General features: G+C 41.0%; 1 protein-coding gene across 4 annotated transcripts; it reads left to right on the forward strand.

Annotated features, from left to right (window-relative positions):
• The first annotated feature begins 1,936 nt into the window (after positions 1 to 1,936).
• Positions 1,937 to 70,388, forward strand: CEP170B (centrosomal protein 170B). 4 transcript variants are annotated; one of them, XM_075282632.1, is made up of 20 exons: positions 1,937 to 2,186; positions 21,344 to 21,484; positions 29,929 to 30,018; positions 31,342 to 31,420; positions 32,604 to 32,662; positions 33,734 to 33,872; positions 36,923 to 37,036; positions 39,981 to 40,445; positions 41,494 to 42,266; positions 43,347 to 43,526; positions 43,618 to 43,753; positions 46,741 to 48,450; positions 54,098 to 54,335; positions 54,768 to 54,927; positions 60,427 to 60,465; positions 60,981 to 61,121; positions 63,738 to 63,826; positions 63,991 to 64,084; positions 65,456 to 65,507; positions 70,150 to 70,388. In XM_075282632.1, the coding sequence occupies exons 2-20, from the start codon at positions 21,380 to 21,382 to the stop codon at positions 70,386 to 70,388; spliced, it is 4,902 nt and encodes a 1,633-aa protein (XP_075138733.1). In that variant the 5' UTR covers positions 1,937 to 2,186; positions 21,344 to 21,379. The 4 variants fall into 4 exon arrangements, with proteins under 4 accessions (XP_075138733.1, XP_075138731.1, XP_075138730.1 ...); XM_075282630.1 differs by lacking the exons at positions 1,937 to 2,186; positions 21,344 to 21,484; positions 29,929 to 30,018; positions 31,342 to 31,420 and having other exon boundaries at positions 32,610 to 32,662; positions 54,203 to 54,335; XM_075282629.1 differs by lacking the exons at positions 1,937 to 2,186; positions 21,344 to 21,484; positions 29,929 to 30,018; positions 31,342 to 31,420; positions 60,427 to 60,465 and having other exon boundaries at positions 32,610 to 32,662.
• Positions 70,389 to 144,179: the final 73,791 nt, after the last annotated feature.

The following is a 144,179-nucleotide window of genomic DNA, read 5'->3' on the forward strand; positions in this document are numbered from 1 at the left end:
AGGGCCGGCGTCAGCGCAGGGCATAGTCGGGCAAGTGCCGGGGCCCACAGAGCCTCTTGGGGCCCCCGGCACTTGCCCGCCCCAGCACTTGCCGGTCCCGATTTCAGCTGATCGGCGTCCGTCGGACGCCGATGAGCTGAATACTTACGCGATTAAAGCAGGAGCTGTGACAGCTCAGCTCCTTCTTTAAACGCTGCTGTCCGGCTTCGGCGTCTGTAAGCGCGATGTGATGACATCATCACATCGCGCCTAAATTATTTCAGTGGCGTGAGAGCGGAGCGGCGGGTGACACGAAGCAATGGAAGAGGTAAGTGAAGGGGCCCATGAAACAGGGGGGCAAATGAAGGGGAGGGGGGGAACGACATGGCACTGTGGAAGATGAAGGGGGTGGGGAGAGCATGGCATGATACTGGGGCAGATGAAGGGGGTGGGGAGAGAATGGCATGACACTGGGGCAGATGTAGGGGGGGAATGGCATGACACTGGGGCAGATGAAGGGGGGGAGAATGGCATGACACTGGGGCAGATGAAGGGGGTGGGGAGAGAATGGCATAACACTGGTGGAGATGAAGGGGGTGGGGAGAGAACGGCATGACACTGGGGCAGATGAAGTGGGGGGGGGAGAACGGCATGACACTGGGGCAGATGAAGGGGGGGAGAATGGCATGACACTGGGGCAGATGAGGGGGGAACGGCATGACAATGGGGCAGAGACGGGGGGACATGAAACTGTGGGCAGTTGAAAGGGGGAGAACAGCATGAAACTGGGGACAGAGATGGAGGGGGGACATGAAACTGGGGGCAGAGGAAGGGTCTATATGAAACTGGGGGAGAGATGGAGTGGGGTATATAATTTACAGGTGACTGTAGGAGGATTATACTGTGTGGGAGCACATGAAAAATGAATGGGCGGAGTCAACCGAAAAGTGGGCGGGGCTAAATTTGTCGCGTGGGGGGGGGGGCAGACACGTAGGCTGTATGGGGCCCCATAATTCCTGATGGCGGCCCTGCTTCTGACTATAAAGCGCTACAGTACCGGGACCGATAGCGCTTTACCCGGGGCACAGATCGGGAAAGCCGACAGTGCGCTGAATTCAGTGCACTGTCAGCTTTCCAGCGGTATATAGAACTGCATGTGCCCAATCTGATGAAAAGTCCTCTTTAAATGGTCTTGGTCAGACTGGAACCTTGTACAGGAACAGTAGAAATACAACCAGAAGATCTGGGCAGTTTTGATAGAATTAACTGATTGATCATCCATCTATGACCAGCCACAACGGCTGAGATTGAGTGTAGTATCTGTTCTTATCAGTAGCAGCTAGTATGTGCTCCTATCCAGTGGGTAGGACAGGCTCACTGGTGGGATTGACAGCACATTGCGGAGATGGGATTAGCGCATAAAAACGCGCGCTATACGAACAAGCCATTGAACTCAATAGCTAACTACATTTTACACGTGTATTTTTACACATGTAAAATGGACAGAATACACAGAGCGTATACAGAATACACGGAGCGTAAACTCCGTGTGAAGGGGCCCTTACAAGTCGCAGTCAAGGCGCTCTTGGATTTGCAATGTGACTCTGTTCACTAACATTAGTGAAGAATTCGCAGGGCGACACGGCGATCTTTAATCATATGATGGGAACTGCGGCCAAAATCGCTTTGTAGCCCCAGCCTTATTCCCCTACTGCTACTATTTGTGGTTTTGGGTGTAATATAAACTAGTTTCTGTATAGCCCCATAAGATATCTTTATCTTATTTCCCATTGTCATTCTATTTCTTCAAATGATCCAAAATTTTAAAGCAGCCTTGTGTTTTAAATGAGAAAAAAAAAGCCTGGCTCTCATAGGCGTCAGGTACAGGGTGACAGCTTCATGCAACAGCCCAGCAGATGGCGTTTGCAGTCTCCATTACAGAGGGAAAAATGTCACCTATCCTGGATTTTCAAGCTAGAGGGGGAGGGAGGTTTGGCTGGTGATGTCATGAACCTGTCGTGCAAGTGCAGGCGGAGAAGGGTGTCTTAGCAGGAGGAAAGAGGGTGTGTAGCTTGTGTGTATCCATTACCTGCCTCTATACACCTTCAGATCTGCAGCTGAGGAAAGGAAGGGGAAGTATCTGCTCCTTGATTCCCAAGACTCCTCATACGGATTCCAGGCTGTGCCAGACATAAACCCTAAGACAGGTAAGTGCGAAGCTAATGTATGGCATCACCTTGGGAACAGGAAACAGCTGATCATCCATATTCTGGCCTGCAGCCTCAATCTCATACCTGAATACAATGTTGCAATCTGTAACGCTTAGACCTCAGTCACATTATGACAATACTGTAGATGGATATGCTGTTTTGCAGTATTCTTTATATTGTATTTTCCAGTCCTTGATGGGATCCTCCTAGTGTAGGGTGACATATTCATTCCGCCAACTAGGGAGCTGGGTGAAGATTAACCCTTCCCGGACTGTGAATGCTGCTGTGTTGGTAATCAGCCTCCCCTCCCCCTTTCCCACTGTTCTTCGGCAGCAGAAAAAAAGGGATTAATGATTACATTCTGACAAGGAGAAATCCTGGAGGGGAGGGGTTCACTTATTTAAAGGGATAAATATTGCAGCTGCAATACCGCTTGTACATGCACGGATGTGATAATACTTGTATCTATCTGCTTGCAGCTACTGTCTTTTGCTACATTGTGTCTGTCGCACTGAATAATAGATGATAAAGCTGGGTTTGGTCACTGCAGGGCCCTGTGCTTTTTAATTCTCACTGGGGGAGATGAGCCGCTTTGATTTGTCTGTTTGGCAGCTGCCTCTTACCAAGCTCAGTCTTGCTTTTCCCACCCACTCGAGGGGAAAAACCACTGGTCTTTGCTGGTGCCAGATCCTACATTTGTGTTTCCATCACACTTGCTCTGTTGTCACTTTTTTTTTCTTTTTCTTAGACCGGGTTCACCCAAAGATGAATCTACGCTTGCGTATTAAGCGATTGCATACAGAGCAGTTCCCTACGATAAACCCTTTGATCATATGTCATCCTACAAGATCATTGTTGTATTTTAGCTATATTGTATGCCTGGTTTATACACACAAGAATATTTTTATGGTCTCCTTTTTGGGGTTTGGAGATCCATAAGCTGGGGCCCAGCTGATGCCACAGCATTATGTGAACCACCCATATCTTTTTGATGGTTTATGGCACACTTAGGCCGCTTTTACGTTATGTTATAGACAATCCTTTTACAATTACAGGTCTGGCTGCCAAATGATGGATTTTGGCAGTGAAGGAGTTAAAGGCAGCCACTGATATCTAATCTCCATGGACCTTCCTAGTATATTATCATATATTGCAGACCTCTCAGTGGTTGTGGTGCCCAATGACTGTCTCAGGAATTCCAGCACATGCCTTGTATGTTGTGGTTGTTAGGAAGATTATGGATTGTTTATTCCTAGAGTCTTAGCAGCAGTTTCCAAAATGGTTGCAGACAGCGGCCTGTTATATTCGGAGTGAGAGACGTAGTGTGGGATAACAGAGTTCTAGAATGGAACTGGTATAGTAAAGTGTGAAATCTTCATTTTGCTTGTATATATGTGTATAACAGCTGAGCTGCACAGAGCCATAATGCAGCTCATATGGACTCTTTATAGGACTGTGGAACACGTTTTTGAGCCTCTGATTTCATACAGAGATATATTTTGGTATATTTGTTATCCTTGATGGTTATTACTACAAGAGTATTAGAAGGATCAATATGACTGGTCGAGAAGGAATATGGGCTGTAAGCTTGAGCCACCAGGCCCCGGGTTTCGAGAAGAGCCGAATGCAGCTGTGCTACGCTGTTTCTATAACACCCTTAGAAATAATTAGGAGTTACAGAAACTGTGTGCATCTCTGTTATATGTTATCATAACTCCTATTTACCTCCATAGGATTTGCAGAAATGGAGTAGAACTGCTTCATTCAGTTGTTTCCATCAGTTCCAGCTACATCAGGCAGCTGGAGACATGAGTATACTCATCTCCGTCATGAAAGGCTGATATGAGAATACCTCTTAGGCTGGCGCGGTTTTGGAAATCGCAGCATGTCAATTATACTTACGGAAAAGCCATAGATATAGTTGAAATAGAAAGTCTGCAGAGGAAACCTCTGCAAACTTTCTGCCTAAACAGCTGTGGGAATTACCGCGATGCATTGCCGCCATGTTTTTTCCCGCAACGCTTTTTTGCTGCGGGATGCCACATGGAGTCTTATCCTACAGGACCCAGGTACAGCTGATGTGCCAGGCCACAGAAGTGTCAAGCTATGGCTTTGAATGTAATGTTACTTATTTTATTTATTTTTTTACAGTGGCACCCTATGGATGACCTAAGCCATTGTTTGCCTATACCAGTGGTTCTTAATCTTGTTTGAGGTACTGAACCCAACAGTTTCATATGCACATTCACCAAACCCTTCTTTAGTGATAAATCAAATATGATTTTTTTCCAAATTCAAGACATAGGTATATGTTTGTTTTTTTTTTACTGGTACACAAAATGAACCCTGTATACGGCCTAGGATTTGATTGAACCCTGGTTAAGAACCAGTGGCCTATACATTGGCATACGTCAAAGTCCTCTGGCTGAGGATGTGACAGGAGTGTATACCTCTATGGAATGCTTAAAGGCTATCTACATGGAACCCGAAATCTAGCATGGGTAGTCAGGCTGCCCCCATACGTGATAGATGGATGATGGATCATTAGGTGGGAAGAAAATGGGAGTTCAAATAACCCTTTACAAACTCAACTATATGCAAACTCTATATAGGGGTGTGAAACCAATTAAACTACTGTATCACCTATGAATAATCTTTCATTGTTATTGCAGGTGTGTCTTCCCATATAGATACTAACGCTTGTCCGAGCTAATAGTCTTGACATATGCATCATTTACAAGGAGTCTATACACAGTTAGCATGTTACCGATCATAAAGGAAGTGGACATTTATGAAGGGGGGGTTCCTTTGGACATAGATTTGCCCATTACTACTGGTGTATACATAAACACAAAGAGAAGTGCTGACGTTATTGCACCGAGCAATGTCTTAACACCTTAATTTTTTGACAAAGCTTATCTGCAACCACTTAATTGGACATACCATATACAACATATATATGATATATACAAATATCACCGTAACTTTTAAGCATGTACAGTAACATTTTAATAATTGTGGCTGGTGGGGAGGTATTTTCTGGTGCACCAGAGACTTATTGTCTTAACCCACTCATACACATACACTGTATGCAATATTATTGTAAAGTCACTTATTATTCTATAGTGTTGATCAAAAGAAAGGCAAAAAAAATCAACTATACAATTGAGGTTCCTGGGCCCCAGTACAACATCTTCAGAAGTTCTTATATGTGACATTTCTAATACTGGGGTCTTATGTGGCTACGTTTTGGGCCACCCTTAAATACCAGGAGTTGAGTGCACATGCTACTGCTACCCCTTACATCTATGACCTTAGTTCTCCTTCAATGCTGATGGTGTAACCTGCTTTCCTCTTTGTGAAGTGAATGAACTCTTATCATGAGCACAATCCTATGCATGACCTGGAGCCTTTCTGCAAACTAAAGTTTCATTTGTTAGACAAAATATTCTCCAATTGTGCATAACAGAATATGACCTGTAGTCCACATCACCTCTGCTGATTCACATGGGTAAACCAGTTCTCACTGAAGGAATATAATACTAGGTTTCATAAGCCTTTTTTTTCCTTCTTGGTGTGGGAGATTTACCTTTCTGCACCCTGGGAAGATTAGGTCCTGTTTTTTTTTAAACAATTAGTCATTCTCCACCCTTGTTTGTGGATAACAATGAAGATTTATGTAGGGCTCGCAATAAGAACTGAGTCTGAAGCACCTTGTAGAGAAAAATAATGAAGCCAGCCCTCTACATAACCTCTACAGATAACACGTATACCCTTTCGTAACCCTTTTTATACAAATAGATACTTGCTTTATTGTAAATGGTTGGGTTGATTTTCCAACAAATACATTTGGGTATCTGGGTCAGAGCTAAAAAGAGGTAAGGGGAAGGATTAGCAGGCAACATCTTAATGTACATGAGTCTAAAAGTTATTAGTAGGGATCTAAGTGCCTCCTGGTTGAAAAAGTCCAGGAAGTTTTGTTTGCCAGTCTTAGATGGCCGTGTGAGGTTCATAGGTTCATATATTGGACTTATAAATATTAAGCTCTGTTCCATTCAGGGCTATAGAATTTTGTTTTGATAGTTCAGCACCCTGTTGGAATAAGGCCTGGAGGTTGGGGGGGGGGGGGGGGGAGTAGTTGCTGTGGTCATGGTGGCAAGGATCTCAATGGTGGTTAGCATGCCTGTGATGGTAGGTGCTGGAATAAGAATTAGGAGACAGGGTTTGCTAAACATAGAATGATTTTACTGAAAAGGGACACTGTTTAACTCAACAGATTCCAGATACTGAAGGTTCAGTTCTTTGGAGTGTTACACTGGGGCTGGAACTGAACTTGTAGATGGTATTTCCTAGGTGGCAGTCTTTTAACAGTGTGCTAAGTCCAGAATGTGTCTACAATGCCCTGAATGTGGTGTGCAGATCCAAAATAAGGATTACCCTGTCTGACCTAAGGTTACTCTCTTGTTTTTTTGCATACCCTATCCAAATGAACATGGATAAATTTTATCTCCTGTCTGCAGAACAACTCTTTGACTGCCTATGAGCTGGCGTGGGTCCGACCTAACCAGGATCTCTACCTCAGTCACCATACTTCTTCAACACACTCTCTCATACACATCATGTCAACTCAAGGCTCGATCACATCTGCGCCCGGCACTCCGTACTTCAGGTTTCCGTTTCCTGCATAAAACAGAGCAGGGGACGGAAACCTGCAGGAGTCTTTCTCACCCATTCATTTGAATGGGTGAGAAAGATGTCCGGCCGTGAGCGGCGGTGAGCGTTTTATGCTCTCCGCCGCGAAACTGGGTTTTATAATCCGGACACAGAGTTGGACATGCAGTACTCTGTGTTCGGATTAAAAAAAACGGTTTCGCGGCGGAGAGCATAAAACGCTCACCGCCGCTCACGGCCGGACCCGGTCTGTGGTTTCCGTCTTCTGGCATGCAGAAGACGGAAACCACAGAACGGACAGCTGAACGCAGGTGTGAACCTAGCGTTACCTGGGTTTCCTGCCCTGGTCTCCCAGCCAATAGGAGGTTGCCTAGAGATCCCTTCATCAGGTTTGGAGCAAGGCAGGGCTTAAACCCAGAGAATGGTGTACACAAAATCTCCCTACTGACTGAACCACAAGCTCCATCAGTTATGCATACATCACGGGTTCAAGCTGCCTTACAGCCATTGAAAAAGATAACTAAGAGAGTAAAATAGATGGAAGGATCTCTTCAATATGTTACTGCTGATGGCCTTACATGATATATGTGTATACTGTATGTATCAAATACACAAATAGGTGCCCCCCAAAAGAAAAAGATAAAAAATAACCTTTATTAAATATATTTAAAAGCTAAAACACTTTAATAAGATGACAGCTGTTAGCCTCCAATGAAGCCCAATCACTGTAAATAATCCACCCAATGTTAATACATTGAATAGCCCCTAGTCAACAGTATACTGACATATAGAGCACAACACAGATATGATGTTTTAAAAGGCAACGATGTAGCCATGGTTGTTGCCTACTGTGTATGAGGAATACAAGTATGTATCCAATTCAATATACTGTAGTTGGTATTCCTCCCTATTGATTACAAAAACTCCAGTTGCCAGTTTGTTTCAATTTGGCTATGCCTAGAACAGCGAAGTCAGTAACCGTCTATTGCAAACCCCAATAGCTGCCCAAAATTCAGTATATAGCGGTCCCTAGCATGGTTATCGCCCAGCTTCAGATATAAATTGCGCTGTCTGAATGGCAGATCTAGTGAAGGGATCTCCAAAACACTAGGGGGCTGGTGGCTAAGATGTAAATAGAATGGCTCAAATGCTCAAACAACCATGGCTACATCGTTGCCTTTTAAAACATCATATCTGTGTTGTGCTCTATATGTCAGTATACTGTTGACTAGGGGCTATTCAATGTATTAACATTGGGTGGATTATTTCCAGTGATTGGGCTTCATTGGAGGCTAACAGCTGTCATCTTATTAAAGTGTTTTAGCTTTTAAATATATTTAATAAAGGTTATTTTTTATCTTTTTCTTTTGGGGGGCACCTATTTGTGTATTTAAGTCAATTTTGGATGCTCTAGATCCTTTGGGGTATTATACTGTATGTATCCTACTAATATTACACTAATATTATAAATGTGAAAGTTTGTGTGTTTGGATGTTTGTTACTCTTTCACGCAAAAACGACTGAACAGATTTGGATAAAATTTGGCATATAGTTTGTAACCTCGATTTACACACAGGCTACTTTTTATCCCAATAATGACATGGCTTCACGACTGTTATGAATTTATGTTCATATACTATGTTAAACTGCAGCAGATTTCAGCTATTTGCTGTTTTGCTGATAAAGCTGTTTTGTTATCTCTGTATGCAAACACACAGATAACACAGAAGCTGCTCAGAACTGAGATAGGAAAGCCCCAATTGCCAGATGTAGCAGAGCTTGAATACGGCTGAATAAACTGTATAATTGTTTATTTGTCTTTAGGCAAGCCTTAACCTAACCCATTTGACAAATGTTTGTGTAAGTAAACATGCAATAGGGTGAAGAGTAGTTAGTCAAGTACAATGTTTTTCCTATTTACTTCCAGAGCTGCTTCATGGAGCTTGGCATTTTGGTGGAAGTAAGCCAATGAGAGTCCAGATCACATTATTAAGGCAGTAGCTGGCAAGGTTATCTGCTGTAAACAGATTCTTTCTTGCCCAGGATGATTTGATCAGTTGGCAGTCTGTATGGGGGAGGCACATTTGGGACATGAGTGGTTTGATGTATCAAATATCTTCTGTGTGGGAAGAGGTAAGCTATATGAAGTATTTTGAGGGCCATTTACCTCTTTGGTGAGCTTGTTGAGATGGTATATAGAACAGGATATTCCATTTATGTTGGAGAGTAGTTAATACAGTGATGATTGGTTGTTTGAAGTCAATAGAAAGGGTATGTCCAGTCATTCAATTTAAGGTTGTGCCGCAGTGGTTGTAGGTAGCTACAGACTTGGAGATGGTAAGTTGTGCTCACAACTATAACATACAAAAGATCTGGCTATATAGTAGAAACAAATATACATATACTAACAAATATGCATATATGGTACAGAAAGAGGGGCCTTTCCCCTCTTAGGTTGTCGAAAGTCAAGGTACATTAAAATTTTCAGTGGTGAGAGGCAACAGTCCATATACTGCCTATCAATGACTATCCCTATTACCCATGCAATTGACTCTGGCCCTTACAAGGGCATTACCTAACAGACAGTCCCACAGTGAGAGCTGTACAATGCAATGTTATATACGGTAATAATGCATGCTTCTTGGTGGCAGTTCTTAGAAGCCTGTGAACCACACAGTCAAATGAAATGTTAACACTGCAGATTGTTATACAGAACCAGTAGGCAGCACCAGTGATCTACGTCGTCTTTAAGCATCCACCTAAGGAAGATGGTGTAAATGCTTCCATGTAATTGTTAGCCAAACCAGTTTTGTCAGGACAGGCTCACGAGTTAATAAGTAAGGGGCTTCCCAAACCTCCCTCAACAGGTAATGTCGGGGGAAAGAAGTATTAGGCATGTTGAATTTCAATGCCTAATCTTTTTGCTCTCTCTCAAGATAAGTCACCACCAGAGATGTATGGGAACAGGCAGCTTACTCCACTCGCCACCCCCCCCCCCCCCAGTGAGAAGACATACCTGTTATGCCAAACTGAACATAGGGCTGACAGCTACTGAAGTTGTATGGGTGTATCAACTTATATATGATGTATTACTTTCCCCTCTAAGAGGATTAACAATCGTTTTTTCCCTATCAGGAGATTGGATGTGCGGTGGGAGTACCAGAGAGGTAGCTGTCCTTACAGATAGTGCTTATTCTGGTACCTAGGGGGATCCATGCAGTGATGCCTATATGTCCTAAGAGGACAAATAAGTAGGACTTGCTCATGGAGAGTGATGTACCTTTAATGTACCTTGACTTTCTGTGTATTCACTTCTGCCTCTCAAGGGGAACGAGTCATTGCCATCCATCCGAGCCTTCAGATGCTCATCTTCATCTTATGTCTATGATTAGGTGAAAATCCCCTTTAATATGGATTTTCTTGTAGGCAAAGTAGGGTTTAGTTTAAGTTGTGACTTAACCTTTTACCTTTATAACTTATTTAAGAGTCAGAGCTTGGGTGGAGAATTGTTAGAATATTTATCCATATATTGGTGTGACTGGAGTCATATGGTATTTTTGATATGTGGACTATACTGGAATATCACTTTCATCACAGACTTCTCTACTAGACAAATAGACAGGCACTGAAGTTTAAGGATTACTCAGCCATAGTTCTCATATATTAAAGATGACGTTGACTTCAATTAGAATAGTAGTAGATAGTTGCAAAAAGTCCAGATGGCCAGGTCACCTTTCAAGTTATCTACGTCATGTCTCTCAATTTAATGGGACTGATACCATATATCTCCTGAGTACAGGTTTGACACTGTTTTAGCAGACATGATTTCTAAATTTGTACTACCTTTTTAAAGGGGCTCTGCCACCAAAGCATGTTATGAGATATCAAAAGGATAGGCCATAACTTGCTGATCCTTGAGATCTCACTGCTAATGTCCCATCTCCCAAGTGTGAATTGAGCAGCACGTCTTGTGTATGTATTACTGCTCCATATACACAAATGTGATAAGACAACATTCTTGGGATTGATGGGGGTTCCAGCAGTTGGACCCCCATGATGAGCAAGTTATGATCCATCCTTGCTTTGGTGGCCAAGTCCTTTTTAATTATAACTTTATTTTTGAATTTTAGAAGTGGATATGGGAATCCTCATGGTGTCCATTGCTTTTGATCATTTGCATGGTAGCGCACACTGCCAAGAGCATTCAACTAGCCAATTCTATAAATTATTCAACACACATATGTTCCTCTGACTGGACCAGTTCCTGTGTTGATCCTGAACACAATGTGTTTGCTGATGGCTTGATCCGTACTATATAATGTGATTTTATTAGTAGGACATTTCTTTATTGCTGCCTTATATATTTCCCTGTTAAGGATTTTATTGACCAATGAGATGAGTGAATAGGCAGTGGCACAAATTCCAAGGAGAGATGACTGGACATGCATAACCATGGCACATGCATGACCACCTCTCCATCGAAGTCCATTGCTTAGCTGACAGCTGTTCACTGTCTATGGCCATCTCTTATTGCTGTAATTCTCTCTGAACTAAAATTCAGTATGTAGGTGGCAAATTATAGCCCCATGTCTTGAGTATGTTTAACCAAAATCTAAATAAATTCCACCAAAGGGACCAAGAAAATCCTTCCCAATGGAAGGATTTGTAAATTTTCTCCTTTGCTTTAAGGTTTTGTAGATACCCTTTTCTGTTTTGTAGCATACCGTAACACACAGCAATTTGGATTGTTATGGCTGAACCTCTGAGCAACATGAAAATCATAAAAGCCCTTGCATCACCACTTCACATTCAATGGAAAATACGCTTTCCTTCTCACATCAGAGCACTTCACAGAGCTTAAGCAGGCGCAACGCTTGACATTTGTAGCATCATGAATTTCTCCCCATATGTCTGAAAAACTATTTTTCACTGTTATGAGCTCTTTAAGCCTTGTTAAACACATGTAACATTTTTATTTAGAGTGATATTCCCGTACCCCAACTGATCAAGAATGTTCCTACGCAATGTGACAATGTAATCACTTGTGTAGTTATAGAGAGATAATGATAGTATATGGTAGGATCTTTCAAGATATACCTTGGTGCCATACGAAAACTAGTGATCAGTACCAACTGCAACCTCTACATATCCTAAGAGCAGGTGTAACTTTTAGCTTAGTCCTAATGTGAAATCTTTAACAAGCTCCCACCTACCATGTTCCATTTGTAATTTTGAGTTTTTGTTTATATTTATTTATTAATACTTTTTCTGAGGAATTAAAGGGGTATTCCCACCTCACATACTAATCAGTCTTTACTGCTGTAAAATCTTCTTTCTTCCTGGTTTCTTGCATCATTTGGTGGGCGGGGTTTCACATGCAACCTGCCGTTTAGCTCCACCCCCAAATTCACGTGTAACTCCGCCCACCCATATTGGACTATGAAGTACAGGCAGCAGCAACTCCATTCTGTGTTACATACAGAGACTGCCTGTCTCTGCCATAATGAACACAATTTAATTAGCTAGCCTGATAACTGGGAGAACAGAAGAAATGAAAGCAGCTCCTCTCCTCTATCTGCTAACAGGAAGCTAGGTCACGTGGTGTAGACACAGGAATAGCTAGATACACAAGCTCGCTCCCGTGCACTTAGCCCCTCCTCCCTCCCCCCCTGAGAGCAGCAGATACATCACTTGACTCATGAGCAGCTAAGTCAGGGCTGTGGCCACAAAGAATTGAATAAAGTAAGATAGTGGACAAACAAAGCAGTTTTGCTGAAGCAATGTATTTAAGAAAAGTTTTACATCCACATTAACAAGCAGTATAGATAGGATTCTTGTGATGGGACAACCCCTTTAATGTTGGACCTATGGATGTCCAACTGCTGGAACCTTCACCTGGCCTGAATATGAAGATCCCAGGTTGTGTTATAGGGTCTTTTCCCAGGGTGGTCACTGTCTTGGGCTCTTTCCTCAGGGCTCGTTACCTATCGCAGTTCCTGAGATTTTCTAATGTTAGCGATGCAGCATATTTTGACATTGTCATTCCGGTGAGATAACTTTATACTTAAACGGGTTTTATTAAGGATTTTCAATAAAAATACAACACAAATAAACAAAGATAAATTGAGCATCAATAAAAAAGGCACATATACCAGTAGGCGAGACGGCCAAAGGAGACCTCTCACCACAATGATCAAAACTAGCTCAACGAAGAGACGAAAAGGGAATAAGGAAGAGACAGGGGACGAACGAACAAACACAGGGCAAAGACGGTGAGATCACAAACAGAACTAGAACAGGAAAAGGAGGAAAAGGAAGGTAAGAAAGAAAAAGAGGGAGGAAAGTAGACGGCCATGTCACACTCAGGTGAAGGCAGTAGAAAAAGCAGAGGACTCCTGGAATAGAATCCAGGGGCGCCATCGCAGTTCAAACTTGGAATAGGCGGGCGAATCCTCCGCTACCAGGGTCTCCATCCTCTGTATAAGCAGAAACTCCTGGAGGAACTCAAGCATGGAGGGTGGGGTGGAGCTGCGCCAGTGTCTCGCAATGACAGCCCTGGCGGCCATAAGGAAATGTCTCAGGAGGTCCTCCTTAATTGCCGACAGCTTGCCAGGGATGACTGACAGAAGCGCCAGCTGAGGAGAAACAGTCACAGAGCGCCCACTGACCGTGGAATACAATGAGAACACCGCATCCCAGAAAGGCCGCAGAACGTCACAATCCCACCAAATGTGTAGCATAGTACCCCTAGCGGAGCCACAGCGCCAACATAAGTCCGAAACAGCAGGAAAAATCCTATGAAGAAGCACCGGACACCTGTACCACCGGGACAGAATCTTAAAATTTTTCTCCTGAGCGCTACACGGGAGGGCCAACTTATGAGAAAGCAAGAAGGACCTGTCCCAATCCGCAGAAGACAGACTCACAGGAAGATCGGAGTTCCAGGCAGTAACATAAGAGGGGAGTCCTGCAGTGACATCCGAAAGGAGAACGTCATACAACAGTGAAAGAGCGCGAGGCGGGGAGGTCCGTCGCCCAACTAAGGATTCTAAGGCTAAGGCCGGAGGGGAGAGGTGAGAAGTAAGCGAGAACCGCTTCAAAAAGGACTGGAGTTGGGCGTATTCCAACGACGAGAGGCGTAAGTCGGGGTGAGAACTACATAACTGGGCAAAAGGAGGGAGCGGGGAGTCGCCCGCCACCTCCTGAAGACGAGTACAATTCTCTCTCTCCCAACAGAGGAACCGATCCACTAAGCACCCAGGGGGGAACATAGGATTCCCGAAGAGAGGAGTCAAGGGGCCCGGAACACGGGCCAGGCGACCAGAAGAGCAGACCAAATCCCACACCTTCAAGAAGTGTGAAGGGAGAACGTAAAGACCAGGGGGTTTGGGACGAAAATGCGGTGGAATCCACGGCCAAGAAGAGAGCGAGGATGATAACAGGTCAAATTCGATGGACACCCACTGCTTGTCATGGCGACGGAATTGCCAGTCAAATAAACGAAGCAAAACCGAGGCGCGATAATACAGGCGCACATCCGGAAGGCCATCGCCTCCCCTGGACTTACGCCTGACGAGAGTACGGAACCCAAGTCTGCTCCGAGAGGAGCCCCAAACAAACCTCCCAAACAAGGACTGTACTTTGGCCAAAAAGGTGCGTGGGAGAGGGATAGGAAGGGCCTGAAATAGATACAAAAACCGGGGGAGGACATCCATTTTAAGGGCATGAATTCGACTGAACCAAGAGGGAAGGCGAGCGCCATAAGAGCGCAAGTCCTTAGTAATGGCATCCAAAAGCGGGAGATAATTAAGTTGGAATAGAGAAGCAGGATCAGGGGAGATACGGATCCCTAAGTACTTGAAGGAGGAAGGCTGCCACCTAAAAGGGAAAGTCCGCGCCAGAAATTCAGCCTCAGAGGGTGGAAGTGAGACATTAAGGGCCTCACTCTTAGATAAATTAACCTTAAAGTTACTAAGGGCACCAAAACGAGAAAATTCGCGCAGAATAGCCGGGAATGACACCCGCGGATCGGAGACATAAAGCAGAAGATCATCTGCATATAACACCGCTTTGACCACACGAGACCCCAGAGGTATGCCGTGAACATCTGGGCAATGGCGCAACACCACCGCCAGGTGCTCCATCACCAAAGCAAAAAGCAACGGCGAGAGGGGGCAACCCTGGCGGGTACCGTTATGGACCAAAAAGGGGTCCGAAATTACTCCGTTCGCACAGACACGCGCCGACGCATTCCCGTAGAGAGCCAAGATCTTGCCCAAGAATCCGGAACCAATACCGATCTGCACAAGGGTCTCCCGAAGAAACCCCCAATGGACGCGATCAAACGCCTTTTCGGCGCCAATTGAAAGCAAACAAAGAGGGACTCTAGTGGAGCGGGCTACAGAGATGGCCAGAACAGTTTTACAGACATTATCGCGTGCCTCCCGACCCGGAATAAAGCCGATCTGATCACTATGAACCAAAGCAGGCATGAAAGGAGAAAGACGGTTCGCCAACAGTTTCGCATACAATTTCACGTCTATATTGATTAAGGAGATAGGCCGGTAACTCGCAGGGCACACGGGATCCTTACCAGGCTTAGGAATCACAGTGATCAGAGCCGACAAGGATTGCGCAGAAAACGGCGACGACTCCCCCACACTACTAAACACCCGTGCCAAGTCCGGGGAGAGCAGAGAACCGAAGCATTTATAAAAACGAGCAGTGAACCCGTCCGGGCCCGGCGCCTTACCCGCAGGCGTCGCCTGAATCGCCGCGGCGACTTCCTCCGACGAAAACGGTGACTCAAGGGCTTCCGCATCGTCACTAGAAAGGGAGGGGAGAGCAGTCTCCGTAACATAACGACGGATCTTATCCCGGAGCGCCGATGGATCTAGGTCTGCATAACGACCGCGGATATCATACAAGTTGGAATAAAACAAGCGGAATTCCGCAGCGATGTCAGAGGGATTATGTACTAAACCACCCGATCCTGTACGCAAGCGCGGAACATATGCGGGGGAGTCACGCGGATGGAGACGCCGAGCCAGCGAACGACCACATTTATCAGCAAACTCATAATAATGTTTTCTAACGCGATCCCTGAAGCGCAGATATTTCCCGTCCAGAAGGGCACGGAGTTCCTCCCTAACATTAAGAAGCTCAGTGAAGGTTGCACGGGAGTCGGTCTGCTTGTGGGACACCTCCAGATCGTGGATCCGCCCCAAAAGGGCAGCAACCCCAACGGCCCTCTCCCTCTTAAGACGAGCGCCATGCTGAATAAAGACCCCCCTCGCTACACACTTCATAGCCTCCCATTGCATAGGGAGGGAAGTAGAGTCAAGGGAATGATCAAGCCAGAAGTTCCGGATAGCCTCCCCGACAGCCTCCCTACAGGAGATGTCCTTCAATAAGCCTTCGTTTAAGCGCCAGTTAAAAGGACGACGCAACAAACCAGGGATGTCCAATGACAAATGAACAGGGGCATGGTCCGACCAAAGGGCCGAGTCGATACGGACTACCGGGGACCAGGACAGGGCATGGTGGCTGGTCAGGAAGAAGTCAATGCGACTGTAAGAGTTATGAGCCGGGGAGTAATAAGTATAATCCCTATCTAGAGGGTGTAGGATACGCCAGACGTCTACCAATTGGGAGTTGTGGAGGGCCGACAACAAACGGCGCAATTGCGAGGGAGCGTGGGGGGGACGCGGGGGAGAGGAGTCAACATGGGGGTCCAGCACAAAATTGAAATCACCACCCAAAACTACAACCCCCTCACTAAAGTCTGCCAATCTGCGGATAAGGGACCTACAGTACGCCAATTGACCCTGATTCGGAAGGTAGCAGCCAGCCACGGTAAGAACCGTGCCTCCCATGCGCAATTTCAAGAAGAGAAACCTACCCTCAGGGTCGATACAGGTGTCCAGAACCTCATGCTGCAAGGAACGGTGGATAGCAATTGAGACTCCCTTGGACTTAGCAACAGGGTTGACGCTGTGGAACCACTTAGGGAAGTAACGACTGCGGATGTCCGGGACGTGGTCCTTCTTAAAATGGGTTTCCTGCAAAACAAGGACATGTGAGCGCTGTTTATGCAACTGATACAAAATCTGATTACGTTTTTGAGGGACATTAAGGCCCCGAGCATTGAGGGTGCAAAAGTTAATGGAGGACATGGCCGAGGGGAGAGAAAAGAGAGGGGAAAGGGACGAAACAACCGGAAGACAACCAGAAAACGATTAAGAAAAACAAGTAAGAGAGAGAAAAGGAAATAGATGGAAACAACCAGGAATGAGACACAAAAGACAGGAGGACAAAAGGAACAAAACCAACTAAGTGGGGTGGAGAGAAGAACTCCACACAAAGAGGTGGGGAAGCGGCAAAGAAAAAGATTGCCAAAGACCACGCAAACAGAAAGCGTGGAGACCCCGGTGGGAAACGGGCTTTTCCAAATATAGCAGCCGGTACCCCATCCCAGGCCCCCAGGCGAAAACACCGAAACAGTAAATCATCTAGTAAAGAATAAAATGCTGACCGAAAAAATAGAACAATAAGAACAGGAACACAAGAATCAGAGGAAACAAGCCCCACGAGGGAGCCATCTGGTGGAGAGGACAGGAACACCGCATATAAAAATAAGCATCACACATGCCTATCCCCCCCACGTATATCCCAAGAACATAAAGGGAGAGCAGTCCAAACTAAAGAAGTCCGTCACAAACAGCAGAGCAATCAGGTAGAAGCGCCAGGAGCAGCCTGGGACGAACTCGTCTCCACCGAGGGGCGGGTCTTGCGGCGCCTCCCGGAACGCCGCTGAGGACAGGCAGGAGGGGCCGACAGGAGATCACCAGGAAACGGAGGCCATGAGAGGGCAGGAACAGATGGGAGGCCCAGGGCAGAGGCAAAATTGAAAAGTTCATCCGGATGGGACATAGAAACAACACGGCCGCCATGGCGGACCAGGAGGCGGAAAGGAAAGCCCCAAGTATACGGCACTTGATGCTGGGTGAGCACATCCAGAAGAGGCTTCAACGCTCTCCGTTTAGCAAGGGTGAGGCGTGACAGATCCGGAAGTAGTTGGAGTTCAGAGTCCTGAAACAATATTTTCGGCACTTCCCGAACTTTGCGCATAATCGCTTCCTTCAACTGGTATCTATGCACCCTGCAAATAACATCTCGGGGCCTATTGTCATCAGGAGGGCGCGCACCCAAAGAGCGGTGCGCACGGTCAAGCTCAATGGGCGAGTCCAAGGGGGCCCCCAAGATTGAATTGAAGATGGTGCATCCAGATGCTGAGACTCAACAGATTCAGGCAGTCCTCTCACCCTTATGTTATTGCGTCGATTGCGATTCTCCAAGTCATCCAGCATGTCAGACAAGAACCGCAACTGTCGAGTGTGAGAGGCAATGGTTTCCTCCTGGGTAGAGAGCTGGGAATCATGGGAGGCAGAGGACGCTTCGAGGGAATCCACTCTGGTCTCCAGTTGTTGTACAGAGGAACGGACAGCAGATAGCTCCGATTTGTAAGACTGCTCAAGACGAACCACATATTCCTCCATATCAGACTTAGTAGGGACCGCCACCAGGTGAGCGCTAAGGCGGCGTAGTTCAGCCAGGGTATCAGAAACAGAAGCAGAAGAAGTGTCAGCTCCAGCAAGGTCATAAGCAATACAGAGACGTGGCCCACTAACCGCGGCAGCAGTAGGTGAGGCAGAGGGGACTGGCGGGAAAGCAACAGCAGCCTGACGACCTTGGGGAGACTGGGAGGGAGCGGCAGAAGGGGGGTCAGTCCTCAGGGGGGGAGCAGCTGGTGAGGTAGGAAGTTCACGGGCCTCATGGTCGGTGTAGACAGAAGCCAGGGGACTTGGAGGCACACACAAAACAGCCAGGGTCTCCCGGACAGGGCATGAGGGGGATGTTGTGGCCATCCTAGGGAGGGAAGACTTAGAGGGGAGCCAGTCAGACCTGTCCTCTCCCCAAGCAAGAGACCCTGAGGAGGCAGTCATAGGCTCCAGGGGGGGGGACAGCAGTGGGGCAGCAGGGGAAGGCGGCAGGGACGGCCAGTCACTATCCAACCCGGGAGCAGGCAGCAGAGAAGGTGAGGCAGAGCCACGGCCTACCTGCCCATCATCCTTCAGGCCGGAGGAGAGAGGCCGCCGGAGGTGTGCGTCGGCAGGCAGACATCCCCGGCATGTAGATCATCCGGACCGCCGGAGGCAGAGGAGCACGGCAGCACGTCCCCAGAGTCCACTTCATCGCTGAGGGCAGAAGGTAGAACAGCACCGGAGGCAGCCGGAGAGAGCACAGAGCCTGCAGGAAGCCGGCCGCGTGGAGCGGCTACAGGAGCGGGCGCCATCTTGGATCCGGACGGAGCAGAGGAGTCCCCACAGCGCGGCACCCGGAGGAAGCGGGAGACAGAAGAGGAGCCAGAAGTCCCCGGAGGGGTGGAAGAGGACCGTTGAGAGGGCCTGCGGTTCTTCCCCATCACAGAGCAGGTAAGTTCAGCTTCAGTCAGCGGTAAAAGGTGTCTTTACCCGGAGCCAGGGACGGAGCAGAGGCAGCACACAACCTCACTCCTCCATGGCCAAACCACGCCTGTGAGATAACTTTATGTTAGCAGCAACATTTATGATCATTTATTTTTTGGACGATGGCACAAATTTCCCCTTTTCACGTGCATAACAATGGTGAACGTTCTACTTGATACAATTCCAGAATTGTATTCATTCTGCTGGAATCTACCGCCATTAAAACCGCTTGTAAACTACTTATATGCTGTAAGAGATGAAATAGTGAGCATACCCTTTTTGTGCAATCTTTCTGACCACATCTGTTGGAGCACCCTTTTTTGCCTGTGGCCACTGCACACCAGGATCTGTAAATTTTTGTTAGGGTGTGACATTGGGTGGTGACCACAGGTGTAAATGTTTTTTTGGTAGGGGCTTGAGTACTCCAAACCGCTTATTTGCATGCAGAAAAAGTTGATTTTCTTGGCAGCAAGATTACACATGGACACAAAAAGATATGTTCCATATGTCCCTACCTGTGCCTAACAAAGCATGTAAACTGATTAGAAGGGATTTTTGTCAATGGTAGACTCCGGTAATTGGCTATTGATGACCCCATGCCCCCCCATACTAGTGACCAAAACAAATGTGAGAAAAGTGTTTTGGCCATTCCTTAAATGCCAATGTGAACCTGTTCTGACAAAATTAGGCTTGGAACAACTAAGCTATTGTCATTGTCTATAGGTCCAAATATGTTTGAGTGACACCACCCTGAAGGCGTGAATGCTTTTACAGTGAATTGTGTGCAAAACTTGTTCCTTCTACACATAAACATTTGTATTGCGATGAACAGGTCTAGTTTCAAGCGTCGGGGACCCTGGGAATGTTGGTAGAACAGGTGTGACATGTACATTAGCATGTGAAAGAGAAAAAGATTGGTACATTCTCTTTGTATTGATGTGTTGCCACACATAACCAAGTTCCCTCTTTTTTGTTTCTAGTCATAACCCAAATTTCATGGTCTCTAAAGTAAAACATGTATCGAGACAATCCATCTTCCACTTGCCATTTATTCTGCTAGTGTCGATTTATGCGGCAGAGGGGTCCTGAAGGTCTGTTAAGCACCAGGGCCCAGGTACAACTACTTCCTCTGCACCCAATGCAGCTATACCGCGGCTGTTCTCACTCCAGCTTGTGCAAAAAAACAATAAAGGAAACCAGCATGCCACACTTGGTTTAAATTCTGATGTATTACTCTGGTCAATAGGAAGTACTGATGAAGCAAGCATTAGTATAAAGATGGATATAATATCCTCACTAATCCTGATAAATACCCATCAAACTAAAGAAGAAACGCAGATTAAGATGTGTCTGCTACCTAGACCATGACAAGGGATTCTCTCATTGAAGTTGATAGAATCTCTGTGTCATACTCACCCCCATGCACCCTGCCCTTGGCATAACACAGAATATCAACATTATATGGAGTATTCCTCCTAATGAAGTCTCCAACACAGATGTGAACTGAGCCTATGCTGGGTATACATCCTGGAACATTCACCACTGCTGTGTGGGGGTGGGGATTCTTATAATGGGGATGGAAAATGAGATCAGCCCTGAAAATGAATGCTTGTTAAAAGGGTTTTCTGGTATTACCAATTTTCACTTGAAACGCTGCATATTCTGTAAAAATTCTGTCGAGTTGTGTTAAGGCCCTACGTTGCAGAATTGCAGCTTTTTATGTTGCAGATTTTTTTTAGCCAAAGCCAAGAATGGGAAATGTATAGGAAGAACTTCTATCCTTCTTCATAATCCACTCCTGACTTTGTCTCGGAAAACTGCTGCAAAATCTGCAACGTGGGGCCTTAGCCTTAAAATGACTATTGGCATGCCATTTCTGCTTTCCTTCAGCACAGCACCTTAAATCTTGTACATTTAGAATATTGTACTTAGTTTGTATTTGTTCTCTCTATACAGGATGTTTACATGGTAGGTGCTTAGTCAAGAAACAAGATGAGCGTCACGTCATGGTTCCTGGTGAGCAGCTCAGGCACTCGCCATCGGCTGCCTCGGGAGATGATCTTTGTTGGCCGAGAGGATTGTGAGCTCATGCTTCAGGTAAATATATATATTTGCACATATCCCTTTTGCTGGTATAATGTTGGTTTTGTAATTGTGGGTGAAATATTGCATCCATTTTCTATTTGACTACCATTAATTACAAATATAAATTTACAATAGTTTTGGGCTTCTTCAGGTTTAAGGATTTTTTTTCCGCAGAATACTCACAGAACCCCTGATGGTAGTTCTCAGTTTAAGTGTGAAACCAGCCTAAAAACTATGGGGTGTGGATCCATGATAAAGCATTTATAAACTATCTGCTAAGCCCATACTGTATCCTGTGTGATTGAGATTCTATATAGACATTTTTCTTTTTAGCCTGCACCATTGCACAGTGGTACCATTTAGTGGCACATACAGTATCTACGATGTGACACTATACAGGCTTTGCATATTTAGCTTGGTCGTGCACATGGGTCCATAAAGCAGGTTTCATGTTGTGGCCTTGCTCGGTGACTGCTTTCAGAGTCTTATAGACTCCAATAAGAAGTGAAGCTAAGCTGTAATCTCCTTTTTTATGTAGATTGTGAGCCCCATATAGGGATCACAATGTACTTTTTTTTTTGCCTATCAGTATGTCTTTGCAGAATGGGAGGAAATCCACACAAGTACGGGGAGAACATACAAACTCCTTGCATATGTTGTTCCTGGTGTGATTCGAACCCAAGTCTCCAGCACTGCAAGGCTGCAGTGCTAACCACTGAGCCACCATGTTGCCCCTCACTTAGCTGTAATCTCCTTTCTTATGAAAGGCTTAGGCTGTTTTATGCTGCTCAAATAGGCAAATGAAGCTCCATTAGAGGGGTTGCTAGCGTCCCACCTTAACATTCATTTGGTTAAAGTGCATATAATTGGATGAGCCAATGTGTAGAATAGCTTTGTTACATGGCAATGTGCAAATGTTGGAGCCACCCGAGATGAAGGACCAAAACCAAGACCAAATCAGCTATTTGATTAAAACATTTGTCTTCTAGTGGATCAGATGGCTTTATGATGCACAAAAAAGCATTGGCCTTATAACAAAATATTGCATTTTACATGGTTTTTGCACCTTTTTTTGGATTTGCATACTCCGGTTCTACAAGGCTATGGTAGAATAACAACAGCCATTGTATTTTCTGTTCTCCCATTGTGTATTCATAAATGATGTTTATTTATTTGATAGGGTGGAGTTGGAATGACTCATGTCGATCCTCATGGTACATTTTATATAAAAACTATGATGCCAGCTATTGAGTGAAATGTTATGGCATGTGTTCTGCCACTGGCATTTTACTAGTTGCAACACATTTGTAGGAATTCTCATTTAAAAGTAGCAAAAACATTGAAAAACTTGGTAATAAAAATTTACTAGAAAATCAACCTTTAACGTTTAATTGAGCAAACCTCTCAGATAATTTATCCTGCCTGATCTGAGGACAAGATATGATAGAGGTTGAGAAGCTGAGCTCTAGGTATTGTCAGAAGGTGACAGGTAAACTGCTGGAGTCCTGCAATATCAGCCCCAGATTCCTGACTTATGCGTGGTTCAGTGCGGGTCTGGAATAGGTTTCAGCACCAGGTGTGGGTCCTAAGGCTCATTACTGGCCTATAAAAGGTTGCAGAGATCAAGGCAGATCCAGGAAGTGAGGAGGCAGCTTGGTCTGTCCTGTAACCCTGAGTCTGGTGAGACAAATATTGTGTTTGTTTTTTTCATGTGGCTGATAGTAAGCCACACGGATAGTTATGTTATTACTTCTGTTTAGGTATTCACTCGGACGAACAGGAATTTGTTTTATTTTTGCCTGAAGTGAAGGCTGTATTTTGTTTTGTTCATTTTGTGCCTGAAGTGAAGGTTTATTTATTTTCCTGTTTTTGTTTCTAAATAAACCGGTTTGCTGCACATTTTGTGTCCCTGTCTTGACTGGTTGGGTCCGCACCACTGCTTCTACCGAGCTACCTTCCCCACAGTATATATAGGTTTATATGATAAACAGAAATCATGAACAGGTTCACTTTCAGTGTAGCTACAGTTAATTAAAATATCCCATAATGTTCTGTCTTAACTCTACAGGTGGTATGGAATTCATTAGTACTTGGGCCCTTGGACTTGAGAGAGACATTCCCTCCTGACACACACAAACAGTAGTAATTGGGTAACTCAAAAGCTTTGATGTCCTCAAGAGTCACAAAAAATCATATTGATGGTTGTAGAGTTCATATGAGGATTCGCGGAAAGAAGTCTAAGGACAGCAAGCCATCTATCGGATATATTGCTAGGAGGGAGAGCAGGGCCGGCTCCAGGTTTTTATGGGCCCTTGGGCGACAGAGCCTCAGTGGGCCCCCTTGTAAAGGAGGTGGGGGAGTCGAGACACTGTGCGTTGCAGATGAAGCGAGTGACGTCATGCAGGAGTTGTGGCGTCACCAACGCCATACCTCCCAATCTTTTAAAGAGTAGAAAGAGGGGCAAAATGTGTGGCGCGCTCTGCGCGCCACTGCAAATTTAGCTCCACCCACTTTTATGTTGATTCCACCCATTCTCATTCATTTATTATGTGCTCCCACACAGTATAATCCTCCTACAGTCACCTGTAAATTATATGCCCCCCCCTCCATCTCTCCCCCAGTTTCATATACACCCTTCCTCTGCCCCCAGTTTCATGTCCCCCCTCCATCTCTGTCCCCAGTTTCATCACGTTCTCCCCCTTCATCTGCCCACAGTTTCATGTCCCCCGTCTCTGCCCCAGTGTCATGCCGTTCCCCCCCTCCCCTTCATTTGCCCCTTCAGTTTCATTGGGCCCCCTCCATCTCTGTCCCCAGTTTCATGCCATTCTCTCCCCACCCCCTTCATCTTCCCCAGTGTCATGCCGTTCCCCCCCCCTTCATTTGCCCCCTCAGTTTCATTGGGCCCCCTCCATCTCTGTCCCCAGTTCCATGCCGTTCTCTCCCCACCCCCTCCATCTGCCCCAGTGTCATGCTGTTCTCCCCCCCTCCATCTGCCCCAGTGTCATGCTGTTCCCCCCTCCCCTTCATTTGCCCCCCAGTTTCTTTGGGCCCCCTCCATCTCTGTCCCCAGTTTCATGCCGTTCTCTCTCCACCCCCTTCATCTTCTCCAGTGTCATGCCGTTCCCCCCCTCCCCTTCATTTGCCCCCCAGTTTCATGGGCCCCCTTCATTATGTTTCACCTTAATATGTAATACAAAACAAACACTTACACTCACCTTCTATCACTCACCTTCCATCGTTCCCCCGACGCTCCTCTCTCTCTCCCTCCAATCACATACGCGATGCAGGAGCTGTGAGATCAGCTCCTGCTTAGCTCCGGACCGGCTTGCGTGTGTAGGCGTGATGCGATGACGTCATCGCGCCTACACACGCAAGCCGGGCCGGAGCTTTAAAGCAGGAGCTGATCTCACAGCTCCTGCATCGCGTATGTATTCCAGCTCATCGGCGGACGGACGCCGATGAGCTGGAATCGTGACAGGCAAGTGCCGGGGGGCCCCCAGAGGCTCTGTGGGCCCCGGCTCTTGCCCGACTATGCCGTGCGCTGACGCCGGCCCTGAGGGAGAGTGTGTCACCATACCAATATATAGTCAGGTTAGCATTTAGGACAGTGGTGGGTGAAATGTAACAGTGAGTGATAAAATATATATATATATATATATATATATATATATATATATATATATATATATATATATATATATATAAAATTTAATTTTTATTTTTTTTTGCTGTCTTATGATAGCCTGGTGTCATCTGGAAAGAAAATGGTTATGTTAACAATTTTTATCCAATGGTTACAATGGCCTGTAAACAATATCTGAAAGAATGTTCCCCAAAAATGATTCATCCTTCTCTCAGTGTTGGTAAACGTGTATGGCCAGTGTGGATGACTATAATGGCCAACATGGACTACAATTTGTGTGACTGTGTTGGCAGTATGATTGCTTTTCACTCATCATCCAGCTTAATGTGTGTGATCACCTTTATGTATGACCATGACAGGCCACAGCTTTATTAGCCTAGTTAATGACCAAGCAAATTCTACCAACAGTTCATTCAATCATTAACTCCGTACAAGCAATGACTTACTCATTATGAAGATGTTGATAAAACATTGAATAATAATATACATAAAGTGTTTGTTCTGTCTATCTTGTCTTATGTAAATTTAAGTTGTAGTAGTTATAGTTACAGGTGACCCCGGCAGTTCTGCCATATTCACTGTGCAGATGAAAGTAACAAAACCAGTCCTGTTACCACTACTGGAGAGATGCAGCATTGATATTATCCCTTTGTGGCCAATCTTTATTTGGTACTAGGATACAATGAGCATATACGTGAGTGCTGGGACCCCTAGTGACTAACTGTAGGGAATCTGTGGAGAGCTCAGCATCAAGTGTTACATATCTAAGCAGCGCTACTACAAGTAGAATGAAGCATTGCAAAGTTCCTGTTGAAATCAATAGACTGTCCATATAATCCATGGATGTGCTGAGTCCTCCAGAGTGAAAACTATTCTATCTGCTCTTCACTGCTTCAAATTTATGGAGATCCTGAATTAGAAATCCCCACTTATTAACCCAGAATGCCCCAATAGTGTATTTGTCACATAGACAACCCTTTGGTAGTAGTAGTGTTTAGCATTTTGTGTTGTATCTGGTTGGTATAATATTGAGCTAGTGTCCCTTTAATTGGAATTCTTCTGGTTTGGAAGATGTACAACACTGAGTCACAGAACAGCAATAGCTTTCTATTATATTCTATTTCTATTGTTTGATAACATTTTTGTGAATTGGATTGCTAACAATCAGGGATAGTCATGTGCTTTTGTTGGATTATTGTCAGATTTTCGTGTACAGTATTAGGTTGGCTATCTCTAGTGACAAAGGCCAATGAGGTTATTCATTAACCATGTTGAGAATGTACACTGTGCCAAAAGGGAAGGTGACCACCTATGGCAATAACCTTACCTGTCTGCTTGGTATGTTTTAATATGTTGCGCAATTTGTCCATGACCTATAATTTACTTATGTTAGAATGGTCGAGATGGGTAAATCTCCTAAAAATTGGAACTGATTTGAGTTAGTCCAAATAGATACAGTGTTAAAGTGATAGCAACTAGAGATGAGCGAGTACTGTTCGGATCAGCCGATCCGAACAGCACACACGCATTGAAATGAATGGATGCACCTGGTACTTCCGCTTTGACGTCGGGCGGCCGCTTAACCCCCCGCGTGCCGGCTACGTCCAATCATTTCAATGCATGCATGCTGTTCGGATCGGCTGATCCGAACAGTACTCGCTCATCTCTAATAGCAACATATATGGCTTACTGAGTTTTTAGTGAATAGCGCCTATAATCCCTTATGATTGACTGTGCAAGGCATTATGGACCAATCTGCAGGACCCCAAGTCATATTCATTTTTTGTCCCTATCAGTATGTCTTTGGAGTGTGTGGGAAGAAACCCAGGCAAACACTGGGAAAAACATACAAACTCCTTGCAGATGTTGTCCTTGGCAGGATTCAAACCCAGGACTCCAGCGCTGCAAGGCTGCAATGCTAACCACTGAGCCACCATGTTGCCAAGTCATATTAATTTTGTCTATCTTCTTTTGGTCTATGAAATGGCAGCCACCATTTTTAGCAATTTGTGCGGGACAAGTCCTAAAAGCTTCAGATTCGCTATTATCTGAAACTTTTGGGGAACTCTTAATGAATTTGATTCATGTTGAAGGATTTAGATGATCGAGTAACTGAACCCAAACCAATTATGTGAAAAGGGCATATATATGGTTATGTTAGGTTTTTGGTTTTTTTTCTTGCATCAATGGGCATTTCATGGGTACAATGACATCTGAAGACACCATTAGCAGATAAAAGAAAAAAAAAATGGCAGATTTTTTATAATAAGATCTATTGTTCTGCATTTATAGGATTAAGAAGGTTATTATTAACGGACAATTTGACTACACTTACTTTTACATATAAAACTGTGAAAGCCTACTTAAGCGGCGGCTACAGACTTGTTAGGTTGGGGGATTATAACAAGAAATTCAATACTGTTAACCCATTTTATTCAGTTTTCCATTTTTCCACCATAGTTTAGTGTTGAACTGGTTCAACAGAACACTAGTAGATCCTCCTGTGGGTCCAGGCGCTGAAAAAAAAAAATGCCCATGGGGTCCAACAAAAAGTAAACAGTGACTGACAATGTCTGTAAAGTAATGCAGAAATATGTTGTTGCTATACAAGTAAAAAGAGATGAATAACCAAGTAGGCTTCATGATCACATGTATTGTCACCCTCCTGCTCGGATGTTTAGGGGTATATTGCTGCAAAATTGCAATATGGAACAGAATTATTCAGTATATATAATGGCCATTGGAACGCTGACAATTAAACATTTAGTTAGCCGACAGCTATTTCCCTTTCAACATATCCAGTCCTCGTTTTCTCTAGCATCGTTGGTTGGGGCAGCTTTGGACACCTCCAAATACTTTATATGGATGGCTCGCCAGAATCGGCAGGTTCAGCTGATACTAATGTCTAAGATCTAAATATAGGGACTTTATGTCAACCGTATGTAAATAATATGTTGACTTATCTCTTAGTTACCACACCTGTGAGCTCATATTAGTGATAATATAGAATCCTGTTAAGATAATATTGAAGGTTTTCAGCTATTGTACCAGCCTGCTATTCCCCTGCAGGCATAACAACTATTGCAGTAATCCACAGGATAAATGACATCACCATAGTTAGTGTGCCCTGCCCTTTGTAGACGTTCCAGCACATTACAGCTATCAGTTATAATTCGCATCATTGCCCTGACAAGGCCGGTGACGTCACCAGCAGCAGTCTGTCTATAGAATAAACAGGAGTGCGGAGACAGGAATACATAAAAATTAACCACTGAATGGAAGCGACATATCTGGGATTTCTGTGTTGTCCCCTGAACCAATATGTTCATTAAAAAAAAATATTGCTAGAACTAAATTTATACAAAATTTCTGCATGTATGAACTAAGCAAATTTATGGGACCTTGACTATTATGCTTCTGACTTGAGAGATCTGAAACCTGTGTTTAACTCCTTAGTAATACATGACATACTATCATGTCATGGTGTCACTAAGGTGGTATGGAGAGTGCTCAGGCGCTGTGTCCTCTTAATGCGCAGCTAATAGCATCAATTGTTGCCTATTAACCCTGTAGATGACCTAAATGGCCGCCTTCTTTGGAACATTACCAGAGGACAGTGAATGGTTTTTGTGATGGCCAGGTCCTTAATGAAGGTTCCCAGGCCTGTCATTATTGCGTTTCTATTACACCGTGCCATTGGTAGCATGCAATAGTAATGAATCATTTCACAATATGCTGCAATACAGTACAGTGTGAACCTGGTGTAATTGTCTCAAAACAGGAACATAGGAAATTGAGAAGTACTGTTGATAAGAAAAGCATTGTTATCAATATCTCTTTTGGACCATACACCCTTTAAGAGTATGTTCACATGGCGGAAAATGGATTCCACGTGTGAACATATACGGAATGCCGATGCAGTCGCGGCATTCCGCTCCGGATTAGGCCCGAATGAACGGGCCTAATCAGGAGGGAGTCTTGCGCTGTCGCTAAGTCAGCTACAGAATCCGCAGCAAGATAGATCATTTTGCTTCTTTTTTCCACTACTAGCTAACGGAAAAAAAGAAGTGAGCAGCTCCCATTAAAGTCAATGGGAGCCGTTTTGGCAGGCGGATTTTGAGGTGGATTCCGTGTCAAATTCCACTGCCAAAAATCTCTGTGTGAACTAGCCTTAAGTGGTCTGTGTCCCTACGCAGTCTGACTTGTTTGGTACTGATTTCACAGCTGATTTTTAGATGGATTCCACCTCCAAAATGATCTGCGAATTCAGTCCTGATCCGGAATCTGACTCACGTGATCCAACTTAAATTCCTCTTTATTTTTTGCTTTTGGTTTCATATCCAAAGTGATAATTCATTTTTTTTTTTTTTTTTCATCCCTTATGGCTTATTGGCTGTTAAGAAATTGCTTATTATGTCCGGTCGATAATTATTCCTTTGGAGTTTGGCGTATTTTGACTTATTGGGTGCTTTGTTTGGTTGAGTTTTGAAACCCACTGCTTAAAGTCCGCCAACGTGCTGTAACCTGAGGAGGATGAAATTCTTCTTACACTAGGGCAGGCCTGTAGAATATGTACATATTCTTATTCACATTCTATAGGCCTCCTGTAAAGAGATTGATCTATACTCATTCTTTTGGTATAATGGGATTAATATATTCATTCTTTAATAGAAATATTTCCTGCCCGCAGTCCTGAACAGCCTGTGCGAGATTCTCTAGATGTGACTATATAGAAGATTGCAGAATGTACATATTCATTGTTTGCAAAGCTCTGGCAACAAAGGATGAAATCTAGATCTGTTTGTTCCCTTAGTCCCGCAGTGTGGATAAACAGCATGCCGTCATCAACTATGACAGTGAAAAGGACGAACATCGCGTGAAGGATCTTGGGAGTCTGAATGGAGTAAGTATATATCATTACGTGTCAAGTTCTCAAGAAAAGTATCATAACATTCTAAAACATACAATTGAAATACATTATAAACTAACCCTAAAAATGCAGTTCTACAGTTGCAATGCACCAAAAGATCGCCCAGCACACGAAAAAATCCCAGTGTTATAAATGGCACATTGTATGGGCTCCTATTTTTCCATTGCGGCTCAAATTATACTTTTGCCTGTAATGTAGAAAACTTTGATTTCTATCAGTATACCAGGCGTGTGGACAATGGTGCTGATAACATGGTGAGATAACAGTCATATTCCTATTCTTTTCCAACCCATTTAACCAGAGCACTAATGCGTATGCACCAAGTAGCACAGCGAAGTACATCTAAACAGGACTGGCTTGCTGTGCATTAGTTCAAAAAACATGACATACAGGTAAACAATGGTCTTGCCATGTGCCAAAAAATAATAATCAGTGTTCTTAATCTATATCTAGGCTTACAGATCTGGTATACTTGCACAAATCTGAAAGGACATATATAAAAATAGTAGACTTAATCTGCATCTTATAATAGAAAAGTCCCTGTAGTTCTGTTACTGTCTGGTCTTGCCTCATATAATGCCAAACAGCTGTGTGAAACCCAACCAGATAACTGATACTCATTAGTACTGAAGTATTCTGTACTGTATTTAAAGGGGCACTCCAGGCAGAAATGATAATGTGTTATGATTCTAGTGTAGGGGTTGTATTCCGCTTGCGTGAATGGAGCGAGCCACATATGTCCAGATATCTTTCCATTCATGGGATGGAGGCATCTGACTCCCGTTCTCTAGAGACAGGGCCTGTATCAGCTTTATGTGACATTTATGGCACATGTTGTGTCTTTGAAATCAATGTCTCGGGTACTTGCATTTTGTGTGCCAGAAGGGGTGATGCTTTTAAGTGATATGGGAATATGGGTATTCTGTTAACCTGCCCAGGGCATACTTTGTCCATTCCTATGTGCAACTCTTTTGATGAATTTATTTATGTACCAGATATAATTTTTACCCAGACTTGTACGTTACAGTAATCTTATTATGTAAAACAAATCTGTGTTTGCCATCTTTGGGCAATCCGTGCTTGCCAAAATTTGTAGTAAGAAAAGTGATGTTGGTTGTTGGAATAAACTCATATCACTTTCTTCACTGCAAGTTTTATTTGCAGCCTGTTTCTTGATAAGAAAGATAGATAGATAGATAGATAGATAGATAGATAGATAATATAACCTTGTTTTGGATTCTTTGAAATTATTTCTAAATACTCCTAAATTAATAAATGTCCTCCTTATCTCCACAGACCTTTGTGAATGACGTGAGGATACCGGACCAGAAATACATAACCCTTAAACTCAATGATGTCATCCGCTTTGGCTATGATATCCTTTAGTAATTCTTGTACTAGCGGCTGGGTTTATGACTCAGTTCTTTCTGTTGGCAGACGGTTTCTGCAAAGACACACAAAGGTCACAGGAAAGCAGATTAGAGATTCTGCAGCCACGTGAGTCAGGAGCATTTCTGAGAGCTTTTACGGTTTCTGTAGGGTCTGTAAAGGAATGCATTAAGCCGGCCTAGCCGTGACGTCTTAGAAGGGGTTGTATGAGATTAACATGAGGGCTTACATCTTAAAGGTGACGTCTAATGACTATTGCTCCAATGCATCTAAGACTAGAAATAAAACAATATTTCAGATAATTTTTATTAGCTGTTTCTACCATATTGTGTTGGCAGAGCATATGCAGAGCTATGTGTCTCCAATGGCAACAGGCTATTAGATAAACTCTGTGCAGTTCCTTGATAATGTCTGGTAGGTTAGCTAGCAATTTATCAGAGATGGAAGGAATTATATATTAACAGCAGGGTCATGCTACACAGACTTTTTTTGCAGTCTCTCACTGTGCAGACACATAGGACTATGTGGCAGGTGTAGATGACAAACTGTAGGGATTTTTATTGAAAACTATTGCAAAGTTGCTTCACATATCCTTGTTGCACATGGACTGCCTATACCTCCATAATATAGGACTGTGTGTGTTACTGTATTGACTCTGCACATGACTTTGCTCTGCCATGACGAGTGCGTTTAACCTGAAATAATACCACATCCTAACACTAAGCTCTTTCAGGTCGTTCTTTGATTTACATCAGTTTCTGGACTCTACAATGGAGAAAAGAACAAGAACCGTGGGAATGTAGATCTAATTTTAGCACCTCCCACAATTTTCTACCTCTCTATAAAGAGATGGCGAAAACTATACAGTACATCTCTAAGACAATGCAACCACTAGGGCTTGGTGACTGTATTAAAAAAAAAAAAAAGAAGAAAGTTCTATCTGGTCTTCCAGTGCCTTCTTACATGCATATATATATATATATATATATATATATACATATATATATATATATATATATATATATATATATATATATATATATACATATATATACACACACACATACACATATGTTTCTGTAGAATATGTGAATATATTTCTGGAGTCTTGGCTATTTGGCATTAACTCCGTCCTGGTGTTGCTAACTTTTCCTTATCTATATGTATACATTTCAATATGTACGTATTGGAGCAGATTCAGCATAATGTCCCAGAGGAAGCATTAAAGGTTGGTATATATCTAATCTCAGTGTGACATAATATAAATCTGAAAGTGGATTATATAATAAAACTAGAAGTGCAATATGTAAATCTGTGTAGCTATGAAATCAATGAATACTGTCTGTTCAGTAAAGAACTGATCAAAAGTAAGAAAGAAACCATAATCCACCCATCATAGGAGCACTGTATACAAAGATCTTTTGGTCTTCTGGTGGGCTTGTCTACTCTGGTAGATGTATATTCACGTCTGGCTTGTAAATGCTGGCTGTCCCATAGTCTTTCCCTCTATAGACATTTCAGTGGAATTGCTTTATTATTGTATAGTACGGGTTTAAAGGGGTTGTACTGTACTAAAAAAAACTTGGCTGCTTTTTTGCAATAACAGTACCACATGGGCCAGTGAGTTTTTGTGCTGATGTGGATGATGTAAGATACTACATTCAACCTACAGTCAAGAGTGGCATCAGTTTTTGGAAGAAAGCAACCATGTTTTCCTAATCCTATACCAACTTTTTAATATGTGACCCATGTATATTCATTATACATTTATAATGGACATATGCTTATAGAAGACTTATAATGACTTACAATATGTGAAATGGTTCTGGGACATTTAAACTGACCTGTCCTTAGAATAGGTGATCAGTATCACATTGGTGGTGGGCTGACTTCCATCATCCCCACTGATCAGCTGTTGGAACAGGCTGCTGGATACTGGGACAGGCGCCAAAGGGTTCATCTTTGTACACTGGCTACTGGTCATAAGTAACACTGTTCTGATGCTCCCATTTACTTTACAATACCATGCCTCACAACTGCCCATTGTACTAAACTACAATGTTCTGGCACCAGTACAAGAGCACAGAATCATGTGAAAACAGCTTACAAGTGGTGATGAGGGGGGTCACAGGAATCAATCCCCATCAATCTGAAATTGATCACCTATTCCAATGGAAAAACCTTGTATTTCTCATATCCAAATACAAGATTAAAATATAGCATATTAAATATATTCATTGCAAATGCAGTTTTCCAAATAATAATAAAAAATATTTCCATATCTGACCTCTATCTTCAGCATGAAAAATACACCAGCCAACTTCAAATGAGTTTGAAGACCCAAGTAACTCCAAAACCAGATCAAGTCAAGGAACAGCCACCCCAAGTAGATTCAACACCAGGAAAACAGGACAAGGCTGACAAAAAAGCGCCCAGTGGTATGTCTGTGTGTGTCTTTATTTTTGTGATTTCCCTTTTTGAATGGACAAAGCCCCCAACTGCTATATATTCACAGATATAGACAATCATCACAGCTTGTACTTACAGTTCTATAATGTGCCGTGGTCAATGAGTGGAATAATATACATACCAAATATGCAATTTGTTTAGCTGAAAGAAGCCGCTACTAACTAGGAAGCAATTTACTATCAACTATTTTATTGCATATAAGGAACTGAGCTACCGTAATAATTTTAGTGGCTCTGGTGTCTTTTCTGGAGAGACATAAGAGGGCATCTATGATGAGATTCTGCAATCCATTGGTCTATATGCAGTGGAAGAGCTTTCTGCTGACTATGTACCCCTTGCTGCTAAGGTACTAATGCTTTAGAGGAAATTATAGCTGGTACTTTGAAAATAATGTTGAGGAACTATGCCTGTTATCCTTAATTGTGACCATAAAGACACCCACCAGCAGAGAAGGAACCTGATTCTAGTTGACCCTATTATTACTCCATACAGTATCATAGAAGTTGTTCTGAATCCAAAGTTGTTAAAGATAAGATAAGAGATAAGATAATTCTTTAATAGTCCCACATTGGGGAAATTTCAGCATGTTACAGCAGTATAGTAATACAGGATAATACACAGTAATATTACAGACGTAGACCCACATAAGCTGAGAAGAGAAGATATACTAGGAGTCCGTAGCAGCTAAGGAAAAACGGAAGAGAAAGAGTCATCGTCATGGTCGTCGTCATAATCATTAGTTCTCTGTGCGGAGTGATCTTCGCTTGGTCTGATGTAGATTATACAGCCTGGTCGCGGTTGGAAGGAAGGACCTGCGATAGCGCTCCTTCTCACACTTGGGGTGAAGCAGACGGTCACTTAGGCAGAGTTCACACGGAGTAAACGCGCCGCGCATTGTGGCGCGTTTACGGCGCGTGTACGCCGCGTTATTTTACGGTGCGCGATTACGCCGCGTTAACGCCGTGTTTACGCGGCGCTAACGCGGCGTAATCGCGCACCGTAAAAAAACGCGGCGTACACGCGCCGTAAACGCGCCACAATGCGCGGCGCGTTTACTCCGTGTGAACTCTGCCTTACAGTGCTGCCAAGTCCCATCAGGGTCCCATACATGGGGTGGGATTTGTTCTCCCGCATGGAGGTCACCACAGACAGTATCTTTCTGTCACCCACCACCTGTACTGGGTCCAAGAGGCTCCCCAGGACAGAGCTGGCCCTCCTGATCAGCCTGTCAAGTCTATTTCTGTCCCTGGTTGATATACTGCTTCCCCAGCAGGCCACACCAAAAAAGATGGCTGATGCTACCACAGAGTTGAAGAAGGCCCTAAGAAGTGTCCCCTGGACTCCAAAGGCCCTCAGCCTCCTGAGCAGGTAGTCTGCTGTGGCCCTTTCTGTGCAGCGCCTCCAGGTGATCAGCCCAGTCTAGTTTATTGTTGAGGATCACGCCCAGGTACTTATAGGTCCTGACTATCTCAATACATGTTCCTTGGATCTCCACTGGGGTCGGAGCACTTCTCTGTTTACTAAAGTCCACCACCATCTCCTTGGTCTTCCCAGCATTAATTCGGAGCTGGTTCTGCTGGCACCATTCAACAAAATCCCGGTTTAAGTCTCGCCATCAGTGATAAGGCCTACTATAGCAGAGTCATCGGAGTACTTCTGTAAGTAATAGCTGGATGAGTTGTGCCTAAAGTCAGCAGTGTACAGTGTGAAGAGAAATGAGGCTACCGACCAATGGATTTGTGCCCTGGTCTCTGCACACATTTAACATTTTTTGACCACCAGAAATTTTGGATATTCTAGTGTATGCAGATTTAGGGGACCAGCAGAAATTGGTAAATACAATTTCTAATCATATCTGCAAACTAGATATGTAATAATTTCCTCATATACTCATATACTCTGCTAAAATTCAGACCCTAGATCTTCATATAGTATGTATGAGGGTGAGGTTAGTAGTGACGTGTCTGGAATATGTGAAAGGGAAGCTTCTATAGATCCCCGTGGATCTGCCCTACATTTATCTATGTGCTCATATTTCTATGTAAACCTATACTGTCCCTACCCCCAACCACCAAATCTTTGCACTGCATCTACCATAATTGTTTTGATCAATGACAGGCCAATTCTGCTTATGTGAAAAGGATTGTACAGGGTTAGAACATGGCTGGTCTTCCAGTAACCGTGTCCAACAACCTTGAAGTGAATGGTGCATAATACTACACACAACCTTTGAAGAAATGTAGCACTTTTTGGAAGCAAGTAGCCATGTTTTTCTTATTTTTTATAACCCCTTTATGAAAAACTTCTTATCTTGTATTCAGTTATTTTAGAAACCTTTATCTTTTTCCAAAGAACTCTTTGTCCTGCAGACTTCCATATAACATGTTACAGTACAAAATTTCAGAGAATATTTGCATTCCTAAGCAACTTTGATACATGTCTGGTGAAACGATTTTACCTAATAGTATATACATGGTGACAACAATATGGCCCGATCCTTCATTGTGCATGTTTAGTTTTAGTTATGTCGCTCATGTCTCACTGTATCAGCACTATATTGGGTAATATGAAAGGTGACTCCTCTATATAGATATCAGGTGGTGCCTTTGAGGATTGTCTGCTATGCACACTATAGTTTGGGCTATCACTGGTATCATTTGATCTGGGCACTCAGATGTTAATGAATTGTCTGAAGATTACAACCAGGGTTGATTTTTTTATTTTTAGGTGTACTTGGAGAACTCTGGTTGGAGCATACATCTGAAAAATATAGTTTCTTTGAACATTGAATGGCAGGTTGCCATGATTGGGGGAAACATAGGTTGTATAGCATAGTTCATCTAAGAAATATGATTTTGGGGGTACAAGTCAACAGCACTATCAGCTTTATTGGTCTGTATCTTACATCCATAGATCTAGTATTCATTATCACAATGTATTGTGTACATACAGCAGGTGTCAAAGTAGCATTTGGAATCATGTAACTTATTAACATAACTTGCTGAATTTTTGTCCCTAGAACCCTCAATATATCGCACACCCCTATATGGTCAACCATCTTGGTGGGGAGATGATGATGCTAATAACAAGCATGATGAACATGGTGGCAGGAGACCAGAAGATCACTTTTCCGGTAAATATACCTCAATTTTGTTTAAATCCATTTATAAGAAAGGTAGCCAATGGTGGAGCCTTATGGAGACTGGCCAGACAGTTGAATCTGATAACTTGAATGAGACCTTAAGAGCCTCATGTCTGAGAAACTATAGCATGGATAAACGGCAATGTCATACATGCCAAGGGCTCGTATATCTGCTATTTCCTGCTTTGTTTCTAGACTCCTTCTTCTGTTTCTAATCCCTTCTTCTTAGATGACCACACAGGCTTGTTATCTTGAGTTATTATAGGCTTTATATATATGTATTGGGTGCTGGGTGCTGTCCACACCCTCTATCATTTTACAGCCGGAAACTCCTTCATCAGGCTGATCATGTTGAAGGGGTTTTCCAGCTTGCAGTTCTTGCTACACTAGAAGTTTACATCAGTCCATTGCTACAATATGTGGGCATAAGTAGCTTTTCTCCCACCGGAAGAGTATATCTGTGTAGAGGTCTATGGTGGAAATCCTCACTCACATCCACACAGATGTTGGTGCTCTATAAAGTGTTGTTAGATGCCAGTGTTATACAAGGTACTATGGACTGTTATGAGGTCATTTTAGATGGCGCACTGTGTTACTGGCACTTTACAAAGCTCGAAGATACCACCGATGCTATACATGTTTCTGTGCCAGCGGCTATGAAGTTTTGGGCACTGTTCATAATGGTCAGTATGTTAAGGGAGCAACAGTTTGCATGATTGACTACAGAGCACACTTCTTAGACTACAGCCCCCATAGCTATGTGATATGGCAGAATATGCCATACAAATCTGCTAGATGCAAATCCCAGAGGTAAAACCTACACCTGTATCCAGAACAGGAGCCTGACCGTTGTACTATAGTCTTGCATGAAGAGGTGACTGTACATAGATTGCTCTCCATTCATATGTATAAGAATCCCCAAAACAGTGAAGTCTACTTTCTGCTGTTTTTAGAACTTGCATACAGATTAATAGAGATGTCCATGTTTGGCCATTTGCCAGCCAGATGAAGCTCTGGAAATCTCCACTCTTAACTCTGTGGTTTTCACATCTGGGATCAACAACTCTCATGTGGAACTGTTACAAATATATGAGATGTTAGAATCCCTTTAACAATAGCTGCATCGTGATCAGCTGATCCCTGCATATCTGGCTTCTGGAACCAACTTTCATCATCAGGGAAGAATCATCCAGCGCTACTTTTTCCTTGGAAAGATATGTGTATATGTGCATATTGATCATTAAAATAAGTGGCCAACCGTGTAACTCATGGACAGACTGGGACACTGGTGTTGGCATCTACCCTCTCTTCTTTGGGCGAAAGAGGAAGTTCAAGAAAGAGGAGAGGTTGTCTTCATAATAATCCCTTTGAATTTCCAAGAGACGGTGCGTTTCTGTGGAACTGCTCTTATGTCTATTGGGTCTGTTCTCATGAAAGGGGACATGGGATGCATGAGTTGGGTTCTATTTATTTTATCCTGTAGTTTTCCATAGGTAACACTCATGATCATATCTGTCAGCAGATAGTCTTTATGCTCCATATTCAACTTGTGACGGGGGTGAATACTTGGCTTATTTTGCCACCATCCACACTCTTTGTCCTGCTTTACAATGTATACCGAATCACCTTGATACAGATTCCAAGTACATCCTCCCATCTTTCTCTCAGTGTTGCTAGGCAGTGTCTTCTTTGCTCTGTAAATTTTGCTTTGCGTGAATCCTAGTTTATCTCTCTCCCACTTACTGCTGGTGACTAGGAAGTGAATCCAATAATCACAAGCTTTGTAGTCTGCGAGTAACATGAACACACATTTATTCATGTACTTCTTTTATTTGCTGGAAGAATTACTGCTGCTTGTTCCTACTGACTACAGTGCATAATTGAGGTGGTGATGCATTGTAATGGATTGCTTAGGCCATTGCATTAATGGGGATTGTCCAGGATTTAAAAAAATCTGAACATTTTTTTCCTAAAACAGTGCCATACCTGTTCACTGGTTGTTTGTGGTCTTGCACTGTAGCCCTATTTACTTCCTAGATGCTAAGTCGCAGCACCAGGCCCTACCCCTAGACAGGAGTGGCACCGTTTTTAGTCTAAATCAGCAATATTCTTTTTCTGCTGTCAATCCCATTAATTACTTCTGTGGTTCTATCATTAAAGCTATTGAAGTTTTGAAAAATCAGACATACAAATAATTCTCATCACTAGAGGTGTAACCTGAAGTTTGTCGGCTCCAATGCAAAATTTGTATTCCCAACTATTTGACACCCCTATAAATCTAGTGGACAGCTAGATCTATTGGGCCAAGGGTGTAAGCTATGGTTGTTGCAGAGGTGACAGCCCCATGCTAGGTCTAGCCCTTGGTGTGAGGAAGCCCCAAAGGTTCTTAATTTGCAAAAGAAGGCTCCAGTACCACACTGACAAATAACTGGGTTTGGTATCTGTTGTATAAATTTGGTGTTCAGACTCCAGGAGCTTTAAGTTACACCTCTAGGTACAAATAGAATTCTTTATATATTTCTCACAGTTCTAAAATATATTTGAGATGTGAGTTGTGGAAGATCTTTACATTCTTGCATAAGAATTCATGCTCGCGGCAGTATTATGGTTCAAAATGTAGAGGTGCATGAGGCCTCTACTGTACCTCCGTATGTGTCCAATTTCACATTGAAAGTATTTAGAGTTGCAGCATCTATGGGAGAATAGCTCTGTGCATTGAGCCTCTATAGCTCCATACAATAGGCTATATTATAGGTACAGACCCTGGGCACTGTTCCTTTAAGGTAATCGTAGACTTGATGCACTTTTAACGTCTGGTAGTAGAATAATCCTCGCTATATAACAAAATGGTATGTGAAGTGCTTTCGATATATAGCACACTATACCGAAGAATTAATATTTCATAACATTCCACTTCTTTTCCATTATGTTTTAGATCGCTCAAAAGAACATGAAGAGGAAATGAATGGCAACTCTGGGTACAGAGATTCTGCTGACCAATCCCTTTACTCATTCCGAAGAGAACCCAGCTACTTTGAAATTCCTACAAAAGACTTTCAGCAACCAGCCAAATCCCCAGAGGCCCAACTCCATGAAATTCCTACTAAAGACACAGATACTATTACACCTCCAGTGGTGCAGAGCCATGCCTCTTTCACCATTGAGTTCGATGACTGTCGACCTGGAAGAATAAAAATTAAGGATCATGTCACAAAATTCTCGATGAGACAAAGGAGGACAGGGGGAAAGGAAACTGCTCCAAATGAAATGATGTCCGTTGAAAATAAAGTAGCTGACTGGTTGGTTCAGAATGACCCAAGTTTAATAAGAAGACCATCTCCTGGAGAAGATGTCTACAGTACAAAGAGTGACCTTCCCATCCACAATAGGAATCTCAAAGGTAAGTCTATCAGTTGGAATGACATGATTTGATGAAGGTCAACAGAACCTGATGATTTCGTGGGGATGAGCCACTATCTTATATTGGAGAGTGTTCAGCCAACAACTAGGCAATGTGTATGTTCAGCTTAAGATCATACTTCATGTATTGGGTTTCTCTGTCTATTTTGATGGAATTTTTATGTACAGTTGCGGCTACCATATTTACCAACTGATGGGAAAATACTGGGAATCAGACTGCATAAGAGGTGGGTTTTCCCAAACCCCACCCAAAAGTAACAATCTGGTGGTGTTTCTGTGGTGGGACTCAAATGCCCTCACTTTGGCGATATAAATGTTTCGAAACATGCACTAGGCTTTACTTGACTTTCCTAATTCTTTATCTAAATTCGAAAACTAGGAAAAGTAGATTATTGGTGCTTCCTCCGACACTCTGCACTTGGGGTACGCACTGTACCCCACTAACCACCATCTAATTATGCTAGTGGTATCTCAACTGCACTATTGACTAATAATTACGTATACGGAACATTTTCTAAGCTCATTCAACTGGACAGTTTAACTATACTTGTCTCGCTAGGACAGGACTTTCAATCTTTAGGAATGGAAAATAGTAAAGCATATTTGCAATATTTTTAGATTAGATTTTAACTCAAATGTTTATTCTTAGATTATTCGAAGTGGTTACCAAACCCTGTCCATATGCAATGTAAGATCATATAAATGTCATGGGTGGGGGGGAGGGGTCACCGGCTCAGAAAATCTTCTATGAGCCGGACAAGAACTGCTTCTATTGTAATAGTCGTGAGTAATCCATGTGATACACAGACTATCACTTATTTGAATGGCCACCATGTAATACTACCTTTACCCTTGCAACAGCCTGTGCAGGTAACAATGCCAAGCTGGCTTTGACTTTCCCTAATAAAATCAGCTGTTTGCTATAGTTGCATAAAGCTTTCCCCTAAGTGAAAAGCTGCTATTTTCTTATCAGAGACCATCCGTTTTACATATGTTTATCGATTGATATATTTTATGAATTCCTTCAGGTAATCGGCATGAAGATGGTACTCAAAGCGATTCAGAAGATCCAGCAGGACCAGTTCCAGAGAAGGAGAACACACAGACAGATCAGGGCAAGCTTCAAAGGCAGATAAAGCGAGAGCCTGAAGAACTGCTGCACAACCAGCAAGCATTCGTTATAGAATTCTTTGATGATGATGCACCTCGAAAGAAGAGGTCTCAGTCCTTCACACATAGTGCAAACGCTCCACAAAATGAAGCTGAGTCTGCCAATAAAGCCAAAAATGACAAGAAGAAAGGTGTCCTACCTGCAGAGAAATTGACTACTAATGGAACAACCACAGCCCCTCTAGTTCCAAAACCACTGGTAAATTCTTCCTTTCCTCAAAGGTCCAATTCTTTTCGGAGAGAAAAGACTGACGATCGAATAAGTAACACTGGTCCTGTAACAGCAAAACCACCAGTCAAGAACTTTGGTAGCATTGGGAAGAAATCCAAGTTTGCTCAAGAATTTGTGGCTGAGTATTTACGAGAGCAATCGGAGATCTTAAAAGACTCAGTAGAAAAACCTATGACTTTGCCATTGTCAACAGTAGTCACACCACCAGCCATCCATCAAGTTCAATCCTCAGTTATGGGACCTTCAGCTCCACAAGCTGTAACACAAGCTCCTGAATGTAGACCATTGAGAGTAAAGAAAACTGAAGAGGAAGACAGCCTGAGCGATGCTGGAACATATACTATCGAAACAGAAAATCAAGATAAAGAAGTTGAAGAAGCTAGGAAAATGATAGACCAGGTAAAAGAGAATGTGGACTATATAATATTTTTCCTTAGTAGGTCACAGGAAGAATATTAATGTTAAAAATGTGAATGGACTTGTGTTTTAGAATTGAAATTTCTTATATTTGGTTAAGATAACAAATATATATATATATATATATATATATATATATATATATATATATATATATATATATATATACACATATATATATATAATATAAAAAATGAGTAAACCGATAGGGCTCATTTATCAAGACTGGTATGCAAACTGGTGCAGACCTTCTCATAAATTAGTCACATATTCTGGGGTCTGTATGCCTAAACAGAAATTTATGCTAACTTTTTGCATAGATTTCTTGCATCAGTTATGTCAGAATATATGTTAATCTAAAGGGGCCAATGGCCTACCAATGCTACACCCACACCCCTTCTGAGGAAGGTGGCATGTGGAGTGCAAAACTTAAAACGTCACACTAAAACAAATTCAGATCTAGCAAAAAATTACAACTTTTTTCATGGTTTGCATGCTAGTTAATGTGGTGCACAAGCCATGATAAATCAACCCCATTGTGCACCCCCTACCATCTAAAAGCTAATATCATAGCTATACTGCCAACAGACTTTTGCTATGACTTTCAGACTATTGCTTTACTCCAATATGGGGACGTTGTGGTGTAAGACTAGACACAACACCACAATTTGTAGATCAGTTTGACTATTATCAAAAGAGGCTCCTGTAAAAAACAAACAAAAACAAAACATGTAACTTATGTCTAATAATAGTCATTTATGGGTATATATGATAAAAGTTCCAGTAATCATATCTAAAGTTGTAATGTAACTACCAAAAGCCTTAAAGGGATTGTATAATATGTTCAATGTAGCTAAACTGCAATATCAAACACAACATATTTTGACATGCTCTCTTGATGAAAGCGTTTTTTTTTTTTTGTGCAAAAACTTAAATGGGTATTTTTATCCTATAGGTACACATAAATTTAGGCACTTTTAGCTCTGTATATCCATGTGGTCTAGGAAACGTCTTAAGGATAATAAAGATAATGGTGGATAATTATCCTTGTTTTACTCGTAGGTATTTGGAGTCTTTGAACCTGAGGAGTACTCCAAAATTTCCTCTTCAATTTACAGACCAGTCATCAAACTAGAAAAGGAAGAAACCACCCTAAATGAGAGCAATGTGAATCATATTCCTGCAACTCTGTCAACAAATCACTCTGTCAAAATGACTAGTGATCCACAAGCTGATGTCCAGGTAGGTTTATGAGTGATCCTTGACCAGTTCTTGCACTTATATACTGTAGAAGTCTTGATCTTAATAAAATGTATTTTGTAAATATTTACAGACTGGAAAATCACCTGGTTCCAGTAGAAGTGGACAGAAATGGGTTTCTAGGTGGGCAAGTCTTGCTGACAGCTATCCAGATGCCTCCCCGACCTCTCCACTAGATGGGCAAAAAATTGGATTACTGGCAAATGATGGTAATAAGCTCACATCCTCATAGTAATAGAATCAAGACTGAAGTAAAAGACATATATTATGACTTGGCAGTTATATACTTTTTTCCGGGGATGAATCATTTGAAACATTTAACAACATATTATATTCTTCTGTATCATTGAATTCTAGAATAATTTATTAAGTTGTTTAAATAATTATGGGCCATTAGATAGTTCATACTCTCAGACCATGAAAACAATGACTTAGCTGCAAGAGGTGCAGATTAGAGATGAGCGAACAGTGTTCTATCGAACACATGTTCGATCGGATATCAGGGTGTTCGCAATGTTCGAATCGAATCGAACACCACGTGGTAAAGTGCGCCAAAATTCGATTCCCCTCCCACCTTCCCTGGCGCCTTTTTTGCACCAATAACAGCGCAGGGGAGGTGGGACAGGAACTACGACACTGGGGGCATTGAAAAAAATTGGAAAAAGTCATTGGCTGCCGAAATCAGGTGACCTCCATTTTAGACGAATAGTGGATTTCAAATCCGGGTCATATGAGAATGTGAACTTTGTGACTATGAGACAGGGATAGCTGTACAGGCAGGGATAGCTAGGGATAACCTTTATTTAGGGGGGAATGTTATTAAAAATAACTTTTTGGGGCTCTATCGGGTGTGTAATTGTGATTTTTGTGAGATAAACTTTTTCCCATAGGGATGCATTGGCCAGCGCTGATTGGCCGAATTCCGTACTCTGGCCAATCAGTGCTGGCCAATGCATTCTATTAGCTTGATGAAGCAGAGTGTGCACAAGGGTTCAAGCGCACCCTCGGCTCTGATGTAGCAGAGCCGAGGCTGCACAAGGGTTCAAGCGCACCCTCGGCTCTGATGTAGGAGAGCCGAGGGTGCACTTGAACCCTTGTGCACCCTCAGCTCTGCTACATCAGAGCCGAGGGTGCGCTTGAACCCTTGTGCACACTCTGCTTCATCAAGCTAATAGAATGCATTGGCCAGCGCTGATTGGCCAATGTATTCTATTAGCCTGATGAAGTAGAGCTGAATGTGTGTGCTAAGCACACACATTCAGCTCTACTTCATCGGGCTAATAGAATGCATTGGCCAGCGCTGATTGGCCAGAGTACGGAACTCGACCAATCAGCGCTGGCTCTGCTGGAGGAGGCGGAGTCTAAGATCGCTCCACACCAGTCTCCATTCAGGTCCGACCTTAGACTCCGCCTCCTCCGGCAGAGCCAGCGCTGATTGGCCGAAGGCTGGCCAATGCATTCCTATGCGAATGCAGAGACTTAGCAGTGCTGAGTCAGTTTTGCTCAACTACACATCTGATGCACACTCGGCACTGCTACATCAGATGTAGCAATCTGATGTAGCAGAGCCGAGGGTGCACTAGAACCCCTGTGCAAACTCAGTTCACGCTAATAGAATGCATTGGCCAGCGCTGATTGGCCAATGCATTCTATTAGCCCGATGAAGTAGAGCTGAATGTGTGTGCTAAGCACACACATTCAGCACTGCTTCATCACGCCAATACAATGCATTAGCCAGTGCTGATTGGCCAGAGTACGGAATTCGGCCAATCAGCGCTGGCTCTGCTGGAGGAGGCGGAGTCTAAGATCGCTCCACACCAGTCTCCATTCAGGTCCGACCTTAGACTCCGCCTCCTCCAGCAGAGCCAGCGCTGATTGGCCGAATTCCGTACTCTGGCCAATCAGCACTGGCTAATGCATTGTATTGGCTTGATGAAGCAGTGCTGAATGTGTGTGCTTAGCACACACATTCAGCTCTACTTCATCGGGCTAATAGAATGCATTGGCCAATCAGCGCTGGCCAATGCATTCTATTAGCGTGAACTGAGTTTGCACAGGGGTTCTAGTGCACCCTCGGCTCTGCTACATCAGATTGCTACATCTGATGTAGCAGTGCCGAGTGTGCATCAGATGTGTAGTTGAGCAAAACTGACTCAGCACTGCTAAGTCTGCATTCGCATAGGAATGCATTGGCCAGCCTTCGGCCAATCAGCGCTGGCTCTGCCGGAGGAGGCGGAGTCTAAGGTCGGACCTGAATGGAGACTGGTGTGGAGCTATCTTAGACTCCGCCTCCTCCAGCAGAGCCAGCGCTGATTGGTCGAGTTCCGTACTCTGGCCAATCAGCACTGGCCAATGCATTTCTATGGGGAAAAGTTAGCTTGCGAAAATCGCAAACTGACAGGGATTTCCATGAAATAAAGTGACTTTTATGCCCCCAGACATGCTTCCCCTGCTGTCCCAGTGTCATTCCAGGGTGTTGGTATCATTTCCTGGGGTGTCATAGTGGACTTGGTGACCCTCCAGACACGAATTTGGGTTTCCCCCTTAACGAGTTTATGTTCCCCATAGACTATAATGGGGTTCGAAACCCATTCGAACACTCGAACAGTGAGCGGCTGTTCGAATCGAATTTCGAACCTCGAACATTTTAGTGTTCGCTCATCTCTAGTGCAGATGGACATGGGCCTTAGCCACTTGAGGAGACCAAGGAATTTCATTTTATGGCTACTGTTTGAGAGAAACTTACCAATGTAGTCCTCAGTGTGAGAGTCTCAAAATTGTCCTGGAAATTTAGAGATCATACTTAAAGGGGTTGTCTAGGAACTAAAAAAAAAACTTAAAGAAAAAAAAAACCCACACATACTCACACGCCTGGAGTACTACGATGTCTGCTACTGCAGTCTGTTTCATCACGCATCATACTATCGACCCTGGAAGCATGGTCATTGGAGCTGGACCAGTGATGTTACCAGTCCATCTCATGTAAGAGTGATTAGCCTCAGCAGTCATATGAGTCACAGGGCTTCCAAGGTGCAGCACGCGACCAAACGGACTGCATCAGCATACACCAGAGTGCTGGAGACCTGTGAGTGTGTGATTTTGTAAGGTTACACAAGATTCATTCTAACAATTTTTCTCATTTTCATCTAGTTTAGAATTTATATTCATCAACTTACTGACTTCATTCTGTTTCTAGATTTTGATCAGATTGAAATTACTAGCGAAGGGGATCCTGCATTCCCCTCAAGAACAAGACGACTTCTTCCTCAACTACCACCAAATGACAAATGTGAAAGTCCAACACCAGCTATTTTGGTCTGTACTGAGTCTTATTCAGAAATCCCACAGAAATCCTTGATGGAAAACGAAGTGAAAACCGTGCCCTCAGATCCTAACAGTCTACTCTTTATACAAGAAGATTTGGACCCAGATAGTCTTAGTGATACAAGCAAGTCTGATGATGGTGTCCTGTCTAGCAGAAAATCTAACCAGTTACCAACTGTTTCTGCAACTAGGTGGAGGAGAGATGATGTTAGTATCCAAGAACTAAGTGTCAAAAGAACAAATAAGCTTTCCAGTGAACCAAAGTCTACTAGTTTTTATGTTGGAAATGACAGTGAAATTGAAAGTTTATCCCATGCAAGTTCCATGTTAACCAATGCAGAGGTGCCCAAACAATATAAAGCTCATGATATGCAGGTAAAACCAAAAGGAAACCAACAAACCACACTAGAAACCTCAGTTATTACTAAAATAGACAGTCAGTTATTGAAGAAAGAAAATGGACAAGGCAGAGATTCATTTGTTAGACAAGAAAGTTTTACCAAAGAAAAATCCAGCTGCAACATCTCTCCCAACAAACTTCCCCACATCTCAACCCATCCTTTGCTTAAGGATATGAATGTTACAAAGACAACCACTGACTACAGTCGAGAGACACAACAGATTCTGAAGGAAACTGAAAATGCCTTGGCTGCTCTTGAAGCTAAGCTCTATTCTCAGAATCATATAGATGATATAGAAAACACTCCTTGTCCGCCAGATGATTCTTTATCTGGAGATTCTGATGTGGACACAGCAAGCACTGTCAGTCTGGTTAGTGATAAGAATGTACCAAGTCTCCCTCAGAAGAGCAGGGTTATGGGTCTTCATAAGGAAAAGTCGTCGTCTACATCTTCAATACAAGATCAATACAGCCAGCCCAGTGCCCGAGATAGACTCTCTGAAAAACGTAGAACCGGTCCTGCTGATGGAGGTAGCAGGAGGGAGGTAGCCAAGAAGTTTGAAATGAAGCGCAGTACTGGAACACGTGGTTCTTTGGATTTCACAGATGAAGAAAGAAGTTCTAGTCTTCCTTACATATCAGTCCCTGACACTGTATCCTCGGATTATGAAAATTCTTCCTCAAGAAATCTCTCAAGAAGAAGGCCTTTTGCTCAATCAACCAAAGAGGATACAAGCAGAGTATCTTCAAATGCGCAGAAAGTCCAGCAAGCACTTACACGCTCAAATAGCCTATCAACACCCAGACCTACAAGGGCATCTAAATTACGTCGTGCTCGTCTTGGAGAAGCATCTGATAATGAAAGTGCAGATGCTGAAAGATTAAATGTTAGTTCAGAAGCTTCTTCATCGGCTAAAAGTAGCAGTGAATCCAAAAAGCTCTCCCGACTCGATATCCTGGCAATGCCAAGAAAGAGGACCGGCTCATTCAATGTTCCAAGTGATTCCGAGGCATCTTCTACACGTACTGGTTTTTCAGGACGTAGTGTTGATCACAGTTATACAAGTCGAAAACCAGCTATGGCAGAAGTTAAACAGCCCATTAAAAAACCAACGGTGCCTACACCCAAACAGCCACTAACTAGGGCACGATCTGGTAGCGTGAAGTACTCGTCTTCATCCTGTAAGTTTTTCTTGCCTACATATATATTTCCCATTGATGAGTCTGAGATAGTGTGTGTTTTTTTTTTTTTTTTTTTTTTTTTTTTGTTATGACAGGTTTAGTATAATCAGATCCATGGACTAAATTTAAGGAAACTAGTGTAGGAAAAGTAGAAGAATTGATGGACTTAACTAGGGTTGAGCTGATCTTGAGATTTCAGGATCGATTTCAAAATCCGATTTCCGATCATCGTGATCGTGAAATTTGCTCGATCGCCAATTGGGATCCGATCTTTTCCAATCCCGATCCTCAACCCTAGTCAATGCTGCTCTATAGGAAAAGTCACTTGAGGGTTGAGCCGATCTTGAAATAATCTCCGACCCTGATCCCGCTGGAAAAAATCGGGTCGGAATTCCGATCGCGATCGGGAAATTTACTCGATCGCCAATCGGAATCCAATCTTTTCCGATCCCGATTGCTCAACCCTAGACCTAACCAGTAATATGCCTGCCTTAAAGGGGTTTTATCATCTTATATAGTGATATCGCTTGGATGTTATTATTTTCTGATTAGTAGGGATCCCCATTACTTGTGAGCGTGAACGGGTCACAGCACTGTTCTAGCCCTGTGTCTCCTTCAAGATTTTTCCCTGCGGTGCAGGAAAATATGTTGAAGGGGATTCTGTACTAAACCACTGACTGTTTCATACTCAAACTTGGTGGGAGTCTCAACTGGCATCAGCAAAACCATCTGATTGACTGTATACTGTAGCTCTGTAAGTTGTTAAATTTGGAATTGCTTTGTCCTAACTAGACATCATCTTCTTAGAATGAAGCTTTACTATTCCTTTATACTCAGATATTATCACAGGGGAGGTTCTGTACGACCAGTCCAAGTAAAATGGTTCATTACATGATGCCTATTCAAGTCTATCTGAGAATTCCTTTTTGCAGGAAAGTGCTAACAAGCTGCCACCCACAGATGAGTTGTTCGGGGTTGCATTGGATGGATGTGTGGAGCTGAAAGCATATAGCTTTATTGTATAGTAGTGTGGCAGCCTTATTGCATCTGAGTTGCCATTGATGTCAATGAGAGCTGAGCTGCAGTAAAGCAGTCTGGTCAATCTATAGTGTATGGAGCCACTGTATAGTATGGGGATACTATGCAACCCCAACAGCTGATCTGTGTAGGGTTTGGCTGTTGGCCTCCCATTGATCGAATATTTATGACCCATCCTAAGGATAATCAATAATAAAATCAGCTGTCATGTCTAAATTTATACAAGGTCATTATTAATTGTATTTTGTGGCATGTTGTATCAACTTAATGATGTTCCTTTTGAGAATACTGGAAGGAGATCTGCAATTTATAGTTGTGGAAAATGTTGGCTCTGTCTGGATGAAAAATGGATGAAAACAAGAAGTTCTATGAATACAAAATATGTCATGTATTCAAATGAATTGGTTTTCCTTCCTCTGGGTAGCATACTAATCTTTTCCTTCCAAAGTCTATAACTTTGATACTGATTTTATTTTAATACTCTTCCTATCAGAACCTTGTTAACTGTTAAAGGGGAAGTACCAGGAGATGTACTATCACCACATTAATGTTTAGTCTTATGCTTGTCTTAGTGGAGGTTACAGACACAGACTAGCAGCTGGAAGAGCATGTGTGTTGGTTTCCCCATGCTGTTTGCTGTTCTTGTAGTTTAGAATTGTTCTAGGGCCAAAGGGCCGCACCAATCTAAATTTGAGTTTTTCTTGAAAAGGTACAATAGTGGAAGTAGTGATCTTATTAGCTTCTATATGTAATACTGACCTGCCAGACACACAAGCTCTCAAAGGCAGCCACTAGCCTGTTTCTGATAATTCAAGACAGGAATAAGATGTATATATATTTTTACATATAAAGTTGACTTTAGTATACATCTTTTGGTACATCTCCTTTAAGATAATGATCAATATAATGTACTGTAGATTTCTCAGGGTAGCTATGTATTACTGAGTGAGATGCCACAAATACATTCATATGAAAGGCTTTCTAGCCACAAACTTTTATTACCAATTCACTGGATATGTGACACATGTTAGACTGCTGTGGGACTGACAATCCCTCCAACTCCCATTGGTAACTAGAAAAGGAGACCCTGCAAGGAATCTGAATTGGGTTGCATGTGTGCACTACCGCTACATTTAATCTGTATGAAAGTTACGAACACAACAATGCACCGTCCCTAAGGTCAAGGGTCCTATTGGTCCTATCCAGAGAAATTGTGTTAAGTGTTTGTGATTGGAGTACATTTTGGGGGGATATACAGTAGTTTAAGTACTGTGGCTTTTCCACTCTGCTACATAGGTTCCCTATTGTCTTTTGCAGACCTATAGGTATTTCTATTGTTAATTGAGAACCTTTAATGAACAGTATCAGTATCCATCTTCTTGCTGCAACACAACTCTAATTCACCAAATCCATACCAACCTATAACCAGTGACTAGGGTTGAGCGATCGGGAGTAAATTTCACGATCAGGTTCCGTTCATGCCTAAAAAAGATCGGGAATGGAATTCCGATTCCGATCGCTCAACTTACCTGCACAGATCCACTGCCACTGCTGCTCCCCATTATGTTTGCTCCTATTCTCTCTGTCTTCAGAGCGCCATGCGTGCCCCCGCCTCCCTAGGCTAGTGTTAGAGATGCTGGAAGAAGGCGGGGCTTATGGCTTAGGAGAGTGTGGGAGGGGAGACGTGAGTGATGCACTCACATCTCCCTGCCCTGTACCCGCCCACACTCTCCTAAGCCACAACAAGCCCTGCCTACTGCCAGCATCTCTAACACTAGCCTAGGGAGGCGGGGCGCGCATGGTGCTCTGAAGGCATGTGAATGAGAGCGAAGAGGAGAGAGAAGAACAGGGAGCAGCAGCGGATCTGTGCAGGTAAGCGGAAACCAGGGGGGACTAAGTAGCCAGCTGATTTTTTTTAATCACTACACAGCATGGAGTCCAAAAATTAAAGCGTTCAATTTTTGGATTCCATATTGTGTAGTGAATAGGATCATTTTTAAAATCCAATCTTTGATCATTAAAAAAATCCCATTGACTTGCATTAGGATCGGAATTGGGATCAGGTTCGAATGGAAAATGATCGGAAATCGGATTTTAAAGACGATCCTGAAATCTCAAGATTGGCTCAACCCTACCAGAGGCCTGTACAGGTCTATAGGTCTATGAACCTATGAAAATGCCAGCCCTGCTTGCATATGTGATCCTGAAAGTCTATATATACACATGTGCCATTTAAAATACTGGTGCAGTCTTATGTATCTGACAGTCTGTGGGCCCATCAGTCATGAAGTCCTTTATTTGACTGTTACCTATGCCCCCCTTATAGCTAAGTCCTGCAAACAATAAGTAACACAATAGAAACATGTATATGGTCTGCAGATTGTCACAATTAAATACATAATTAAGTTTCTTCCAAGGGCTAGATTTAGCAATGATTGTTATTGGTCACGTGATTGGTTTTACAGAATGTGACTCATGTTAATTATTTCTGTACATCTAAAACTTAACATTTCACCCATTGTAAATCTAGCCCTAAACCCAAAAAATATTCTTGTTCACGGTTTTCTATATTTATCAATTGTCTACTGATTTCTAGCCAAATTACAAGTTGCATTAGGTTTATAATATCTGTACACCAGGATCTGTCTTGAGAGACTGGACCTGAACTGCATATGTTGAGCTAAAACAATCCCTTTTATAGTACACCATTGAAATCCATTTTTTATTTTTCCTGCCATTTTGCAGTTATAGCTCCTTTGCAGATCTGTGCACCTTCATGGTAACAGAGAACCTCTTTTTTAGTCCAATCCTGCAGTCAGGGCTGGCGTCAGCATCCAGCAAAGCCTGGTAAAAGGAAGGGGCACTGCTGCTCCCTGCCTGTAGTTTATCTTACTACACAGGACACTGCTTGTATTGAAGACGTAAATACTAGGAGAGAGCAACTGGATGCACTGCTTTCCTTATAGAAAGAATTCCTCAGTGACAGCACACTTTTGTCAGTAGCCGACGACAGTAATGGTATTTATACAAAAAGAGAAAGACATGGCCCGCACATCCCAGTCTTATACATTGATCTAGTGCTTCTGAGCAAATTCTACAATACTGAACATGAGGTTCTTAGTATACATATTGATCAAGATGTATAAACCCACTAGCCACTTCACGGCGACCTCTTTATAGTGGGACCCTACTCTACTGGGTGTGCGGCGCTGCACAGCGACTGCCACAACCGCAACACGGCGCACACCGGGTGAGCGACCCAGTGGTCTGGCAACACCCCTGCCACCAGACCAAGCCCCCAGGCTCCATGCGACAGTAATGGTATTGATGTCTTTGGGATACGCAAATGTGGCAGGGGTTTTAGCACAGTGGTGTCAGTCTATGGGTATATACAAATTCAAAAATTCAGAGGACATGAAAGATTCTCTTGAACAATATATGCAGTTCGATTATGAAAGAAATACTTAAAGAGGACCTTTCACCACTTTTGGGCACATGCAGTGTTATATACTGCTGGATTCTGCGCACTGTCGGCTTTCCAGATCTGTGCCCGGTGTAAAGAGCTTACGGTGCCGGTACCGTAGTGCTCTATAGTCAGAAGGGCGTTTCTGACCATTAGCCAGGAACGTCCTTCTGCCTCGCGGCGCCTATCGCGCTGTACAGTGTGAGCGGGGAGGAACGCCCCCTCCCTCTCCTGATAATACTCGTCTATGGACGAGCGCTGTGAGCAGAGGGAGGGGGCGTTCCTCCCCGCTCCACAGCACAGCGCGATAGGCGCCGCGAGGCAGAAGGACGTTTCTGGCTAATGGTCAGAAACGCCCTTCTGACCATAGAGCACTACGGTACCGGCACCGTAAGCTCTTTACACCGGGCACAGATCGGGAAAGCCGACAGTGCGCTGAATTCAGCGCACTGTCAGCTTTCCAGCAGTATATAACACTGCATGTGCCCAAAAGTGGTGAAAGGTCCTCTTTAAGATTAGAGATGAGCGAGTACTGTTCGGATCAGCCGATCCGAACAGCACACTCGCATAGAAATGAATGGACGTAGCCGGCACGCAGGGGGTTAAGCGGCTGGCCGCCGTCAAAGCGGAAGTACCAGGTGCATCCATTCATTTCTATGGAGCGTGCTGTTTGGATCAGCTGATCCGAACAGTACTCGCTCATCTCTACTTAAGATCAATATTACGACCCCTGAGTCCTTGATGGAATTCAGCAAGAAAACCAAAAGGTTTGCTAGTCTGAGTGAGTCTTCTACTGAGTACAGAGTATGAGATGATCCCTATGGATGGAGTGTACTGGTGGTAGAGATGGAGGAGAGGTCTGCAGGAAGACAATGGCTAAGATAGTAAGTGACAGTGCAGGTAGTGATGGGCATTCTTGGTTCCATCATTTTGGGCTCAGAGAAGCTGTTATTTCTATACTGAATTCCATCTGGCAATAAAAACATTCATTTTACATCATATAAACCATATTATAGTGCAAAAAAGTAATGTCAGCAACTTGTATATTGGCTATCATTCAATAAATCCTATCTGGCTATCTCACAGGTGTTAGGAAAGTATTGATCTTTTTGACTTTCTTTTTCCAAAACCAATTCATTTTATAAGCTTCAAGACGGAGACAACAGGGTTCAGATTATATATCTACATCTGAGGAAGAATATGGCTCTAATCACAGTACCCCTAAACACAAACGATCCCATACTTCAACAGCCACACAGACTCCCAGGACACACAATGTGCCTGTCCGCCAGCGACCGAGCTCTCTTCAGGATGATGATGACGAAGACCAAGAGGTTTACAATAACTTCATAGCCCAGTCAGAGGAAATAGCTGAAATTGCTAGGTGAGTGTTTTCAGTATAAGCTCTGTAAAACCAATGGTTTAAAAAACTGGATTTTATTCAATTTATAGTGTATATGTAATGTCACTATTATGAACAGTTATTGGTATGGTATATTTCGCCTTCACACCCCTGCTATTCAGTTTGTAAAGATACCTCATCAAGTGATCTTGACAGCTGAACAGCAGTTGCCCATGTAGATAGATAGATAGATAGATAGATAGATAGATAGATAGATAGATAGATATTGACCAACTCACTGCTTTCAGTGGGGCCAGTTCTAGTCAGTGGGATCCATTGGTAGCCATTGTTTGTCAAGGAGCTGGCGCTTCTGTTATTTTACTCATTCTGTTTTTGATAGAGTGGAACAGTATAACCCAACACATTTCAGCTGGATATTAAACTTTTTCTAATATTTTTAATTATTTACCACAGATTGAGTCAAACCCTGGTAAATGATGTGGCCAGCTTGGCCAAAGAGATACATGATGTAGCTGGAGATGGGGATTCTCAGAGCTCTTCAGGAACAGGGCACAGTACCTCTATAAGTTCTATACCAAACACGCCAGCATCAATCATATCTGCAAGAGAAGAGGTGAGAATTGTCTTATTCAATAATTTTGATTGTTTTCCTTCATATTTTTAATTTATCATGTGTATAAAGGTACAGATTCTGTGGCATAAACTTCAAGTTTGCATTCTTTGGTTTTAAGAGCAATGAATTGTTTGAAATGTATCTATGCTTGAATGTATTTCATCCATAGGTATACAATCTAGAATTAGGTATAGTAATGCTAGTCCTATATCCCTACATTGCTCTATCTATAGTTCTGGAATAAGAAGGGCACTTTGTATCCATGTCCGTTTGTTTTACATTTTGGTTTATCAATGTTATTAAGATGTTGTTGTTTTTTCAGTTTTGGATCAGGCTTTAATAATATTTGTCCTACCATGACAAATGCTCTTAAATGTATCCCAACAGTTTTGTTTTACAAATCCCACCAAATGAATGCTCCTGTTGGCAAAACCCAAAATTAGAGAGGGACTTAGTGGTTTGAAGGTTTAGAAACGGCATGTATCATTTCCCTTGTGATGTCGCTTTAGGGGGATTGAATACTTGCTACTTCGCATTATTGCAGATTAGAGATGATTGTCAGCGGGGAACGGCTGTGATTTGGGGGCTCCTTCAAATTATAAGAAACAAACAACTCAGTTAAGGTGCATCAGTCATCTTGTACGCTTACACTGAAATTGGGGTAACCCTCTTTAGAGCCTATAGCTTTCTAATTGTAGTAAGTATGGATTTCCGTGACAAGCTGGTGGGCAGGCTTAGCCTGTGTGATGTACAAGTCAGGGCCGCAGTATGCTAAGAGATTGTACTAGTCCTAAACAGAGTTGACAGGGTCACTGTTCTAGCCCTTATCAGCACATGGCAGAGCTGACACAAGGCTCTATTAACCATCAATATCAGATATTAGCCCAGTCACTGCTAATAGGTAAGGTGGTCTGAAATCTAGGCAACAAGCTGTAAACCCTGGGAACACATATTCAGCAGCATCTGGCAAACTAAGCAAAATGGATAAAGCAATGTACTGGGTAAAATACTTCAATTAGTTTAAGCTACAACTTTAAATTTGATCTTCGAGATATCAGTACCCTTTTGAGGTCCTTACATGAGCAGGTTAGTATAAGCTAGGGAAAGTGATGCTTTTTGTATAGGGATTTCCAATTTACATTTTAACAGTTTTGTTATAGTGGTAACACTTGTGCAGCTGGGACCCAGAAAGCTGTGGGGTACACTCCTACCTAAAAAAAGAAAAATAATTGCCACTGATTTCATGGCTCATATTTAATGGTGAATTGGCACACTGGTGAGAGTGGGCTTGATGGAGGTGGTCTATAACCAGGGCTAAAGTAACAGTGAGAATACAATTTGCCCATACACTGTTTTTGCACAGGGACCCTCTACACTTCATCCTTGGGGAGTCATTTTATATGGCAACCTTTGTGGAATTCTGGATCTGTCCAAAGTAAGGAGTAACACAATAGCTGCATTAAGTATATGAAGGAGGCTTCGAACCCACCAAAGAAAAGGAGGCTCATTACTAACTAGTAGACATAGCTGGCATTCCTGTGTAATAAGAGTGGGGGTTCGGGCTGGGAAAATCTAATTGATTCATCTTGCCAAGTTAGGCTTGTTAATGAAGTTAATAAGAATAGAGGTCAGCCATTAGAAGTTCTCATACTTTATAACATCTCGTTTTATGTCGAGGAGTAGATTAATGGGAAAAAATGTTTAATACTTTCCCATAGTAAAAAGCAACCTGCCAGGAGAATGAGTCATGGGCACAGTAGTGTGTTCATGTATACTAGAATTACAGCTTACCATTCCTGTTTGCCGACAACACCCTGCATGCAATGGCTATTTTAATTCTGTGTTTTGTCTAGTGAAGCCACAAACCTCACGTGACCTGTTAGGTTTCCAGGTGCAGAATGAGATGCAAATCATAGATTTAAAAGGCCTATAAAAAGATCAAGTATTGCATATTAATCTACTTACATACAATAATAGCTTTCATTCCCGCAGCCCAGATGGAGGGAATTGGAGGATGGGTGTAGTGGTGGCAGATGATGTGCACCGGATAGATCAAGTGCTCTCAACCACTTTCCCCAGCTCTGCTCCTAGGGGAGACACCAATGAGGGGGCCTGCTGTACTACCTGATGATGGTGAGAGTAGTTCCCCTGGGTGCTTCTAGTTGGAGAGGGGGCCCCTCTACTATGAGCCAGTGTGATGGTGTTCGGAAGGGCCTTGAATGTGATGCAGGAATGACTCAGGCATATGTGCAGTTGAAATAGAGTTGAACTTTAATTCAGCAACTGAGCAGTGAAATAAGTAGCCTCTAAATGGGGGTTATAGTCTCCCCATACTCCACTCCACGGCACTCCAGGGTAGTCCTGACAGGGCTCTTGTTACCCTCTTAATTTAACAACTTTTCTCCATTGTAACGTTTTGACACCTTGCAACTAATTTCAGAGAAAGGTGGAAGGGGGATAAGTGGGGCCACTGCAACCTGACTAATTTATTATAATTTACACCAGAAAACTTCTCTAAATTATAGGTGAAAATCAAAGGAAATAGCTCAAACAGAGGGGGCACAGGCTCACTTATACTTATACTAAACTGCACTTGAGTTAGTATAATCACAGGAGGTTTAGGCATTGGTGATGTAATATGGGTATTAAAATGCCCATACTGTTCACAAATTTTTATGGAGCAAGCCAGGAGTAGATTGAGCAGAAGGGAGATGTAAAATGAACTTCCTATATATTTCCCATTACCGATGTAGCCATTCTTGGCTTTGGTTGAAAAATGCAGCAAAATCTGCAACAAAAAAAGCTGCGTTTTTCGTATTGTGGGACCTGAACCTATAGGAGTTCCCTAGTGAAGATTTCATTGCTTACTTTCCTGGGTTCTATTGGGTAAACCAATGGGTTTCTGGGCCAGTTCTGACTCTGGGTCACATAATTGCAACCAGTAACTGGCTCCCCAAGTTACTAAGCCTGCTCCCTCCTTCACAGGTAGTTGTGTACTATGGGAATGGACATTTCTATTTATAATTACGTATTCAGCTAGCCCCAATAGACCAGATAACTAGCAGTGAAAACAGGAGAGGAGGGAGAATGCAGAGTGACATGGGCGCTGGGTGATGTTCTGATGACATAAACCGGGGTCACCAGCCTGCAGACACATGATTCATATGTTCAATGGAACAGCAGAGCAAGAAAGTTTGGAAAAACTCCCTGGGGAACTCCTTTAAGAAGGGGATGCCTGGAAAGTATAATAAATTAATGTACCTGCAGGAAACATTGTAAAATAATAAATCAACCATTACTTATTGCTCAGTTTCTAACAAAACGTTATTGAATCCAGCGATAGTTCAGTGCCCATGCTGTGATGGACCTTGCTGGTCTCCATTTACTCTTCCTGAAGTGATGAGGTCCATTTATCTGTCACATATTGAGCACAATGACTGGCTGCAATGGTCTTGTGTGTATATCTAGTCCTTCATTCCTGCAGGGACAGTAAATCAAAAATAGTGGTGATCACAGGGCATCGACACTGGATCAGACACGTGAGAAATGGATGGTTTGATATTTTTCAGCCTTTCCTGCAAATGCTTTCATCTATTATACCAAGTTATTTTAATCATGGCAATTTTATGCCATTATATGCATATGTTCTGTAGCTCTAGTTTTAATGTGCAGTAATACTAAATGATCTGAAAAGGAAAGGCAATATTTCTCTGCAGGTGGTCTGCTCTGCTTCAAGCACACAATTAGACTGAACTAAGGGTCTCTGGAGGCTTCAGTCTCCAGTCCCACCCCGAAGCGCCAGTCAGTGGTTGGCAGAGTCAAACCAAGTCCCAAAATGAAAGGGGTCACAGGTCCGCAGTGGAAAAATCCATGACAGAAAAACCACACAGTTAGGATGTTGCAAAGCAATATAAAATTTGAGGTGTGTGCATCTCTGTGGTTTGTAGCTCTTGTTATTTGTTATGTGTAGTTATTGAGGTTTATCTAACTATTGAGATTTATTACTTTCTGGGATCATGTTTATTTAAGGAGTTTATTTGCCTATATGTGCATACAGCCTAGTACTGTAATTTGATTGAATGACACGCGGTATATGGGCTTATGTATGTACAATTGTGCATTAATCTACATGACCTGTTCCAGATTGCACTTTAACATGCTGCTAATACTAAATGTATATGTGTACAGCTTTATATGGCGATGTTACATATATTTTTGTGTCTGTATCCTTATAAGCATCTCCCTTCATCCTTCTTACATTGCTGCTTACCATTCCGTGGATTTTTTTTTTAGTGTAACTGTACTCTGTCTCTCCTATGTTATTGCTGTCTATTTATGTATTTAGTAATACAATAAAATAGATTTTCTGATTTTTCTTTTTTTCATCTAGTTGGGTTTAGGCTTTTACTCACTTACACCCATTTTTTATATCTTTATTAGGGTATGTTCACGCAGCATTTTTTGCAGGCGGATTTTGATACGGAATCCACCACAAAATCCTCCTGTAAAAATGGCTCCCATTGACTTCAATGTGGATTGACTTCAATGGGAGCCACTCGTTTGTTTTCCTCTAGTTAGTAGCGGAAGAAAGAAGCGACCTGACCTATCTTGCCGATACTTCTTTGGCTGAGTTGGCCGTGGCGTCCTGTTTAGGCCCATTCACTCGGACCTAATCAGGAGCGGGATGCCACAATGTAATTTGCTGTTATGGCTAGCCACACCAAAAAAACACACGGCGGACAATTTTTCTGCCATGTGAATGAGCCCTTATTGTGCCTATCTTTGAGGCTTATAGTCAGGAAGTTGCACAGAAATAGTGTAAAAACAAAAAGTATCCTTACTCTAAGTAACGTCATTGCATTAATTTCCTAATATGATTAAAAACAAGACCTCAGTACATACAGTATGTGCAACTAGAAATTAAGGTAAGTCCCGGTGCAGTCCAGAGATAAGTCATAAATCAGAAGTATTATCGGCAGTATCTAATACTCTTGTAATGACAGTCTTAGGCTGGTCTTACACATCCGTAGTGGTTTTTGCGGTCCGCAATTTGCTGATCAGTAACACTAAATTTCACACCAAAAAGTCATTCCGCAGACGTCCGTGTCCAGCCACATGTGCCCATAGAGTTCTATGGGACAGTCCGTGCCGTGCTGTGATGTCCGTGACTTTGTGGAACTGCAGTATTCACTGCGGACCTCGGTCACGGCACGACACACCACAGATAAAATATCTGGTGGTGTAATAGGCCGCACTGAATGCAATGTGTCCGCAATTGAGAACCCACAATTGCAGAACATTTGCAGACTAAACTTACTGTCGTGTAAGACCAGCCTTAGATGGCAATGGTCCTAAGTTCAGTAATCTGCAATGGAATTATATTGTGGAAAAATCTTCTTTTGGATTGAATTGTCAATTAAGTATTTTCATTGACTCTCATTTATTTTTACATCCATGAGTTTATCTTTTTTATTTTTTTGTTTTCTTTCTTTAACACAGATTCTTAAAAGAGACTCACAAAGGCCATACCCATTACAGGTGCATGACTGATTTTATTCATTTTTGTTTTATTATTTGTTTTTAGAATTTATTTTTCACCATTGTTAATGAGATGCTTGAAATTGGTCATTCATGAATGAGAAAAATAAAGTTTATGGTTGATATATGGAGAATCCACAAGTTACTTGACTGTATTATTCAGAATCTGTAGTGCAAAATATACATTTAATTCTGGCCAATTCAGTGCAAATAGTTCTTATGGTTTTTCCTGCCAACTGTTTGTAGATATCCTAAGAAAATCCGTTCTATGTGGATTTTTCCGAATGTTTCCTTAAAAAGTGAGTCTGTCAGCAGTAAATTCCTTATAGGTTATTCTATAGTTTCCAGATATGTGTCTGGTATTCAGCTATGGAGCATCATTTACATATAAATAGCTGATTTATGCATATGCAAATGAAGGACATATATTATATTATATTACATTATATGTTTGTAACTTTAGTAAGAATTTATTGCATATTGTTGTGCAATTCTTTGTTTTGCTCCCTTTCCAGTTGGTTCATCATATACCAGAGGCAAGTCTAAATTATCAGAAAGTTCCACCAGGCTCGGCTGGATTGAAGGACTTTGATCAGAACATGAATGACAACCGCGATGATGATCCCATGAAGAGAAGGGCTAGAAACCGGGAAGAGGTAGATAAGTCACATTCACATACATTGAGAAAGTCTTCAAACCCTTTCACTCTTTTCACATTTTGTTATGTTGCATCCTTGTGCTAAAATAAAACAATAACACCCCCCTCCCCATCATTTTTGCTAATTTATTGAAAAGGAAAAAGTTTACAACCTCTAACCAGCTTAGGTATGATGCCACAAGGTTTCTACACCAGAATCTGGGGATATTCTGCTGTTCTTCTCTACAGATCCTCCCAAACTCTGTCTAGCTAGATGGGGACAGCCATTTTCAGGTCTCTCCAGAGATGTTTGAATGGGTTCAAGTTTGGGTGCTGCACTCACTGTAGGGATGGTTACTGGGCCAGCGATGAGAAGTGGCTGGCTTCCTTCATATTTGATGCCAAAAAGTTCAACCTTGGCTTAATCAGACCAGAGAATCTTGTTTCAGAAAGTTTTGCACACTTAGGGTCTGTTCTCATGGCAGAAAATGAAGAGGAAATTCCTCTTCGTTTTCTGTTGTTGGCATTTTCGTGCGGGCTACCTGCTATGGAATGCTGATGCAGTGCATCAGCATTCCATCACGGCATCCTGCTCCTGATTAGGTCCTGATAAATGGGCCTAATCAGGAGGGAGTCTTGAGCTGTGGAATCTGTGGCAAGATTGAGCAGGATGCTTCTTTTTTCCACGCCCTGCTGCAATCACTGTCTCCCATTGAAAACAATGGGGGGCGGATTTGGGTGGAAATCTGCTCCCAAATCCACAGCAAATTCCTTTGTGTGAACTAACCCTTATGTGTCTCTGCACAATCCTGTCTCTAAGTTTTACAGTAAATTCTCTCCTCTTTGTGACTTGGTTTTGCTGTAACAACTGTGAGACCTTATACAGACGTAGGTGTGTCTTTCCAAATAATGTCCCATCAATTAAATTTACCAGAAAAGTTGGAGAGCTAAGTTTCAAGTGTTATAGCAACGCGTCTGAATACATGTCCATGCAAAACTTTTTCTCTTGCAAAAATTTATAAAAATTTTCACATTCAAATTATGGGGCATTGTGTGCAAACTGGTACCAAAACAAATTATTAAAAAGTGAAAGAGCCTGAAGACTTTCCCATTGCATGTGTGTGTTCTTTATAGCAGAAAAGTAAAATATCCTCAAGTAAGAGGTTTCATTGTTTCTTTATAGAAGACTCTCAATTATCCATGTGCAGTGATCCATTCCACAGGATCCAGTCAATTGGCTGAGATGCCCCTGTGTTATGGAACAGACCACTGCACATAGACAATGGGGGAGCAATAAACATAAACTGTTCTATTAAAAGAAACTCTTCAGCTGCTCTTTTCATTTCCATGATTTAACCAAAGTTTACCAAACATATAAATATAGTTGGTTGCTACCATTTATGTTATTATCTTTGGTATCCTCATTTATGGTTGTGAACAAGTTTTGTGAATATTTTATATAGGGTTAGCATAAAGTATGGACCTCTTAACAGCAAATCGACATATAGATGTCACTTGGCATCTTCGATCTAACAAATTTAACTTAACCTCTTAGCATTTTTTTCATAACAGTGATGCTCCCCAATAAAACCAACAGCCAGTGGTGTAACTAGGAATGGCAGGGCCCCAAAGCCAACATTTAACATGGCTCCCCATTTTCACACACCAGAGTATACCAATCAGAGACCGAGGGGAGGATGCAAACATAAAAAAACACTGTTACTTACCTCTCCTGGGCTCCGGCACACTCTCTGCTGATGTCGGCCATCTTCAATGATGGACCAGACGTCATTTGAATCAGGCCTGCGTGGCGACGAATTATGACACAGGCCTGGCCCAGGTGACGTCTGGGACGTCACCAAGTAGGCCCGAGGCCTGCCAGAGCCTGGAGAGGTAAGTAACAGTGTTGTTTATGTTCCCTCACCTTTCCTAGCCCTCCCATCATTATACTCAGTGGGTCTGAAAAGTCCCCCGAGTAGAATGATGACTGTGTATGTGGGATTTGCAGGACAGCGGCATCACTTGCTGATTCCGACTGCTGCTCACAGCCTCTACAGAAGGGAAAGTGCCGGCAACCGTGAACAGGAGAGTGAATTGGTAAGTAAATAGGGCCCGTTACTTGCTGGAGTTACTCCAGCAGGTAATGGCCTATTAAAAAAAATAATAAAATCAGGGGCCCACCGGGCCCCTTAATGTCCCGGGCCCTGTGGCAGCCGCTACCGCTGTGGTATTTACGCCCCTGACAACAGCCTTTTTTTTTTTTAAATGTAGATTGGGAGCCCCATATAGTGATCACAATGTACATTTATTTTACTATCAGTATGTCTTTGTAGAATGGGAGGAAATCCACGCAAACACGGGGAGAACATAGAAACTCCTTGCAGATGTTGTTCCTGGCGGGATTTGAACCCAGGTCTCCAGCACTGTACAGCCTTCTTAAAAGACCTGTGTACCAGTTTGTTAGTTACAATAACCCACAAGTGACACCACCCAGATTTTGCATAAATACAAGCTACTGTCTTGTTTGAGCTACAAAAGTAGAGAAAGTAGATATTGGAGAAGAAGTGTACGTTGTCACAAAATGTCATACAGTGTTATCTTATTAAATGATCATATCTCTTCTTAAATGTTGCAGGTAATATTTGACAACCTCATGTTGAATCCTGTATCACAGCTGTCACATACAATTTGTACCAATACAGAAGTACTTACTGAAAAAATGAAGTAGGTTATTTGAATTTACTTAATATATGTATTTACTTAATAAATATATATATATATATATATATATATATATATATATGTATATACAGTACATATTTTTCAAGACTATATTATAATGTGTGCATTTTTTTTTTTTTTTTTTTTTTTTTTTTTTTTTTTACCAGAGTGCTGTTTTTGAATAAAGAAAAAAGTTGGGAAGAAATTGAAGCAAAAATTAATTCTGAAAATGAAGTGCCAATACTGAAAACATCTAACAAGGTAAATATCTATCACTTAAATGGAGTTTCCCGTCATCCGGGGAAATAATTGAATGTGCGAGATTTTCCCTGATGACAGACAGATAGGGAATGTGAAATAAGTATATACAATGGTGTAGGGCTGAGCTAGTATTGTCAGCATACAGTACATATGAAGCGGGTTGTAGACTAATAAGTTCTGTTCGCTGGGTATTTGAAATATTAGACTGGTTTAAGACAGAACCTGGTGGATACTTACCTGCTGCCCTAATTTAATGGTCATCATTGATAGGTCGAGGATAGCTACCCCAAGTGGAATATATTGGGGAATTGTCTCTGTTTTTTAATTAGATTCAGTGAACAAGGACACTGCTCAACGGAGACAAGCCATGCTATGTTTATGGCAATTCACTGATTGTTTTCCCCGATCACCGTAGCTGAAGCTAAGTTCACATCTGCCTTAGACTTTCCATTGAAGACTCACTAAAACAGATATTGGCAGATAGAAGTTCTGCATGTAGGACCTTTCACTGCATCGGGAAACCTGATGGACACCCGGTGTCGGTGGGTAATCACTGTTTTAGCAGTCTAGCTCACCATCGTCGTTCGGGTCTGCTGGTGGACCTGGTAGAGCTGGGCACACATGTCAACCTAAAACACTACCCAAAATGTATTTATTTTTTTTCTTACCACTATTACTAATACAGACACCTGTATATAACAATACCTAAGGGCTAGTTCATTCGGGATTCCGTATGTACACATTCCGTGATGGCTGCTGCAACGGGATGCTGGTGCAGTGCACTGGCATCTCGTTGCAGCTTTCCTCTCCGGATTAGGCCGAAATGAATGGGCCTAGTCCGGAGGGTGGTGTCGCGAGGTGGACGCCTGCAGAATCCGCTTGAAAAAAGGGCAGCTTGTGTCTTTTTACCGCGAGCGAGAACAAACTGCTCACAGAAAAAAGGAAATGACTGTCTCCCATTGATTTTAATGAGAGGCGTTTTTTTAGCAGGATTTTACATCAAAATCCTGACCATTTTGCCCCATGTAAAAAGACCTAGGCCAAGTATAAAAAAAAGAAAAAAAAAATTTGTTATGGTTTAGCATTCCTAAAATGCCAACCACTGTTTGTTTTACCATAAAAAAAATGTTAAAAGCAACATTTTCATTGTTCTCTCTAGATGTTTAGAAAGTGTGAAGAATAAGGCAAAGGGGAAATTTATGGGACTAAATGGATTCTGTGTGATCTGCATATGGAGAGGGAGGTGTGAGGGAATTGTTGGGTAGCAGGCAGAGATGGGCTTTAAGATTAGGTTGACCCCTTATGGGGTAAAAACTTTTAATAGTTCAGGAAATGTCTTACTTGGCTCATTTTATATCATTTGTTTTTAAGGAAATCAGTTCTATTCTGAAAGTTCTGCGAAGAGTTCAGAAACAGCTGGAAGGTATGTGCTCCATTTCCATGTACTTTTATTTAAGGGTACCTTCACACGGAGTTACGCTCCGTAAAATGTAGTAAGTAGAGATGAGCGAACAGTGTTCTATCGAATACATGTTCGATCGGATATCAGGCTGTTCGATGTGTTCGATTCGAATCGAACATCACGTGGCAAACTCCAAAAAAATTTGATTCCCCTCCCACCTTCCCTGGCGCTTTTTTTGCACCAATAACAGCGCAGGGGAGGTGGGACAGGAACTACGACACCGGAGGCATCGAAAAAAAATCGGAAAAAGTCATTGGCTGCCGAAATCAGGTGACCTCCATTTTAGACGAATAGTAGATTTCAAATCCGGGTCATATGAGAATGTGAACTTTGTGACTAAGAGACAGGGATAGCTGTACAGGCAGGGATAGCTAGGGATAACCTTTATTTAGGTAGGAATGTTATTAAAAATAACTTTTTGGGGCTCTATCGGGTGTGTAATTGTGATTTTTGTGACATAAACTTTTTCCAATAGGAATGCATTGGACAGTGCTGATTGGCCAGAGTACGGAACTCGACCAATCAGCGCTGGCTCTGCTGGAGGAGGCGGAGTCTAAGATCGCTCCACACCAGTCTCCATTCAGGTCCGACCTTAGACTCCGTCTCCTCCGGCAGAGCCAGCGCTGATTGGTCGAATTCCGTACTCTGGCCAATCAGCGCTGGCCAATGCATTCCTATGGATTCCTATATTCACACTCGGCTCTGCTACATCACACGCTCGGCTCTGCTATATCAGATGGGCTGACCGGCTCATCAGATGTAGCAGAGCCGAGTGTGCACACTCGGCTCTGCTACATCACACACTCGGCTCTGCTATATCAGATGGGCTGACCGGCACATCAGATGTAGCAGAGCCGAGTGTGCACACTCGGCTCTTCTACATCACACACTCGGCTCTGCTATATCAGATGGGCTGACCGGCACATCAGATGTAGCAGAGCCGAGTGTGCACACTCGGCATTGCTACATCACACACTCGGCTCTGCTATATCAGATGGGCTGACCGGAACATCAGATGTAGCAGAGCCGAGTGTGCACACTCGGCTCTGCTACATCACACACTCGGCTCTGCTATATCAGATAGGCTGATTGCATGGAAATCCCTGTCATCCCTGTCATTGCATTGGCCAGCGCTGATTGGCCAGAGTACGGAATTCGACCAATCAGCGCTGGCTCTGCTGGAGGAGGCGGAGTCTAAGATCGCTCCACACCAGTCTCCATTCAGGTCTGACCTTAGACTCCGCCTCCTCCGGCAGAGCACACTCGGCTCTGCTATATCAGATGGGCTGACTGGCACACGGTGTAGTTCAGCAGAACTGGCTCAGCACTGCTAAGTCTCTGCATTCGCATAGGAATGCATTGGCCAGCCTTCGGCCAATCAGCGCTGGCTCTGCCGGAGGAGGCGGAGTCTAAGGTCGGACCTGAATGGAGACTGGTGTGGAGCGATCTTAGACTCCGCCTCCTCCAGCAGAGCCAGCGCTGATTGGTCGAATTCCGTACTCTGGCCAATCAGCGCTGGCCAATGCATTCTATTAGCCCGATGAAGTAGAGCTGAATGTGTGTGCTTAGCACACACATTCAGCTCTACTTCATCGGGCTAATAGAATGTACTGGCCAATCAGCGCTGGCCAATGCATTCTATTAGCGTGAGCTGAGTTTGCACAGGGGTTCTAGTGCACCCTCGGATCTGCTACATCTGATGCACACTCGGCTTTGCTACATCTGATGCACACTCGGCTCTGCTACATCTGATGCACACTCGGCTCTGCTACATCTGTTGTGCCGGTCAGCCCATCTGATATAGCAGAGCCGAGTGTGTGATGTAGCAGAGCCGAGTGTGCACACTCGGCTCTGCTACATCTGATGTGCCGGTCAGCCCATCTGATATAGCAGAGCCGAGTGTGTGATGTAGCAGAGCCGAGTGTGAATATAGGAATCCATAGGAATGCATTGGCCAGCGCTGATTGGCCAGAGTACGGAATTCGACCAATCAGCGCTGGCTCTGCCAGAGGAGGCGGAGTCTATGGTCGGACCTGAATGGAGACTGGTGTGGAGCGATCTTAGACTCCACCTCCTCCAGCAGAGCCAGTGCTGATTGGTCGAATTCCGTACTCTGGCCAATCAGCGTGGCCAATGCATTTCTATGGGGAAAAGTTAGCTTGCGAAAATCGCAAGCTGACAGGGATTTCCATTAAATAAAGTGACTTTTATGCCCCCAGACATGCTTCCCCTGCTGTCCCAGTGTCATTCCAGGGTGTTGGTATCATTTCCTGGGGCTGTTCGAATCGAATTTCGGACCTCGAACATTTTAGTGTTCGCTCATCTCTAGTAGTAAGCCATTGAGTTTCGAATAGCACGCACCCATAGGAATAAATGGAAGCGGACGGCACGCAGACTTTGCCGGCGGCCCGCTGCTTAACCCCTTGCGTGCCGGCTGCGTCCATTCATTCCTATGGGTGCGTGCTATTCAAAACGGAAGTTTCGAATAGTACTCGCTCATCGCTATTTAAGATGTTTTGGGTCCTGCAGAGCTTTTAAACTTTTTTTTTTTTTTTTTTTTTGTAAATCCATGTTTGTTAAATTAAGTCTCCACCTAGGTCGTGCATAAGCACATGGGAACATCTATGGTAAAACATTACTGAATGTATGTTTCATGGTTTTGTTTTTTTAAGTCCTTGCAGAAAAATTTTAACCTATGCCATATTTAACTTTTTCCGCTATGGCCTGGTTCACATCTGCACATTGGTTTTCATTTGGGGGTGTGCTTGGGGACCCCAGAATGGAAACCTAGTCCGCATTAAAAAAAAATTGGTTACCTTAGGAAACCACGGTCCCCATAGACTTTAATGGGGTCCGTGTGGTTTCTGCACGAAAAATGCGGAGATAAAAGTGCTGCTTGTAGTGCTTTTCTACCTGCATTTTTCATGCAAAGACGGGAGCAGAAACCCCGAATGTAGATGTGAACCGGCCATAAGTTAGGGCCCCTTCACACGGCATAAGCGCGCCGCTCATTTAGACACGTATACACGTGTCCGAGCGCGACGCTTCAAAACAGAACCCATTGATTTCAATGGGAAGCGCGCGTATATGCCGATTATATGTGCTCTTCCCATTGAAATCAATGGGCTCTGTTTTGAAGCACCGCGCTCGGACACGTGTATACGTATCTAAATTAGCGGCACGCTTACGCCGTGTGATGGGTCCCTTTAGTTTTCTTAATCGTTTTTGTTTTTCAAGCATTCATGTACAGTAAAAGATTCTCCTTATTCTTCCACCCATATGGGGTTTTTTTTGTATTCCAATGTAATGTAGGTGCATAAGGCATCTTTTCTTGCAGGGCAAGTTGTAGTCTTTTAGTTGTAATTTTATTTATACCATTTTAATATTGTGATTAGAGATGAGCGAACACCGTTCGATTGAATGGGCATTCGATCGAATATCAGGCCGTTAAAGGTATTCGATTCCAATCGAATACCACAAGGCAAACTCACTAAAAATTTGTATCCCCTCCCACCTTCCCTGGTGGTTTTTTTTTGCACCAATAACTGCGCAGCGGAGGTGGGACAGGAACTACAACAACGGAGGCATTGAAAAAAAATCTGAAAAAGTAATTGGCTGGCTAAATCAGGTGACCTCCACTTTATACGAATAGTGGATTTAATATCCGGGTCATATGAGACTGTGAACTATGTGACTGTGAGACAGGAATAGATGTACTGGCAGGGTCAGCTAGGGATTACCTTTATTTAGGGGGGGGGAGTGTTACTCACCCAGCTCTTTGGGGCTCTATCTCTTCTGGACTCCTGTCAGCTTGCGATATGCACAAGCTGACTTTTTCCCATAGGAATGCATTGACCAGCGTTGATTGGCCGAATGCCATACAGAGTACAGCATTCGGCCAATCAACGCTGGTTCTGCCGGAGGAGGCAGAGTCTAAGATCGGTCTACAGCAGTCTCCATTGTGGTCTGATCTCAGATGTGCACGCTGAGCTCTACTACACTTTCAGATGCAGCAGAACTGACTGTGTGCTGAACCCTGCTATATTTCAGATGTAGTAGAACTAGCTGTGTGGAGTATAAGACATGATGTAACAGCAGAATAGTGACTGCAGCTCTAGATGTGACTATGGGAAAAAGTTAGCTCGCGCATATCACAAGCTGACAGGGATTCCGACGTAATACAGTGACTTGGGCTTGTTTGATGCCCCCAGGCATGCTTCCCCTGCTGTCCCAGTTGCATTCTAGAGGTGTTGTCCTCATTTGCTGGGGTGTCATAGTGGACTTGGTGACCCTCCTGAGTCGAATTGTGGGTTCCCCTGAAACGAAGCATTTTTCGCCACAGATTATAATGGGTTTGATATTCGTTCGAATAGTCGAATATTGAGCAGCTATTCGAAACGAATATCGAATATTTTACTGTTCACTCATCTCTTATTGTGATCACTAATTTTTGAGGGAGGAAAAAGGGTGAAAAAACGCACACACAAGGTGAACAACACTTATCTATTCCTCTTGCTGTTCCACTGATGTTTGATTGTTAGTAGGTCACTATTAAATAAATATTATTTTGTGTCCTAACAATAATGTTTTATTTCCCCCTTAGTTATAAATGCAATTATTGACCCGGCCGGACACCTTGAGGTCATCCCTTCTACTAACAAGAAAACCTCTCCTGTCATTCATCCTTCAGCACCCCAAGCTAGGACTAATAACTCTGTTTCAAAGATAGAGTCGCATCAACCAGTCCGCATGAGAAATTACATGCTCAAGTCCAACTCTGGCTCTTCAAGATCACCGGAATCCAGCTTTGGCAGAGATGAGGAAGATGCTTATATTGTTTGATTTTTTTTTTTTTTTAAGATTATTTATTTCACTTTTTTATTTTTTTTTTTTATTTTTTTTTTATATATAAACATCCCTTATTGTAATTGTGTTTATGTGGCTTCTGGTATGGTATCTTAAGTACTTGTGCTTGTCTGTAGGACTTGGTTCTCACAAATGCACAAAGTCTGTGTTTTGCAAATGAATGTTAAGTTTACTCTGAAGTTCGCACTGTTTACCAGCTCATGCTCCACACAGAAGCAAATTTACTTGAATCCTTTTTTTGACATAGAATTTGATTTTGCTTCCAAAAAAATGTGCCATAAATTGAAGACCTGCATATTGTAAATGTTTAATGCTCATGGGTCTGACGCATATATATTTCTTGTACCTTAGATTGCACTTACTTACAGAAATGCTTTCCTTGCTATTAGAGGTAGGTAAAGGTAGTACCAAGAAAGTCACATGACCTGTGTTTGCCAAAATATATTTCTACAAAAGAAAAGAAATATTACATTTTTGTAATGTACAAGGCCCACGTTTTTGTTCCGGTATTTTTTATTTTTGTGATTTTGGTTTTATTTATATTTATGCCAGTTGTTCTTAGGTGCATTCTAGACATTCCTATTTCATCGCTGGTGCTTTTCTATCTGGCCTGTTGTTCATCCAATTACGGGACATGTTAGGTGGAATCCCTAAGGATTTCTTGGCCCTCCAGTAGATTTTATATTGATAACCTAGCTGCGGGATAGGTCATCGGTATCTTATCACCATCTGAATCCAGCACCAATTGGCTTCTCAACTGCCTTAGGGTGCCAGGAGCAGCGTTGCTCCTATTTAAAATAGTAGGTGCAGCATTGCAGGACCCCTGTGCCACCGCTTTACAATGAACAGGGCTGGAACTCTGTGCCTATTGCTTGAAACTGAGGAGAGATGTTCACAACTCCATCCATCTCTATAGATTATGGCCATATCAGCAGATCTGTGTGGGATCTAGGTCTACGAACCCCACCGATCAGATACTGAGGACCTGTGAATAGACTATCAGTATGAAAAACACTGGGGACCCAGAAACCCCTTTTAAGGTTTACAGTCTTCCAGACAAGGTTTGTTTCTGCAGATTGGAAAAGCATAACTAAATTTTTTTTTTTTTCTTGTCCATACAAACCACTGGGACCTCATTTTGCTTATATATTTGATATTAGAATTGATAGAAAACTGTCATCTATTAACAAAAAATTCAACTGAAACGATTTCATAACAAAGAAATAATCCAAGTTTAGATTTTTTTTTAAAGGACTTCTGTATGTAAAGTAGATCTAAAAAATCTTGTCCAAAAATATAATTTTGTAGGTTTATTTTAGATTAATCTTGTAAACATCCATTGCTATTTCAGTATCTGATCCACAGTTTATGATTACAGTAGATCCTTTCGATCTATTCTGCACATAAAACCCTTTATACAAATGATTGAAATTGCAGAATTTCATTTTTTGGGGGACAAAAATAACAGTTTTATGTGGTTATCTTATTCTGACAACCCTGTATACATTATTAGGGCATATGGACATTATGAAGGAGGGTTTCCTACTTATGGCTAGTTTACATCTGCTTTTGGTAATTTCCCGAACAGAATACCGAACGCATTGTCAAGTAGAGAGCCTATGAGAGTACACGGACCCCATAGACTATAATGGGGTCTGTGTGCTGTCCGTGCAGTGTTCGCATGGAACATGTGGACAGAAAAGCACTTTGTGATCTACTTTCATGTCCACATGTCTGTGCGGAAAGCACACGGACCCAATTATAGTCTATGGGGTCCGTTTGCTTTCACTGCTTATCAATGCATTCGGTATTCCGTTTGAGGGGTCCCCATAAAGACTCACCAAATCGATTACCAAACGCAGATGTGAACCAGGCATTAGGGCCGTGTGTTATATAAGTCAGACCTGATAAGTAAGAGTGAATCTTGTTATGGTGAAACGGGCCCTTTATAGGTATTAGAGGCTCACCCGTAATACTTTGGAAGATGCAGGAGAAATATCTGTCAGATATTCAATAGTTAATTCTTTGAGATTGTGGAACCAATTAAAGGTTCTATATAACTTTAATATCAATTAGTAAATGTGTAATATTTTTCTAGCATATTAAGCAGGTTCATAGAGTCTTGAGAAAATTGTTCTATCTTTTATGTAAGACAATATAATTTAAGTTGATCTCCTTCATGCTGGAAAACAAATGCTGCAACGCTCAACCATGATAAATATTTTGCCAACTTCACTATACAGGATTTTTTCTTCTTTGATACCTGCTGCTGTTTTAGGGGATGGAAATCTCCTTCTCGTCATACTAATTGTAAAGTATATAGCTCTGCAATATATATATAATATAATTTTTTTTGTTTGTAAAAAGATTGGTATTGCTGCGTTTTAATGTTATGAGCACAAATCTTTTTTTTTTTTCTTTTAGATTTTTTTTATGTATATTTTGTATTTATTTTGCACATAGCTGTAAAATTATATATTTAATTTAAGAGAGGAATTAAAATCAGGATTATGTTTGAATTTAGAATTAATACTTAAAACTCAATGTTTGGTTCTGTTTTTTTTTTTTCTTTTAAATAAATATTTCTCAGCATAGACAATACGTTTGCACGCAGTGCAGGTTTTAAGAATCCTCATTATATGACCATGGAGATGCTATAAACCACAGCTTTCAATTGGGAGTTTGGTTTGATCCTGTTGCATAGCTATATGGGGTGCAGAGTTGGACATCCAGGTGCCTGGAGAGACCCAAAACACCACTGCCCACTATTATGAATGGTATATGTGGGTGGTGGGGGCCCTGTGGATAGTTTTACATTGGGGCCTCAGGTTAAGCCTCTTATTTTTTCAACTAAATTAGGCTAACATACTACATGAGTACATACACAAACTACATGAGCTGATTGGTCGTGATTCTATTACAGTCCCAATCAGTAGGCGACTAAATAAAATTTCCGCTTTTGCAAAGCAGTTCATTTGTGTGTGTGTGTGTGTATATATATATATATATATATATATATATATATATATATATATATATATATATATATATATATATATATTTTAACTTTAGCAGGCATTTGTGACTTGCAACTCCACATGACCTTACTCCTGAGTCAATCTAAAGTTATGCCAGTGAGAAGACCTTATACGGCTGAAGCCCTATGATGCGAAAATGCAGTGTTTTACAGTACCTTCAAAGTGGATGGGATACTGGCTTATCCCATTGACACATTGCAGAAAAAATTTGCAGTGGAAAAGCAGCATGTCAATCATACCTGTGGGAATGCTGGCATTTTCTATATAGGTATAATAGGGGCAGAAAGTCCGCAGAGCAAAACTTTGCAAGGATAAAAACGCAATGTATCTGTGCTGCGTTTTTTTGTTTCCTTTTTTGCTGCACTTTGCTACATTGACCATTAGCCTAAATAGCATTCTAGATCATCGGGTCAGCTCTAGATACACTGTGTTATGCTCGGCACTAGGGACGATAGTATTTTTGTAGGTTTTAGTAAAATTAGGCTATAAGGTCAGTTTATACTCTGTGTATATGTACAGTTCACATTAAAATAAAGTGTATGTTCAAAAGAACTAGACCAGTAAACCCCAGTGGCCATAGCCAATGATCCCCCTTCATCAAAGCTGTATACAAATTCTCAAGACCTTCTTGAATATGGGCAATTTATTTTATATTTTCTTCTTCTGTAAAACATTTTCCATTTGGAGAACTTCTGTTATTGAGCTTGAGTCTTTGCAAATATTCTAAATGATAGCATTCTGAATGTGATTTTTATTTTCTTGTGTACAGAACTGCAGAGAATACTATAACAAACTATGAGATACTCCCAAGTAAATTATATTTTTGGAAGCAAGCCTTCCCTTCCAGGGTCATGTCAAGCATCAGTTCCTCTTCGGAATTTAGAGCTCCTTATTAAATTAGATCCATATATATCATACAAACACCACCAACAGACCAATGTGCTGATCTGTACCTTGTATTGTTGATGTATGTGCATTAGATTTTTAATAGGAAAATATCAAAACCCTGCTCCTCATGGCCATTTCAGACTGGTATTTGTCAAAGTATGGTGGCTATACCTAGATGAGTTTTAAGCATTCCAATACAAAAAACATCTACAGTATTTGGCCGAGTATTTTTATTTAAGTGCCATATACTTTTTGTATGTTAAAGGGTGTGTACTGGATTAGAAAACATGGCTGCTCTCACCCAGAAACCCCCCACCACCATATTTACCTATAGGTATTGCCGTTCAGCTCTATTGAAGTAAATGCGGATGGGTTACACTAACTCACAACCTGTAGACTCGTGTGACACTGAAAACAGCCATGCTCTAATTCTGATCAACCTCATTCATTTTTTATGTTATCCTATTAACCATTATTTTACAGATTTTTTCCATGAATTGAATGTTTGGAGAACAGAATAACTTGGAATAACTATAAAGCACAACACACATGTAATGGTACAATGCTGTTTATTATAATGTTGTGTATGAAATATGTAGTCGGCACCTGCTAACTAACAACTGTGTGAGTACATCTCCCCCTTGCCCTTTCCTTTAATATCTGTAGCATCACGGATGAGTTGTGCATCGCAGTTAAGTCAGAAGTGTAATTACTGTGCATTGTGTTTATTCAGTGGAACTGAGCCAAAGACAGAATCACAAGATTGTATTTTAAGCTTCACTAATTCCCAGCTATGAATCAGCTACAATGTGCTGTATTTCCAGCTTTCAGAATAGGAAGCCAAGCTGTATATTAAAGTTCAGCCTTCACCTACACATAGATGACACGGCTATTGTTTAGCCTACTTGTTTGAGGAATGTTTTCAAGTTGACCGTGATGGTACAAGTATACAGTGTACAGTGTATACCTCATTCCTTGAATGATATCTTTGCGAGGGGTGTTCAGCTAGTGCCTATAGACCAGGCATGTCAAACATGCGTCCCAGAGGCCGCATGTGGCCCTTTACAGGCATATCTGCGGCCTGCACGAAAGTCTCAAACTTTGTCTCTAAACTTTAGAGACAAAGTTTGAGACTTTTGTGCGAGCCGCAGATGTACAAAACTCACGATCAGCACTTCCGGCTCTTCATTCATTGGCCCATATCCCTGCCTATGACCTGCTTACGTGATCAGCAGCCGACCGACTAGCTCCGTGTCAATCCATGACGTGTGTACTTTGGTCGGCTGCTGCTGATCATGTAAGCAGGTCATATGCAGGGATATAGGCCAATGAATGAAGAGCCGGAAGTGCTGATCGTGAGTTTTGTACATCTGCGGCCCGCACAAAAGTCTAAAACTTTGTCTGCGGCCCTTGCAACAACCTCTTGTTACTCATTTGGCCCTCGGGGTACCCTGAGTTTGACATGCCTGCTATAGACCATACCATTTTTGGCACTTAGCTAGAAAACCATTAACAACCTTATGGCTGGGATATAGATCCAGTGTGTTCACTTGGATTCTCTCTATAGTGTAGCACAACCAGCAACCAAGTGGCTAAAAAATATGACAAAAGGTGCCAATTCTGTGAGTCACCTTAACTGGAGCCATTGAGATGTGGAGCGATTACTCAACAGAGTAGTAGATACGAGTTGATTATTTGATTTAGGCGAAAAGGGGCAATCCTTTGTCTCCATCTTATCTTAAAACCATTCCTGAGGGCTCTTGAATGTGACAACAGACCCTGTACAGAAGCACAGAAAAGCTTATGGGTATGGACCCATAAACACGTGTTGATGTATGGTGCCTATATTCTGCATTGGGAGCCATTCTACAGAAGAATACCAGCCGAATGTGGTGTGCAATGGAGTATATTACTATTGTTGCAAGCCTCCATGTCCTAGTACACCGTAGGCCGTTAGACTTCTATGAGCTCCATGCTACACATGTGTACAACACTGCAATGTAATGTTTTGTGCATGAGCCCTATTACTGTATTAATACAAGGATGCCAATTTTCCTTTATATTTAGAATATTGATTTTCACTGAGTTGATGACCTGCTAGATTATTTAGTGTCGGGAAAAAATGTTGTCCTCCTTATGCGGTAGTTTATTCATGCACTTTAAGGTACGATACGATAAGGTACTAAATGGTACTTTAAAAATCTCATCTCACATTGCTGCATTTCTAGTCTATTCCCCAGTCCTTCTTGTCATCTGTTCTAATGCATCTAAGATGCCTTAAGACAAGTCCATCTGATTTTAGTAAATTTTTTTATTTTTTTTGCTCTCATAATATTTTCTGTGCTTTTGATTGTTGCACTTCTAATATGACATGCTTTATTCTATTCTGTTCTTTTAGTTTTTGTTTGCATTTATTTCTTGACACGTTAGGATTCATTCTCATCCTGGGTACTTGAATATCAGATAAAGAGTAATGTAATAAAAATGGAATGATTTGATTAATACTTCAAGAATATTCTATGAGAATGTGGTATTTTTGTTATTGCACAAGTGGAAAATTGACAATTCTTTACAAGTGTTTTATGTAAATGACTAAATGTTTCTGTTCATACTGCATGAGAGACGATTCTGCTTATGCTTTCCAGTACTCTGTATATTGCCTTTTAGAAAATACAAAACCTGTTGTTGGTATTGTGTCAAATCTAACAAGACTAGTGACATTTTTAAATAGGTTTAGATGTGGCCCATGCTGAAAATATTGTGCCTCTATACACACTTCAGTTGAAGAGGGCTTGCGATGCTATGCATTGCAACATCATCTGGTTGTATTGTCTTGCTGCTTTATTTAATTTTTCGAACTATTCACCAGGTCATTCCATTTGCATGGTACACAGACGCAACCTGACAATAATAAAACACAAGATGCTGTAAGACTTGAATTGTTTCTCTCGCCACCCGCCGTAACTCCAATATTTGACGGATAAAAATGACATGAATCAATCCTTTGTTTATTCTGATTGCTAATTTATTTTCATTTTATGTGTACATTATGTTCAAAAAGTGGTAAATGTTTGTTTTTTGAAACAAAATAGATTACTATTTTATCTAATTTTCCATAAAATATGTAATAAATCATTCTTTTTCATGCTATATTGTATTTATTTACTTTTTTCTGTTCACCCAGTTGTGATGAGGATCAAAAAAGAACCCCAAAAAATGGTAAGGGCGGGTTCACACCTGGGCCCGATCTCCGCTTTGCAGGTTTCTGTCTTCTGCCCGAGAAACTGGACAGGAGATGAAAATTGGCACTCACTTTTCAAACCCATTAATTTGAATGGGTTTGCAAAGTGTCCGCCCGTGAGCGTCTTCTGGTCTCCGTGGCAAAATCGTTTTTTGTTTAACTGGACACAAAGTCGGACATGTAGGACTTTGTGTCCAGTTAAAAAGAAACAATTTTGCCACGGAGACCAGAAGACGCTCACGGGCGGTCATGGGCGAACACTGACTGCTGGGTTTTCGTCTCCTGTCAGGGAATCTCAGGCAGAAGACGGAAACCCACAAAGTGGAGACCGGGCGCAGGTGTGAACCCGCCGTATACAACAAAGGTGCAGCATGGATCCTGTATTTCAGCACACTACAGTAAGTCCCTAAAAGTCTGTATCATTGGCACATAGGCCCTCTGTGTGCCAGTGTATGGTGCTCTATGACACACATACTTCTCCTCTGGAAGTAATGTGTCTGGGGAAAAAATACACACATAAGGTATGCAATGCCACAATTATTTTTTTTTTTCTCACAGGTTCCATATGAATCTGTGAATAAAATAGTCCTTTTGCGCATATACAAACATGGACAAAATTGTTGGTACCCCTCATTTAATGAAAGAAAAACCCACAATGGTCAGGTGCTGCCTCCAGTTCTGCCAAAGACCCCCCCCCCCCCAGTTTTTAGTAAAAATGGGTAACTAATATCTCCAAATAATACTCGCTGAGCACCCTGGGAGTTCCCCAGGGCCAGTGAGGATCCCCCACGTCATACCTCTGAAACGCCCCTCTGTTGCTTGTACTCTAAAAGACCTCTTCCTCCACATGTCCTGTACTGCCTATATCTTCTGTAGTCTCCCTCCTGGCGGTTGAAATCCCATGCATGCGCAGTAATGCTCCATTCTGAGCGGTACTGCGCATGCCTGAGCAATATTTTGTAGTAGACTGTGCAGTTCTCTACAACAAAATGGCGCTTGGGCATGCGCTGTACCGCTCAGAACGGCGTGTTACTGCGCATGCACGGCATTTCAACTGCCCAGAGTGAAACTACAGGATATATAGGCGGTATAGGACGTGTGTAGGAGGAGGTCTTTAGGGTACAAGCAATGGAGGGGCGTTTTGGAGGTATGACGCGGGGGTCCTTGCTGGCCCTGGAGAACTCCCAGGGTGCTCAGTGAGCGGGAAAAACCACATCGGAAAGTTAAAACCACCACAGAAAGTTAAACTTTCTGCTTCAGTTATACTTATAGGGAAACTGACGGCGTTTCTGGAGGTATAATTGACATGCTGCGATTTCCAAGAATGCAACGGTTTTGGAAATTGCACTATTTCTGCCACGCGTATTTTTCTGCAATGTGTAGATGGATTTTACTAGAATCCCATTTACTTTGCAGGGACTTTATACTATATGGGGCCCTGGCCTTAAACATTCCTATCACACAATGAGGTAAATAATTTACATTTTTAGACATCTGTATTCATATTTATTTATTTCTCTTATGCTAGGTTCACAGTAGTGTTGCTTCTCCATTGTTTGGGTCTGTCGAGTGACCCCAAGAGGTGAAACAGTAAAACAGCGATTACATATGGAGCCACAATGGGATCTGCAGGGTGGCGGCTGTTCTTAAACTGAAACCAGTGGAGGACTTTTTCCTATGCCAGTTTTCGGCGGGCATTGCTCCTGAGTTTCCAATGGAGACTCTGGTGCAGATGTGAACATAGCCTTCCTTGTGAAGCTTTACACTTTACCGAAACCAGTGTTTATACCTTCTAACCTATCTGGTAATTTCCCATGTTAAGTTCTTGAAGCTACATTGGAAATACTGTTGTACTATTTTATACTGTATGGTTTCTATGAGACTCTATCTAATACCTATCTCATCTGACTATGCAATGTAAGAGATTGGTGTTTGATTGCTTTTGTCTAGTAAATGACTATACACAGCAGGTATTGCTTTTGTTGTAAGGAAGTCTGCAGGGCACAGCCATTGTGAAGATATATAGATTCAGTACACAGTTATTGTGACCGTATGTGTAGTATACAGCCATTGTGAGGGCATATAAATGAAGGCACACAGCCATTGTGAGTATATATAGATTCAGTGCACAGTAATTGTGACCGTATGTGTAGTATACAGTAACTGTGGGTACATATAGATTCAGCACAGTTATTGTGACCATATGTGTAGTATATAGCAATTGTGAGGACGTATAGATGCAGGGCACAGTTATTGTGAGGTCTTATAGATGCAGGGCACAGTTATTGTGACAATATTTGTAGTATACAGCCATTGTGAGGACATATACTGTAGATTCAGTGCACAGTTATTGTGACCATTTCAGTAGTGGACAGTCCTCTTGACCACTCAGTTATACAGTAGACAGTCCCTCCTGTGACCACATATGCAGACAGTTCAGGATGACTATCAGATGTAAGTACCATGTAATTATTATTTTGCACCCCCATTTATGAGCAGTACTATGCACAGACCCTGCATTGCGACCAATCAGATCACTTCTTTCATTTTCTAACCTATCCTGAAAAAAATGATCACTGGATTCTGATTGGTTTCTATGGCCAGCCACTCCTGTTATGCTGGGTTTCCTATACAACGTCCTATAATATTTTTAATGGCTCAGGTCTTGTTCACACATAGGTTATCAGCACTGCTATCACAGAGATAATACCCATACGGGTTTATATAAGACAGACTAAAAAACACAAAACTGTATTTTATGCATTGCCTTTATAGATGTCTGTAAAATCAAGTATGTGCTATGTTCTTTAAAAAAAAAAAAAAAAAAAATATTGTATGTGTAGTATATTGTAGTGACCAGATGTCTTTGATGGTGTGCTTGCATATGGACATACAAGGTTTGGATCCATTTCAGGAGAGCAAGTACAGGATGAGATGGACAGCATTGTAGCCATATTACATCACAAGTTTCAGACCAACTCCACTTTACTAAAGAATCCTATGACAATATAACTTAATTCAGAAAAATCATGAGCATCTTGGTCTTGCAGCCTTAGGGTAAGTTCACGCGTTTACGCGTGTAGAAAAACACGCTTCCGTAAACGCTCCAAAAAACGCTCCGTAAACGCCACGTGTAAAAAAAACGCTCCAAAATACACACGTAAATTTTTTACACGTGTAAAATTACACTCCAAAATACACTCCATTTTACGCCGTGTGAACTTACCCTTAGGCGACATGTATATGACCATGTTCATGTAGCCAGGCTCTGACTAAATGGCTGTGACTCATGGAGGACATCTGTGTGTGGCCCGTGACTCCATTGCTCCGTTCATAGATAACAGTGAGAGTTGGCCACATAACTGTCAGGAATCAGACCTCTCCTGAGCTGTGACCGAGCTCACTGCCACATACATGGGGATAATACACAATCATTTGTATGGGGCCATAGAAATGAAGGGGTCAATATGCTAGCTGTGAAAAACATGGCTGACACATGGTCGTGTACATAATGCCTTAATATAAACACTACAATTTGATGTCCCTGGTCCCCATTGCAAAATCTGTCCCAAGGCCAGACATTTGTAACACTGGTGTTTTCTAATGTAGCGAAGGAGTTATTAACCCTTTTTAGACCCTGTTCCTGTATGTCACCGAATATCCTGCTGCGGGCTATAGTTATATGTAGAGGAACTTACCACTATAGAAATAGCAGGTAAAATTGCAGCAAAATTCAAATGTGGATAACTAATAGTGTGAAATTTTTGGAATACCCCATTCATGTGCATTGTATAGTAAATTATAGTAGATTTTTAAGGAGCTGCCCTGAGAAATATATTTATTTTCTCTCGACACGATAGAGCATACATTACTGATCATTGGGTCTGACCACTGAGACTCCATTGATCCTAAGACATACATGAGAACTGGATGAAAACACGCTCCCCTCTCCATTCATCCAATAGGGGCATTGTAGATTGTCAAATGCTATACTTTGACTATGTCTGGTGCATCCACCGTGACTACATTCTCAAAGCAAATATTGTACCCTGTTTCCAAGATTACAAGTGTTCCTCTGTCCGGGTGCATTCAGACTGAGTAAACGCTAGCTTATTTTGTAGAGTAAAATTACACTTGTAAATTTTGCTATCCCATTGACTTCAATGACATTTTACAGGCGTATTTTTTACAGGCGTATTTTTACACTTGTAAAAAAATATCATTGAAGTCAATGGGATAGCAAAATTTACAAGTGTAATTTTACTCTACAAAATAAGCTAGCGTTTACTCAGTGTGAATGCACCCTCCTATGGAAAGAAGATAAATACTTTTGTTGCATAAGATAATATTATGAGAGAGCTGATGTTGAGTTTTTTCACACCACCACTGCCATGAGTAAATGTAGGCCCACCAGTGGAATCCATACTGGGGACCCACTATACAGTTAAACACAAATAATTCCTGCCTCTCTGTACTGACAGATTTTTTTTTAATCAGTATTAGGTTCCTACTAGAAATGAGCGAACACTGTTTGGATCAGCCGTTCCGAACACCACGCTCCCATAGAAATGAATGGAAGCACCTGGCACGGCGACTGGCCGCCGGCAAAGTGTACGTGCCAGGTGCTTCCATTCATTTCTATGGGAGCGTGCTGTTCGGAACGGCTGATCCGAACAGTGTTCGCTCATCTCTAGTTCCTACCTATCCCTCACTGTGGACTATTTCTTTCCTATGGCCCTTTCAGATGCTTACTGACTCACTCTTGCCTTAGACTAGGAAGACTAAGGGTATGTTCACACAGAGTATTTTGGAGAGCATTTTGAGGTGGAATCTGGCTCCAGAAACAGCTCTCATTTACTTCAATGGGAGCCGCTTACTTCTTTTTTTCCGCTAGCTAGTAGCGGAAAAAAAAGCGAGGTGCCCTATCTTGCCGCAGATTCCTAATTCAGTCCTCCCTACAGAGTCCCTCATCCATGTCATGGCAGGCCCTTTCCTCAATTCTAACCTGCAGTTAAAACTGCTCTTCCGGGCGGCTCTGTTGGTGATCCCCGGTACTCTCACCTACATACGGATGGACTCCGTAGGGAGGATTGAATTAGGTGATTGTACCTTGTAGAAGATCATACATTTTTCACTTCTGATGAGCCTTTGATGTAATTTTGAAGTAAAAACTCGTAGAGTTAGTTTAACAGAGACGACCCATCGGTTGTTGGTTATTGATAGCCTGGAGTTGGCGCTAGTGAACTCGCTGATGATATAGAGGGCCATTGAATTCATATGGGTGATATTGCAGTTGAGTACTATTTGACATATAACTGCAATAGTTACTCTCAGCCCTCATAGAATAAGTGGATCATTTAGCGGTTTCTTTTGTTGTTGGTCCTAGACTAAGCGAATAGGGAGATTGAATAATTGGACTAGCCCATATCTTTAACATTATCAATAGGTATTCATCACCCTCTGACTGGTTGTAACATTTTGTTTGTCCTGTGTAGGCGTTAATACACATGGTTCAATATATTTGATCCTATGGGATGTTCCATAGGGAGTAGTGTTGATATTGTGTCCTACACCTAGGGAACGCCCAGGGATATAATTGCGACAGTATTTTAGTGTGTGTTTTTTTAGACACTTCATGCGGTATTTAATTGACTCAATACAAGTTAAATTTTAGATTTTTTCATCTTTTCTGTGAAGGGATATAAAGATGGTGTAAGAGAACCACTGTGTTATGCTATACAAGTTATGCTTATGGCCAGCCCCAGTGGACAGTGTACTAAAGGAAGATACTATTTGGTATTCTTTTAAAGAAGACGTGCCAGCTTTCCAGACATGTATCTTTTAGTAAATACATGTATTCAATATCAACTAACAATTGCAGAGCATATTTTCTAACTGCTATTTGATGTAACATTCTTCTGTTATTCCTCTTGGAAAGGCATGAAGAAATTGACAACTGAGGGTTACCATTCCCATTGTTACTAGGGTCTCCATACACATTGAGTGTGTAGGGATACACACCATCGACAAGGGGAACGGTAGGATCCACGTATTTATTCATATGTTTCCAGGAGGAATAACAGAGGTGCAACACAATATTATAAGAAAAGAATATGCAAGCATTTACTACAAGCCCATCTTCAGGAGAACTGAGTAGTTGTCTATAATCTTTGAGTCATGTTCCAGCACCTCAGGCTTTGCGCCAGGAACAATACTAGGTACCCTAGTACACTAGTTTTTTAGTTTACCCAGAGAGTTCCTTGTGATGAACAAATAACAAAACACAATATTAATATAAAACATATGTTCTTTATTATTATATAGAGATATAATATTTCATCTTGTAGATATACAGTATATTGAAATAGGAACATTGACACCTTCCCTAAAGCTTGTATATACAGATTATTTTGTTTGATAAGCTCAAATACAGATCACAGCATAGGCAAAGTTCAATTTATAGGAATATAATAATATCTTTGGTTAAATGATGGATCAGAAATGGAATCCTACAGGAAGAACACAAAACATGTATCATACACATTCAATGAGCAAGCGGCAGCATACGGTGGCTTATCATGTTGGTAGCACACTTTTGCATATTACAATATATATGTATGCTGTCTTGCAGGCAGATAAGCCTCTTATTTCTATTAATACACACTTTTGGAAGACATTCATCTTAAGTATTACATGGATAGGTAACAAAAGGTAAATCTACATGTGACTGTTGAAAGTCGGTGTATATTGTAGAGGTTTTCCATAAGATTGGAGTGAGTTGACTCTCTAGACTCCGTACTGATCAGCTGGTCCAGCTACTACGGGCACCGGAACCTATAGGGATGTATAGAACTGGATGCAGCTTCGACCTTGGCACTACTGCTATACATTATACAGCTCTATAGCTCTGATCTATTACTTGAACAGGAGCAAAGCTGCTTTCACCTCGGTTCATCGCTATAACTTCTGGGGCCTGGAGGCAGCTGGATCAGATAATTGGTGTGGGGTGCAGTATTGGACTCCCAATGATCAAGTCCTGATGGATAGGTCATCAGTATAAAAATAACCCTTTATGGCTGAGGCCCCCACATTGGGGAAACGCAGGTTTGTTTGTTGTGGTTTTTTAAGTCAAAGCCAAGAGTGGATTGAGTAGAATGTAGAACTATCAGGACTTCCATTCTTGGCTTTGGGTGAAAGAAAACGTAGCAAAATCTGCAACAAAAAAGCTGTGTTTCCACAATGTAAGGCCTCAGGACCTTTCAGCACGATGTTTGGTGCTTCAGCATTTGCTAATAATGCTCACACAAGACATAAGATGGGTGTCGAATGCTCTGACCATTGACAAAATATTTCACTATAATATCTTTCCAGCTCTGTCTCAGTTACCTGAATAAATACTTATAACATGATCACACTACCATAATCACCCAAGAAAAGCTTAGCCTTAATAAGTGATGACCTATCAATATGAGAAGAGCTGAGATTGTTTAAAATGGTCAGACTGCTTTCTAGAAACAGCTCTGCTACATTTGAGTCAATATGGCTGAATTGTAATACCTGATACAGCCAATCGACACGAGTGTTGCTGTTTATGGAAATTAAGTAGCCCCTTTTTTATTCATCTCTACCAACATATTGGAGTTATTAGGGAGCTATGTCCTAGTGATCAATAATTAGATATAACATCAATATCGGTTTGGTGTAGGTCTACTTTACCTATCCTGTTTGCTACAAATGCCAAAAATACTCATTTGTTGGCCCACTACTGATCCAGTGATGTTTTGGGATTTGCAACATGGTGCCATCGCGTCACTGGGGCCTTTGGTGCAAATACTCCAGCAGTTAGATGCTGTTTAACCAAAAATAGCGACTAAAGAGCCATGCATTTATTTTAGCAGTAGGCCGGCACCAAACAAACATCGATTATATATCTAATCCATATACTATCATATACTTATGGTGGAAAAATCCTTTAAAGATTTATATCGGAAAACAACAGTGAGTATCCATAAAAATCTGAATCCCCAAGCCACTGAAATGAGAGCAGTCAGGGTTGTGTCCTGGCACTCGTAGGCATAGGTAAGACTGCCACCTGATTATGCTGAATTGGGCTCTATCAGGAGATATACATCTAATGTCTTATCAGTAGCTGGAGTATAGGGAGGCCTGGAGGAAAGACCACTTGTAATGTAAGTGTTTCTTTTAAATGTTATCTACGTGTATATGATGCATGTAAGGTTTTACTTAACCACCGTTAACTTTTAACCATGTATTTCTATATATTTCTAGTATAATAAGATTTTACATTGCCCCATGGGAGGTAGATTTATATTCACATTGAATGGAAAAGTTGCAACTAGTATACTTATAGTAGTTTAACTGTGTGTCTGTCTTGCTCTGTATTAACCATTATAGAGGATGGCCAAAACACAGCATTAAACACCTATTCACAGGTAATCCAAGTGACAATGAGAATAGAGTTCTCCAGTTTACTTGTGTACATGAAGCACTTCTATAGGACTGAATGAACAATGTACTCCGCTATCTCTGTCAATCCTATAGAAGTGAATGAATCGGTGCATGACCAATCCCCGTACACTAAAGACTCAGGGATCCCATTCTTATTTTCATGATTCCCCTCCATCATACATTTATAAATATATGATAAATGTTAATAGCTGGCCAACAATTTAAGGGGATTATATGTGACAAGAATAAAGAAACAATGCCAGGGCTTGAGGTTTTAGTACCAGGATTTTTTTTTCTAATCTCAGACTATCTCTTAATAATGAGTATATTTTGTACAAACGTAGACGCTGGTCCCAAACCTTGTAATACCTTTATCAATATTTCTATAATATAGATTTGTAGGCATTTAGATTTGCACACCTCAGAGCATTGTACATTTGCACGTTATGTATATTTACAGCCTCATTTTATATTGGAAATATATTACATTTAGATTGCATGTGCTGTTTTTAATCGGTAATATGCTACAGTAAACCTTTTAGCCTGTAGGTGTCACTGTTGCAGTGATTCTCAAATGAAAGCACTTAGTTGATACAATGTTTTTTTTTTTTTTTTCCATGTATAGGTGATGACAAATTAACTTTTGGTCGCTACCTCTTACAGGTACACGTTTTATCTGGACGTAACTATTTGTTTTACAATTTCTTTCAAATGATCATTGCAATTTATATGGATATACATAGAGAGAGGGGGCAAATAAACATTGCACACTTGAAGAATAAACTATTGCACACTTGAAGAATGCCCGGGGGTGCCTGTGACTTTTCAACAGTAAGGCTACAGTCACATGCCCTTAAGATGTCTGTGATCTGTAAAAAATATAGGACGTGGCACAGTTCATCCGCCGCATTCTAAGATGAGATGTAGACTAAACACTGAAGTAATACAATAATGGATCAGGTTAAGACTCCACAGAGAAATATTTGCCGGCTTGCAAGGAGTAGGTTTGTAAAATGACTGCTCCTCATGTGCATTGTCATTATTTCTGTGTGTGGGGGGAGGGGGAGTCTAGTTTGACTTTCAATGGTCACAAGAATAGAAGACCCTGACACTTTTTTCCCCCTTATTAGTAAACATTGAGGCATGAACTGCAAATCTCTGTAATGTCAGAATTTTAATTCAACTCACCACCACTCATACATGAGTACAGGGAACACACAAGGATGTATTCAAATAACTGGATATGAGAGAAAAATCTTCAAAATAGGCTGAATTGGAAAAATCGGACACTGGGAGAAATTGTAAAGAAGGATGAATTGAAAAAGTACAAATATGGAAATATCAGTTAATAGGAAAAATGTGAAAAATGCAGAAGGTCAATCGATGTGTCATCCTGCAATACAGAGTAGAAAGCTAGAGGGAAAAATCCTTATATACTTGTAGACAAACAACTTATTGTGAAAGTGTGGTGCAGGTGGCATCAATAGAAGGAATCATCCAAAGACAACACACAGCACGGGAATGTCCAAAGGGAGCAACTGAACATTTGCCAGTGTTTCAAATGGTGAGCAGTTATATGATAGGAACAATCATCCCGAACAGAAACAATGATCCCATCAAGGTAGAAGCCACCATAGATGTACAAAAAACTCCAGGGACCGTATCGTGCCATACATACCATCATCCATACTGTCCAAACCCTCATATTGCCACTGCAAAGAATGATAAAACCATAGACAGACACTGATGAGTGAACTCCTCTTAGCAAAATACTCTGTATATGAAGAGGACACATGCATGGGTATGAGAAGTCCAGATATATAAAGTTGGGAAAGATAAGAACAAGATATTATCTCTCAGATCCTTAGCAGAAATAGCCTGTAAGTATTGAATACACCCAGTGGTTTAACTAAAGTCTTGTGGGCCCCGATGCAATCTTTTGTCGTGGCCCCTACCTCATTCCTACAGCAAATTTTTGATAGTGATGGTTACTGGAGCTAAGGAGTTGAATCCACCTTAGTGTGGTTAGGGTAATCTGTGGGGCTCCTTGGCTTATGGGCCAGATGGAAGCTGCAATCTCAATACTGATGCCAGTGCTTATAGACCCCCTAAGGCTCATGGGCCCCAGTGCAACTGCAGACCCTCAAGTTACGCTCCTGAATACACCATATTTGTTCAGCAGGAGTAATTTCTGGTGGAGGCTCTTGAGAAACCAATCATTGTGTGCCTTAATTTTTCTGCTTCTCTCTCTATATATATATCCATAACTACCAACAAAAATGGTGTTGGTATTGCATCTAAATAGAATATTTGCTGATAGGTTCCCTCACAGATTACATGAGATTGTTGGCACTAGCAGCAGATCCCATAAGATGTGGTTGTTGTCAAGGCACCCTTGGCAAGTACTATTCAAAAAAATTCTAAAGTTCTATTGAAAGTCTTTGCTTTAGGGTAAGTGTTCTTGACTCTATTCTATATGAAAGTTGAAAATATTGTTGGCAAAGTCATTTACTTTATGAAAAAAAAACAATCTTTGATATTTTATGATGTCACAAAAACTTATAAAGGAAAGTTAAAATGGCAATAATTTTCTCACAGTGTTTTAGGTCACTTGGCAGAATCTTCTTCAGGGTCTTTATCTTCTGTCTTGAATATCTCTGGTTCCACCAGAGGTGCCTGTGCTCTTTCTACTGAGGATTCTTGTATGTCTTTATTTTCTTCTTGAGCTATAACAGGAACAGATTCCATTTTTTCAGGCTTTTCTTTCTCAACAGATTTTTGTTTTTCAGTAGAGAATCCGAATTTGGGAAATTTATACCAAGGAACTTTCTCCTTAGCCGCTGAGTCTTTTTCCGGCTGTTTTTGTTTCTCCTGTTCCGATTTATTACGTTCCGTCTCATCTACTGAAGATGAAAATCCAATGCTTGGAATCCAGAACTTAAACTTGGTTGGTGATTTCAGATTTGCATCTCTTTCTGTCATACTCTTCTGTTCTGTTGTAGGAATCGGATCTTCATTTGAAGTTTTGGCTTCTTCTACATCTTTTAACTGCAGAGGGACACTGACAGTAGTTGATTGGCTGGATGACTTTACCCCAAATGTAAATGTCTTTGGCTTTGGGACATGGACTTTAGACGATATAATTTGTTCACTTTTATCAAGTTCATCCATGGTTTTGTCTAACGTTGTTTGCATGGACTTGGATGATTCTGTGGTTGTTACCTCTGAAATGACTGCTTGATGTACATTTTCTTCCCTTTTCTGACTTTCTGAATCTTGGGTGTTGACGGCAGTGTTTACCTCTGGTAATTTGACCTTTAAAAGTGCGAAACCATAGGATGGAGTCTGCATTTCAGATGATGATATTTCATATTCTTTAACAATTCCAGAAGAAAATGATGATAATGTAACCTTTTCAACTGCCCTGGTTGTGTCTGGTGACACATTGTCATATTCACTTGGAATCTCTGCTGAGCTGCTGTCTAAATATAAATCTTTATCACTTTGGATTGGTTCCTCCATTGTTGCATCTGGTGATGGGAAACTGCATCTGATGTAGCTAACATGGGATAATTTGACTGTTTGTGTATCTTCTGCATTTTCTGCATCTTGAGGTTCCTTAAGTGGAATTGCAGCCTCCTTATCTTCTGTGATGATTTTGTTTTGACTTTGAACATCAGACATTATTGGAAGGGTTTTGTCTGGTAGATATTCACTGCTACTGATGCCTTGTTTAATTCCAGTGCCCTGGACGTGTAACTTATCAGTCATTTCAGTATTTTCAGATGATGTTGAAATATCATGTACATCAGTAATTTGGTCACTTAATGAATGTTTAGGGTCTACTGCTTCAGTAATGTCCTGAACCGACTTATTGGCTTCACAGCTAATATCCACACCTTCTACTTCCGTTTCACCCGTTATATCGTACTCAGGAAGTATAAACCCTGTACCATCATGGCTGGCAGTAATGTCGAAAGAGCCCTTTTCATCTTGTGGAGAAGACAATGACAATACTGGCATCTTGACTTTTGGGAAGGATAATTTGAAACCTTTTCTTGTTGGTTTGCTTTGTGTCTCATCAACTTTAGTCTCAGCTGAAATAGGGAATTCACTTTCCGTGTTAATGTCAGTATCCTCCAAGTTGTCACTTATGTTTACAGCTTTACTTTTAACCAGTACTTTTTTAGTCTTTATGATACTAAATTGTTTGTGTTCATCTTGTGCTCCTATTGTTGCATCTTGATCTAAGTTGTGGTCTCTGTCTTCAGTATCAGAACTGACTACTTGAGGAGCAATAGCAGATATTACAGGTGTTTTGAAAAAAGGGAATTCAATCTTGACTTCATCTTCGAAGGAAGTTTCTTGAGCTTTCATTTCACTTACGTCACAAATTTCTGATTCACTGATGTCGACTGTAGAGTCAAGCATCTTAGTATCACTCTGTTCCATAATTTCTTCAGTCTTATTTGTATCAGACTGAGATGTAGCAATAAAAGAGTCAACTTTAAGGCTGGATTTGTCTGGTAAACCTTTCATAGAAGGCTTAGAAAATTCCAGTTTAGGAAGTTTAATCTTGGACGATGAATGATCTCCTTTTGCGCTAAATAAACTTGACTTTTCCTTTTCAGACTCAGAACCACTAATAAGTTTATCATTTTTGAAGTCATGAATGTCTGTGTCTCCTTTAATTTCAGTAGACAGCTCACCTTCAGAAGATATTTCATTAGCTTCTGTGTCCATGCCTACAGCCAGTGAATCAGTAACACCATGATCAATACTTTTTTCTTTTCTTGCCTTTAAACTGATGGAAGGAAGTTTCAAGGAAGGTAACTTAAATGGACTTCTATTTTTTTCTTCAGGCGGTAATGGAATTTCTTTGTCCATATTTGTTAAAATGTACCCCTTAGATACTTTAAAGACATTTTCCTCTTTAGGTGGAGTGATATCCTTAGAATCTGCTACAGTGCTAGATTTTTTTTCAGCTTTACTAAATATATTAAGTTTTAGACCTGGAATTTGAAATTTCCATCCTTGGGATTCTGCATTTTCTTCAGTAGTCTTAATAACTTCTTGATCTGCTACCTTTTTTATTAAAACCTTTTCATCTAGCTTTGAATTATCCATGTTAGATCTTGTGTTTGCATCAGCTCCAATATTAATACTTTCTTCAATAACAGAGACACTTAGTTTTCGTGTTGAAAGCTTAGGATAGACCATTCTAGAACTTGGCGATGTAGGAGACTGCATTAAAACAATGGAGTCTGGGTCTGAATCTTGTTTACTTTCTGATACTTCAGTAGTGGCCTCATGAACATATTTTTGAGTATCATCAATGCCAGAATGTTTATTGAACTCCTTCTTACTTATTTTAAATTGAGGTATCTTGCTCCCAAGATCTTCCTCTGAAACATCTACTTTTTGGGTAAGCAGATCTTTTGGTATAATAATATTCAGAACATCCTTAGACAGACCATCTGACTTGTTCACTGACACCATTTCAGTAGGAGAAACATCGTCATCAGCAATAGAAATACTTTCCTGGTGCAGAGTTACACCAACTCCAGAAAGAGAGTGTTGAGATATGAAAACTCTGCGTGGTCTGTCTGAAGGTACAACTTGTGTTTGCAAAACTGTACTGAAATGATCTTCTTTTTTAGGACTTTCTTCAAAGGAAATGTTTCTTTTGGTCTTATCTTCGAAGTCTTTTAGTGTCTTAACTGTGATGACCTCATTGGTATAATATTTTAGATGATCAGAGTCTACGTCATTACTCATATTAATACTTTCTTTGATAACATTTACACCTAGGTTCATTATTGAAACTTTAGCATTTTCGGGTGTAACTACTTTATCTGTATTTGACTTTTCTTTGTCCTCAGTATCTGTATCAGACATATCATATGTTTTTCCACCTGTCTCTATATGGCTATATTTCCTATTTATAGTAGGTAACTTTTCTTGTGATGATACAGGTTCTTCATGAGTTTCTTGAGCCTCTAACAAAGTGTTCAATTGATTATAATTCTCACCTTTTACTACTATACTCTGTACCACAGCCTTTGTTGTAAGCTCACTGGACTCAACTTTATCAGTTTTAGTGGTTAAAATGTGAGTAGTCAACTGCTCAGACTTATTTACAGTGTCTACTTCTGGGGCTTCTACTGCAAAATCAAATCTTGAGTCACCAGGACGTTTGACATCTTCCACAATCTTTTCTAATGTTCCAAGTTTAGTTTCTTCTGTTACAGAGATCACAGAATGTGTTGGTAATGTGACTGTCACATCCACATGTACAGACTCTGACTTCTCAGATGGCTTCTCTGAAAGAGGCTCCAGTTCTAATACACTCTTTGCAACCTCCTTTGTGACTGAAATGGTTTGTGAAACAACACTATCGGTTTCATCAACTTTGCTGAGGATAGGAACTTGGAAGCTTTGTAGTTGCATTTTAAAGCTTATGTCTTTCTCATCTTGTAAAGTTCCTTCTTCATCTTTGACGATTACACTTTGTAGCTCAGTCTCTGTCATGTCTAAATCTCTCTCTGATTCTTCTGTAGGCTCACTGGATTCAACTTTGTCAATTTTGGTGGTTATAATTTCAGTGTTCACCTGCTCAGTCTTGCTGACAGCTTCTATTTCTTGGGCTTTTACTGTAGATTCAATTCTTGATTCTTCTTCAGATGTGCCAAATAATGAGATCTTGGGGAGTTTGAAAGTGGGCAATTTCCATCCAGAAGACTCTGTTTCTGCATCTACTCTCTTCTCTTCAACCTCTGACAGTGAAATATCTTCAGGGGTCAGTGTTGTGCTCTTACTCTCTTCATGGACCACTTCAGCAGTTTCAGACTCTATTCTTTCATCTTGCGTTGTTGTGATTTGGGTGGTAAGCGCCAGTTTTGTTGGAAGAACTTCAGTTTGTGAAATGGTTTCAATGGATTCTTGTGTAGAAATCTCTGTTTTAACTTCTCTTTCACTAAAGAGTGGAATTTTGAAAGAGGGTAGTGTCCATCCAAAAGACTGTTGACTATTCTCTGTGAGCACAGTTGTCACGACCTCTTCAGTCTTGGGTGTCTCTTCTACAGCCAGTGATTTTTCTATTGTCTCTTGGGTTTTGACAGAGCTGTCCTGTTGACTAACATCTGTATCTGGAGTGGTAACTTCGATGTCCTCCTGCTGGACAGGTGCTTGTATCTCAGTTTCCGGGGAGATTTCTGTGATTTGACTTTCTACAAGTAAACTCTTGCTAGGAGAGATTGATGAAACTGAGTCTGTGGGTGGAATTGTTACAGTCCGAACTGTTTTCTCCACCTTTGTGATCTTTTTCCTTTGCTTTCTAACTTTGCTCTTTCCTTTAACACTTTCGTCGGTAGGTGATTGTTTGTCGACATCAATTACCTCTGTGATTTGTCGTGTTGTTTCAAATTTCATTTCTCTGTCAAGGTCATCTTCTGAAACTGATGGCGGTTCTTCAGGTGTAGTGACTTCCTCTCCTGGACTTTGTACATCTTCCACAAGCTCTGTTGCTGTGCCAAGGTCTTCTGTTACAGAGATCACAGAATGTGTTGGTAATGTGACAGTCACATCCACATGTACAGACTCTGACTTCTCAGATGGCTTCTCTGAAAGAAGCTCCAGTTCTAACACACTCTTTGCAACCTCCTTTGTGACTGAAATGGTTTGTGAAACAACACTATCGGTTTCATCAACTTTGCTGAGGATAGGAACTTGGAAGCTTTGTAGTTGCATTTTAAAGCTTATGTCTTTCTCTTCTTGTAAAGCTCCTTCTTCATCTTTGACGATTACACTTTGTAGCTCAGTCTCTGTCATGTCTAAATCTCTCTCTGATTCTTCTGTAGGCTCACTGGGTTCAACTTTATCAATTTTGGTGGTTATAATTTCAGTGGTCACCTGCTCAGTCTTGCTGACAGCTTCTATTTCTTGGGCTTTTACTGTAGATTCAATTCTTGATTCTTCTTCAGATGTGCCAAATAATGAGATCTTGGGGAGTTTGAAAGTGGGCAATTTCCATCCTGAAGACTCTGTTTCTGCATCTACTCTCTTCTCTTCAACCTCTGACAGTGAAATATCTTCAGGGGTCAGTGTTGTGCTCTTACTCTCTTCATGGACCACTTCAGCAGTTTCAGACTCTACTCTTTCATCTTGCGTTGTTGTGATTTGGGTGGTAAGCGCCAGTTTTGTTGGAAGAACTTCAGTTTGTGAAATGGTTTCAATGGATTCTTGTGTAGAAATCTCTGTTTTAACTTCTCTTTCACTAAAGAGTGGAATTTTGAAAGAGGGTAGTGTCCATCCAAAAGACTGTTGACTATCCTCTGTGAGCACAGTAGTCACGACCTCTTCAGTCTTGGGTGTCTCTTCTACAGCCAGGGATTTTTCTATTGTCTCTTGGGTTTTGACAGAGCTGTCCTGTTGACTAACATCTGTATCTGGAGTGGTAACTTCGATGTCCTCCTGCTGGACAGGTGCTTGTATCTCAGTTTCCGGGGAGATTTCTGTGATTTGACTTTCTACAAGTAAACTCTTGCTAGGAGAGATTGATGAAACTGAGTCTGTGGGTGGAATTGTTACAGTCCGAACTGTTTTCTCCACCTTTGTGATCTTTTTCCTTTGCTTTCTAACTTTGCTCTTTCCTTTAACACTTTCGTCGGTAGGTGATTGTTTGTCGACATCAATTACCTCTGTGATTTGTCGTGTTGTTTCAAATTTCATTTCTCTGTCAAGGTCATCTTCTGAAACTGATGGCGGTTCTTCAGGTGTAGTGACTTCCTCTCCTGGACTTTGTACATCTTCCACAAGCTCTGTTGCTGTGCCAAGGTCTTCTGTTACAGAGATCACAGAATGTGTTGGTAATGTGACAGTCACATCCACATGTACAGACTCTGACTTCTCAGATGGCTTCTCTGAAAGAAGCTCCAGTTCTAACACACTCTTTGCAACCTCCTTTGTGACTGAAATGGTTTGTGAAACAACACTATCGGTTTCATCAACTTTGCTGAGGATAGGAACTTGGAAGCTTTGTAGTTGCATTTTAAAGCTTATGTCTTTCTCTTCTTGTAAAGCTCCTTCTTCATCTTTGACGATTACACTTTGTAGCTCAGTCTCTGTCATGTCTAAATCTCTCTCTGATTCTTCTGTAGGCTCACTGGGTTCAACTTTATCAATTTTGGTGGTTATAATTTCAGTGGTCACCTGCTCAGTCTTGCTGACAGCTTCTATATCTTGGGCTTTTACTGTAGATTCAATTCTTGATTCTTCTTCAGATGTGCCAAATAATGAGATCTTGGGGAGTTTGAAAGTGGGCAATTTCCATCCTGAAGACTCTGTTTCTGCATCTACTCTCTTCTCTTCAACCTCTGACAGTGAAATATCTTCAGGGGTCAGTGTTGTGCTCTTACTCTCTTCATGGACCACTTCAGCAGTTTCAGACTCTACTCTTTCATCTTGCGTTGTTGTGATTTGGGTGGTAAGCGCCAGTTTTGTTGGAAGAACTTCAGTTTGTGAAATGGTTTCAATGGATTCTTGTGTAGAAATCTCTGTTTTAACTTCTCTTTCACTAAAGAGTGGAATTTTGAAAGAGGGTAGTGTCCATCCAAAAGACTGTTGACTATCCTCTGTGAGCACAGTAGTCACGACCTCTTCAGTCTTGGGTGTCTCTTCTACAGCCAGTGATTTTTCTATTGTCTCTTGGGTTTTGACAGAGCTGTCCTGTTGACTAACATCTGTATCTGGAGTGGTAACTTCGATGTCCTCCTGATGGACAGGTGCTTGTATTTCAGTGTCCGGGGAGATTTCTGTGATTTGACTTTTTACAGGTAAACTCTTGCTAGGAGAGATTGATGAAACTGAGTCTGTGGGTGGAATTGTTACAGTCTGAACTGTTTTCTCCACCTTTGTGATCTTTTTCCTTTGCTTTCTAACTTTGCTCTTTCCTTTAACACTTTCTTCGGTAGGTGATTGTTTGTCGACATCAATTACCTCTGTGATTTGTCGTGTTGTTTCAAATTTCATTTCTCTGTCAAGGTCATCTTCAGAAACTGATGGTGGTTCTTCAGGTGTAGTGACTTCCTCTCCTGGACTTTGTACATCTTCCACAAGCTCTGTTGCTGTGCCAAGTTCTTCTGTTACGGAGATCACAGAATGTGTTGGTAATGTGACTGTCACGTCCACATGTACAGACTCTAAATTCTCAGATGGCTTCTCTGAAAGAGGCTCCAGTTCTAACACACTCTTTGCAATCTCCTTTGTGACTGAAATGGTTTGTGAAACAACACTATCGGTTTCATCAACTTTGCTGAGGATAGGAACTTGGAAGCTTTGTAGTTGCATTTTAAAGCTTATGTCTTTTTCTTCTTGTAAAGTTCCTTCTTCATCTTTGACGATTACACTTTGTAGCTCAGTCTCTGTCATGTCTAAATCTCTCTCTGATTCTTCTGTAGGCTCACTGGGTTCAACTTTATCAATTTTGGTGGTTATAATTTCAGTGGTTACCTGCTCAGTCTTGCTGACAGCTTCTATTTCTTGGGCTTTTACTGTAGATTCAATTCTTGATTCTTCTTCAGATGTGCCAAATAATGAGATCTTGGGGAGTTTGAAAGTGGGCAATTTCCATCCTGAAGACTCTGTTTCTGCATCTACTCTCTTCTCTTCAACCTCTGACAGTGAATTATCTTCAGGGGTCAGTGTCGTGCTCTTACTCTCTTCATGGACCACTTCAGCAGTTTCAGACTCTATTCTTTCATCTTGCGTTGTTGTGATTTGGGTGGTAAGCGCCAGTTTTGTTGGAAGAACTTCAGTTTGTGAAATGGTTTCAATGGATTCTTGTGTAGAAATCTCTGTTTTAACTTCTCTTTCACTAAAGAGTGGAATTTTGAAAGAGGGTAGTGTCCATCCAAAAGACTGTTGACTATCCTCTGTGAGCACAGTTGTCACGACCTCTTCAGTCTTGGGTGTCTCTTCTACAGCCAGGGATTTTTCTATTGTCTCTTGGGTTTTGACAGAGCTGTCCTGTTGACTAACATCTGTATCTGGAGTGGTAACTTCGATGTCCTCCTGATGGACAGGTGCGTGTATCTCAGTTTCCAGGGAGATTTCTGTGATTTGACTTTCTACAAGTAAACTCTTGCTAGGAGAGATTGATGAAACTGAGTCTGTGGGTGGAATTGTTACAGTCCGAACTGTTTTCTCTACCTTTGTGATCTTTTTCCTTTGCTTTCTAACTTTGCTCTTTCCTTTAACACTTTCTTCGGTAGGTGATTGTTTGTCGACATCAATTACCTCTGTGATTTGTCGTGTTGTTTCAAATTTCATTTCTCTGTCAAGGTCATCTTCAGAAACAGATGGTGGTTCTTCAGGTGTAGTGACTTCCTCTCCTGGACTTTGTACATCTTCCACAAGCTCTGTTGCTGTGCCAAGTTCTTCTGTTACGGAGATCACAGAATGTGTTGGTAATGTGACTGTCACGTCCACATGTACAGACTCTAAATTCTCATATGGCTTCTCTGAAAGAGGCTCCAGTTCTATCACACTCTTTGCAATCTCCTTTGTGACTGAAATGGTTTGTGAAACAACACTATCGGTTTCATCAACTTTGCTGAGGATAGGAACTTGGAAGCTTTGTAGTTGCATTTTAAAGCTTATGTCTTTCTCTTCTTGTAAAGTTCCTTCTTCATCTTTGACAATTACACTTTGTAGCTCAGTCTCTGTCATGTCTAAATCTCTCTCTGATTCTTCTGTAGGCTCACTGGGTTCAACTTTATCAATTTTGGTGGTTATAATTTCAGTGGTCACCTGCTCAGTCTTGCTGACAGCTTCTATTTCTTGGGCTTTTACTGTAGATTCAATTCTTGATTCTTCTTCAGATGTGCCAAATAATGAGATCTTGGGGAGTTTGAAAGTGGGCAATTTCCATCCTGAAGACTCTGTTTCTGCATCTACTCTCTTCTCTTCAACCTCTGACAGTGAAATATCTTCAGGGGTCAGTGTTGTGCTCTTACTCTCTTCATGGACCACTTCAGCAGCTTCAGACTCTACTCTTTCATCTTGCGTTGTTGTGATTTGGGTGGTAAGCGCCAGATTTGTTGGAAGAACTTCAGTTTGTGAAATGGTTTCAATGGATTCTTGTGTAGAAATCTCTGTTTTAACTTCTCTTTCACTAAAGAGTGGAATTTTGAAAGAGGGTAGTGTCCATCCAAAAGACTGTTGACTATCCTCTGTGAGCACAGTTGTCACGACCTCTTCAGTCTTGGGTGTCTCTTCTACAGCCAGGGATTTTTCTATTGTCTCTTGGGTTTTGACAGAGCTGTCCTGTTGACTAACATCTGTATCTGGAGTGGTAACTTCGATGTCCTCCTGCTGGACAGGTGCTTGTATTTCAGTGTCCGGGGAGATTTCTGTGATTTGACTTTCTACAAGTAAACTCTTGCTAGGAGAGATTGATGAAACTGAGTCTGTGGGTGGAATTGTTACAGTCCGAACTGTTTTCTCCACCTTTGTGATCTTTTTCCTTTGCTTTCTAACTTTGCTCTTTCCTTTAACACTTTCTTCGGTAGGTGATTGTTTGTCGACATCAATTACCTCTGTGATTTGTCGTGTTGTTTCAAATTTCATTTCTAAGTCAAGGTCATCTTCAGAAACTGATGGTGGTTCTTCAGGTGTAGTGACTTCCTCTCCTGGACTTTGTACATCTTCCACAAGCTCTGTTGCTGTGCCAAGTTCTTCTGTTACGGAGATCACAGAATGTGTTGGTAATGTGACTGTCACATCCACATGTACAGATTCTGACTTCTCAGATGGCTTCTCTGAAAGAGGCTCCAGTTCTAACACACTCTTTGCAACCTCCTTTGTGACTGAAATGGTTTGTGAAACAACACTATCGGTTTCATCAACTTTGCTGAGGATAGGAACTTGGAAGCTTTGTAGTTGCATTTTAAAGCTTATGTCTTTCTCTTTTTGTAAAGTTCCTTCTTCATCTTTGACGATTACACTTTGTAGCTCAGTCTCTGTCATGTCTAAATCTCTCTCTGATTCTTCTGTAGGCTCACTGGGTTCAACTTTATCAATTTTGGTGGTTATAATTTCAGTGGTCACCTGCTCAGTCTTGCTGACAGCTTCTATTTCTTGGGCTTTTACTGTAGATTCAATTCTTGATTCTTCTTCAGATGTGCCAAATAATGAGATCTTGGGGAGTTTGAAAGTGGGCAATTTTGATCCTGAAGACTCTGTTTCTGCATCTACTCTCTTCTCTTCAACCTCTGACAGCGAAATATCTTCAGGGGTCAGTGTTGTGCTCTTACTCTCTTCATGGACCACTTCAGCAGTTTCAGACATTACTCTTTCATCTTGCGTTGCTGTGATTTGGGTGGTAAGCGACAGTTTTGTTGGAAGAACTTCAGTTTGTGACATGGTTTCAATGGATTCTTGTGTAGAAATCTCTGTTTTAACTTCTCTTTCACTAAAGAGTGGAATTTTTAAAGAGGGTAGTGTCCATCCAAAAGACTGTTGACTATCTTCTGTGAGCACAGTTGTCACGACCTCTTCAGTCTTGGGTGTCTCTTCTACAGCCAGGGATTTTTCTATTGTCTCTTGGGTTTTGACAGAGCTGTCCTGTTGACTAACATCTGTATCTGGAGTGGTAACTTCGATGTCCTCCTGATGGACAGGTGCTTGTATTTCAGTGTCCGGGGAGATTTCTGTGATTTGACTTTCTACAAGTAAACTCTTGCTAGGAGAGATTGATGAAACTGAGTCTGTGGGTGGAATTGTTACAGTCCGAACTCTTTTCTCTACCTTTGTGATCTTTTTCCTTTGCTTTCTAACTTTGCCCTTTCCTTTAACACTTTCTTCAGTAGGTGATTGTTTGTCGACATCAATAACCTCTGTGATTTGTCGTGTTGTTTCAAATTTCATTTCTCTGTCAAGGTCATCTTCTGAAACTGCTGGCGGTTCTTCAGGTGTAGTGACTTCCTCTCCTGGACTTTGTACATCTTCCACAAGCTCTGTTGCCGTGCCAAGTTCTTCTGTTACGGAGATCACAGAATGTGTTGGTAATGTGACTGTCACATCCACATGTAAAGACTCTGACTTCTCAGATGGCTTCTCTGAAAGAGGCTCCAGTTCTAACACACTCTTTGCAACCTCCTTTGTGACTGAAATGGTTTGTGAAACAACACTATCGGTTTCATCAACTTTGCTGAGGATAGGAACTTGGAAGCTTTGTAGTTGCATTTTAAAGCTTATGTCTTTCTCTTCTTGTAAAGTTCCTTCTTCATCTTTGACGATTACACTTTGTAGCTCAGTCTCTGTCATGTCTAAATCTCTCTCTGTTTCTTCTGTAGGCTCACTGGATTCAACTTTGTCAATTTTGCTGGTTATAATTTCAGTGGTCACCTGCTCAGTCTTGCTGATAGCATCTATTTCTTGGGCTTTTACTGTAGATTCAATTCTTGATTCTTCTTCAGATGTGCCAAATAATGAGATCTTGGGGAGTTTGAAAGTGGGCAATTTCCATCCTGAAGACTCTGTTTCTGCATCTACTCTCTTCTCTTCAACCTCTGACAGTGAATTATCTTCAAGGGTCAGTGTTGTGCTCTTACTGTCTTCATGGACCACTTCAGCAGTTTCAGACTCTACTCTTTCATGTTGCGTTGTTGTGATTTGGGTGTTATGGGCCACTTGTGTTGGATGAACTTCGGTTTGTGAAATGGTTTCAATGGTTTCTTGTGTAGAAATCTCTGTTTTAACTTCTCTTTCACTAAAGAGTGGAATTTTGAAAGAGGGTAGTGTCCATCCAAAAGACTGTTGACTATCCTCTGTGAGCACAGTTGTCACGACCTCTTCAGTCTTGGGTGTCTCTTCTACAGCCAGTGATTTTTCTATTGTCTCTTGGGTTTTGACAGAGCTGTCCTTTTGACTAACATCTGTATCTGGAGTGGTAACTTCGATGTCCTCCTGATGGACAGGTGCTTGTATCTCAGTTTCCAGGGAGATTTCTGTGATTTGACTTTCTACAAGTAAACTCTTGCTAGGAGAGATTGATGAAACTGAGTCTGTGGGTGGAATTGTTACAGTCCGAACTGTTTTCTCTACCTTTGTGATCTTTTTCCTTTGCTTTCTAACTTTGCTCTTTCCTTTAACACTTTCTTCGGTAGGTGATTGTTTGTCGACATCAATTACCTCTGTGATTTGTCGTGTTGTTTCAAATTTCATTTCTCTGTCAAGGTCATCTTCAGAAACAGATGGTGGTTCTTCAGGTGTAGTGACTTCCTCTCCTGGACTTTGTACATCTTCCACAAGCTCTGTTGCTGTGCCAAGTTCTTCTGTTACAGAGATCACAGAATGTGTTGGTAATGTGACTGTCACGTCCACATGTACAGACTCTAAATTCTCATATGGCTTCTCTGAAAGAGGCTCCAGTTCTATCACACTCTTTGCAATCTCCTTTGTGACTGAAATGGTTTGTGAAACAACACTATCGGTTTCATCAACTTTGCTGAGGATAGGAACTTGGAAGCTTTGTAGTTGCATTTTAAAGCTTATGTCTTTCTCTTCTTGTAAAGTTCCTTCTTCATCTTTGACAATTACACTTTGTAGCTCAGTCTCTGTCATGTCTAAATCTCTCTCTGATTCTTCTGTAGGCTCACTGGGTTCAACTTTATCAATTTTGGTGGTTATAATTTCAGTGGTCACCTGCTCAGTCTTGCTGACAGCTTCTATTTCTTGGGCTTTTACTGTAGATTCAATTCTTGATTCTTCTTCAGATGTGCCAAATAATGAGATCTTGGGGAGTTTGAAAGTGGGCAATTTCCATCCTGAAGACTCTGTTTCTGCATCTACTCTCTTCTCTTCAACCTCTGACAGTGAAATATCTTCAGGGGTCAGTGTTGTGCTCTTACTCTCTTCATGGACCACTTCAGCAGCTTCAGACTCTACTCTTTCATCTTGCGTTGTTGTGATTTGGGTGGTAAGCGCCAGATTTGTTGGAAGAACTTCAGTTTGTGAAATGGTTTCAATGGATTCTTGTGTAGAAATCTCTGTTTTAACTTCTCTTTCACTAAAGAGTGGAATTTTGAAAGAGGGTAGTGTCCATCCAAAAGACTGTTGACTATCCTCTGTGAGCACAGTTGTCACGACCTCTTCAGTCTTGGGTGTCTCTTCTACAGCCAGGGATTTTTCTATTGTCTCTTGGGTTTTGACAGAGCTGTCCTGTTGACTAACATCTGTATCTGGAGTGGTAACTTCGATGTCCTCCTGCTGGACAGGTGCTTGTATCTCAGTTTCCGGGGAGATTTCTGTGATTTGACTTTCTACAAGTAAACTCTTGCTAGGAGAGATTGATGAAACTGAGTCTGTGGGTGGAATTGTTACAGTCCGAACTGTTTTCTCCACCTTTGTGATCTTTTTCCTTTGCTTTCTAACTTTGCTCTTTCCTTTAACACTTTCTTCGGTAGGTGATTGTTTGTCGATATCAATTACCTCTGTGATTTGTCGTGTTGTTTCAAATTTCATTTCTAAGTCAAGGTCATCTTCAGAAACTGATGGTGGTTCTTCAGGTGTAGTGACTTCCTCTCCTGGACTTTGTACATCTTCCACAAGCTCTGTTGCTGTGCCAAGTTCTTCTGTTACGGAGATCACAGAATGTGTTGGTAATGTGACTGTCACATCCACATGTACAGATTCTGACTTCTCAGATGGCTTCTCTGAAAGAGGCTCCAGTTCTAACACACTCTTTGCAACCTCCTTTGTGACTGAAATGGTTTGTGAAACAACACTATCGGTTTCATCAACTTTGCTGAGGATAGGAACTTGGAAGCTTTGTAGTTGCATTTTAAAGCTTATGTCTTTCTCTTTTTGTAAAGTTCCTTCTTCATCTTTGACGATTACACTTTGTAGCTCAGTCTCTGTCATGTCTAAATCTCTCTCTGTTTCTTCTGTAGGCTCACTGGATTCAACTTTGTCAATTTTGCTGGTTATAATTTCAGTGGTCACCTGCTCAGTCTTGCTGATAGCATCTATTTCTTGGGCTTTTACTGTAGATTCAATTCTTGATTCTTCTTCAGATGTGCCAAATAATGAGATCTTGGGGAGTTTGAAAGTGGGCAATTTCCATCCTGAAGACTCTGTTTCTGCATCTACTCTCTTCTCTTCAACCTCTGACAGTGAATTATCTTCAAGGGTCAGTGTTGTGCTCTTACTCTCTTCATGGACCACTTCAGCAGTTTCAGACTCTACTCTTTCATGTTGCGTTGTTGTGATTTGGGTGTTATGGGCCACTTGTGTTGGATGAACTTCGGTTTGTGAAATGGTTTCAATGGTTTCTTGTGTAGAAATCTCTGTTTTAACTTCTCTTTCACTAAAGAGTGGAATTTTGAAAGAGGGTAGTGTCCATCCAAAAGACTGTTGACTATCCTCTGTGAGCACAGTTGTCACGACCTCTTCAGTCTTGGGTGTCTCTTCTACAGCCAGTGATTTTTCTATTGTCTCTTGGGTTTTGACAGAGCTGTCCTTTTGACTAACATCTGTATCTGGAGTGGTAACTTCGATGTCCTCCTGATGGACAGGTGCTTGTATCTCAGTTTCCAGGGAGATTTCTGTGATTTGACTTTCTACAAGTAAACTCTTGCTAGGAGAGATTGATGAAACTGAGTCTGTGGGTGGAATTGTTACAGTCCGAACTGTTTTCTCTACCTTTGTGATCTTTTTCCTTTGCTTTCTAACTTTGCTCTTTCCTTTAACACTTTCTTCGGTAGGTGATTGTTTGTCGACATCAATTACCTCTGTGATTTGTCGTGTTGTTTCAAATTTCATTTCTCTGTCAAGGTCATCTTCAGAAACAGATGGTGGTTCTTCAGGTGTAGTGACTTCCTCTCCTGGACTTTGTACATCTTCCACAAGCTCTGTTGCCGTGCCAAGTTCTTCTGTTACGGAGATCACAGAATGTGTTGGTAATGTGACTGTCACGTCCACATGTACAGACTCTAAATTCTCATATGGCTTTTCTGAAAGAGGCTCCAGTTCTATCACACTCTTTGCAATCTCCTTTGTGACTGAAATGGTTTGTGAAACAACACTATCGGTTTCATCAACTTTGCTGAGGATAGGAACTTGGAAGCTTTGTAGTTGCATTTTAAAGCTTATGTCTTTCTCTTCTTGTAAAGTTCCTTCTTCATCTTTGACAATTACACTTTGTAGCTCAGTCTCTGTCATGTCTAAATCTCTCTCTGATTCTTCTGTAGGCTCACTGGGTTCAACTTTATCAATTTTGGTGGTTATAATTTCAGTGGTCACCTGCTCAGTCTTGCTGACAGCTTCTATTTCTTGGGCTTTTACTGTAGATTCAATTCTTGATTCTTCTTCAGATGTGCCAAATAATGAGATCTTGGGGAGTTTGAAAGTGGGCAATTTCCATCCTGAAGACTCTGTTTCTGCATCTACTCTCTTCTCTTCAACCTCTGACAGTGAAATATCTTCAGGGGTCAGTGTTGTGCTCTTACTCTCTTCATGGACCACTTCAGCAGCTTCAGACTCTACTCTTTCATCTTGCGTTGTTGTGATTTGGGTGGTAAGCGCCAGATTTGTTGGAAGAACTTCAGTTTGTGAAATGGTTTCAATGGATTCTTGTGTAGAAATCTCTGTTTTAACTTCTCTTTCACTAAAGAGTGGAATTTTGAAAGAGGGTAGTGTCCATCCAAAAGACTGTTGACTATCCTCTGTGAGCACAGTAGTCACGACCTCTTCAGTCTTGGGTGTCTCTTCTACAGCCAGGGATTTTTCTATTGTCTCTTGGGTTTTGACAGAGCTGTCCTGTTGACTAACATCTGTATCTGGAGTGGTAACTTCGATGTCCTCCTGCTGGACAGGTGCTTGTATCTCAGTTTCCGGGGAGATTTCTGTGATTTGACTTTCTACAAGTAAACTCTTGCTAGGAGAGATTGATGAAACTGAGTCTGTGGGTGGAATTGTTACAGTCCGAACTGTTTTCTCCACCTTTGTGATCTTTTTCCTTTGCTTTCTAACTTTGCTCTTTCCTTTAACACTTTCTTCGGTAGGTGATTGTTTGTCGACATCAATAACCTCTGTGATTTGTCGTGTTATTTCAAATTTCATTTCTAAGTCAAGGTCATCTTCAGAAACTGATGGTGGTTCTTCAGGTGTAGTGACTTCCTCTCCTGGACTTTGTACATCTTCCACAAGCTCTGTTGCTGTGCCAAGTTCTTCTGTTACGGAGATCACAGAATGTGTTGGTAATGTGACTGTCACATCCACATGTACAGATTCTGACTTCTCAGATGGCTTCTCTGAAAGAGGCTCCAGTTCTAACACACTCTTTGCAACCTCCTTTGTGACTGAAATGGTTTGTGAAACAACACTATCGGTTTCATCAACTTTGCTGAGGATAGGAACTTGGAAGCTTTGTAGTTGCATTTTAAAGCTTATGTCTTTCTCTTTTTGTAAAGTTCCTTCTTCATCTTTGACGATTACACTTTGTAGCTCAGTCTCTGTCATGTCTAAATCTCTCTCTGTTTCTTCTGTAGGCTCACTGGATTCAACTTTGTCAATTTTGCTGGTTATAATTTCAGTGGTCACCTGCTCAGTCTTGCTGATAGCATCTATTTCTTGGGCTTTTACTGTAGATTCAATTCTTGATTCTTCTTCAGATGTGCCAAATAATGAGATCTTGGGGAGTTTGAAAGTGGGCAATTTCCATCCTGAAGACTCTGTTTCTGCATCTACTCTCTTCTCTTCAACCTCTGACAGTGAATTATCTTCAAGGGTCAGTGTTCTGCTCTTACTCTCTTCATGGACCACTTCAGCAGTTTCAGACTCTACTCTTTCATGTTGCGTTGTTGTGATTTGGGTGTTATGGGCCACTTGTGTTGGATGAACTTCGGTTTGTGAAATGGTTTCAATGGTTTCTTGTGTAGAAATCTCTGTTTTAACTTCTCTTTCACTAAAGAGTGGAATTTTGAAAGAGGGTAGTGTCCATCCAAAAGACTGTTGACTATCCTCTGTGAGCACAGTTGTCACGACCTCTTCAGTCTTGGGTGTCTCTTCTACAGCCAGTGATTTTTCTATTGTCTCTTGGGTTTTGACAGAGCTGTCCTTTTGACTAACATCTGTATCTGGAGTGGTAACTTCGATGTCCTCCTGCTGGACAGGTGCTTGTATCTCAGTTTCCGGGAAAAATTCTGTGATTTGACTTTCTACAAGTAAACTCTTGCTAGGAGAGATTGATGAAACTGAGTCTGTGGGTGGAATTGTTACAGTCCAAACTGTTTTCTCTACCTTTGTGATCTTTTTCCTTTGCTTTCTAACTTTGCCCTTTCCTTTAACACTTTCTTCAGTAGGTGATTGTTTGTCGACATCAATAACCTCTGTGATTTGTCGTGTTATTTCAAATTTCATTTCTCTGTCAAGGTCATCTTCTGAAACCGATGGTGGTTCTTCAGGTGTAGTGACTTCCTCTCCTGGACTTTGAACATCTTCCACAAGCTCTGTTGCCGTGCCAAGTTCTTCTGTTACGGAGATCACAGAATGTGTTGGTAATGTGACTGTCACATCCACATGTACAGATTCTGACTTCTCAGATGGCTTCTCTGAAAGAGGCTCCAGTTCTAACACACTCTTTTCAACCTCCTTTGTGACTGAAATGATTTGTGAAACAACACTATCGGTTTCATCAACTTTGCTGAGGATAGGAACTTGGAAGCTTTGTAGTTGCATTTTAAAGCTTGTGTCTTTTTCTTCTTGTAAAGTTCCTTCTTCATCTTTGACGATTACACTTTGTAGCTCAGTCTCTGTCATGTCTAAATCTCTCTCTGATTCTGCTGTAGGCTCACTGGATTCAACTTTGTCAATTTTGGTGGTTATAATTTCAGTGTTCACCTGCTCAGTTTTGCTGACAGCGTCTATTTCTTGGGCTTTTACTGTAGATTCAATTCTTGATTCTTCTTCAGATGTGCCAAATAATGAGATCTTGGGGAGTTTGAAAGTGGGCAATTTCCATCCTGAAGACTCTTTTTCTGCATCTACTCTCTTCTCTTCAACCTCTGACAGTGAAATATCTTCAGGGGTCAGTGTTGTGCTCTTACTCTCTTCATGGACCACTTCAGCAGTTTCAGACTCTATTCTTTCATCTTGCGTTGTTGTGATTTGAGTGGTAAGCGACACTTGTGTTGGAAGAACTTTGGTTTGTGAAATGGTTTCAATGGTTTCTTGTGTAGAAATCTCTGTTTTAACTTCTCTTTCACTAAAGATTGGAATTTTGAAAGAGGGTAGTGTCCATCCAAAAGACTGTTGACTATCTTCTGTGAGCACAGTTGTCACAACCTCTTCAGTCTTGGGTGTCTCTTCTACAGCCAGTGATTTTTCTATTGTCTCTTGGGTTTTGACAGAGCTGTCCTGTTGACTAACATCTGTATCTGGAGTGGTAACTTTGAAGTCCTCCTGCTGGACAGGTGCTTGTATTTCAGTGTCCGGGGAGATTTCTGTGATTTGACTTTCTATAAGTAAACTCTTGCTAGGAGAGATTGATGAAACTGAGTCTGTGGGTGGAATTGTTACAGTCCGAACTGTTTTCTCTACCTTTGTGATCTTTTTCCTTTGCTTTCTAACTTTGCCCTTTCCTTTAACACTTTCTTCAGTAGGTGATTGTTTGTCGACATCAATAACCTCTGTGATTTGTCGTGTTATTTCAAATTTCATTTCTCTGTCAAGGTCATCTTCTGAAACCGATGGTGGTTCTTCAGGTGTAGTGACTTCCTCTCCTGGACTTTGTACATCTTCCACAAGCTCTATTGCCGTGCCAAGTTCTTCTGTTACGGAGATCACAGAATGTGTTGGTAATGTGACTGTCACATCCACATGTACAGATTCTGACTTCTCAGATGGCTTCTCTGAAAGAGGCTCCAGTTCTAACACACTCTTTTCAACCTCCTTTGTGACTGAAATGGTTTGTGAAACAACACTATCGGTTTCATCAACTTTGCTGAGGATAGGAACTTGGAAGCTTTGTAGTTGCATTTTAAAGCTTGTGTCTTTTTCTTCTTGTAAAGTTCCTTCTTCATCTTTGACGATTACACTTTGTAGCTCAGTCTCTGTCATGTCTAAATCTCTCTCTGATTCTTCTGTAGGCTCACTGGATTCAACTTTGTCAATTTTGGTGGTTATAATTTCAGTGGTTACCTGCTCAGTCTTGCTGACAGCGTCTATTTCTTGGGCTTTTACTGTAGATTCAATTCTTGATTCTTCTTCAGATGTGCCAAATAATGAGATCTTGGGGAGTTTGAAAGTGGGCAATTTCCATCCTGAAGACTCTTTTTCTGCATCTACTCTCTTCTCTTCAACCTCTGACAGTGAAATATCTTCAGGGGTCAGTGTTGTGCTCTTACTCTCTTCATGGACCACTTCAGCAGTTTCAGACTCTATTCTTTCATCTTGCGTTGTTGTGATTTGGGTGGTAAGCGACATTTGTGTTGGAAGAACTTTGGTTTGTGAAATGGTTTCAATGGTTTCTTGTGTAGAAATCTCTGTTTTAACTTCTCTTTCACTAAAGAGTGGACTTTTGAAAGAGGGTAGTGTCCATCCAAAAGACTGTTGACTATCCTCTGTGAGCACAGTTGTCACGACCTCTTCAGTCTTGGGTGTCTCTTCTACAGCCAGTGATTTTTCTATTGTCTCTTGGGTTTTGACAGAGCTGTCCTTTTGACTAACATCTGTATCTGGAGTGGTAACTTCGATGTCCTCCTGCTGGACAGGTGCTTGTATCTCAGTTTCAGGGGAGATTTCTGTGATTTGACTTTCTACAAGTAAACTCTTGCTAGGAGAGATTGATGAAACTGAGTCTGTGGGTGGAATTGTTACAGTCCGAACTGTTTTCTCTACCTTTGTGATCTTTTTCCTTTGCTTTCTAACTTTGCCCTTTCCTTTAACACTTTCTTCAGTAGGTGATTGTTTGTCGACATCAATAACCTCTGTGATTTGTCGTGTTGTTTCAAATTTCATTTCTCTGTCAAGGTCATCTTCTGAAACTGATGGTGGTTCTTCAGGTGTAGTGACTTCCTCTCCTGGACTTTGTACATCTTCCACAAGCTCTGTTGCTGTGCCAAGTTCTTCTGTTACGGAGATCACAGAATGTGTTGGTAATGTGACTGTCACATCCACATGTAAAGACTCTGACTTCTCAGATGGCTTCTCTGAAAGAGGCTCCAGTTCTAACACACTCTTTGCAACCTCCTTTGTGACTGAAATGGTTTGTGAAACAACACTATCGGTTTCATCAACTTTGCTGAGGATAGGAACTTGGAAGCTTTGTAGTTGCATTTTAAAGCTTATGTCTTTCTCTTCTTGTAAAGTTCCTTCTTCATCTTTGACGATTACACTTTGTAGCTCAGTCTCTGTCATGTCTAAATCTCTCTCTGATTCTTCTGTAGGCTCACTGGATTCAACTTTGTCAATTTTGGTGGTTATAATTTCAGTGGTTACCTGCTCAGTCTTGCTGACAGCGTCTATTTCTTGGGCTTTTACTGTAGATTCAATTCTTGATTCTTCTTCAGATGTGCCAAATAATGAGATCTTGGGGAGTTTGAAAGTGGGCAATTTCCATCCTGAAGACTTGGTTTCTGCATCTACTCTCATCTCTTCAACCTCTGACAGTGAAATATCTTCAGGGGTCAGTGTTGTGCTCTTACTCTCTTCATGGACCACTTCAGCAGTTTCAGACTCTATTCTTTCATCATGCGTTGTTGTGATTTGGGTGGTAAGCGACACTTGTGTTGGAAGAACTTTGGTTTGTGAAATGGTTTCAATGGTTTCTTGTGTAGAAATCTCTGTTTTAACTTCTCTTTCACTAAAGATTGGAATTTTGAAAGAGGGTAGTGTCCATCCAAAAGACTGTTGACTATCTTCTGTGAGCACAGTTGTCACAACCTCTTCAGTCTTGGGTGTCTCTTCTACAGCCAGTGATTTTTCTATTGTCTCTTGGGTTTTGACAGAGCTGTCCTGTTGACTAACATCTGTATCTGGAGTGGTAACTTTGAAGTCCTCCTGCTGGACAGGTGCTTGTATGTCAGTGTCCGGGGAGATTTCTGTGATTTGTCTTTCTACAAGTAAACTCTTGCTAGGAGAGATTGATGAAACTGAGTCTGTGGGTGGAATTGTTACAGTCCGAACTGTTTTCTCTACCTTTGTGATCTTTTTCCTTTGCGTTCTAACTTTGCCCTTTCCTTTAACACTTTCTTCAGTAGGTGATTGTTTGTCGACATCAATAACCTCTGTGATTTGTCGTGTTATTTCAAATTTCATTTCTCTGTCAAGGTCATCTTCTGAAACCGATGGTGGTTCTTCAGGTGTAGTGACTTCCTCTCCTGGACTTTGTACATCTTCCACAAGCTCTGTTGCCGTGCCAAGTTCTTCTGTTACGGAGATCACAGAATGTGTTGGTAATGTGACTGTCACATCCACATGTACAGATTCTGACTTCTCAGATGGCTTCTCTGAAAGAGGCTCCAGTTCTAACACACTCTTTTCAACCTCCTTTGTGACTGAAATGGTTTGTGAAACAACACTATCGGTTTCATCAACTTTGCTGAGGATAGGAACTTGGAAGCTTTGTAGTTGCATTTTAAAGCTTGTGTCTTTTTCTTCTTGTAAAGTTTCTTTTTCATCTTTGACGATTACACTTTGTAGCTCAGTCTCTGTCATGTCTAAATCTCTCTCTGATTCTTCTGTAGGCTCACTGGATTCAACTTTGTCAATTTTGGTGGTTATAATTTCAGTGGTTACCTGCTCAGTCTTGCTGACAGCGTCTATTTCTTGGGCTTTTACTGTAGATTCAATTCTTGATTCTTCTTCAGATGTGCCAAATAATGAGATCTTGCGGAATTTGAAAGTGGGCAATTTCCATCCTGAAGACTCTGTTTCTGCATCTACTCTCTTCTCTTCAACCTCTGACAGTGAATTATCTTCAAGGGTCAGTGTTGTGCTCTTACTCTCTTCATGGACCACTTCAGCAGTTTCAGACTCTATTCTTTCATCTTGCGTTGTTGTGATTTGGTTGGTAAGCGACACTTGTGTTGGAAGAACTTCGGTTTGTGAAATGGTTTCAATGGTTTCTTGTGTAGAAATCTCTGTTTTAACTTCTCTTTCACTGAAGAGTGGAGTTTTGAAAGAGGGTAGTGTCCATCCAAAAGACTGTTGACTATCCTCTGTGAGCACAGTTGTCACGACCTCTTCAGTCTTGGGTGTCTCTTCTACAGCCAGTGATTTTTCTATTGTCTCTTGGGTTTTGACAGAGCTGTCCTTTTGACTAACATCTGTATCTGGAGTGGTAACTTCGATGTCCTCCTGCTGGACAGGTGCTTGTATCTCAGTTTCCGGGGAGATTTCTGTGATTTGACTTTCTACAAGTAAACTCTTGCTAGGAGAGATTGATGAAACTGAGTCTGTGGGTGGAATTGTTACAGTCCGAACTGTTTTCTTTACCTTTGTGATCTTTTTCCTTTGCTTTCTAACTTTGCCCTTTCCTTTAACACTTTCTTCAGTAGGTGATTGTTTGTCGACATCAATAACCTCTGTGATTTGTCGTGTTATTTCAAATTTCATTTCTCTGTCAAGGTCATCTTCTGAAACCGATGGTGGTTCTTCAGGTGTAGTGACTTCCTCTCCTGGACTTTGTACATCTTCCACAAGCTCTGTTGCCGTGCCAAGTTCTTCTGTTACGGAGATCACAGAATGTGTTGGTAATGTGACTGTCACATCCACATGTACAGATTCTGACTTCTCAGATGGCTTCTCTGAAAGAGGCTCCAGTTCTAACACACTCTTTTCAATCTCCTTTGTGACTGAAATGGTTTGTGAAACAACACTATCGGTTTCATCAACTTTGCTGAGGATAGGAACTTGGAAGCTTTGTAGTTGCATTTTAAAGCTTGTGTCTTTTTCTTCTTGTAAAGTTCCTTCTTCATCTTTGACGATTACACTTTGTAGCTCAGTCTCTGTCATGTCTAAATCTCTCTCTAATTCTTCTGTAGGCTCACTGGATTCAACTTTGTCAATTTTGGTGGTTATAATTTCAGTGTTCACCTGCTCAGTTTTGCTGACAGCGTCTATTTCTTGGGCTTTTACTGTAGATTCAATTCTTGATTCTTCTTCAGATGTGCCAAATAATGAGATCTTGGGGAGTTTGAAAGTGGGCAATTTCCATCCTGAAGACTTGGTTTCTGCATCTACTCTCTTCTCTTCAACCTCTGACAGTGAAATATCTTCAGGGGTCAGTGTTGTGCTCTTACTCTCTTCATGGACCACTTCAGCAGTTTCAGACTCTATTCTTTCATCTTGCGTTGTTGTGATTTGGGTGGTAAGCGACATTTGTGTTGGAAGAACTTTGGTTTGTGAAATGGTTTCAATGGTTTCTTGTGTAGAAATCTCTGTTTTAACTTCTCTTTCACTAAAGATTGGAATTTTGAAAGAGGGTAGTGTCCATCCAAAAGACTGTTGACTATCTTCTGTGAGCACAGTTGTCACAACCTCTTCAGTCTTGGGTGTCTCTTCTACAGCCAGTGATTTTTCTATTGTCTCTTGGGTTTTGACAGAGCTGTCCTGTTGACTAACATCTGTATCTGGAGTGGTAACTTTGAAGTCCTCCTGCTGGACAGGTGCTTGTATTTCAGTGTCCGGGGAGATTTCTGTGATTTGACTTTCTACAAGTAAACTCTTGCTAGGAGAGATTGATGAAAATGAGTCTGTGGGTGGAATTGTTACAGTCCGAACTGTTTTCTCTACCTTTGTGATCTTTTTCCTTTGCTTTCTAACTTTGCCCTTTCCTTTAACACTTTCTTCAGTAGGTGATTGTTTGTCGACATCAATAACCTCTGTGATTTGTCGTGTTGTTTCAAATTTCATTTCTCTGTCAAGGTCATCTTCTGAAACTGATGGTGGTTCTTCAGGTGTAGTGACTTCCTCTCCTGGACTTTGTACATCTTCCACAAGCTCTGTTGCTGTGCCAAGTTCTTCTGTTATGGAGATCACAGAATGTGTTGGTAATGTGACTGTCACATCCACATGTAAAGACTCTGACTTCTCAGATGGCTTCTCTGAAAGAGGCTCCAGTTCTAACACACTCTTTGCAACCTCCTTTGTGACTGAAATGGTTTGTGAAACAACACTATCGGTTTCACCAACTTTGCTGAGGATAGGAACTTGGAAGCTTTGTAGTTGCATTTTAAAGCTTATGTCTTTCTCTTCTTGTAAAGTTCCTTCTTCATCTTTGACGATTACACTTTGTAGCTCAGTCTCTGTCATGTCTAAATCTCTCTCTGTTTCTTCTGTAGGCTCACTGGATTCAACTTTGTCAATTTTGCTGGTTATAATTTCAGTGGTCACCTGCTCAGTCTTGCTGATAGCATCTATTTCTTGGGTTTTTACTGTAGATTCAATTCTTGATTCTTCTTCAGATGTGCCAAATAATGAGATCGTGGGGAGTTTGAAAGTGGGCAATTTCCATCCTGAAGACTCTGTTTCTGCATCTACTCTCTTCTTTTCAACCTCTGACAGTGAAATATCTTCAGGGGTCAGTGTTGTGCTCTTACTCTCTTCATGGACCACTTCAGCAGTTTCAGACTCTTTTCTTTCATGTTGCGTTGTTGTGATTTGGGTGTTATGGGCCACTTGTGTTGGATGAACTTCGGTTTGTGAAAAGGTTTCAATGGTTTCTTGTGTAGAAATATCTGTTTTAACTTCTCTTTCACTAAAGAGTGGACTTTTGAAAGAGGGTAGTGTCCATCCAAAAGACTGTTGACTATCCTCTGTTAGCACAGTTGTCACGACCTCTTCAGTCTTGGGTGTCTCTTCTACAGCCAGTGATTTTTCTATTGTCTCTTGGGTTTTGACAGAGCTGTCCTTTTGACTAACATCTGTATCTGGAGTGGTAACTTCGATGTCCTCCTGCTGGACAGGTGCTTGTATCTCAGTTTCAGGGGAGATTTCTGTGATTTGACTTTCTACAAGTAAACTCTTGCTAGGAGAGATTGATGAAACTGAGTCTGTGGGTGGAATTGTTACAGTCCGAACTGTTTTCTCTACCTTTGTGATCTTTTTCTTTTGCTTTCTAACTTTGCCCTTTCCTTTAACACTTTCTTCAGTAGGTGATTGTTTGTCGACATCAATAACCTCTGTGATTTGTCGTGTTATTTCAAATTTCATTTCTCTGTCAAGGTCATCTTCTGAAACCGATGGTGGTTCTTCAGGTGTAGTGACTTCCTCTCCTGGACTTTGAACATCTTCCACAAGCTCTGTTGCTGTGCCAAGTTCTTCTGTTACGGAGATCACAGAATGTGTTGGTAATGTGACTGTCACATCCACATGTACAGATTCTGACTTCTCAGATGGCTTCTCTGAAAGAGGCTCCAGTTCTAACACACTCTTTTCAACCTCCTTTGTGACTGAAATGGTTTGTGAAACAACACTATCGGTTTCATCAACTTTGCTGAGGATAGGAACTTGGAAGCTTTGTAGTTGCATTTTAAAGCTTGTGTCTTTTTCTTCTTGTAAAGTTCCTTCTTCATCTTTGACGATTACACTTTGTAGCTCAGTCTCTGTCATGTCTAAATCTCTCTCTGATTCTTCTGTAGGCTCACTGGATTCAACTTTGTCAATTTTGGTGGTTATAATTTCAGTGTTCACCTGCTCAGTTTTGCTGACAGTGTCTATTTCTTGGGCTTTTACTGTAGATTCAATTCTTGATTCTTCTTCAGATGTGCCAAATAATGAGATCTTGGGGAGTTTGAAAGTGGGCAATTTCCATCCTGAAGACTTGGTTTCTGCATCTACTCTCTTCTCTTCAACCTCTGACAGTGAAATATCTTCAGGGGTCAGTGTTGTGCTCTTACTCTCTTCATGGACCACTTCAGCAGTTTCAGACTCTATTCTTTCATCTTGCGTTGTTGTGATTTGGGTGGTAAGCGACATTTGTGTTGGAAGAACTTTGGTTTGTGAAATGGTTTCAATGGTTTCTTGTGTAGAAATCTCTGTTTTAACTTCTCTTTCACTAAAGATTGGAATTTTGAAAGAGGGTAGTGTCCATCCAAAAGACTGTTGACTATCTTCTGTGAGCACAGTTGTCACAACCTCTTCAGTCTTGGGTGTCTCTTCTACAGCCAGTGATTTTTCTATTGTCTCTTGGGTTTTGACAGAGCTGTCCTGTTGACTAACATCTGTATCTGGAGTGGTAACTTTGAAGTCCTCCTGCTGGACAGGTGCTTGTATTTCAGTGTCCGGGGAGATTTCTGTGATTTGACTTTCTACAAGTAAACTCTTGCTAGGAGAGATTGATGAAACTGAGTCTGTGGGTGGAATTGTTACAGTCCGAACTGTTTTCTCTACCTTTGTGATCTTTTTCCTTTGCTTTCTAACTTTACCCTTTCCTTTAACACTTTCTTCAGTAGGTGATTGTTTGTCGACATCAATAACCTCTGTGATTTGTCGTGTTATTTCAAATTTCATTTCTCTGTCAAGGTCATCTTCTGAAACCGATGGTGGTTCTTCAGGTGTAGTGACTTCCTCTCCTGGACTTTGTACATCTTCCACAAGCTCTGTTGCCGTGCCAAGTTCTTCTGTTACGGAGACCACAGAATGTGTTGGTAATGTGACTGTCACATCCACATGTACAGATTCTGACTTCTCAGATGGCTTCTCTGAAAGAGGCTCCAGTTCTAACACACTCTTTTCAACCTCCTTTGTGACTGAAATGGTTTGTGAAACAACACTATCGGTTTCATCAACTTTGCTGAGGATAGGAACTTGGAAGCTTTGTAGTTGCATTTTAAAGCTTGTGTCTTTTTCTTCTTGTAAAGTTCCTTCTTCATCTTTGACGATTACACTTTGTAGCTCAGTCTCTGTCATGTCTAAATCTCTCTCTGATTCTTCTGTAGGCTCACTGGATTCAACTTTGTCAATTTTGGTGGTTATAATTTCAGTGGTTACCTGCTCAGTCTTGCTGACAGCGTCTATTTCTTGGGCTTTTACTGTAGATTCAATTCTTGATTCTTCTTCAGATGTGCCAAATAATGAGATCTTGGGGAGTTTGAAAGTGGGCAATTTCCATCCTGAAGACTCTGTTTCTGCATCTACTCTCTTCTCTTCAACCTCTGACAGTGAATTATCTTCAAGGGTCAGTGTTGTGCTCTTACTCTCTTCATGGACCACTTCAGCAGTTTCAGACTCTATTCTTTCATCTTGCGTTGTTGTGATTTGGGTGGTAAGCGACATTTGTGTTGGAAGAACTTTGGTTTGTGAAATGGTTTCAATGGTTTCTTGTGTAGAAATCTCTGTTTTAACTTCTCTTTCACTGAAGAGTGGAGTTTTGAAAGAGGGTAGTGTCCATCCAAAAGACTGTTGACTATCCTCTGTGAGCACAGTTGTCACGACCTCTTCAGTCTTGGGTGTCTCTTCTACAGCCAGTGATTTTTCTATTGTCTCTTGGGTTTTGACAGAGCTGTCCTTTTGACTAACATCTGTATCTGGAGTGGTAACTTCGATGTCCTCCTGCTGGACAGGTGCTTGTATCTCAGTTTCCGGGCAGATTTCTGTGATTTGACTTTCTACAAGTAAACTCTTGCTAGGAGAGATTGATGAAACTGAGTCTGTGGGTGGAATTGTTACAGTCCGAACTGTTTTCTCTACCTTTGTGATCTTTTTCCTTTGCTTTCTAACTTTGCCCTTTCCTTTAACACTTTCTTCAGTAGGTGATTGTTTGTCGACATCAATAACCTCTGTGATTTGTCGTGTTATTTCAAATTTCATTTCTCTGTCAAGGTCATCTTCTGAAACCGATGGTGGTTCTTCAGGTGTAGTGACTTCCTCTCCTGGACTTTTTACATCTTCCACAAGCTCTGTTGCCGTGCCAAGTTCTTCTGTTACGGAGATCACAGAATGTGTTGGTAATGTGACTGTCACATCCACATGTACAGATTCTGACTTCTCAGATGGCTTCTCTGAAAGAGGCTCCAGTTCTAACACACTCTTTTCAACCTCCTTTGTGACTGAAATGGTTTGTGAAACAACACTATCGGTTTCATCAACTTTGCTGAGGATAGGAACTTGGAAGCTTTGTAGTTGCATTTTAAAGCTTGTGTCTTTTTCTTCTTGTAAAGTTCCTTCTTCATCTTTGACAATTACACTTTGTAGCTCAGTCTCTGTCATGTCTAAATCTCTCTCTGATTCTTCTGTAGGCTCACTGGATTCAACTTTGTCAATTTTGGTGGTTATAATTTCAGTGTTCACCTGCTCAGTTTTGCTGACAGCGTCTATTTCTTGGGCTTTTACTGTAGATTCAATTCTTGATTCTTCTTCAGATGTGCCAAATAATGAGATCTTGGGGAGTTTGAAAGTGGGCAATTTCCATCCTGAAGACTTGGTTTCTGCATCTACTCTCTTCTCTTCAACCTCTGACAGTGAAATATCTTCAGGGGTCAGTGTTGTGCTCTTACTCTCTTCATGGACCACTTCAGCAGTTTCAGACTCTATTCTTTCATCTTGCGTTGTTGTGATTTGGGTGGTAAGCGACATTTGTGTTGGAAGAACTTTGGTTTGTGAAATGGTTTCAATGGTTTCTTGTGTAGAAATCTCTGTTTTAACTTCTCTTTCACTAAAGATTGGAATTTTGAAAGAGGGTAGTGTCCATCCAAAAGACTGTTGACTATCTTCTGTGAGCACAGTTGTCACAACCTCTTCAGTCTTGGGTGTCTCTTCTACAGCCAGTGATTTTTCTATTGTCTCTTGGGTTTTGACAGAGCTGTCCTGTTGACTAACATCTGTATCTGGAGTGGTAACTTTGAAGTCCTCCTGCTGGACAGGTGCTTGTATTTCAGTGTCCGGGGAGATTTCTGTGATTTGACTTTCTACAAGTAAACTCTTGCTAGGAGAGATTGATGAAACTGAGTCTGTGGGTGGAATTGTTACAGTCCGAACTGTTTTCTCTACCTTTGTGATCTTTTTCCTTTGCTTTCTAACTTTGCCCTTTCCTTTAACACTTTCTTCAGTAGGTGATTGTTTGTCGACATCAATAACCTCTGTGATTTGTCGTGTTGTTTCAAATTTCATTTCTCTGTCAAGGTCATCTTCTGAAACCGATGGCGGTTCTTCAGGTGTAGTGACTTCCTCTCCTGGACTTTGTACATCTTCCACAAGCTCTGTTGCTGTGCCAAGTTCTTCTGTTACGGAGATCACAGAATGTGTTGGTAATGTGACTGTCACATCCACATGTAAAGACTCTGACTTCTCAGATGGCTTCTCTGAAAGAGGCTCCAGTTCTAACACACTCTTTGCAACCTCCTTTGTGACTGAAATGGTTTGTGAAACAACACTATCGGTTTCATCAACTTTGCTGAGGATAGGAACTTGGAAGCTTTGTAGTTGCATTTTAAAGCTTATGTCTTTCTCTTCTTGTAAAGTTCCTTCTTCATCTTTGACGATTACACTTTGTAGCTCAGTCTCTGTCATGTCTAAATCTCTCTCTGTTTCTTCTGTAGGCTCACTGGATTCAACTTTGTCAATTTTGCTGGTTATAATTTCAGTGGTCACCTGCTCAGTCTTGCTGATAGCATCTATTTCTTGGGTTTTTACTGTAGATTCAATTCTTGATTCTTCTTCAGATGTGCTAAATAATGAGATCGTGGGGAGTTTGAAAGTGGGCAATTTCCATCCTGAAGACTCTGTTTCTGCATCTACTCTCTTCTTTTCAACCTCTGACAGTGAAATATCTTCAGGGGTCAGTGTTGTGCTCTTACTCTCTTCATGGACCACTTCAGCAGTTTCAGACTCTTTTCTTTCATGTTGCGTTGTTGTGATTTGGGTGTTATGGGCCACTTGTGTTGCATGAACTTCGGTTTGTGAAAAGGTTTCAATGGTTTCTTGTGTAGAAATATCTGTTTTAACTTCTCTTTCACTAAAGAGTGGACTTTTGAAAGAGGGTAGTGTCCATCCAAAAGACTGTTGACTATCCTCTGTGAGCACAGTTGTCACGACCTCTTCAGTCTTGGGTGTCTCTTCTACAGCCAGTGATTTTTCTATTGTCTCTTGGGTTTTGACAGAGCTGTCCTTTTGACTAACATCTGTATCTGGAGTGGTAACTTTGATGTCCTCCTGCTGGACAGGTGCTTGTATCTCAGTTTCAGGGGAGATTTCTGTGATTTGACTTTCTACAAGTAAACTCTTGCTAGGAGAGATTGATGAAACTGAGTCTGTGGGTGGAATTGTTACAGTCCGAACTGTTTTCTCTACCTTTGTGATCTTTTTCCTTTGCTTTCTAACTTTGCCCTTTCCTTTAACACTTTCTTCAGTAGGTGATTGTTTGTCGACATCAATAACCTCTGTGATTTGTCGTGTTATTTCAAATTTCATTTCTCTGTCAAGGTCATCTTCTGAAACCGATGGTGGTTCTTCAGGTGTAGTGACTTCCTCTCCTGGACTTTGAACATCTTCCACAAGCTCTGTTGCTGTGCCAAGTTCTTCTGTTACGGAGATCACAGAATGTGTTGGTAATGTGACTGTCACATCCACATGTACAGATTCTGACTTCTCAGATGGCTTCTCTGAAAGAGGCTCCAGTTCTAACACACTCTTTTCAACCTCCTTTGTGACTGAAATGGTTTGTGAAACAACACTATCGGTTTCATCAACTTTGCTGAGGATAGGAACTTGGAAGCTTTGTAGTTGCATTTTAAAGCTTGTGTCTTTTTCTTCTTGTAAAGTTCCTTCTTCATCTTTGACGATTACACTTTGTAGCTCAGTCTCTGTCATGTCTAAATCTCTCTCTGATTCTTCTGTAGGCTCACTGGATTCAACTTTGTCAATTTTGGTGGTTATAATTTCAGTGGTTACCTGCTCAGTCTTGCTGACAACGTCTATTTCTTGGGCTTTTACTGTAGATTCAATTCTTGATTCTTCTTCAGATGTGCCAAATAATGAGATCTTGGGGAGTTTGAAAGTGGGCAATTTCCATCCTGAAGACTCTGTTTCTGCATCTACTCTCTTCTCTTCAACCTCTGACAGTGAAATATCTTCAGGGGTCAGTGTTGTGCTCTTACTCTCTTCATGGACCACTTCAGCAGTTTCAGACTCTATTCTTTCATCTTGCGTTGTTGTGATTTGGGTGGTAAGCGACATTTGTGTTGGAAGAACTTTGGTTTGTGAAATGGTTTCAATGGTTTCTTGTGTAGAAATCTCTGTTTTAACTTCTCTTTCACTAAAGATTGGAATTTTGAAAGAGGGTAGTGTCCATCCAAAAGACTGTTGACTATCCTCTGTGAGCACAGTTGTCACGACCTCTTCAGTCTTGGGTGTCTCTTCTACAGCCAGTGATTTTTCTATTGTCTCTTGGGTTTTGACAGAGCTGTCCTTTTGACTAACATCTGTATCTGGAGTGGTAACTTCGATGTCCTCCTGCTGGACAGGTGCTTGTATCTCAGTTTCCGGGGAGATTTCTGTGATTTGACTTTCTACAAGTAAACTCTTGCTAGGAGAGATTGATGAAACTGAGTCTGTGGGTGGAATTGTTACAGTCCGAACTGTTTTCTCTACCTTTGTGATCTTTTTCCTTTGCTTTCTAACTTTGCCCTTTCCTTTAACACTTTCTTCAGTAGGTGATTGTTTGTCGACATCAATAACCTCTGTGATTTGTCGTGTTATTTCAAATTTCATTTCTCTGTCAAGGTCATCTTCTGAAACCGATGGTGGTTCTTCAGGTGTAGTGACTTCCTCTCCTGGACTTTGTACATCTTCCAGAAGCTCTGTTGCCGTGCCAAGTTCTTCTGTTACGGAGATCACAGAATGTGTTGGTAATGTGACTGTCACATCCACATGTACAGATTCTGACTTCTCAGATGGCTTCTCTGAAAGAGGCTCCAGTTCTAACACACTCTTTTCAACCTCCTTTGTGACTGAAATGGTTTGTGAAACAACACTATCGGTTTCATCAACTTTGCTGAGGATAGGAACTTGGAAGCTTTGTAGTTGCATTTTAAAGCTTGTGTCTTTTTCTTCTTGTAAAGTTCCTTCTTCATCTTTGACGATTACACTTTGTAGCTCAGTCTCTGTCATGTCTAAATCTCTCTCTGATTCTTCTGTAGGCTCACTGGATTCAACTTTGTCAATTTTGGTGGTTATAATTTCAGTGTTCACCTGCTCAATTTTGCTGACAGCGTCTATTTCTTGGGCTTTTACTGTAGATTCAATTCTTGATTCTTCTTCAGATGTGCCAAATAATGAGATATTGGGGAGTTTGAAAGTGGGCAATTTCCATCCTGAAGACTCTGTTTCTGCATCTACTCTCTTCTCTTCAACCTCTGACAGTGAATTATCTTCAAGAGTCAGTGTTGTGCTCTTACTCTCTTCATGGACCACTTCAGCAGTTTCAGACTCTATTCTTTCATCTTGCGTTGTTGTGATTTGGGTGGTAAGCGACACTTGTGTTGGATGAACTTCGGTTTGTGAAATGGTTTCAATGGTTTCTTGTGTAGAAATCTCTGTTTTAACTTCTCTTTCACTAAAGATTGGAATTTTGAAAGAGGGTAGTGTCCATCCAAAAGACTGTTGACTATCTTCTGTGAGCACAGTTGTCACGACCTCTTCAGTCTTGGGTGTCTCTTCTACAGCCAGTGATTTTTCTATTGTCTCTTGGGTTTTGACAGAGCTGTCCTTTTGACTAACATCTGTATCTGGAGTGGTAACTTCGATGTCCTCCTGCTGGACAGGTGCTTGTATCTCAGTTTCCGGGCAGATTTCTGTGATTTGACTTTCTACAAGTAAACTCTTGCTAGGAGAGATTGATGAAACTGAGTCTGTGGGTGGAATTGTTACAGTCCGAACTGTTTTCTCTACCTTTGTGATCTTTTTCTTTTGCTTTCTAACTTTGCCCTTTCCTTTAACACTTTCTTCAGTAGGTGATTGTTTGTCGACATCAATAACCTCTGTGATTTGTCGTGTTATTTCAAATTTCATTTCTCTGTCAAGGTCATCTTCTGAAACCGATGGTGGTTCTTCAGGTGTAGTGACTTCCTCTCCTGGACTTTGTACATCTTCCACAAGCTCTGTTGCCGTGCCAAGTTCTTCTGTTACGGAGATCACAGAATGTGTTGGTAATGTGACTGTCACATCCACATGTACAGATTCTGACTTCTCAGATGGCTTCTCTGAAAGAGGCTCCAGTTCTAACACACTCTTTTCAACCTCCTTTGTGACTGAAATGGTTTGTGAAACAACACTATCGGTTTCATCAACTTTGCTGAGGATAGGAACTTGGAAGCTTTGTAGTTGCATTTTAAAGCTTGTGTCTTTTTCTTCTTGTAAAGTTCCTTCTTCATCTTTGACGATTACACTTTGTAGCTCAGTCTCTGTCATGTCTAAATCTCTCTCTGATTCTTCTGTAGGCTCACTGGATTCAACTTTGTCAATTTTGGTGGTTATAATTTCAGTGGTTACCTGCTCAGTCTTGCTGACAGCGTCTATTTCTTGGGCTTTTACTGTAGATTCAATTCTTGATTCTTCTTCAGATGTGCCAAATAATGAGATCTTGGGGAGTTTGAAAGTGGGCAATTTCCATCCTGAAGACTCTGTTTCTGCATCTACTCTCTTCTCTTCAACCTCTGACAGTGAATTATCTTCAAGAGTCAGTGTTGTGCTCTTACTCTCTTCATGGACCACTTCAGCAGTTTCAGACTCTATTCTTTCATCTTGCGTTGTTGTGATTTGGGTGGTAAGCGACACTTGTGTTGGATGAACTTCGGTTTGTGAAATGGTTTCAATGGTTTCTTGTGTAGAAATCTCTGTTTTAACTTCTCTTTCACTAAAGATTGGAATTTTGAAAGAGGGTAGTGTCCATCCAAAAGACTGTTGACTATCTTCTGTGAGCACAGTTGTCACGACCTCTTCAGTCTTGGGTGTCTCTTCTACAGCCAGTGATTTTTCTATTGTCTCTTGGGTTTTGACAGAGCTGTCCTTTTGACTAACATCTGTATCTGGAGTGGTAACTTCGATGTCCTCCTGCTGGACAGGTGCTTGTATCTCAGTTTCCGGGCAGATTTCTGTGATTTGACTTTCTACAAGTAAACTCTTGCTAGGAGAGATTGATGAAACTGAGTCTGTGGGTGGAATTGTTACAGTCCGAACTGTTTTCTCTACTTTTGTGATCTTTTTCCTTTGCTTTCTAACTTTGCTCTTTCCTTTAACACTTTCTTTAGTAGGTGATTGTTTGTTGACATCAATAACCTCTGTGATTTGTCGTGTTATTTCAAATTTCATTTCTCTGTCAAGGTCATCTTCTGAAACCGATGGTGGTTCTTCAGGTGTAGTGACTTCCTCTCCTGGACTTTGTACATCTTCCAGAAGCTCTGTTGCCGTGCCAAGTTCTTCTGTTACGGAGATCACAGAATGTGTTGGTAATGTGACTGTCACATCCACATGTACAGATTCTGACTTCTCAGATGGCTTCTCTGAAAGAGGCTCCAGTTCTAACACACTCTTTTCAACCTCCTTTGTGACTGAAATGGTTTGTGAAACAACACTATCGGTTTCATCAACTTTGCTGAGGATAGGAACTTGGAAGCTTTGTAGTTGCATTTTAAAGCTTGTGTCTTTTTCTTCTTGTAAAGTTCCTTCTTCATCTTTGACGATTACACTTTGTAGCTCAGTCTCTGTCATGTCTAAATCTCTCTCTGATTCTTCTGTAGGCTCACTGGATTCAACTTTGTCAATTTTGGTGGTTATAATTTCAGTGTTCACCTGCTCAATTTTGCTGACAGCGTCTATTTCTTGGGCTTTTACTGTAGATTCAATTCTTGATTCTTCTTCAGATGTGCCAAATAATGAGATCTTGGGGAGTTTGAAAGTGGGCAATTTCCATCCTGAAGACTCTGTTTCTGCATCTACTCTCTTCTCTTCAACCTCTGACAGTGAATTATCTTCAAGAGTCAGTGTTGTGCTCTTACTCTCTTCATGGACCACTTCAGCAGTTTCAGACTCTATTCTTTCATCTTGCGTTGTTGTGATTTGGGTGGTAAGCGACACTTGTGTTGGATGAACTTCGGTTTGTGAAATGGTTTCAATGGTTTCTTGTGTAGAAATCTCTGTTTTAACTTCTCTTTCACTAAAGATTGGAATTTTGAAAGAGGGTAGTGTCCATCCAAAAGACTGTTGACTATCTTCTGTGAGCACAGTTGTCACGACCTCTTCAGTCTTGGGTGTCTCTTCTACAGCCAGTGATTTTTCTATTGTCTCTTGGGTTTTGACAGAGCTGTCCTTTTGACTAACATCTGTATCTGGAGTGGTAACTTCGATGTCCTCCTGCTGGACAGGTGCTTGTATCTCAGTTTCCGGGCAGATTTCTGTGATTTGACTTTCTACAAGTAAACTCTTGCTAGGAGAGATTGATGAAACTGAGTCTGTGGGTGGAATTGTTACAGTCCGAACTGTTTTCTCTACCTTTGTGATCTTTTTCTTTTGCTTTCTAACTTTGCCCTTTCCTTTAACACTTTCTTCAGTAGGTGATTGTTTGTCGACATCAATAACCTCTGTGATTTGTTGTGTTATTTCAAATTTCATTTCTCTGTCAAGGTCATCTTCTGAAACCGATGGTGGTTCTTCAGGTGTAGTGACTTCCTCTCCTGGACTTTGTACATCTTCCACAAGCTCTGTTGCCGTGCCAAGTTCTTCTGTTACGGAGATCACAGAATGTGTTGGTAATGTGACTGTCACATCCACATGTACAGATTCTGACTTCTCAGATGGCTTCTCTGAAAGAGGCTCCAGTTCTAACACACTCTTTTCAACCTCCTTTGTGACTGAAATGGTTTGTGAAACAACACTATCGGTTTCATCAACTTTGCTGAGGATAGGAACTTGGAAGCTTTGTAGTTGCATTTTAATGCTTGTGTCTTTTTCTTCTTGTAAAGTTCCTTCTTCATCTTTGACGATTACACTTTGTAGCTCAGTCTCTGTCATGTCTAAATCTCTCTCTGATTCTTCTGTAGGCTCACTGGATTCAACTTTGTCAATTTTGGTGGTTATAATTTCAGTGGTCACCTGCTCAGTTTTGCTGACAGCGTCTATTTCTTGGGCTTTTACTGTAGATTCAATTCTTGATTCTTCTTCAGATGTGCCAAATAATGAGATCTTGGGGAGTTTGAAAGTGGGCAATTTCCATCCTGAAGACTCTGTTTCTGCATCTACTCTCTTCTCTTCAACCTCTGACAGTGAAATATCTTCAGGGGTCAGTGTTGTGCTCTTACTCTCTTCATGGACCACTTCAGCAGTTTCAGACTCTATTCTTTCATCTTGCGTTGTTGTGATTTGGGTGGTAAGCGACATTTGTGTTGGAAGAACTTTGGTTTGTGAAATGGTTTCAATGGTTTCTTGTGTAGAAATCTCTGTTTTAACTTCTCTTTCACTAAAGATTGGAATTTTGAAAGAGGGTAGTGTCCATCCAAAAGACTGTTGACTATCTTCTGTGAGCACAGTTGTCACGACCTCTTCAGTCTTGGGTGTCTCTTCTACAGCCAGTGATTTTTCTATTGTCTCTTGGGTTTTGACAGAGCTGTCCTGTTGACTAACATCTGTATCTGGAGTGGTAACTTTGAAGTCCTCCTGCTGGACAGGTGCTTGTATTTCAGTGTCCGGGGAGATTTCTGTGATTTGACTTTCTACAAGTAAACTCTTGCTAGGAGAGATTGATGAAACTGAGTCTGTGGGTGGAATTGTTACAGTCCGAACTGTTTTCTCTACCTTTGTGATCTTTTTCCTTTGCTTTCTAACTTTGCCCTTTCCTTTAACACTTTCTTCAGTAGGTGATTGTTTGTCGACATCAATAACCTCTGTGATTTGTCGTGTTATTTCAAATTTCATTTCTCTGTCAAGGTCATCTTCTGAAACCGATGGTGGTTCTTCAGGTGTAGTGACTTCCTCTCCTGGACTTTGTACATCTTCCACAAGCTCTGTTGCCGTGCCAAGTTCTTCTGTTACGGAGATCACAGAATGTGTTGGTAATGTGACTGTCACATCCACATGTACAGATTCTGACTTCTCAGATGGCTTCTCTGAAAGAGGCTCCAGTTCTAACACACTCTTTGCAACCTCCTTTGTGACTGAAATGGTTTGTGAAACAACACTATCGGTTTCATCAACTTTGCTGAGGATAGGAACTTGGAAGCTTTGTAGTTGCATTTTAAAGCTTGTGTCTTTTTCTTCTTGTAAAGTTCCTTCTTCATCTTTGACGATTACACTTTGTAGCTCAGTCTCTGTCATGTCTAAATCTCTCTCTGATTCTTCTGTAGGCTCACTGGATTCAACTTTGTCAATTTTGGTGGTTATAATTTCAGTGTTCACCTGCTCAGTTTTGCTGACAGCGTCTATTTCTTGGGCTTTTACTGTAGATTCAATTCTTGATTCTTCTTCAGATGTGCCAAATAATGAGATCTTGGGGAGTTTGAAAGTGGGCAATTTCCATCCTGAAGACTCTGTTTCTGCATCTACTCTCTTCTCTTCAACCTCTGACAGTGAAATATCTTCAGGGGTCAGTGTTGTGCTCTTACTCTCTTCATGGACCACTTCAGCAGTTTCAGACTCTATTCTTTCATCTTGCGTTGTTGTGATTTGGGTGGTATGGCCCACTTGTGTTGGAAGAACCTCGGTTTGTGAAATGGTTTCAATGGTTTCTTGTGTAGAAATCTCTGTTTTAACTTTTCTTTCACTAAAGAGTGGAATTTTGAAAGAGGGTAGTGTCCATCCAAAAGACTGTTGACTATCCTCTGTGAGCACAGTTGTCACGACCTCTTCAGTCTTGGGTGTCTCTTCTACAGCCAGTGATTTTTCTATTGTCTCTTGGGTTTTGACAGAGCTGTCCTGTTGACTAACATCTGTATCTGGAGTGGTAACTTCGATGTCCTCCTGCTGGACAGGTGCTTGTATCTCAGTTTCCGGGGAGATTTCTGTGATTTGACTTTCTACAAGTAAACTCTTGCTAGGAGAGATTGATGAAACTGAGTCTGTGGGTGGAATTGTTACAGTCCGAACTGTTTTCTCTACCTTTGTGATCTTTTTCCTTTGCTTTCTAACTTTGCCCTTTCCTTTAACACTTTCTTCAGTAGGTGATTGTTTGTCGACATCAATAACCTCTGTGATTTGTCGTGTTATTTCAAATTTCATTTCTCTTTCAAGGTCATCTTCTGAAACCGATGGTGGTTCTTCAGGTGTAGTGACTTCCTCTCCTGGACTTTGTACATCTTCCACAAGCTCTGTTGCCGTGCCAAGTTCTTCTGTTACGGAGATCACAGAATGTGTTGGTAATGTGACTGTCACATCCACATGTACAGATTCTGACTTCTCAGATGGCTTCTCTGAAAGAGGCTCCAGTTCTAACACACTCTTTTCAACCTCCTTTGTGACTGAAATGGTTTGTGAAACAACACTATCGGTTTCATCAACTTTGCTGAGGATAGGAACTTGGAAGCTCTGTAGTTGCATTTTAAAGCTTGTGTCTTTTTCTTCTTGTAAAGTTTCTTTTTCATCTTTGATGATTACACTTTGTAGCTCAGTCTCTGTCATGTCTAAATCTCTCTCTGATTCTTCTGTAGGCTCACTGGATTCAACTTTGTCAATTTTGGTGGTTATAATTTCAGTGGTCACCTGCTCAGTCTTGCTGACAGCGTCTATTTCTTGGGCTTTTACTGTAGATTCAATTCTTGATTCTTCTTCAGATGTGCCAAATAATGAGATCTTGGGGAGTTTGAAAATGGGCAATTTCCATCCTGAAGACTCTGTTTCTGCATCTACTCTCTTCTCTTCAACCTCTGACAGTGAAATATCTTCAGGGGTCAGTGTTGTGCTCTTACTCTCTTCATGGACCACTTCAGCAGTTTCAGACTCTATTCTTTCATCTTGCGTTGTTGTGATTTGGGTGGTATGGCCCACTTGTGTTGGAAGAACCTCGGTTTGTGAAATGGTTTCAATGGTTTCTTGTGTAGAAATCTCTGTTTTAACTTCTCTTTCACTAAAGAGTGGAATTTTGAAAGAGGGTAGTATCCATCCAAAAGACTGTTGACTATCCTCTGTGATCACAGTTTTCACGACCTCTTCAGTCTTGGGTGTCTCTTCTACAGCCAGTGATTTTTCTATTGTCTCTTGGGTTTTGACAGAGCTGTCCTGTTGACTAACATCTGTATCTGGAGTGGTAACTTCGATGTCCTCCTGCTGGACAGGTGCTTGTATTTCAGTTTCCGGGGAGATTTCTGTGATTTGACTTTCTACAAGTAAACTCTTGCTAGGAGAGATTGATGAAACTGAGTCTGTGGGTGGAATTGTTACAGTCCGAACTGTTTTCTCTACCTTTGTGATCTTTTTCCTTTGCTTTCTAACTTTGCCCTTTCCTTTAACACTTTCTTCAGTAGGTGATTGTTTGTCGACATCAATAACCTCTGTGATTTGTCGTGTTATTTCAAATTTCATTTCTCTGTCAAGGTCATCTTCTGAAACCGATGGTGGTTCTTCAGGTGTAGTGACTTCCTCTCCTGGACTTTGTACATCTTCCACAAGCTCTGTTGCCGTGCCAAGTTCTTCTGTTACGGAGATCACAGAATGTGTTGGTAATGTGACAGTCACATCCACATGTACAGACTTTGACTTCTCAGATGGCTTCTCTGAAAGAGGCTCCAGTTCTAACACACTCTTTTCAACCTCCTTTGTGACTGAAATAACTTGTGAAACAAAATTATCGGTTTCATTTGACAATGAAGTTTGTGTTGTGCTGTCAAAGCCTTCAAGATCAACTTTAAAACTTTTATAATTTTTTCTTTCATCATGTGTTTTTACATGTTGACTGGTTTCTTGTTCTTGTGGTTCAGCATTTTTAGACTGTGTATTTGTCTCAATAGTACTATCTACTGTAAAATGTGGAACTTTAAAAGTTGGTGTTTTCCACATAACAGGATGTTGCTCATCTTTATTATATAGAGGTAAATGTTCTTTTTCTCTTGTTTCTTTCTTTTTTGTCTTTGTTCCCATGATTTCCAATTTTGGGAATTTTATTTTTGTAAAGTAACTTCTGCTTTTACTGTCTTGTTCATCTTCCTTATTTTTTACTTGCTCTTGTTCTAATACAGTATTTATACTAGATTTTTCTTCATTTTCCTTCTTTTCTTTTAGATATAATATTGTATTTTGTGTCATAGTTGTGTCATTTTCATCCTTATTTTTAATTTCAGCATTTTCTTCTGAAATGCTGCTTTCAAATGGTCGAAGGTCTTTATTTTCTAATGTAAATGATATTTTCTGTGTTTCTTGTATCCTGTAAGCTGGATCATTATTGCTCATCATTTTTCTTTCTAATCTTTTAGCGTTACCATTAAGCATTCCAATTTCTTCTATGGTTGATTGGATCTTTAATTCTGTATCTCGCTTCTGTGTATCAGCTGGGATATTTCCTATGTTTGTATTCTGCTCTCTTTGCAGTTCACTACTAATGTCTGAGGAAAGACCAGTAATCTCAATTGCTTGTTCAGTTTTTTTTCTTGCTGTATTTTTTTCATCTGTTGCAGTTTCCTCAGTTTTTGAAGTACATCCCTTTTGGGAATCATGCAGGTCATCTCCAGTATATGATCTAAATAATTCCACTTTTGGTATTTTTATCTTTGAATGCTTTTTCTTTTTCACATCAAATTTACTCATTTCCTTCTCTACAGAGATCTCTTCTGAGGTATCATCTATGGATCGATCTGTTCCTTTCTCTGAAGCAATGCTTTTTATTAAGTCTGATTGTTCTTTTGTCTTGGCAATGTTATATTTTTTCTTTTTGCTTTTTAGTATTTTTACTGTTTTCTCAATGTCATCATCAACTTCTGGCTCTCCGTAAACACTTTTTAAGGTTTTACTATCTAAATTTTCTTGGATTGATCTGCTCTTCTTACTAAACGAAGGCATTTTGAAAGATGGTAATTTAAATGGACTTACATTCTTTTCTAGATCACTTTCCTCTGATGTTAACTCACGTTTTTGGTCTTCTGTCTTTTCTATCTCAATTCCTTCTGTTTGGAGACTGTCGTTTGTTTTGTCTTGTGTAGTTGATTCAAGGTTTATCACATCTTTTATCGACGTATTCTCTTCTAAGAATGTATTTTGCTGGTTTTGCTCACTTGCATCACGATGGCTTGCTTTCATTATTGGCCTAGTTAAATGAAATGAAGGAAGTCTGAATGTTGGTAGTTTGAAGTGACTGTCTTCATCGAGGTCTGATGTAATTGTTTTGTCTGTTTCTTGTGCATCCATGCTTTCATTACTTGTTGAAATATTTAGAGATTTTTTCTCTGATGTAACCATCTTTGGAGTCTCACTGGTGGCTATTTGTATTTTCCAGTTCTTAATATTGCTGCTTTCCTTATTATCTTTTCTTACAATATCAGCTGATAAAATTTCCAAAACATCATCTAAATTTGGTACAGTCTTGGAAAATGTTATCTTTTCAGTTTGTTCAGGTTTTTCACTTAATCCTAGTTCTGGCACATGAGTAGAAAATACACTGACTATTGTCCCATCATCATGTGTAGTATTTGACACATCTTGGGGTACTAAATTTATTATGTTGTCTTCAGTTTCATGGTATATTTGAGCATCATAGTTATTGAGGTATTGGTCCTTAGAATATTCTGTCATTCTTGAAACATCATATTGTCCCTTGTGTCCCTTGAATTTTGGGAATGATATTCCAACTTTTGGTATCTTTTTGGATGTTTTTATTTTGCTGTCTATGGTTTGTTGGTCTTCTAGTTCAGGCTCAGTAATGGTAGGATCTTTATTTACTATATTAGTTGTCTTTAAATTACCCTCTTTTACTTCAATATCTTTGTTTTTAGTCTGCTTACTTTCTGTACTTTCAGATACTCTTTTTGTGAAAGAACCAAATGAGGGAATTCTAAATTTGGGCATTCTTGGCAAACTTTCCCTGTTTTCATCCTCAGCACTAGATTTTATTTGATTGTCTAATTCCAGATTTGCTTTGTATTTGTCTTTTCCATCCAATTTAGTCATGTATGCTACAGATGAAATATCATGTACAGATGTAAATTCCGTGTTTGCTTTATCAATTTCTGACTGTAACAAGTCACCTACTGAGTCACTTAATGGTATAATTTCATCATGAGATGAATCGGAAGGTTCCCATTTTATGTCTGGTACTTTAGCTTCACCCACAGTAACTTTTTGTGGTGTATATTGTAAGGAATCATTGACATTTATATAGTAATGTTTTGTAGTGTCAGCTGTTACTAGATCATCTTGACCCACATCAACTTTAATCGTTTTTCTTTCTTCTGGATCTATAGGCATAGACACTTTTTTATCCAAAGTAATGTTTTCATCTCGTTTAGAAGAAGAAAAGATTTCTGTTCTAGATTTACCGATTTGATATTTTTTAGTTTTCACACTGGTTAATTGGTCTTCACTTGAAAATCGATCTGAAGATATTGGAGATTCTTTTATTTCGTTGCCTTGATAATCAAGTTCCTTGTCCTTCATTACATCATTAAGCTGTTCAGTGCTATCAGATCTCATTGATTTTCTGTGCAGTTTTGGCAACTTGGGCATTTTTATTATTGGCATTTGTAATTTCCATCCAGAAAAATCTGGCTGTTGGCTTGAAGTCCTTTCCTCAGTTAAAGAATCTATTACCTTAATATCATGTTCATCTGAAACGGCAAATGATGGCCCCCGGAATCTGGGTAATTGTAATTTGAACTCTGAGTCCTTGGGCAAGTCTTCATGTGATCTCTTATGATCAGATAGTATAATATGTGACTTATCACTATTATCATGGCTTTGCAATGAAATAAAATCATCACATATTTTTTCTTTAGACATTCTGATCTCTGTTTTCTTATCATCATAAAGCTCTATGTCAGGAGGCCAGGCAGTATCACTTCTTAATTCAGTATGTCCAAGAAATTCTATACCCTGAGTAGCCCCAAACTTTGTCTTCTTTATTCTCTTTTTCCTTTGTTTAACATCCTTTGTTTGCACTTTTGTAGGACTTGAAGTATCATCTGAAATTTCTATCTGATCAAGATCTGTTGTTGATTTTTCAGTTGCTGCTGACTTTTCACATGTTCTTGCATCTCTTGCTTGGGCTGGTGACACCTTGCATGGTGATGGTAGGTTTTTCTCTTTTACAATAATCACTTCAACTTCAGGAGGCACGTTTTTCCTTTGCTGCCAGCCTGTAGTTTTTACAGTTTCTCTGGTAGATGACATAGTTGTAGAGCTCAGTGAATAATCTTTCTTCCTTTGTTGCCTTGAAACATCATGTTGATCGATTTGAACATTTATAGTGTTGTCCACGCTTCTCTTCTCCTTTAATCTGTGATAGGATTCTTTAATGTTCTTTGCATCTGTCATCTGGCCCTCTAATATAGTCTTTCGGTTGTGAATTTCCATACCTGGGAATTCCTGCTGATATTGCTTATCTTTATGCGTAATAAACAGTTCATCATCTTCAGAAGTAGCTTCGGTCACTTTGGAATACGCCTCTAGAGTTTCATCATCATTTGTCTCTGACGTGCTACGAGACCGTCTGTGACCTAGAAACCTGGTATTGGTAAGAGACTGAAACTTTGGCCAAGAAAGTCTTTCTTTTTTGGACCTTTTCTTCTTATTTTCTCTTTTTCGAACTGCTTGATCTCCATGTAAACTCTCAGATGTTGCAAATTCATCTTTTTTTTCCTATAATTGAATATTGAATCTATTATACTGTGTACATTGTTTTATCAACTACTTTATCAAATATATTTTAGCTGATGTCAAATTGCATACATAAACATATGCTTACCCGCTATTTATTTCCTTCAGTGTTGTCTTTCATATTTCCATTTACTTTGTACCATTAAATGGGCCCTTACCTCCAGAAAACCCCTTTAACATAAGAGCCACTGTTACCGTGATCTAGCTCCTAAGAATTTCAGTAGCTCCCATCTGATTTTGCTGGGAGAAAAACAGCAAGAAATCTCTCCTGCAGCAGTAGCCGCAGAGACAAATATATTGTTAATAAGTGGACATTGAGATAAAGGCAAGACCATGTTGATAGCCTTCCCTTAACGAGAGCTGATGATCATTTCTACAAATAGTCACTAATAGAGGGTTAAAATAAAATGAATATAGTTAGCAGCCATCATTCACCATCTTCTCATATAATGTGAGAAAATAGATGTATCAGTAGAGCAGCAGTATTTACACTTTCCTCCAGTATTGGGACCTTGTGCAAATGCTAGAAAAAGACAGAATTCATAGGGATTCTATCAGTCTCCAAATCATCAACCAAGTAATTACAGTCTTGTGTAGGGTACTATATTATCTTTCCAGAAATACCTTCATTGTGTCTAACCAATTTTGCATTTCACAGATAAAACACTCATGTATGCAGCAAAGACATTACTGTCCTGCTGGTGCACCCATTTTCCTCACTGTACCACGCAAGGTTGGTACATAAAATACTAGGAATACGAGCTGAATGTATGTGTAAATGGCTTAACAACTTGCTCGTGGAAAGTTTATGGAAGGTGGTTATTAATGGTAAATCGACTGGGTCACAGTCAGTGCCAAAGGGGTCAGTGTTGGGTATGACCTGGTAGAGGGTTTACAGAGCAGAATCTCAATATCTGCAAATGATACTAAGGCCGAGTTCACGTCTGCGTCCCGGCCTCCGTTATTAAGGTTTCCGTTTACTGCCCGAAACTGGACAGAAGACGAAAACCTGCAGGCATTTATCAAACCTATTCATTTGAATGGGTTTGAAAAGTGTCTGGTCATGAGCGCCTGTGAGTGTTTTGTGCGCTCCGCGGCGAAACCGTTTTTTTTTTAACCGGACACAAAGTCGAACATGCAGGACTTTGTGTTTGGTTAAAAAAAAAAAACGGCTTTGCCGCGGAGAGCATAAAATGCTCACAGGCGCTCATGGCTGGACATGGTCTGTTGGGTTTCCGTCTTTCCATCTTCTGTCTGCAGAAGACAGAAACCCGACAGACAGAGACCGGGCGCAGATGTGAACAAGCCGTAAGCTCTGTAAAGTAGTAACACAGTGGAGGATTTTGCAATAATATTGATGAACTTTAATGTGGGTACATGCAAAAGGAATATGCAATTAAGTTCTTTAAAAAAGAAAACTTACTCTAGCACCACCTTCTGGAAGGTAGCTCTGTACAGACCAATGCCCAGTTTTCTTTGAAACCTAAAGTCATTGGGGTTATTTACACCAGTCCTAATAGAGCTATGACTTGTGAAGGGAACACGTGATTTAAGAAGAGGCCCTGCACATCAACTGCACATCCCAGTACCAAAGTGGCAATCTACACCAGTTAGGGACTGCTGTAGATTTCTATTATAACGCAGATTTCTATTATAAGTCGGAGTTGAGGCTTCCCTTCCAGAGAATTGGTGAAGAGAAATTGACAAATCTCCTCCATTGTCTGGAGTTAAAGTCAAACCAGAACATCTAGACCTTCTACAGACATCTGTTTTAAGATACTCTGCAAAGCAGGGTATTGGTTTGATTTGGTGAGAGATCATAGGTGTGGATCAGAAAGGGTAATAAGCAACCTAAGGGGCCCTGCATGCTCTTCTAGTACAAATATATCAATATATGGTCTTTCTAATAATCTCTTTACACCTAGGCCTCAAACCATGAAAAGGGGGAATCATCTTTGCCTAAGGGGAAAAGATCTTTCTATGTTTAAAGACTAGGCTTCTGTAAAGTAAGATCAGTGAGGCTATGGAACTCATTTCCACTGAATTTTGTGATTGTTGACATCAAATTCAAGAGGGCCTGGATATTTTTCTTGAAAGTAAAACTATCACAAATATACCAACTATACCAAACATACTTAGGTAAACAAAGATTACTACAATAACCACTGCCCTATTTCTAAATTATTAATCTATTTATATTAGTAGACTACTTCTATGATCAATTCATCTCAATTTCAGAGAGTATAATGAACTCACTTTCTTATCCTTGGTGTGTTGAACAATAGATTGCATTTTTTCCCTCTCTTCTTTTCCAAGCTTTCTTTTAAGTTGGAATTGAACTTTATATGGCTCAGAATGTTGCAAAATTTTTATTGCATCTTCATAACTTATATTGTCGAAATAGATTGTAGCACTTAGTAGCTGATCACCTGCAAGACAATAATGTCAATGTATGAGATTTATTCATAGAATATATTAAAACAATTATTGCTCAAATCAAGAAGCCAAGTATGTTACCTTCTTTAATGCTGAATATATTAGAATGTGGATGTTCCTTTAAGACTTGGGATACAATTATTCCATCTGTCCCACCACCGGCAATAGTAAATTCTTTACCGCCAGGATCCACATCTGTGTATAATGTCACCTCCATTGGTTCCTAAGTATCAAAAATGCAAAATAATTTTCTGCATGTTGTTATTTGCTATGTAGAATTGTATTATTATATTAATATGGAAATGTAAATGATATGTCCATCTTTGTAAATTACTGTGCATAAAAGGTTTAGAAACTTTGTAATCCACTGTCATTATTACACTTAATGGGGAATTCACACGGAGTAAACCAGCGCGCAATCTGGCACGTATACACGTGTCAGAGTTTGCGCGCTCAAAAAAGATCCCATTGATTTCAATGGGGATTACGATCATATAACGTGCGTTATTTTGCGCAAAATTACGCACCATATACGATCTTAATCCCCATTGAAATCAATGGGATCTGTTTTGAGCGTGCAAACTCTGACACGTGTATACGTGCCAGATGGCGCGCCAGTTTACTCCGTGTGAATTCCTCATTATGGTTTAGAGCTGCATTCACAAAGCTTCTGCTTTCACAGTAGATATTCCCCATCATTCCTTTCTGTAACAGAATCAACACCAATTCGGGATAATAAAGTGATTACTACACTGGGATCGGTAGTATCTTTAGCATCCTATGGCAGTATTTTTAGAAACCAATAAAAGAATTATACTTACATCTGAGTCTGCCATTTTAGCAAATGGATGTGAGGTGCGTATAAAGGACGTCTTCCTTATACTGCTCGAATACTCAGAGCCTGCATATACGGAACTGTCCTGTTATAACACATACAAAAAAAATCACTATATATTTGCATAAGACAGTATCTATCTATCTGTCTGTCTATCTATCTATTTATTTATCACCACATGTAATATATATTTTATTTTATATGTTGCTTTCTTTTTTCAGGTGCACATACTTTTAATGTACTTTGTGCCACATGTTTACTGCACCTTACCTGTTCTGTTCCATTACATGAACTTGATCCAAGAGCACAAAAAGAGTTTATTTGTTAATGGGACCTTCACAATGGTAACTGGAGTGTGGAATAACTACAAATGTAATCTACCATCACCAAAATTTATTGTAACCCTTTAAAAGAGAGAAATCTACAAATTTGCATCTAGGAAGCTGTAGACTGTATATAGTGTATAGTAGCCACTAGAGATGAGCGAGTACTGTTCGGATCAGTCGATTCGAACAGCACGCTCGCATAGAAATGAATGGACGTAGCCGGCACGCGGGGGGGTTAAGCGGCCGGCCGCCGTCAAAGCGGAAGTACCAGGTGCATCCATTCATTTCTATGGAGCGTGCTGTTCGGATCCGAACTGATCCGAACAGTACTCGCTCATCTCTAGTAGCCAATAGTTAGTTTGCCCTATAGAAATGCATCAGTAAATTAGACGGCAGAACTAATTCCAAAATCTTCACTGCTATGCTATGATAAAAGTTATAGTATTAAAGTGGTAGACATCCGGTGGACCTGAACAACGTAGACCATAGTGCTAATGTGAACCTAATGTATCCTTTAGACTTGCGATTCAACAAGGTACCAAATGTATTTTGTATAAACTTAATTTTTGGGATTTTTACTTTCCTGGGAATTTATAAAAATAAATACTCTGGCCCACATTTACTAACTGGGATGCACCTGAGTGTGTCTAACTGAGCTTCGATTTGGAGCATTTTCAGCACACGCAATGACTCATCTCTTCGCTACCCCACTCAATTTAGGAGTGGGCAGGTCAGTGTGAAAATGGAGTTGCTTCGGTCCATCATATTTGCTGTAACACATTTCAGAAATCTGGAATGACTGATACCAGAAATCTATGCCAATCTGATGTATATTTAACTATTTAATATTTAGGCACACTGGACCTCCCAACATTAAGAACTACTAAGAGGTCAGGTCTAGCATTGGTGGGAGAATGGATTAATACTGGCATAGGAAACACTAGTCTTAATAAATTCCCCCTATATGTTCTCATCTTACAGTATGTTTCCTTACCTCTGGGTCTATATAATACTCATTTACAGCATATTCATACACTGGTGATGATCCTTGAGGCCTTGGTCGTACATTTTCTAGCTCAACTTCAATTGTCTGGAAAAGGGAAGAAACAAGTAAGTACAATTTGGATGCTTTGTGATCCAGAAGTCTCAGTCAGAACCACAATTGTGTTAAAATGACAGCTAAAAAAATGTGTTCTGCAATAAAGGTAACAGTACTTGAAATGAATCTGGTTGCTATAGGTCAAGTGAATAGAATTATAGAACAACAATATGTTCCTCACGAATTAGTATTGGGAGACACTACATTTTATATTCTTCCAGATGACAACTGTAGTACAAGTATAACATGATGGTCACATAGGTCAAATATGATCCGCCTACTGAACTTACCGTGTCATCTTCATCCTGATCTCCATCAGGTTCTTCTGCTTTGAGGGGTTTGTTGGAAACTGGGAATGAAATTGAATAAAGTAAGTAAACTATAAACCGTCATGAGCGTTGTGTGACATGAAGCATAGTATTAATGAAATTTGATGTTTTATTAAGTGAGAAGTTGCTTACTTACTATATAGATCTAGAAAGATGTGCCCGTCATTTAGAAAATGTTTTCAGCAACAGTTATATCTAATTTATTTCTTAGGCTTAAGGCACCACATAATGAAACGCAGCATAAAAAATGCTGTGGAATAAACCGCATCACAGTTTTTTTCAGCAATGTTTTTCATTGCATTTTCACAGAGTTTTCCTCTGCGGACCTTCTGCCCTATTATACCTAAATGTAAAACACAAGCATTTCCGCAGGTATACATGACATGCTGCGATTTTCAAAAAAGTAGACATTTTTGAAAACACACCTTTTTCGCCACGGAATTTTTTCTGCTATTTGTATGGAAATAGCCAGAATCTTATCCACTTTGCAGGTAATTAGGATTGAGTGATCGGAATCAGAAAAGATCAGATCCCGATCGGTGATCGAGCAAATTTCACGATCACGATTGGGATCGGCTGGAAAATGATCGGAAATCGGATTTTGAAATTTCAAGTTTGGCTCAACCGTAAAAGTGACTTTTTTCATAGAGAAGCATTGATTAGGGCTGAGCGATCGGGATTGGAAAAGATCAGGTTCCAATCGGCAATTGAGCAAATTTCACGATCGGGATCGGCTGGAAAATGATCAGAAATCAGATTTTAAAATTGATTCTGAAATCTCAAGATCGGCTCAACCCTACAGGTAATGTAAAATACTGCATGTTGCTTGCATGGATTTCCATCCCATATTCCAAAAAGACATACTGATAGGGGAAAAATATGTACCTACATTGTGAGCTCTATGTGGGGCTCACAATCTACATTAAAAAAAAACCAAAAAAAAAACTGCATTTTCGCAGTGTGGGGCCCCAACTTTAGGGTTGAAAGCAGCAGCATTTCTCTGACTGTAGTCTTCTATCACTCCTTTTTTAATCCACATTTGGTTTTGATTTCAAAAACTACACACGAAAACTGAAGCTTAAACATGCCCTTGTATGTGGACATTGCTTTGGATGTTGCAATTTTTTAAATTTACTTTTGAGGTAGGTCTGAAAATGAAATAAAATCTTTGTCTCTGTTGAATTATAGAATCTACTTCTTTTCCACTAGATGGCAACAATTACACCTGTAAGATATGTGCAGTCATCTCATTTATATTTAGACTTCTTATACATATAGCTAGAATTAAATTTCTTCCTGAACTTCGACAAACAGGAAACATTTATGAATTAATCTCAGTGTTTGTTATGCAACAACAGTGTCAGTGTCCAAAATCACAGCTCTTGCCTGCTCCCTCCTGACAGTACCGAGACTAAATATCATATCAGGCACCAAAACTAATAGCACTTTATTGTCTGGGAACAGAATCAGTGGAGCGGTGTCTATATGTGTAAAGGTGGATAAAGGTCCTCTTTAACTCTTTCCCGACATCCGCCGTACTAGTACGGTGCATGCCAGGTTTGTAACTATGGCGACCGCCAGGGAGCTGGGTGGCCGCCATAGCCACCGGGCTTCTACTGCTTTACGCAATAGACAACCGACGCTAATGTTATTAACTCTTCCGACACCTCGGTCAAAGCTGACCTGCAATAGAAGTGCCGGTACTTTGCAATGCATTGCAATGCATTAGCATTGTGATGCATTGCATTAGTGATCAGACCCCCTGAGGTTCAAGACCCCTAGGGGGTCTAATAAATGCAAAAAAAAATTACAATAAGTAAAAATGAAAAAAGTATTAAAAATTCAAATCACCCCCCTTTCCCTAGAACAGGTACAGGGCTAGAACCTATAGTGTGGACTTCGTAGTTGCATATTTATTTATTTTTATTCATTGTTCCCCCCTTCCCCCCCATTAGGGCAGCTTATTATTATTTTTTAGCATTTTATCATTATTATCATTCTAGTATTTATTTGTATATATATATATATATATATATATATATATATATATATATATATATTACAAGTACAAGTATAATAATTACCCATGGGGGTTCAAGGGTATGTAAGTGTGTCTAAGAATACTAATACCCCGGGGCAGCACGGTGGCTCAGTGGTTAGCAATGTAATAAAAGTACATTTACATCTACAAATAGATCAGTAGGAGGCTGTTAGTTTGGGCCTACTCACTTGAGAATAAGATAGCATCCAAAACACACGACCCAAATTGTGCCAGTATTATGCGGGTTTTGAAAATGGACTTACCGTATATACTCGAGTATAAGCCAACCCGAATATAAGCCGAGGCCCCTAATTTTACCACAAAAAAAAAACAACTTATTGACTCAAATATAAGCCGGGGGGGGGGGCTCACATTACCCCCCTGTGTGCCTCACATAAGAGTTACTGATATGTGGGACATATGGAGGTAATAATTGGGTATCTTCATAGTTAAGGTCTTTTATTAGTACCCCCATGTGTCTCACATATTAGTAACCCTCATATGGGGCACACAGGGGTTAATATGAAGGACATGATGGGGTTAACTGCTATTAACGTGAAGCACATGGCAAGGCACATTAATAACCCCAAATTCTTGACATTATTAAGAATAGTAATCCCAGCAGTAACCTGAGTGTTTTACTTTCTCTTTACTGTAGCTTTCTTTCCTCCAGACATCTTCTATAAGACACAATGAATCCTGCAGGGTAGATGCTAAATCCTAGTGGGCTAAAGGACCTCTGATGACATCATGACCATGTGATCATATTCTGGTGTGGGCGGAGCTATAGGATTTAGACTCAACCTTATTTGCAGATGTTACATAACAGTGGCTACAGGACCTTTGATGACATCACAGTCACGTGACCTAATGACAAGCCAATCACAGAGCAGTAGCACTAAAGGACCTCCCCCTTCATTTAATTTATGCAGGTCCTTCCAGTTTTCTGTGCTCCGTGGACCCTGACTCAAGTATAAGCCAAGGAGAGCTTTTTCAGCATGAAAAATGTGCTGGAAAAGTCGGCTTATACTTGAGTATATATGGTATGTGCCATTTTCAGAAATATGGTGTAGTCTGTGTTTTTTTACTAATTTTCTAGATAGAATAAACTCTTCTCTTGGGTGACAAGGCAAGTGTCATTCATCATTTTTTGTAAATGCTATAAACTGGAGTAAAGAGAGCCACATGGCATATCCAATTATCATGTCATAAATTGTATGTGTTGGAATACCCCTTTAGGATGAGGACCCACTTTATGGATAATCAGTTTTTTACAGATTTTGCTTTGGTTTTCTTAGCCAAAGCCAGGAGTAGATTGAGCAAAAGGTAGAGGCAAAATCTGCAAAAAAAAATATCAGCAATTCTACATTGTGGGGCCTTAGTAGTAATGTGAACTCATCTATGGGTTTGGTCACCCTACTTAGGGCCCCAAATGTGGCAGTCTCAGAGTCTCAGTCCCATCCATCCCAGCCATTAACATATTGAGCCACCAACTCATCTCTCATGGCATCTGAGGCCTGTGTGTGGTGCAGTTGATGTTGAGGACAGTACATCTTGTTTCATTATACATTACATGTTATTATATCATTATTGGCTTCAGTGTCACAATGCGAGTGTGTTGGGAGTCACAAGAGATGAATCTGGGGCTCATTTATAACATATTAAAAGGGAAATTTGTTAACTGAGTGACGGATAGATCTGAAACTACTAGTTATGGGACCTCAGCAGCAAATACACGACCAAACTGTAAGTACAGTACTTATTAGTAAATGGTTTTGTTATTTTCAGTGGCTTGTGTTCATCCTTTTAGTAAAATGTTAAAATCTACTTAGGTTAAAAACTCTTATTCTTGGACAACCCCTTTAAGTTCCTTTAAGATGTATTTAAACAGTAAGACTGAATAAAGCTTCTGAAGCTTGAATAGAAAATGAAGACATTTATTACTTATACACTTATTGTGGTTCACTTTGAAGCAGTCATTCATATTTGCTGTGTTGTATGTAAAGTCAATCAATATATGGAGAAAAACTGCTGTTTCATGGAAACCATTTTATACATACATCAGATATAATTTGTTTCCTTTAAAGTTAAAAAAAAAATCAATATTGGGGGCTGTGCAAAAATCTATAAAACACATAAACTGCAGACATCAACATTTCCATGTCTACATTTTGTTGTGAACATGCTTCTATTAAAAAAAAAAAAAAAAAAAAATTAAAAACTAACTATACCTTTCACTTCAAGTTTATAATAAACCGCTGTGTGTGTGTAAATGAAGGTTAGAATTATATCTGGCCATTTTATGCCTTATTTTATCATTAAATATCTTTTTTTAATTAAAATTTTGTATGTCATACATTGAATTGAATTGAATTGTAACAGCAAAGATTCACATGATACAATTGTTCGGTATAAGAGCACTCAATGTATTAAATTTGGTAAAATGGGGACTAAAGTATAAACAGCAATAAAATACTTAAACCAGAAAATACATAAAGCAACGATAGATAATGTCAAATATTGCATATCATCCACATCTCAACTATTTTGGGTAAGGTGTCCAGGTAGTAAACCAGTGCGATTAAGGAGGGGAGGAAGATAAGTCAGGAGTGATTACACTGTGGGGGGTACTACCCATTGGTGTTACCCGCCAGTTAGGTTTATTTGTGGAGGTGTGCCATGCTGCCCAGATGTTTTTTAAGAGTGGGAGTACAATTCAAGATGTGATAGCTTTTCTGTGCGGGAAACCTGTGCAATCTTCCATGGGAAGTGTGAGATCAGAGGTGGTGATTCCACTGCTCAGTAGAGGGGGATGAGTGCTTTTGCTACTAAGAGGAGATATAGCCATAGTTGCTTAGGAAACCTTTTAGGAAGAATGGGCCAGAGATTTAGGAAGAGGATGGATGGAGTCAGGATGTATTGGACCCGAGACCAATAATTATTTCAAATTCTCACCAAATGTGCAAATAAGAGTGAGGTTGTTTATGGCAGAACCAACAAATGGGGAATTTCTGGGGAGTATGTATGAAGTACTGTTAGTATTTTGTATTATCTGGTGGTGGTGATGTAGATTCCTGAATATGGACACACCCAGTGAGTGGTGTAGGATAGAATTTATCCTTAGGAGACAGAGTAATCTACAAATCTATTTCCTAAGTCTTAATAAAGGAAGTGAGTTTCTCAGCTCACATATAAAATTAGTATAGAGCTGTGAGAGTTTTTTTGGGTGGGTGTCTCAGTACGAAAAAAATTTCCAACCATGTGACTGAATGTGAATTACTTTCAGACCTCAGGTCTCCCAGGTATATACTTCAGATGGCTTGGTATGTTAGAAAGTGTGTCTAGGCAAATTCAGGTCTTATTTTACACTCTAAGTACTGTAAGTGGGAAAGATTTGGTCTATGAGGACCGAGTCATACGCTAGGTCCCTATCTGTTTTCAGAAAGGCTGGGAGGCTTATTAAAGACGTTATCTGTGAGATAATTGGGGAAGGTTCAGTGGTCATGTGAAGAAAGCAACACACCCATTGCCACAAGTTATATACTCCAGAGTTTAGGGATTGTTAGCCAAAATATGCTCCAGAGTCTTCTGACTGAGCCATATCATACAGCCATGTTATAGGTTCCTTCACCAATACATATAGTCTGGTTGAGAGGCAGGTAAACCAGTAAAAGGCTCTGGAGAGTTTGTTGGCACGGTAGTAGGTTTTGAGATCTGGGAGACCAATGCCTCTGGATTTCCTGAGCAGAGTTAATGTTTGCTATACCACTCTAAAGCAGGAATTGTGTCGTATATAGTTGGCAAAGATCTTTCTCAGGGAAGTAAAAAAGGATTTAGGGAGTTACATAGGGAGTGTGAGTATTTTTTTTTTATTGGCAATGTCTCTGGCTTATTGATGTATATTGAGGGATCTATGTGTCTTCTCCAGTCGAGAGGACACCCTGAAAATTCTAGATGATACTATTGCTCAGAGAAAGGGAGCTGCGTGTATTTAATGTGAACAAGATAGGGGCATGGTGAATTTTCCCTAGGCATAGGGATTTCTGGTCTAAGATTATACTCTGCAGTTGGCACTTGTTTCTCTGTTTCTGGCCTCGATAACCAAACTTAAAAAGGGTCTATTATGTCACTTCCTTTCTGTGGCTAGAATGGTTATTCCCCACCACTGTAAATCCCTGGTCACAACTAATGTGTGTGGTTAGCTGGAGAAATTTCTCCCTCTTATAAGGATAGAGGAACTTGTTGTGGAGGAACATGAGGGCACTGAAGCTTTCTGGCACTTA

This window comes from Leptodactylus fuscus, chromosome 7, assembly GCF_031893055.1.
Source record: "Leptodactylus fuscus isolate aLepFus1 chromosome 7, aLepFus1.hap2, whole genome shotgun sequence".
NCBI classification, from domain to species: Eukaryota; Metazoa; Chordata; class Amphibia; order Anura; family Leptodactylidae; genus Leptodactylus; species Leptodactylus fuscus.

Coding starts and splice junctions, on each gene's coding strand:
- CEP170B (XM_075282632.1), top strand. CDS start 21,380: ATGAGCGTCACGTCATGGTTCCTGGTGAGCAGCTCAGGCACTCGCCAT. Junction 21,485..29,928: donor ATTGTGAGCTCATGCTTCAG/GTAAATATATAT, acceptor TTGTTCCCTTAG/TCCCGCAGTGTGGATAAACA. Junction 64,085..65,455: donor TACTGAAAACATCTAACAAG/GTAAATATCTAT, acceptor TTTGTTTTTAAG/GAAATCAGTTCTATTCTGAA.